The sequence below is a fragment of the Archocentrus centrarchus genome, chromosome 19 (assembly GCF_007364275.1).
Source record: "Archocentrus centrarchus isolate MPI-CPG fArcCen1 chromosome 19, fArcCen1, whole genome shotgun sequence".
Classification (NCBI taxonomy): Eukaryota; Metazoa; Chordata; class Actinopteri; order Cichliformes; family Cichlidae; genus Archocentrus; species Archocentrus centrarchus.
This window is the reverse complement of record NC_044364.1, coordinates 3,805,671-3,949,849: the sequence shown is the minus strand read 5'-3', so window position 1 is coordinate 3,949,849 and position 144,179 is coordinate 3,805,671. Positions and strand designations below refer to the sequence as shown.

The 144,179-nt window shown below is 41.3% G+C and overlaps 2 protein-coding genes across 2 annotated transcripts; both read left to right on the top strand.

The window, feature by feature from the left end:
- Window positions 1–43,428: 43,428 nt before the first annotated feature.
- On the top strand, window positions 43,429–108,599 carry pemt (phosphatidylethanolamine N-methyltransferase). Its single transcript, XM_030754287.1, has 7 exons — window positions 43,429–43,668; window positions 46,551–46,658; window positions 66,460–66,575; window positions 76,406–76,551; window positions 86,035–86,146; window positions 99,828–99,902; window positions 105,828–108,599. The coding sequence occupies exons 1-7, from the start codon at window positions 43,561–43,563 to the stop codon at window positions 105,880–105,882; spliced, it is 720 nt and encodes a 239-aa protein (XP_030610147.1). The 5' UTR covers window positions 43,429–43,560; the 3' UTR covers window positions 105,883–108,599.
- A 6,999-nt stretch (window positions 108,600–115,598) lies between these two features.
- Window positions 115,599–117,299, top strand: rasd1 (RAS, dexamethasone-induced 1). The gene is made up of 2 exons (XM_030755128.1): window positions 115,599–115,970; window positions 116,269–117,299. Exons 1-2 carry the CDS (start codon window positions 115,700–115,702, stop codon window positions 116,796–116,798), a joined length of 801 nt encoding a protein of 266 aa, XP_030610988.1. The 5' UTR covers window positions 115,599–115,699; the 3' UTR covers window positions 116,799–117,299.
- The last annotated feature ends 26,880 nt before the right edge of the window (window positions 117,300–144,179 follow it).

Below are 144,179 nucleotides of genomic sequence, written 5' to 3'. Positions count from 1 at the left end.
CATGAAGGTGCTCATTAGACTTCTCCAGCTGTGAAAAACAAGCAGGACTAAAAGAACATTAGGAATTATGAAAAGAATTAAAATTTCCTTGGTCAAAACCATCATAATCCTAAAAAATAAATGGAAATATTTTAATTGAGGTCAGGCAGCTTACAATACATGTTATTCTCAGGAGAGGTCACACTTGTACCACAGATTTGCTCCAGGTAGTACAGTTACAACAGTTTCTTTTGGCATTTTTCTGTCGTAAGGGGGCACTGTACACAGTACTCACACTCCCATTTATGTGTACATTTCTCAGTTGACAGTAAGTCTGGCTGTAAAGGTCCTGCACTGCACTGTCCCTCTGTTTCTGGTCAATTCATAAATTTCATAGAGACCAGCATTTAAGTACAATAACAACAAAAGTTATTATTAATCTCTGTCTCTCTTCCACAGTGTGTCTTTTGTCCTGTCTCCCTCCCTTCACCCCCCAACCGGTCGCAGCAGATGACCCCCCCTCCCTGAGCCTGGTTCTGCTGGAGGTTTCTTCCTGTTAAAAGGGAGTTTTTCCTTCCCGCTGTCACCAAGTGCTGCTCATAGGGGGTCGTTTGGACTGTTGGGTTTTCTCTGTATTATTGTAGGGTCTTTACCTTACAATATAAAATGCCTTGAGGTGACTGTTGTTGTAATTTGGTGCTTTTTAAATAAAACTGCATTGAATTGAATTAAAATGGGACCTGCATTATTTTCTGATGTCGTCACCTTTCTTTTTTATTTGGCTGAAATTTAAGACCACTTTCATGTTAGCTTGAATAAATACAGCCAGAAACTTCTTACCTTCAGACTGAGTCACAGTAGCTGTTTCCAGTCTCTAGGCTAACTGCTAGGTGAGGTCCTAGCCATACCAGACAACAGCTCTAGACTGTAAGCAACCAAAATAAGTGTATTTGCCATAGACTGCTTTTAAAGATGAACCAGTCAAATCACCTACTGGTTTGTGAGGTGCAGCTTTACTGCCGATATTTTAGCATTTTATCCATCATCACATCTTTTAGGGCCACAGTGACCATATGATAGGGTGGATTTCTAATTTTAATCACCTAAGGCTAAAGCTTGGTAAGAAAAGTGCATCCAAAGACCATGGGTGCATGACATAGTCATAGATACTTGCTAATTAGTGCTAAGTAACATATATATTTTACTAAAATTTCACTCATTGAAACTGGAGCATAGACTTCTTGAACCAGTGGTTTTCTAATTTTCTGTGCATCCCCCACTACAAAAGGCAAAAACAGGCTAGGTCCCAGACCAAACAATGTAGAAAAATCTAATGTAACCTATCAAATAAAACAAAAAAGAGTTTGCAGCCGTTTAAAACAAACCACTGTTCAGCTGTTCCATAATTTAGGCCCTCCAGCCTGAGAAGCATGGTGCCCTTAGATTTAAAATAAGAATGTGAAACAGTCAAAAGGCCCTCATCAGATGACTGGAGAGACTGACTGCTGGAATAACGTAAGAACAGCTGTGCTAATAAGCCAATTTGTGACGCACCTGTGCTAAAAATGCTCCATATGGCACAAAACTACAAACAAGACTCATATTGGCTTATCTGAAGCCCAGCAGAGAGCTACCAGCTACATCCACCTGTCCATCAAAGTGGCCAAGCCTCCAAAAAGCAGTACCTTAAATGATCCATTGATCCATTTTCTTTCGCTTTACCTTTTCGGGTCACAGGGGGCTGGAGCCTATCCCAGCTGTCACAGGGCAAGAGGCAAGGTACACCCTGGACAGGTCTCCAGCCTGTCTGCTAACACAGAAAGACAGACAACCATTCACAGTCACATTCACACCTATGGGCAATTTAGAGTCACCAATTACCTGAAGCCTAAATTGGTCCACTATTTTTATTTCCATACATGGAAAAAAAAGAGAGGCAAGCAGAGGACAAAGGATGTTTCCAGGAGAGGTCATGCTGCCTGAATGTGTGTAAATATGTGCAATGGTGTGAATAAGTAAACAATAGAGAGTCATAGTCATCCCACTTACTAACAGAGCGCCTCATATGACTTAGCGAAGGCCATCTGTTACACCGGTTGCTCTCAGTGTCATTAGCCCTCGCTGAGGGCACCATAACCCCAATGGCTCGGCTGTAGTGGTCAATGCCTGAATGTGTGTGCTCATACTCCACTAGTTGCCAAGCAGTCCATTCTACTGTGCTAAAGTGCCCAGGATCCCCAAACAAAGCCATGTGGCGTGTGTATTTATGTGTGTACTGTAGAAATGCTGGTTTCTCTTGTCTCAGTGTGTCAAGAAGGCAATTAAGTTTCTGAAAAAAAAAGACCCCAAAAAAGCAACTGTTTACACTCAGCATGCACACACAGCAACCTACCTGCGCTATTTTGAATTATACCTGCACAGAGAGGCCGTGATAGCCTGGAGCAATAATGCTGCATGTTATATCACCAGACAAAGCCTGAGTTACTTTTAGGATGAGAGAGAGTGAGGAGGAGGGGTTTTATTCTTATTGTCTGGGTTTTATTGCTTCGGTCTCTCATTTTGAGTCACTAGACCTCATTGGAATAAACTCAGTGAACTCACTAAAGTTACCATCTTATGGATGTTAAATAATAAAAGTTACTTTGAGGATTAATGCACTGAAGCCCAGGTTCATCTCCATTTTTGTGCTCCTTTTATTGTAGTTTTTATATAAACCTCAACTTACTGTATACTATTTAATATGTAAGGGATTGATTGATCCAATTTAATTAATTAATAAGTTAAATCTTTTAATCATTCAAAATTTCTTATATATTTTGTTAGGCATCTGTTTATCTGCAAATTTCACAGTTCTTTCATGTTTTGATCAAACTGTGTAACATCATATATTCAATTCAATTCAATTTTAAGGCACTTTGTATTGTAAAGACCCTGCAGTAATTATTGTAAATTACACTGCAGAGCTGTAAGCTAGAATGTATTGTTTTGGACTGGACATTATTAGGTGGAATTGTTGTAACAAACTAGGCTGAGTGATGCTGGTTGTCATGGTTTGGCTGTGTGGTGGAAGGGTAGGACCCAAACGCAGGACGCGTGACACTGGAGCTAAACTTTAACAGCTTTATTTGCTGAGGAGAAAATAAACAAAACGACAAAATCTCAACCAAGGCCAAAACACAAAAAAAAAGCCTGGGAGAACTAGGGAATAAGTAAACTGGGAAACACACAGCAGGAAGGAGAAACAATGACGCAACGATGATCAGACGAAAACTGAGGGCTTAAATACACAGCAGGTAATCAGGGCAAACAGCAGGTGATCAGGGCAAACAGCAGGGCACAACATCTGAAGGAAATGAAACTAATAACAGGGGAAGCAAAACTAAACACAAAGCACAGGGAACACAAGACTGTCAAAATAATACAGGAAGTGACTAAACAAGTTACATGCAGACTTGATATGGGACACAGACACTGGACAGAGACGCAGACCTGACACAGGGAAACACAAGGGACTAGAATAAACTGAGGAATACAAAAGAGAACTAATAAACATAATCAGAGAAATAACTGAAACAGAACCAAGAGAACACAAAACACTGGGCCACCAGCCCAGGACCATGACACTGGTGTGGATTAGACCGGACTGTTAACTAACCTAGAATGGATTTGACTGAATTTGCCTGGATCTGAAAAACTTAGAACAAAATGTAATTTCTGGAGCTGAAGAATAAAGCAAACACTTGCACTGCACTGCAGCTCTGGACCGGCTCAAATGTCCCTTTGTCCTGGACTCCCAGGATAAAACAGGGATTTAAAACAGGGACAAAAACCGTTTTGTTCTCAGTGGGTGGTTACCCTCTTCATAACATCTGGGTTATGAACTGTGTTTATTATCAGATATAGTCGTGTTAATGTTGGCTAACAGGGCTATGTCAGTCTGACCGGACTGGATGGAATTGGATTAGGATGGACTGACTGAGGTAGAGCAATCACGTCTTTTCTCAAAGCTGCTGGCATCTCAGAGATACAGAAATTAGTGAGATCAGTCTCTTTTGCAACATATGGACACTTGCTGAGGTACTCTTGGCATAAAGTTTTTAATACATTGGGTATCTTTAAGTGTTATTTTTCAATAAGAAGGTTTAAGAGTTGTTAAGAGCCTACTTTAAGTCCAGTCATAATGTTTAGAAAAAGGCAAAAAGCTGCAAAACACAAAATGTCCAAAAATTTACACCATCACTACCCCACCCATGTATTCATGGTTTTTTGGAGATGTTTCACTTCTTATCCAAAAGGCTTCTTCAGTTCTAAAACCAAGATGTGGAGAGACCCACTCATTTAAACCCTCGTGGGGGTTGTTCCCTTTGGAGGTGGTCGTTGACCCACTAGCAGGTTTGTCAGAAAAACTCAGGAGAATTTTCTCTAATCATGACATCCCAGTGTACTTCAGACCCAGATATACTCAGACCCCCCCCCCCCCCTAAAACATAAGCTAAACAACATAGCGTGAGCAGTGCTTGGATCTCTACGCTGGTGAAACCAAACAGCCACTCCATCAATGCAGGGCACACCGTAGAAGAGTCACCTCGACTGGACTGCATATGAAATAAAGGACAGTGTTTGAGGACGCCAGTGTTCACATTTAGGACAGAAAAGACATAGTTTGAAAGAGGATCCATGTCCACTGTGAATGACCGTGACTGAGCAGAGGTGGTGGTTTATGATACCAGCTGTCAGCCTCCTACAATGCAGCCTAGAGATCCAAACATCCTTTGTGTTTTGAGGTTCTTTCACTTTTTTTCACCAGTTGCTGTTGAGTTTTATTGTGAGTGGCTTTCTTCTTTTACTTCTACCTGCTTTTCAGGTTTAGGCACTATCAAAAAAAACCTCTCCTGTTTAGTTTTGGCATCTTAAAGGCACTTGGTTGGGTTTAGGCACTAAAAACTACTGGGCAGTGATTGCGATTTGGGTTAGGGTTATGCCCCTTCATACCATTAAGCTCTGTCCAACTCATGCCACCAAAGAACACCTTGTGCATAACTGAGACGTGCTAGCAGCTTTGACAATAGCTTTAAATGTCAGAGTGATGAAGAGGATGGAGAGCCACATTCTTTCCGTCTCATTACTGCAGTGTAGGATTCTTCTGGCCCTTCTGTTGTCACAGTGACTCCGACCTTTTTAAACATTTTTTATATTGCTGATGTGGTAAATGTCTCACAGTATTGTGTACAGCTTCTCCTGCTGAGCAACCAACAGGGTCACTGACACGATTTAGATTCAGTGTATCAATAATGGAAATAAGCACTTCCTTAATCGTTACCAGCATGTGACAGTGATATGGGTGATTAAGCTGTCATTCGTTAATGCAAATGGATCAATGTCAACTTGCGTGTCTGTGCATGTGCACAGTCTGTTATAACGACAACCAGCTTTCCACCCAGGCAGTCCCATTATGATAAGCCTCCTGTCCACTCAGCCGAGAGAACATCAACAAACAGCAAGGAAAACCTCCTGCTGCGACACACACACACACACACACACACACACACACACACACGCTCTGCATTGGTTTGTTTACTTTTCTGTTGAGTAGTCAGGATGGCCCACGTGTATCTGCTGTATTGTATGTTTTCAGCCACATAATCCACCCTTGCTGACATTACCTAATGAGGCAAATAAGAAGTGGTGGCTGGTAACGACTCACAAACAAAATAAGATGAATAGGTATGGCGGTCGTATTATCCCCTATTTATTTAGCGAATTATTTGTTATTTGCTAACATATTCAGAACCTAGATAGGGACTGAGCCCAACACATGGATAGCAAACTGAACAGCAAGAGAGAAGAGAGACGTGTGGCAAAAGAAAAACACGAGGAACAAAATATTCCTCCTCGCTCGATCCGCGTGACACTGAATCACACAAATGATCCCAGAGGAAAAGCTTGATAAGAAACATGAAAAGAATGAGAAAATTTTTATGGATAGGAATGTCTAAAAGTGCATGATATCAGTGGACCTTTGAAAATATGTACGCAAACAGTAGGCACATTTGTCAGTAACAGTACTGAACAGTCATCTCAAGGCTTCTTTACTTTATAATATACACAAAAATCAGGTAATACAACCTGAGACAAGCAACAACCAGTGCTAATATTACTTAAAAGTAATGCAGTCAGTTACTCACAGGAGAAGGTAATTAGTTACACTACTCATTACATTATACTTTCCTCTGTACAATGACCTGAAATGCGCTGTCACACAATATGAACCTCAGGCTGCAGTTCCACACAACACCACAAATCTCTGTCCTCACGAGAACACACAATCTTTCTTTTAGTTTTTATGTGTGAACACAAAGACTACAACAAAATGCAAAGTTGGAAACTTCAAAGCCGTCGCCGCTGTAGTTCTACTGTAAAACACAGGTAGAAGTGGAGGCTACAGTGCTGCAAGTCTGACAGCTCATGATTCCCTTTGTTACCTGCTGAAGATCAGGCTTTAGCTGCTGGGCTGGGGTCAGCATACACTCACCTTTAAAGGTACAGTGTGTAAAATCTCACAGTTTGATGTCAGTGTTTTCTTACTCCTCCCATTTCAGGTGCATTATCCGAGCTGTAGGACAACTGTGTTTTAGTCAGCCAATTTATGCACACTATATTTTCACATCCATCTATTCTCTTCTGCTTTTTGGCCCGCTCTCCTTTACAGGATTGCTTCAGTTCATTGAGGTTTGTGGGCCTTCAGGGTCCCACCACAGCATTTCAATCAGGTTGAAGTCTGGACTTTTCTTTTTCAGCCGTTCTGTTGTAGATGTGCTGGTGTTCTTGGGATCAGTGCCCTGTTGCATGACCCAATTTCCACCAAGCTGTAGTTGTGGGACAAATGGTCTCACATTTGACTGTATAATAATTTGGGATACAGAGGAGTGCACGCTCAAATCCACACCGCAAGGTGCCCAGGTCCTGTGGCTGCAAAACAAATCACCTTGTGGTTTGTTCGGGTACAACTTTGCAGCCTTTAGCCATTCTGCTGTTTCCTGTTTCTGGCTTTAATCTGGAAACCCTTCCAAACAAGCCATACTGGTTCAGTCTTGATCTGTCCATGACCTGTAAACACACCATTACCATATGGTTTCATATTCATATTGCTCATATAAACTTTGTCTGATACTAGAAGAATGACACTTTTGACTTTGACCTATTTTGGCCAGACTAGCTGTACTTCCCTCCTGTAATTGAGACAGATTTAGCTGCCCAGCTGTGCTCAGACAAACTTGGACCAATTGGGTTTATTTTTATCATGTCCATAAGACCTGCTGCTCTAAAATGATGGCAAAATGACTGTGGGGCTAGAGTGTCTGTGCCACTGTAGGGCCTCAATCACAGTGATTCCAGAGAGAAAAGGACATTTTCTCTGTAGCATGTCAAGGGGCATTCATTTCACGGACAGTACTTTTAGCTGTTTGATAAGGACCTTATACGTTACGTGCGTTTGTACACTGATTTGGTCCTTTGATGGTTGTGAAGTCATGATGAGGATGACGAGGGAGCAGATGAATGAAATCAAAATGACCCAGAAAAGTCTGCATTCATTCATCACTGTTTTGTTTTTCTGTTGCTTTGTGCTGAAAATAAAGTTCCCTGCTGTTTCTTTCACTGGTGAAAGAATAATAAAGCTGCTTTTGATTTTTCCTCAAAAACAGCGCTCAGAGTTTATTCTGTTCCTCTCACTATTTGCACAAACAATATACTTGCAGTTACATAAACACCATTTCTTCTCAGTATCTTTGGTGAAGATTGAAATAACAGCTGCTGGACTGTAGAGGCATGAAAATCTCCTGATTATAAATCCATAGAAACCATGAGGTTGACATTTTGTAGAATGGCTGTTAATGGACTGCCATGATATTCTTGGTCTCCAGAGGATGAAGTCTTTTGACTTTGTTGATTGCAATTATTGCTCTGACTTAGAATATCTTCCCAATGATGTTCACATTGTCCATCCATCCATCCATCCATCCATCCATTTTCTTCTACTTATACTTTTCAGGGTTGTGGGGGTGGAGCCAATCCCAGCTGTCATAGAAAACCCACACAAACACATGGAGAACATGCAAACTGCATGCAGAAAACTCCCAGCCAGATGGTGGATTCGAGGCAACAGTGCCCAATGTTCACATTGTGTCAGGGATATTTATGTGGGAGCATGAGCGTCCTCTGTGAAATTGTCTGATATTTTTGTTTAACATCAAACACACCCGCTCCCTTTGAACTCAGCAGTGTTTTCTGTTCAGTGTGAGTTAGCAGTTATAGGCAGAATAATTAAAAAAAAACAGTTTTTCAAAACTTTCATAATAATGGACAAAAGGAATGCTGAAAAACACTTTTTTCAGCATAATCTCAGATTTACTGCAACCAGCATTCAGAAACCTCTGTGACTCTGACAACATTAAAACAAACACTTCCCTCGTTTCCACTGTTTGCTACTGTACTTTTGGTTAGTGAATAAACACAATATGAACCTCAATATTAGATTACCTTGCTAAAACATGCCCTCTTAATCTAATTATATAAAGTGAGCCTGTTGATTAGAGCTTTGTTTCAAGGATTTTCCTCCAGTTGCCAGTTTTCTGTTTTCAAGTAACGAATGAATTTTGTTACTTACACAACAGAAACCAAATGTTCTGGTTTCATTTCAACCAAACATCAGCAATTTCATTCTCTTTGTTAGCACGGGGACACACTGACCTTAACACATCAAAGCACTGCTGTGTATAAATACATACAGCCTCACAGACTGGGTACTGTGGTTAAAGACTCTTCAATTTCTTTAAAAAAAAAAAAAGTATATATATATATATATATATATATATATATATATATATATATATATATATATATATATATATATATAATATACTTTATTATTTATTTTTATTTTTCAAATCACTGTCAGCCTTACGACTCAGCAGCTAATTTTAAACCTAGGTGTGCAGAAGCCTCAGAGTCATGCACAGGTGAGTTAGCAGCATCAGTCACAGTGGTTCTCAAGCTAGATTCAGACACTGCCTGAGGACTGTGTTGGAAAATGAGTCACAGACTGGAATGAGCTGCAGTTTCCAGACGTGCACCACATTGAGATTCTCATCAGCCAGGATTATAAAAATCTCCCCCGGGGGGCTTTTTATTTCAGTAATAAACTCTGAGTGAATTCCCAGAGGAGCGTATGGGAACTTGTCCTCCATCAGTGTAAACACTCGGTGATCAAAAGTTTTGAAACTCCTGCGTTATTGAGTTGTTAAAGAGTGTTTGGTCAGTGGAAGGGTGCCAGTTTGAACTCCTGACCAGAACATTCAACAAATAACGCTGCGAGAGAAATAGATAACCACAGTGGCATTTTTTTTTTTTCTGTAAGTTGTTAATATCATAAATCTTTCTGTTGCTTTGATGCTAATGATAAATACACAAACACCACCTTTCTAGCAGCTCCTCGTAAAAGAGCTCAATGGTTTGTTTGTTGTTATTTTCAGTACAGAATGTTGGTGTTTGGAGGTTTATGTAATTTGTTGATGTGTCGCACAAATTGTAGAAAAAAAAAAAGCCATGACAGAGCCGCCCCGAGCACTGTTGGTCATTCATACAGAGACAGTGTGAAGCTGAAGCTTCGGGTTCTTTTCATGAAATCACGAAACATCATTTGGAATTGTCTCTACAGCCTGGCCAGCCAGCATGTGGCTTCTTAGCCATCAGTGCAGCAATGCCTGGCTGGCTAACTAACTTTCCACAATCCCACAGCTTCGCCCCAATCCCAGTCCCAATCCCAATTTATCTGACTGCATTATTTGCTGGGTCACAGGTTGAACACAGTGTTGTTTTCTACAGTCACTGGTTTATAGCCACAAGAATGCAATAATACCAAGACATAACTTTATATTTATTATAGATAAAGAATCTCTACAACAACACAAATAAAGACCCTCAGCTGGGCCAAAGCATTACACAATTTAGTATTTTCAGGACGTTTTTTTAGACACAACTGAAAACCATTAGGTTAGCTACTGTTTGCTACTTGCCAACTATTACCTGCTAAAAATATCCTTAAAAAGCTCAAATTAAAAGAGAGAGAGAAGAAATTCAGGCACATAGTGTTTTAATTACCCACCCCGGGCTTCAGGCTCACAATCTTTTTTATTGGAAAACGACCCCTGAATACTCAGCAGACAACTGAACATTAATGTCAAATGCCTGATTTTTTGTTGTTGTTGTTGCTTGTTTCGTTATATACGTGAATTTAAAAATATTTGCTGATGTGTGTGCGATAGTAAAACCCAAACATTCCCCATCTGTAACCCCCCCCTTTTCCCAATTGATTGAAAGGTTCTAATAAGAACAGCTGTTGGTGCCAACATGGAAAAACCATCAAGAAATAAAACTGAGAGGAAGGTGGAGACCTCAAGAACAATAAAAAAGTAGTTCTTTATAAAAAAATTTTAAAAAGTGTCACATTTTCTCAATGAAGAAAAGATTGCTTGAGCACAAGTCATGTTGTGAAGTTGCTCATTATTATTGTTCTTTTTATTATTGACTGGTAACAAGTAACAAGCGACCTGTCATTTTCCCTTAGGTCATGTCAGCTAATTTTCCCCAGACAGGGAAAATTAGCTGTCAAGTTTCTTATTTTGTATCTGTTTTTGTAGATTTGTTTCATGGCTTCTTCTCCATCTCAGAAGGTCCTGTTCATGACAGGATTCGTGACAGGAAAAGGTGCAGATGCACAAAAATAAGCAGAACAACCAAAAACACACAGTCCAAGAACGAGCCTACGTGCCAGGCATCAGCAGCTCCTTTTCTGTGCTTCTGTTTTTCAAAGCTGCAAAATATCCCCTGAGACTCAGGTAAAAAATAAAAAGGAAGAGGTTTGACAAAAAGGTTGCCTTGACAATAAATCCACCCTGTTACAGAACAGAGCAGGCATCGATGGCAGTATATACACTCACTGGTCTCTTTATTAGGTAGCATTTAAAGGCCATTTGTTTGAGGATGGCCCCAGGATCATACGAAAGCACTAATGGACACTGAAGTCAAAACTAAGCCACATTATTTGTCACACTTAATTAGGTCATGCTATACTTTGTTGCAAAATTCTTTGTGACTTCTGTTGCGTCCTACCATGTGGCCTGGCATAGGTTGAAATAAAAAAAAAAAAGAAAAGAAAAAGAAGAAGAAGAAGAAAAAAACTAACTAAAATGCTTAAGCCAGCCTTAGTCAGAAAAGCAGTACTTTTGTGGACTATAACATCTTTAAGAGGAACAAGGCTGCAAGGAGTGACAGAAGTCTCAGCCTTGATTTGAGGTAAAAACCTTTGGAAGTACCCTTAATGTCTCCACGTTTACTGACTATTTTCTACTGTACACTTTTGAATTGACATTAATTAGCTCTGCTAACTTAGTTGTGCGTGAAATAGTTTCCTCAGTGAAGGCAGCTTCCCATAACAGCTTGAAGATGCCTAGTTGTGTCATGGCCGGGGAGGAAACGGACGAGGAAGGACTCACATGAAGGACTCCAGAAGCAAACATAACTAAAAAGGGGATTTATTTCAACGGGGAGACACAAATACAAAAACCTTGGAAGGGAGGCACGGGGAGACGAAGGGCAGGCACAGGGAACACAGGAACATGCGGGCACAAAACATCAACGACGCGACAGAGAAAAAATGAAAACTGAGGGCTTAAATACACACTGGGTAATCAGGGCAAGAGGAAACAGCAGGGAACAACAGGTGAGGCAAATGAAACTAATTACACAGGGGAAGCAAAGCTAAACACAAAGCACAAGGAAATCACATTGGCAAAATAAAACAGGAAGTGATAAACCAAGGAACACGCAGACAAGTCACAACACTAGGAACATGACAAACATACAGGGAGGACAAACTCAGGAAATAAATTAACACAAAACGCTGGGCCAACGGCCCAGGACATGACAGTACCCCCCCCTCAAAGGCCGGCTCCCGACGGCCAAAACCAGAAACAAAACCAGACAAGGGTGGGAGGCGGGGGACCAGGAGGGAGGGCCCGAAACAAAAACAAAGACAGGGAGCAAAACAGAAATCACAGGGCGTGAACAAAACAAATCAAACCCGGACAGGAAGAAAACAAAAACACAGGACCAGAACAAAAGGCGACGGCACAAGGCCGGAGACAGTCCAACAGGGGGCATCAAAATGAGGCAGAGCAGAGGCAACACAGTCCAAACAAGAACAAAACACGGGGACGAGAAGCAAAAAAAAAAAACAACCGGATGAAACAAAACGCGACGGCACAAGGCCGGAGAGCTCCAATGTCCAAAACAGGGGGCCGAAACAAGGAACAGTCCAGGAGCTATGACAAAACAAAAAACAGCAGGGGAAAAAACAGTCCACAGTTCAGGGGAGTCAGTGGGAAATCCAAAAACAAAAAACACACAGTTCAGGAGGCCGCAGAGGCCAAGGGGCCACAAAGCAAAATCCCAACGAGGGAGGCCGACCGCGCTCCCAGCGGCGGCGGCGACGAGGACGAGAAGGAATCACTGGAGGCCGACCGCGCTCCCAGCGGCGGCGGCGAGGAGGAGTCACTGGAGGCCGACCGCGCTCCCAGCGGCGGCGGCGAGGAGGAGTCACTGGAGGCCGACCGCGCTCCCAGCGGCGGCGGCGCCGACGAGGAGGAGTCACTGGAGGCCGACCGCGCTCCCAGCGGTGGCGGCGACGAGGAGGGGTCACTGGAGGCCGACCGCGGGGCGTGCGGCGGCGGCGACGGGGAGCAGACACTGGAGGCCGACCGCGGGGCATGCGGCGGCGGAGAAGGGCGACCCCGGGCTCTGGTGGGGAACCCTCGGGTGACGTGGAGCGCTCGGACTGAGCAGAGACCCCCACCGGCTCGGACTGAGCGGGACCCCCTGGCTCGGAGCGCTCGGACTGAGCGGAGACCCCCATCGGCTCGGACTGAGCGGGACCCTCGTGCGCGGAGCGCTCGGACTGAGCGGAGACCCCCATCGGCTCGGACTGAGCGGGACCCTCTGGCGCGGAGCGCTCGGACTGAGCGGAGACCCCCATCGGCTCGGACTGAGCGGGACCCTCTGGCGCGGAGTGCTCGGACTGAGCGGAGACCCCCATCGGCTCGGACTGAGCGGGACCCTCTGGCGCGGAGCGCTCGGACTGAGCGGGGACCCCCATCGGCTCGGACTGAGCGGGACCCCCTGGCTCGGACTGAGCGGAGACCCCCATCGGCTTGGAGTGAGCTGAGCCCATGGGCTGAACGGGGCCTACATAGTGAGGCACCGGATGCGTAGGCTGGGACCGCGGAACAGGGCACACTGCTGCTTTATTGAGCAGCAGGGCTGCTCGAGGAATAGCCGAGGTGCAGGGGGCTGCGTGGAAGCAGGCCGGGACACGACTGGCTGCGTGGAAGCAGGCCGGGAGACGACTGGCTGCGTGGAAGCAGGCCGGGAGACGACTGGCTGCGTGGAAGCAGGCCGGGAGACGACTGGCTGCGTGGAAGCAGGCCGGGAGACGACTGGCTGCGTGGAAGCAGGCCGGGAGACGACTGGCTGCGTGGAAGCAGGCCGGGAGACGACTGGCTGCGTGGAAGCAGGCCGGGAGACGACTGGCTGCGTGGAAGCAGGCCGGGAGACGACTGGCTGCGTGGAAGCAGGCCGGGAGACGACTGGCTGCGTGGAAGCAGGCCGGGAGACGACTGGCTGCGTGGAAGCAGGCCGGGAGACGACTGGCTGCGTGGAAGCAGGCCGGGAGACGACTGGCTGCGTGGAAGCAGGCCGGGAGACGACTGGCTGCGTGGAAGCAGGCCGGGAGACGACTGGCTGCGTGGAAGCAGGCCGGGAGACGACTGGCTGCGTGGAAGCAGGCCGGGAGACGACTGGCTGCGTGGAAGCAGGCCGGGAGCCAGAGAGCGGGCTGCGTGGAAACAGACCGAGAGCTAGGGAGAGCGGGCTGCGTGGAAACAGACCGAGAGCTAGGGAGATCTGGCTGCGTGGAAACAGACCGAGAGCTAGGGAGATCTGGCTGCGTGGAAACAGACCGAGAGCTAGGGAGATCTGGCTGCGTGGAGACAGACCGAGAGCTCGCTGACACTGGGGCCTGAGAGGGAGCTGACACTACTGGAGCTACAGAAGGAGCAGGAGCTGAGGGAACTGGCTGAGAGGGCACTGAAACAGCTGACACTGGGGACCGAGGAAGAGTTACTGGAGCTGACTGAAGGCGAGGGAGAGCGACTGGAGCTAGAGCTGACTGAGACCCTGCTGCTGCAGCTAACACAGAAAACCGATGCGAAGGCTTGGACCTGGTTGCCCCCACCCGCGGAACAGGAACGGGTGCAGAGGTCAGCCCGTCCGTGGCTGCCCCCACCCGCGGAACAGGAACGGGTGCAGAGGTCAGCCCGTCCGTGGCTGCCCCCACCCGCGGAACAGGTACGGGTGCAGAGGTCAGCCCGTCCGTGGCTGCCCCCACCCGCGGAACAGGTACGGGTGCAGGGGGAGCTGGAGCCAAGGGAGCGGGAGCAGGGTGAGCAGAGGGAGCTGGAGCTAACTGAGGGGTCTGAGACTGCGACTGAGGAGGAGCTGGAGCTACAGCTGACTGGGAACACTGCGACTGAGGAGGAGCTGGAGCTACAGCTGACTGGGAACACTGCGACTGAGGAGGAGCTGGAGCTACAGCTGACTGGGAACACTGCGACTGAGGAGGAGCTGGAGCTACAGCTGACTGGGAACACTGCGACTGAGGAGGAGCTGGAGCTACAGCTGACTGGGAACACTGCGACTGAGGAGGAGCTGACACTGGAGGAACTGACACTGGAGGAACTGACAGAGTGCTAGGGTGAACAGACATTAGGGAAACCGACTGAAGGCTAGAGGGGCCTGAGTACGTCAAAACTGGCCGCGTGGAAGCAGGCCGGGAGACAGAAAGAGCAGACTGCGAGCTAGAGAGAGCAGGAGCTAAGGGCGTTAGAGCTGACTGCGAGGAGACTGACTGCGAGGAGACTGACTGCGAGGAGACTGACTGCGAGGAGACTGACTGCGTGGAAGCAGCCTGAGGCACAGCTGACTGGGGAGACTGAGACACAGCTGACACCGGGCACTGAGAATGCGCTGACACTGGGGACTGAGAATGAGCTGACACTGGGGACTGCTGTAGGTGAAGGGTGGAGGTTAAGAAATCCTGCACTAACCCATGCAGAGAGCCAAATAACCAAGGGTAATCATCGACTAGCCCTTGCAGCTGGGCCGTGAGCTGTTGCTGTTCCTGCTCACATGGGTCAGCCAGAAGGTCCATAACCAGTGAATCCACCCAACGGATAATGGTCTGCTTTGCCACCTCAGGGAGGGGAAAGGCAGGGGGGTGACGGGAATAATTGTCCGCAGGCATAGTAGCGTTGAAGCCAGTGTTACTCACGGAAACGGAGGATTGGGTGTGAAGTGGTGAAGCGGTCCGCGGCGTTATACCGCTCGGGTCTCGGGGTGCCTTCCGCCGTTGCTGCCGGGAACTCCCTCTCCTCCGCGGCTGCCGAGGAAGGGAGGGATCAGCGAAAGGGGAGGCAGGTGAGTGACGATGACGGGGACTGTTCAAAGACGCCGGGCCCCCCAGCGCTAGACGAGTGCCGTCGAAAAAATTGGAGCCGGAGGGGGTTTTGTAATGGTCGCGTCGTTCTGTCATGGCCGGGGAGGAAACGGACGAGGAAGGACTCACATGAAGGACTCCAGAAGCAAACATAACTAAAAAGGGGATTTATTTCAACGGGGAGACACAAATACAAAAACCTTGGAAGGGAGGCACGGGGAGACGAAGGGCAGGCACAGGGAACACAGGAACATGCGGGCACAAAACATCAACGACGCGACAGAGAAAAAATGAAAACTGAGGGCTTAAATACACACTGGGTAATCAGGGCAAGAGGAAACAGCAGGGAACAACAGGTGAGGCAAATGAAACTAATTACACAGGGGAAGCAAAGCTAAACACAAAGCACAAGGAAATCACATTGGCAAAATAAAACAGGAAGTGATAAACCAAGGAACACGCAGACAAGTCACAACACTAGGAACATGACAAACATACAGGGAGGACAAACTCAGGAAATAAATTAACACAAAACGCTGGGCCAACGGCCCAGGACATGACAAGTTGTCCTTGTGCGTCCATGATCCCTACAGCACCAATGCACACATGGCAGACAGAACATCAGATGGTCACATGTCCTTCTGTCACTGGTGGCCAAAGCCTAAGTATTTTACCCATCTTTATTACAGTCTTTTCCTTTTTTAACTCTTTGCTTTTATTCATTTAAAGTTAAATCAAGGTCATCAAACAACACCCAAAAAACCTCATAGCCAAAGATCTCATTAGACACAGTTTGGACTGTGAGTTTATAACACCCTAACCACTAATTCACTTCACTGCAGCACTCCAGAGTGTAAATTGTGTTCATATTTTGAATATTTTTACCCCCCCCCCCCCCCCCCCCCCCAAAAAAAAAAAAAAAAAATCAAATTACACAATTACACACAGGAGCCTTCAGAAAGCAGACGCCTTTTTTCACAGCACACATTTTGACATGTCAAGGCAGGAAAAGTGGCCTGTAAAAATTAGATGAAATATTACTACACTTGAATTTTTCTGCTGCGAGTCAAAGTAAAGTGAGCTATTTTATAATAAGTGTATCGTTTTATAGACTACACCCATTACATTGCCACAAAAAAACAAAACAAAACAAACAAAAAAAAAACACCCTGAAAATTGCTTAACACACAACGGCACTGATATGCACATATGGAAAGTATTTTTAGCCCTGAGACTGCAAGATTATGAGGATCTGTGGTTTGCAGAGACGTACAATGAAAACGCTTTGTTCTGGTGACTGGGTTGGTCTGACAGCTGCTGTGAATCACCTCTGACAGATAATACGGCTGCAGGTGTCGGCTACTGATACAGTGTTAACGCTCTTCTCCAAACCTCCCGCCTGGATCCAGCCTCAGGTGTAAATATAGACTGTCGTCATAGCAACATCCATACAGGTGGCCGGCGGGGTCCAGGTCTGTCACTCAACGGCAATCTGACAAGCGAGAATGCAGCATTATAGAAACTGAAAGTCTACAGTGGGGTTTTCTTAAGCATTTTCCTTTTAACTTCATTGTCTTTTTCCCTTGTCTTCCCTTCCTCCTCTTCCTCTGCGACTTCGTTGAGCACTTGCAGCCATCAATGGATGGCAGTTGCCATGAAAACTGGATAAAAAATAGGGCAAATGTAAGGCTGCAAAAGAGCAGGTTAAATTTGATCATTTCTTTTTTGCTGGCTTGCTTTTAGCACACATCAGTAGACATGTTCTTGAACTGTTGGGTTCTCAGCATAACACCTGCACTTATGCTAAGAACCCAACTGGTCATTCTAAATGATCTATAGGTGTCAGTGTAAGTATAAATGGTTACCTACACAAGCCTTAGACAGCTGGGAATGATATTATGAAGGACTGATGGATTGATGGGTGGTCTCTTTTCCAGCAAAATTGAGTTTCTGGGATTTGTGTCCCAACACGGTCACAAAGTCAGCCTCAGTCAGCCTCAGTCAGTCACAACGAGAACATAAAGAATTATTTATGACTGACATCTCAAGCACGTTGCGTTGTGACAGAAACATGACAGAGTTTGGTGGTTACTTTGTTCCCCAGTAACCTGAGTCAGAGAGGGATTACCCTGTGAGAACACAGTAAACCTGTTAACCCTGAAAGCAACACTGTAGTAATTCAAGTAGTCATTAATCTGCTGAATATGAAGCACGTGTTTGCTGTTGAGTTTCCAGCTGTCAGACACTGCATCATGGCAACATCTCGTTTTGAAAGATCAATAAGTACAAAGCACTCAATAAAAGAAACAGTACCGTTTCTCCTCCCTTCGTGGCTGCTGTCAATCTGCATAAGCTGCACTTTAAAATGTGATGAATATGAACTTGGCTGGTACTGTACACTGTACCTGACAGGAGGCCTGGTTTACTTTTGAAACACTGTAGATCTCAGTGACCTGGACATTACGGTTACGTGTGACTTAACCATTGTTTTGTGGTGGCACAAATTCTTTGTTTCACACACTTTGCCACTTCACTTTTTGATATGTTTAAGTTACAGTTGTAGCCAAAACATTTGGCTGTGACTGTAGTCCAGGCTTTACATCCCGCACTGATCTACATCACTATGTAACACATTAGCATAACGTCCACCTAGTGACTCTTTGGCACACCTTATAAATAAGCAGCAGCTTAAACTAGATCCAAATGCCACCAGCTGCCATCATTTCCTGTCCAGAGTCTAGAGCTGCTTCTGCTAACATTAACTTTAAAATGTCACAGTTTTGAACAAAGCCAGGGTCTTGACCAAGAGGCTTTGACAGCCTTGAAAAACCAGGAGCTCTGAAGGAGGGTTGATGAAACTCGCAGCATTAATATCTATATATGGTAAATGGACTGGTTCTTACATAGCATGTTTCTACTGTACTTAGCGCTCAAAGCACTTTATACAACATGTCTTCATTCATACATTCAGACAGCACTTTTTTCTATGTCTGAATGCTTTCTATCTAACATTCACAGACACATTCACACTCTGATGAAGGCATCAAGAGTAATTTGCAGTTGCTACATTATATATATATATATATATATAGTTTTTTTTTTTGGCCTTTGTAATAAGAATTTCTAATTTTAGCATTTTAGTGGTAAGACAGAACCAAGATCTGAGAAGGTCTCCAAAGTCCAAAGGACTTGTACATTACAGGTTGTTGTTTCAGCATGAAAGTTGCAAGTGCCACCTGATGGACGTTTCCAATGTCAATGCTTATTACATTGTTACATAGTTAAAGGATGTTTCCCATTTTCTCTTTGCTTTTCTAATTTCGATTTATGAGCCATTATAAATGCTGATACTAATAGATTGGCAAATAGCTACTTTTAGCCAATAATATTGGTTCTGAACAGTACATCAGTGTGTCTGCTGGGGTGAGAACATGTTAATGAAACATCTTTTTTTGTTTGCTGATAGACTGATACAAGTCATGACTTTTAGCTGCAGATGTCAGAGTTTTTGCTACAACTGGGTTTTCTCCTCTATAGCAGATTCCATTGGCATTTTCCAAAGCTTAATGGGTTGGGCACAGACACGATTGCCATACTGATGTTTTTTTAATGATTTTCTTGGGGTATTTGTTTCCTTTATTGGACAGTGGAGCTGTAAAAATGGACAGGAAAGTGCGGAGAGAGAAAATGACCAGTGGTTAGACTCAAACCGGGACTACAGCACTCTGGCCATGTGGTATATGGTCACCTACTTTCCCACTGAGCTAAACTATTGCTCATGCGCACATTTTTAACCATGCTGCAAACATCATGCCACCATGGCAATGTGTGACTTTTCATTTAGCACCCCCATGCTGTTCACGTTCATACATTTACATTGTGTCTCTCAAGAAATGTGAAGAAATTGCAATGAATGAACATGACACGTTCGTGTTTCTGACTGAAATAATTATAATCATTTCTGTCCAATCTTTTGATCTATGACCAAAAACCTGCAACCCTAGCATTACAATTTTTTTTAGTGTTACAGCAAAATTTTACAGGCTACATGGTAGACAAAAGCCCCAATCACACAGGCCTAGAGACCAGTCAGAATACACACATAAAAAACTGTGTATTCTGCAACTGTTTGACCGGAGTAGTTGCTGGACGTTGCTGGCTGCTACTAGATTGAAATTGTTGCTGTATAAAAACCTACTTGTGATTGCTTTGGTCTTTAGCAGATTTTCATGGTTGCCTGTCATTTGTATGGAAGATGATAATTTGTCTGCAAACAGTTGCCAACTACTTGCTAAGCAGTTGTAAAATTGTGAAGAGTACAATGCAAACTGAAAAAACCAAAACAGACACAAACGGAAACATTCTCCAAGTTGTAGTGAAACTTGTAAAAAGTTTGATGGAAACCAGAAACAGAGAACGCTCTGGTGTGCGGCAGTCTATGTCTTCCATTCCCTGACAGATCACTGAACAAAAAGGGCCTGTATACGGAAAGATCTGGAATGCTCCAATGGCAGATTTGACTTTATGGCTCTGCCAAGTATCCGTAATGTTTCTGGAGTGAATGCGGGAAGATCTGATCTGTCACAGATGTTTAAATGGATATTATCAGGATATGTAACAGATGCGCGTTCATCGGGATATTGTCCGTATCTGTGATGGATACAGAGGTATCATACCTCAGATAATATCGTATTTTAGGTCTTTTATTGCAGTGGATGACAGGTACACTTGTTTCCATTCTCAAAATAAGCTTGAATGAAATTTATGCAATGCTCTAAAAAAAGAGTAAAAACAACTGCTCTTAATTTGGCAACTGTACATTTTATTTTGTGCTACCACTTTAAATAAGGAAGCGTCTGTAAATATGTACTGCAGATACATTTAGTTTTAGTCTGGCATATAGCATGATGTACAGTATTGGATATCACACGTCCCCTCTGTTCCTTTTTGGTGCTTCAGTCATTCTGAATGCTGAATTTTGTCTCATTGCTTTCAAAGATTCTTTACTGAAACTCTCCCAGTTGCTACTCTTTAACTGAAACTCTTCAGAGCTTCAAAGGGGTTCATTTATACCACACAACACTTTCTTTGACCAGATGTCACCCTGTAGCTCTTTCATGTCTTTCATGTTTCATGTGCCTTTGAGAGCTATTCACACCGTCAGACACCTTAGGTGCCGTTTACACGAAGCCATTTTCACTGGAAACGGTGTCGTTTTGATGCGTTTCAGCCTTTCGTTTACACGATAGCGTTTCAGAAACGATCCACGTTTACACGAGGACATGTGAAACGATGGAAACGATGGAAACAATGTAGTTCCCATGCCAGGCCACAAGTTGGCGTTGGTTTTCTCTTTGCAAAGTTTGTTTATGCAAGACGCGCATGCGTGGAGTGACACAGTAGGTAGTGCGGCAAATTGTTCATTACTTACAAAACGGCCAATGTGAGAGGTTTTGTGTGGACTGACGATGAGGTTGGATCGCTGGTGCACACAACGCTGAATTACAAAACGGTAAAAAACACAAGAAAAGCATAAGAAGCACTCGTGAATCCGTGAGTACTGTTTATCAATTTGCGCGTGCGCGAAAAACTGTGGCCGTCGCAACCATAGTGCGCATGTGCGAGTCGAGCGTTTTCAAATCACCCCGGTGTTTACACGAGAACGCAAGCCGGTGCGTTTCTGAAACGCTCCACTCTGGACCCCGTTTCTAAAACACATCGTTTTCACTCTGTTGTCGTGTAAACAGAAGGGTGAAACGCATCAAAATGATGCCGTTTCAAAATGAAAACGGTCTCGTGTAAACGGCGCCTTAGACAGCGTCACAGCTTGCGTTGGTTGGAAAAGGCTGGAATGCATTCTCTGCATCTTTTAGTCTTTCCTCGTGTTAAATATGTTGTTCTCAAAGAAAGAGAATCATAGATGTTCTACATCATCTAAATGATCCTTAGAGATTCATAATGGACACATTTATTTGTGAATTTGTTGAGTGTGTCACCTTCCATCTTTAAGCAGTTTGAATTTATGGCACTGTGGATGTTATAGCATCAGTTCCTGTGTTTATTACATAATTTTGAAAACCATATTTTTGAATTGAGGGTCAAGTTACTGATCACCCATTATATAAAGTAGTACAGTAGACAGAAATTCTGTCAGAATTAACTGAGACTTAACTGAGGAATATGTTTTCGAAGGCCACCATCACTTGTGAACCATTGGGCACAACCTCTACTTTTCAAGGTCCTTTATTCTTCTTCTTTCCTTTTTGGTAGTGGCAGTGGCGCAGTGGGTAGGCGCTCGCCTTGCAGCCGGAAGGTTGAGCCCCTGTCCCTGTGCTGCGTTGTGTCCTTGGGTAACACACTTAAACCACATTGCCTAACGGTAACGCTGGTCTCTGGCTGCATGACCGCAGATGCTCGTCTCTGGATGAGTGATCTGGAACGAACATTTCGGTGTGTGCCTTGTGCGCACAATGACAATGAGTTGAATCTAACATCTAATTTAATAGATGGCCTTCAGTTCTTCAGCTGTACTGCAAAATTGCATAACCATTATGCTGATGTAGCTAAATGGAGATTAAAATGCTAAGGTTTTCCTGCCTGTATAAGAATTGAGCTTTTGTTTTTAAGAATCTACCAACTCATAAACAGCTCATAATCATGGATAACAATCACCAAACTGCTGCAAGAATTCTTGGCAATGTCCATAGGCAGCCAGGCCTAGTATTTAAATGTAACAGGCTAGAAAATAAAGCTCGTACTCTACTGCCTGGATTTATTCAGGAAAATCAGAAACCAAATGAGGTACCTGGATGATCCACATGTTCTGATCATTTTGGGGTCATAGATCTTGGGTTTAGGTGAGCCCATGCGTGAATGTCATTGTGATCGGAAGAAGTTGTTATAAGGCAATTTGGCCACTGTGCTAAAATTGCTACAGACCACCATTCCCTTGGGGGTTTACTGTCTTTGGTGCATGCAAGTGTCCTAGCAATCTGTTCAGTATTATAGGTGTAAAGACATATAAGAATTGGCACAACAAAGAAGCTTTAAAGGCACTATGTCAGCCTGCTAATTGTTCATCTATCATATTTGAGCTGTACCCCCCCCCCCCCCCCCCCCCCCAAAAAAAAAGCAAAAAACTCACAGCCTGAAGCTCGCCACGTAAAAATTAGATTCCTGCTGCAAAAGGAAATGGGAGATGAGTTCACAGGGTCTGATTATTGAAAATGTTTGCCTGAGTTACTAAAATAATGAAGAGGGTGAAGCCAAATAAATTGAGCAGCTGACACAGCATGCCTAATATTGCATGCATGAGCATCACTGTTTAAATTGTAGCAGAGATTTTATGTCTTTAGCAGTTATCAAAACACAAAATCTGATTTCCTTGCAGTGATGTGTGTCGTTGGTTTTAAGCAACAGGAAATGGCCTTTTGACTACGAGGCATGAGAATTTCAATAAGATTTAAGTGTGTCATTTCCTTGCTAGATTAACCATAAAATGGAAATACAATACAGTCTAAATATGTGTAATAAATATATACAGTCATTCACATGTGGTATAAAAATGAGATATGATGCAATATGTTAATACTGTATGTTAGTACTTGTCAACAAATGAAGTATTTTGCATTAAATAATATTAATTAAGAAATCGTGAGATGCAGAGGAAGCACTATTTTTAGACCTAATAAGGCTTCGATGCTATGAGTCATGACTAAATATTAAATGTTTTTCCCACCAACTTCTGGTTTATCATTAATGGTACAACATCACCATTTCAAACTTGCAAATGAGCCACAATAAGGGTCCATTTCTGGCTCACACCTCCTCTATTTAAACATAAATCAGCTACTACAGAAAAGAGGAATGGAATCAAACGAGTGGCAAATGGTTGTTGTGCCACAGTCTCTTCAGATTTACTTCCCATCTGTACACCAGGGAAAAACATCCTCTTTTTGCTTTTCAATACAGACCAAAAAAAAAGACCGTCTACACACCCAACTGTCAAATCCAACAGGGAATGTATCATTTAAGTTGCTTTGGCCTGCATACGATTGCTGTGCAGCTGCTCTGCAACCTACCTCCACCTTGACTTATTGTCATATCTCTTGCAATGTATGCCTTGTAGCTGCTCTCCATACATCTGGATTTCCATGCATATGTGTATGGAAGGGTCCCAGAACAGATCCAAATATAAGTTACTGCAGATAGAAGTAACCTTAACTATACTGATCCTGCCTGAACTCTATATAGCTGCTTTGTTGCATAAAGCCTGGATTACAGTTGTGGCCAGACGTTTACATACACTCATCAGGGGGGCATGAATGTCATAGTAATTTGGGGCTGTTGTGATTATACAGCATACATCGTTAATGACTTTAAAAAATGGTGTGGATTTTCTATAAACCAGACATTTCAGAAAGTGCAACTTTTACTTTGGTTTCTGTTTCTGATTTGCTTCCACAGTTTCTCAACTGGTTAGTGAGTAGTTAGCAAGTGTTTGCAGACAACTCAATGTCGTCCATGCAAATGACGGGCAACCACGGCAATCTGCTAGAAACCAAAACTATGTGACTGTTGCGTTACATATTTCTGTTGCTGCTGGGATCAAAATGATTTTTACATTATTAAAATTATTATTATTTAAAATTAAGTCAGCTTAAATTAACATACAAAAACAAAACTTACTATGCACTGGTTTATATTCAGGATTTGATATCAACCTAGTACCTTTACAGTAAATGTACTAGGTTGATATCAAAAACAAAACTTACTATGCACTGGTTTATATTCAGGATTTGATATCAACCTAGTACATTTACAGTAAATACGTGGAGAAAACCTTTAGTGCGCTTTCAAAACTTTGTAATTAATGTTTCTTTGTTCCTCTTCATAAAGCATCACAAGGGCTGTGATTCACCTGCTGTTACTCCGACTGTCATGAGCAGAGGATCATCCCGTTTCTTCAAGGTCTAATGTGCAGCAAGGTTTTTCTTGCCTTGCATTTCAGCTTTTAAGCACTCACCGTGATGGAGATTGTTGTATGACAGGTTACATAAAAGCACTTTTTCCTCTTGTCTTCTCTTTTATCTTTCACTGACATTGTATTGATCCAGAAACCCAAATTTTGTGTCTTTTGTCCACTCAGCCTTGATCTGTGGGCCCGATTGCAACTCAACTTACTGAATGTGTCCAATCAAACCATGAGAGAATCAGACCGATAAAAGGACAAATAGTGAAGTATTCTTGGTTGAAATGAAGATTGGTGTCAAGATTGAAGATTTTTTTGAACAGCTGAATATTTTTAAACTGTCGTGAGGCAGGAATATAAAGGAGACCTTTCTTTCTCTCTGAGGAAGAGACAGTGGATCATTCATCTCTAATACAACATCAGGCTCAACTTAAACTAACTTTGTAAATTAAAATGTAAGAAATTAATACATCCAAGAAAATTTATTATTATTATTTATTAATAAGATAATAAGATCCATCTTCTTCCATAAGATGTTTCTTGTAGTTGGTCACCTGGTTTGCGCACATCTCAGGAGGCGTTTTGGTCCACTCCTCTTTACAGAAACTCTAAATACTTTACGCTTCTTGGCTGCCGCTTGTGCCTCCTCCACAGATTTTCTGCGGGATAGAGATCTGGAGACTGGCCAGGCCACTCCATGACCTAAATGTGCTTCTTCTTTAGCCACTCCTTTGTTGCCTTGGTGGTATGTTTTGGGTCATCATCCTGCTGGAAGATCCATCCATGACCCAGCTTCAGTGTTCTGGCTGAGGGGAGATTTTATGGCACATGGCCCCGTCCTTTGGCCCCTCAATGTGGAGAAGTCACTTTGTACCCTTAGCAGAAAAACAGCCTCAAAGCATTATGTTTCCACCTCCGTGTTTGACTGTGGGGATGGTGTTCTTTGGGTCATACTCAGCATTTCTCTGCCTCCAAACACGGCCGGTCGAGTTGATGCCAACAGCTCAATTTTGGTTTCGTCTGACCACAGCTCTTTCTTCCAAGCACTCTCTGAATCATTTAGATGTTCACTGGAGCACGTCAGACAGGCCTGAACACGTGTCTTCTTGGGCAGAGAGCACATGTGGCCACTGCAAAATTTCAATCAATTATGCTGTAGTGCATTACCAATGGTGACTGTGACTTAGTGACTGTGGTCCCACCTGCCTTCAGATCATCAACAAGCTCCTCCCATGTAGTTTTGGACTGATCCACCACCTTCCTCGTGATCGTCCTCACTCCATGAGGAGAGGCCTTGCATAACTTTTATGTAATGTGTTTTTCTGGGTTTTTGGTTGATATTCTGTTTCTCTATTAACATGAAACTACCTTAAAAATAGAGACTGTTCATTTCTTTGTAAGTGAGCAAACCTACAAATTCAGCAGAGGATAAAATCATTATTTCCCCCACTGTATATGTATGTCTATGTTATTCTAAGTGCACTAAAAGCCTCCCAATAAGTTTTAACCAAAACTTGCTCAAAAATACCGGCAGTCACAAAGTGCTTAAAAAAAAATTATTCTGTTTAATAATGCACAGCATGGTCATCCTGTGTGGCTCTTTGTTTTTGTGCTACATTCTGCATGTGCTCTTTATGATAAAGCACCACACTGAGAGTTCCTTTTGATCTGCAGACTGCTGGCCTCTCAGTCAGCAGTCTGCTATCAGCACACACACACACACACACACACACACACACACACACACACACACACACACACACACACACACACACACACACACACCAACATTCACTGACGTAGATCAGTACTATGGCAGTACCATGCAATTTGGGCTTTTAGCAGTCATAGTTTTAAACTAATTTTATATGGAGGATCAACACAGTTTTCTATTTTAGGCAGCTTACCTCATGTTTTTGCATAATAAAAACAAAGTGTTTATACGTGGGTTTCACAGTGTCTCACAGCAACACAGGAGTGTGTGTGTGAGTGTGTGTGTGTGTGTGTGTGTGTGTGTGTGTGTGTGTGTGTGTGTGTGTGTGTGTGTGTGTGTGTGTGTGTGTGTGTGTGTGTGTGTGTATGCAGTTTTATGACCAGTTAATTCTGGGAGCCATCAAGGTTATTCACTAATGTGCACCAGAAATAAATAAATAAATCCATTAATTTTCCTCCATTTATTGGGGGGACCGGAGCCCATCTCAGCCATCAGAGGGTGAATAGCAGGGTACACGCCTGCCTCCTCAGTGTTCCCTGGAGCTCGCTGTCAAGTCTCCATACCTGCACTAAGTGTTGCTTCCCATTTAATTTTGGTAGTCTTTTGTCTCTTTGTGCTTTGTGTTTAGTTTTTCGCCCTCTATCTTTTCCCCCTTGATTCATTGCACTTGTTTGTTTTCCCACCTGTTCCCCATTCCCCTAATCAACTTGTGTATTTTTAACCTAAGTTCTCCTCTGCCCTTTGTCATGACGTCTGTATCCTTCCACTGTTAATATTGAGTGACATACACTATATAGCCAGAAGTATTCACTTACCCATCCAAATCATTGAATTCGGGTGTTCCAGTCACTTCCATCTCCACAGGTGTATAAACCAAGCACCTCTGCATGCAGACTGCTTCTACAAACATTAGTGAAAGAATGGGTCGCTCTCAGGAGCTCAGTGAATTCCAGCGTGGTACTGTGATAGGATGATACCTGTACAACAAGTCCAGTCATGAAATTTCCTCTCTACTAAATATTCCACAGTTAGTGGGATTATAACAAAGTGGAAGTGATTGGGAACAACAACAATTCAGCCACAAAGTATTAGGCCACGTAAAATCACAGAGTGAGGTCAGTGGATGCTGAGGGTCATAGTGCACGGAGGTCACCAACTTTCTGCAGAGTCAATCACTACAGACCTCGAACCTTCATGTGGCCTTCAGATCAGCTCAAGGACAGTGTGTAGAGAGCTTCATGGAATGGGTTTCCATGGCTCAGCAGCTGCATCCAAGCCTCACATCACCAAGCACAATGCAAAGCGTCGGCTGCAGTGGTGTAAAGCACGTCACCACTGGACTCCAGAGCAGTGGAGACGTGTTCTCTGGAAGGATGAATCACACTTCTCCATCTGTCAATCTGCTGGATGAGTCTGGGTTTTGTGGTTGCCAGGGGAACGGTACCTGTCTGACTGCATTGTGCCAAGTGTAAAGTTTGGTGGAGGGGGGGGGGTTATGGTGTGGGGGTGTTTTTCAGGAGTTGGGCTCGGCCCCTTAGTTCCAGTGAAAGGAACTCTTAATGCTTCAGCATACCAAGACATTTTGGACAATTTGATGCTCCCAACTGTGGGAACAGTTTGGGGATGGCCCCTTCCTGTTCCAGCATGACTGCACACCAGTGCACAAAGCAGCTCCATAAAGACATGGATGAGCCAGTTTGGTGTGGAAGAACTTGACTGACCTGCAGAGAGTCCTGACCTCAGCCTGATAGAACACCTTTGGGATGAATTAGAGTGGAGACTGTGAGCCAGGCCTTCTCTCCAACATCAGTGTCTGACCTCACAGATGCATTTCTGGAAGAATGGCCAAAAATTCCCATAAACACTCCTAAACCTGTGGAAAGTCTTCCCAGAAGAGTTGAAGCTGTTATAGCTGCAAAGATTGGGCCCACATCATGTTAAACCCTGTGGATTAAGAATGGATGTTACTCAAGTTCATATGTGTGTGAAGACAGAATAGTGAATACTTTTAGCGATATAGCGTGACGTGCCTTTTTGGACTTCTGCTACGTCTGAACCAAAACAAAACAAAAAACAAAACCTGATTGATTTGCAGTGTTATGGTCCCCTATGTCTTTATTTTATTTTTTTCTCCATTTCAGCTCTTTCTTTCATACTTCAATTCTTCATTCTTCAATATTCTCTCTCTCTCTCTCTATGTATGTTTATATACGCATTTAGGCTTTTCTCATCTTTCTAATTTATACCTCTTCATCTGCCCGACAGAGTCCTGAAAATCAAATTTAGTACACCATGATAAAAAGTGTCTCAATTCCTAAAATACATCCAGAGAGAGCAGAGAGGGGAAGCATGCTGGAGGAGTTGTAATTGAAGGTCCACAGATCCTCATATTTAACTCTGGAATACTTTGGTATATAGGTGAATTCATGGCTGACTAAGTGACTACAAGATACCCAAGTCCTGTGGCTGTAAAACGAACCCAAATCATCACTCCTCCACCACCGTGCTTGACAGCTGGTATGAATTGTTTTTGCTGATATGCTGTGTTTCGTTTTTGCTAAACATGGTTCTGTGCATTATGGTCAAATATCTTCACTTTCTCCACTGTCCAAAGGATATTCTTCCAGAAGTCTTGTGGGTTTTTTTGGAGGCAACGTTGCAAACCAAAGATGTGCATCCATGTTCTTGTTGGAGAGAACAGGCTTTTTTCCTGGCAACTCTTCCAAACAAGCCACACTTGTTCAGTCCTATCATTTAACATGCTTGCTGAGGCCTGTGGAGTGCTGATATGAAGCTCTTGGGGGTGGTTTGCAGTTTCTCTGAACATTGCATGGTCTGACTTTGGACTGAATTTGATGGGTCATGGATGAAAGCCGTGCGGGTGCACTTAGTTTTTCTAGTAACACTGTAACACTGTCACTCTGACAGAAGTGAACAAGCGTTACACCGTCTGCACATGATTTTAAAGCTCTCTACACTTTTATACTGGATTGCTCTTTAATGGCAGTAATCTTGAAGTGTATCAGTTTACTGTTAGAAGTAATGTCACCTGCACCTCACACTGCTCAAAGGTCAGAAAATAATTTAGAAACACCTGTCTGAGTGGTGGAATATTTGTGTCAGTAAATAGGTAAAGAGGTCAAAGTGCGAATTAATAGATGAGTGAATAAGAATAAATCCTCAAATCAGCCACTGAATTAATGAGTGGGGGCTCAAGTGACATTGTGAATGAGCACTCAAGTATACCTGACAGTGAAAAAGTCAGTCTTAAAGCAAAGAAATCAAATCATGATGTAGCGCTCACTCTGTGCTCTTATGACTCGTTCTCAAACTATATGAGCCAGAATTAAAGGCCACTTTGCAGCCGTCCTCTGTCATTGCTACAGACTCATAAAATTACTATGATCGAATTAGAAAGCTGCGTTAATCTGTTTCCCTTGGAGACTGAAGAGAGCCTCCCACCGAGAGGTGACGCATGTTTCCTTGTAAGCATACAGGCAAAAAGCAGGACGACTACTGCACTGACTTTCTGCTCGTGTACGATGGACCTCAGCCTCAGCCTGTAGGTGTTGTATCCTTCTTTGGGCAACAGTTAACAATCCCACGAGCCCAGCTGTCACTTCCAGTCAATCAGCTGTTGCAGTCACGTGCAGCCATCTCTATTGATCCAGTGACAGGACGACACTTGTTTACATAAACAGTTCAATTTCAGCTCGCCTCATTTAAACTCTAATGACATGATAGGGAGTGAGGATGGCGGGAAACTAGAGCGTTTATGGAGGCAAAGATGGGGTGGGGGGGGGAAATAAAAACACTGCTCAAAAAAAATTAAAGGAACTCTTTGAGAACACATCAGATCTCAATGGGGGAAAAATCATATCTCTACTGAAATGGACTGGGTGATGTGTTAGGAATGAAACGATGCCACATCACTGGATGGAAATACTCTCACCAAATGAGGCCTTTCTTGTGCAACAGGAGGAACCCGGGGCCCATTGTACCAACCTAGGGTTTAACAATGGGTCCAAGGAGTTCAAAAAAATCTGACAAATTTGACCATATATATATATATATATGGTCAAATTTGTCAGATTTTTTTTTTTTTTTGGGGGGGTGCTTCTAAGAGTCAAAAATACTAGTTTGGTATACAAGTTGTAATCAACAGGTCAAACTGTTGAGCACATTATTATACCAGTGGCAGTCAGACTTTCAGAAATAAAACATTTAGTTGTACATAGAATGTTGTTTACATGTCAACTCTCTGAATACCAGTGTCGATTCTACAACTATTTCACCCATGAGTTTACTTGAAGATGGAAAGTCTGAGGAAATATGAGTCTTGAGGGATGATAATCCCTTCACTGTGTGTGAGTTGGTTATTAAATTTGCCCGTTTCCAATATAGCTCTTCAGACTCATCTTCAGTTCATTTACTATTGGCATTTTGCTCAGTCTTTTCCCTTTTCTTCTGGTCATCATTCAAGTGCGTTCTGTACGTGTTGTGTTCAGTTGCAAAGTGATTGAGCAGCTCTTTGGTCAGTGGTACCTCCGTCACTCTCCCACAGTCACAGATCTGTGAAACGGAGATGTCCTCCTTTACTCCACATCTAAGCCACCTTATTAATGAAGGAGGGCACAGGAGAGCTGAACATTACATAATCAATAAACACCAAAACCAGGGCTCAGAGGTTGAGCAGGCAACCATATACATGTGGCGGTTGACCTATGCCTTTAAGTTGACCTATGCAAAGTAAAGGAGTTGGGGAGTGGACTGAACCAATATGAGGGGTTTTGACTTCTCCTATTGAATCTGTTGATTCACTGACTCAACATAGGATGCATTCTGTACTCAAACTGCTGTGATTCAGTGAAAAAAAGCAAAAGTGCATGAAAAAAAGTTGGTTCAGAGCAAACGTCACCTATGACCTAACTCTTTTTGTTTTTGTGTGACCAGGTGTGCCTGGTTACTGTACCAAAACTTGTCCAAGCACAAACCCACATTAAATAAACAGCCTAAAGACAGCATGTGGATGACTCCCACAGGTAGGCATGTGATTGGGTGCAGGTAAACACTGTTTATCAAAACAGCAGCAGGGTGACATCATTTCCTCCAGCTTGCTCTCCTGTTTACAGTCAAAGGCCACGGGAATAACAACAAGCAGAAGGCTCTGCATTTGCTTTCCCACAGCCCCCTCAATAAAAGCACTAAATTGACTGAGAAAAATAAATAAATCTGACATTATTCCGAAACACACATGGTGGAGACAGAAAATGGCTTCAAATGAACTCATTTAGAGCTTTTCCAGGCACACATTTAGGAGCAAATACAGGTAACATGTCAGAACTGTGAATGAGTTATGAACTTAATTTGGTTTATTGTTATTTCAGTAGAACCTGCTGTTGAATCCAATTCATAACTGAATAATTTCCTAGATGGCTTCAAAAGAAAAACTAAATTCTAGTTAGATGATCTGCTCAACTGTGAACAACATGCCAGTGAACGCGATGAAGCAATCAACAGCTAAAGGGTTGCATGTTTTCTTTAACACCTGGAAGAATATCTGACTTTCTCAAAGTAACGAAGCAGGCAGCAAGAAAAAAGAAGGCTTTGTTGTAAATGCAGGACAGATAATCGTATCATTCAGTACAAATGAGAAACAGCTAAAATGTAACGATCTAACACGAGCACAACAAAGTTCTGTTCAAACTGATTTTCGCTTTCATTGTTATGTGCTGATAGGCGTGCATGTTACCGGGGTTGCACATATGCAGATTGCTGCTTTTATCAGTGACGTCCCTAACAGTTCATTTTAAAAAAAAGTATTTTACAGTGCTTTCCAAAAATCTTGAGCCACCCTTTAATTCTTAAAAAATAATATTTTTATAAAGGTAAAAGCAGAGTTTGTACAGTTCTAATGAGCTTAAAAGTCAATATTTAGAATCACTACTTTGATTCTTCAACACAACCTGAAGTCTCCTATGCAACCTTCCTTGTAATTCCTTAAAGTAGTCTTCAGGAATAGTTTTCCAGGCTTCTTGGAAGACTTTCCAAAGCTCTGTGTTTTTAAAATCATTAAAGCCAATGGAACTAGTCCAATGCTCTCCAGAGGGTATTGCATGGTGGATCACAGTCCTCAGTATCATTGGCTGAAATGCAGCCTCAAACCATGACAGAGCCTCCACTTTGGTTAACTGATGGGTGTAGACTCTCACTGTTGTACCTTTCTCCCCATATCCCTTCTTTAAGAATGGCTTATCAACAGTTGCCCTTCCATTAAGACCATTTTGTGATGAGGCATTAGCAAACAGAAGGGCCAGATGGATATTCTTTCTGTTTCTTAAGAACGTGACTTTCAGATGCTGTTTATCTGCTTTAGATGACTTTTTAGGACCTTTTTTGTCCTCCATCAATCCATTTTCTTAGCTACTTACCCAGTTCAGGGTTGCAGGGGGCTGGGGCCTATTGGGCCACTAGTTTGTTGCAGGGCTCCACTCTAGTTTCCACCAGTCTTTTAAGGGCACGCTGCACACTATGCTGAGATATGCCATGTTTTCAGTCTGGCTCCTTGGAAGCAAAAGGTTAAAAAAAAAAGAAAAAGAAAAAGAGGGGTGGCTCAAGACTTTTGCACAAAAATGCAATTTATAGGTTTGCTGTGTTTTCATTAAAACAACACCCATTCATGGAAAATAATTATTGTTCATCACATCTCTACTGGTAATACCGTGATGGTCGCAGGAGAGAACCCAAACACAGGACACTGGAGGCAGAAACTTACAAAACTATCAACGCAAACACAAAGTTCAAATGGTCCAAACAAAAGAAGAACCTGGAGGAGCTCACGTGGACAAACTGGTGCAAAAACCCTGAAAGCCTGATGAATTAAAAAAAAAAAAAAGAAGTCTAATAAAGGTCGATAATTGGCAGCAATTAAATTCATTCAGTATGAACTCAGCAGCTTATCTCATTTTCAGCAGAAATTTATCACACTAAACATTAATGTTGACAAAACAGCTTTTAATAGCTTTCAACAAAGTAGCAATAACGGGGCTTCGCTAATAAATAAATACGTCTGTTCTTCTTACGCATTACTAGTAATAATGTCAAATGTGGCAAATGGTTCTACCGCTCTGAGTTCATACTGAATGATTTTAAAGCACAGGTAATGTCCTTGCCAGAGTTTATGTCCTACAGCACAAAAGATATGATGCAAGTATATTTTCAATCTGCACAGATGCCATTTCTGTGTGTGTAGTAATAAGTTCTTCCATTCATTAAGCCACAGAGCCTTATTTAGTATAAATTTATTTTCAGAATCACCCATCTATTCATCCAGCTACCACTGATCTATTCATATGCAAGTTCATCCACTCTAAGCTGCCCCCCCCGTGCTATTATGAGCTTTAGCCTGCTGAGCTGCTCCCTGCTTGGAAGTCCATTGCACAGTGTTAGATCAGCGGTACAACAGATCTCAATAGTAAGAGATCAGATAACACAACACAGGAAACTGATAAAAAATGACAAATCTGTTAAAGGAAACAGTGCTGATCCATCCTCTTGTTTATGTCTCGGGCACTCCTCCTGCTGCTTTTATCAGCTTCTCTGAATTAGCACAGTGCGTAATCCTAAAACTCATCAGCAGGTCAGTTCAGTGCTGTACAGCTCATCTGTGAGTTATCAGGCAAAACGTAACTTACGCAAACAGCTCATTTATGTACAGAACATATCGATCCCTGCGTACCGCAACTTACAGTAATATTCGCAAACAAGATGCACTGATAGTGTGAGGGGTCGGGAGATTCTTGTAATCCAGAAGGAAGGGCATCTTCTGGGTTAAGCATATCAGATTTACCGTGTGTGGTAACGGATGTTGTTGTTTGAGAGCAGGAGGTGAATCCATGAGCTGCCCACTTTCTGTCTTTCCTGTTGGCAAGTAAACAAACACAGAAAGTTTTATTAGACTTAAGTTGCTTCCTGGCAGTTAATTGAATGTATTTATTTTTACATTGATTAGTCAGTTTGAAGGCAAACCTCTTCCGATGAAACGATGACCAAACATGTGGAAACTAGCGCAGGACATTTCCAGTGATGACAACAAAGCAATCATTTACATATGCAGTACAGGAGCGGGCTGTTGAAATAACAGTAAGAACATCATTAAAAGGATATAATTAAGACAAAGTATGTACATCAGCCCATGCAGCCATTATTCACTTCGGCAATCGATAAATGAAGGTCAAACAAATTAACTCCGTGATTTTTACTGTCTTATGTGTGTGTGTGTGTGTGGTGTGTGTGTGTGTGTGTGTGTGTGTGTGTGTGTGTGTGTGTGTGTGTGTGTGTGTGTGTGTGAGAACTATATCAATGATACAAGCCCTCGAGTGTAACATGCATATGTTTAGATGAATGAATGAATAAACGAGTGGCTCGTTAGGTGAATAAACAACTGAAGGTAAAGACATCATTATTATAGCCTATGGTAGTTTATTTAAGCACATAATGTAGCCAATAAATTAGGTTGATGCTACGTCAGGGGTTTTAAACATGAGGTCCAATCTCAAGCACTGGATGGCTTTGCAAGTGTGAAAATGTTAGTGTACTAATACGCACACCATTACTGCACAGGTGTGAAAACGTGTGGAAAATTCAAAGTATTTCTACATCCTGACAAAATGTTTGAACCACAGAGTGTGATCTTGTGAAGGTTTTCTGGTTTTGTAGAGCCACTGTGATGTATAAAGAGCAGGTAATTGTGTTGGTCCTGGGCCACTGGCCCATTGTTGTGTGTTTTTTGTATAAGGTTCTGTTTTTGTTGTATTTCTAGTTGTTTCTTAGTTGGGATTCTCGGTTTGTTGTAGTTTTGTATGTTTTTGGTTATAGTTATTTGTGCTTTATTCTAGTTCCCATTCATTCTCGTCTTCCCTGTGTCTGTGTTCCTGTGTCTGTGTTCCTGTGTCTGTGTTCCTGAGTCTGTGTTCCTGTGTCTGTGTTCCTGTGTCTGTGTTCCTGTGTTGTTTTGTCCCCGTGTCTTGGCCCTTTTTGTGTTTAGTTTCCCTTCCTGTTGTTTCCTTGTGTGTGTGTTTAGGTTTCCTTTCCCGAAGCTTCAGAGTTTAGTTCTCCCTGTGTTTTCCCTTAGAGTCCCTCCCTTATGGTGTGGAGTCTGTTTTCCTCAGTGTGTATGTGAGTCCTCGTGTTGTGTCAAGTTTGTGTTTGCATCTTGTTTGGTCACTTCCTGTTTTATTTTGACAGTCCCATGTTCCCTGTGCTTTGTGTTTGGTTTTGCTTTCTTTATGTTATTAGTTTCATTTGTTCACCTGTTGTTCCCCGGCTGTCTCCACTCTCCCTGATTTCCTTGTGTGTATTTAAGCCCTCAGTTTTTCACAGTTCTTTGTTGCATCCTTTCCCCTCAGCTGTGTGTTCACTTCCTGCCCCCCTGCGCTTATTGTTTTATGCAACCTTGGTTGAGATCTGGATTTGAGGAGATTTCAGCAATAAAGCTGCCTCAGACTGTAGTTTTGTCTCGTGCGTCCTGCATTTGAGCCCACCCCTGCCAGCCGCACAGCCTAACTGTGACAGTAATAAGTCGTGCTGCTGAAGACCTCTCCGGTTAATCTGTTTGGTGAATGGATGGTTCACCATTTTAGCATTTACTCTTAGTTCTTATTAAGCAGTGTTTTCACTGGTCCAACATCAGTCCCATTTCTTATTTTATTCAAATTGCACGTTATTGCATTACTGTATGCAAAACCTAGACTGAAATGTTGGAGTTTTAAAATGGGCAGGGAAGGAGAGGTATGCATAGAAACTTGGAACATCTTGCAATGAATGATTTAATTTGAAGAAAATATTGAGTATCTCACCCTTTCTCTGTAGGCACTGTTTCAAATGTTCACTTGTCCAAATGTATCAAAAATGTCCAACAGCTGCATGAGTTACAAACTGAATGAATTCATGTATGCATGGTTTCACCTGTACTTACACCTGCACCTGAACACTGATCCATTCACTAACAGATGCTCATACTTCAGTAAATTTGATTGGCAGTGCACACAAACACTAACACTACATTGTGACCACTGTGGCTCAAAATAACTGGCTCTTTATGCATTTGGTGCACTGGTGTATAACTAGCAGGTGGAACCACAGATCTCCTATATAGTTCACCAGTGATTTGCAGATCCGTTCATGCGGCAACATAAAACAAACACGTTTCATTGAGTAACTTATGTTGACATAACATTTTGACAGCTCGACCGTGTATGCACCTTCCACCTGAGAGACCTAGGCCTTAAGCAATGAATGCAATCAACTAGACCCCACAGCAGGTGAAGCACGTCAGAGTTCCTGCAGGTTGCAAGACTGAAGCATGAGATAGAGAAACAGCACCAGAAAGACAGACTTCTACATGATCCTCTTTTACGTTTGTGCATTGCATCGTGTATATAAATATGCAACATGTGGTTTTTCCTGTTTAATTCACGGAAAAGTAAGCACGACTGCTTGAATATTTAACTGTGGAAATAGTTACATTTGTTTGTCCTGTAAACTGAACAGGCACTTACAGGCTTTTCAAAACTCTGATCAGATGTATGCGTTTGTTAGTACTCAGCCAGCTAAGAGCTGTGAGCTGCACCATTGTTTTTTGACGTGTGTGTATGGACATTTTTTTTTTCTTTCATTTTCAGTCCAGTCCTGGTACCTGACAAATTTCAGAGGAATACTTTTAGGCACTAGCACAAACCTATGACTCATTCAGCCATTAAAAAAGGAGCCTAATTCAAGAGATGGACCAGTATTATGTCTACGCATAACAGACAACTTAGCAAAGAACAAGTTTCAATAGTACCTTTAGGCACTTTGTGTTTTTGTGGCAGACAGCAGCCTGTCCAAAAAAACACATTTGTTGTCATTTCTTTAACTGAATCTATGACAAATGCCAAAGATAGCACAGTTTGTCAGGCCTGAAGTAAGTAAGTAGGATTTTGCAGTAACAATGTGATTCCCAAAAGGCTGTTAGTGAAAAACTTGGCATATCTCAGCCTGGTGTGTATGGTCTTCTTAATAAATTAGAGGAAACCAAAAAAATGGTGGACACAAAAAAGAAGTGACAGTCGTGAAACTACCTACAGATGAACAGTTTCCGAAAGTCATGTCCTTAAGACTAGAAAAACATCTAGTAAAGACAGGGCCGTAGAAGGTCCTTAGCCCATCAGCAGAACGGTATCTGTTCCTTTGTGTAAAGAGGAACTGGATGAGCACTACCAGAGCGACAAAATGACCTCCAGCGAATGTCTCTGACCAAACAATCAGAAACAGACTTCATGAAGGTGGCCTGAGGGCCTCATGTCCTCTAGTGGATCCTGTGCTCCCTGCCTGACACCACAGAGCCTGACTGGCATTTGCCATAGAATACCAGAGTTGGCAGGTTGACCACTGGCACCCTGTGCTTTTCAGAGATAAGAGCAAGTTCACGCCGAGCACATGTGAAAGACGTGAAAGGATCTGGAGAAGCCGTGGAGAACGTTATGCCGCCTATAACATAATTCATGACTGGTTTGGTGGTGGGTCAGTGATGGTCTGGGGATGTATATCCATGAAAGGATGCACAGACCTCTACAGGATAGACAACGGCACCCTGTCTTCCATCGGGTATTGGGATGAAATCCTTGGACCCATTGTCAGACCCTACACTGGTGGAGTGGATCCTGGGTTCCTCCGAATGCATAACAATGCCCGGCCTTGTGTTGAGAGTATGCAGGCAGTTCCTGGAGGATGAAGGAACTGATACCACTGACTGGCCCCCACACTAGCCTGACCTAAATCCATTAGAACACCTCTGGGACATTATGGTTCAGTCCATCTGATGCTGTTAGGTTGCACCTCAGATAGTCCAGGAGCTCAGTGATGCCCTGGTCCAGATCTGGGAGGAGATCCTCTAGGATACCATCAGTCATCTCAGTAGGAGTATGCCCTCATGTTCTCAGGCATGCATACGAGCACGTGGGGGCCACACGAACTGCTGAGGACCATTTTGAGCAAAATGGACTATCCTGCTGCATCATTTTTTCTTCACTCTCATTTCGGGGCATCTTTGAGTTCAGCCTCTGTGGGTTGATGATTTTCATTTCCTTCAAAAGATTATGGCATCCTTTCATTCCTAACACATCACCCGGCCCATATCAGTATAGATATCCAGCATGATTTTTCTCCCCAGCGGCCCATCTCATCAACCTCTGAGTAACATGCCTGCCCCAAAGGTCCTATGTGTATCAGGTTGTAAGTGTGTATGTGTTGTGAGTTATAATGACTAAAGTGCAATTAAAACGGAGAGGCAAGTGGTGGTGCAGCTCTCCACGTGGCCTCTCCATCCTACATCTGTGAGTGATGTGTATTCTGTGTGTGTGTGTGTGTGTGTTTGTGTATGGGGAGGGGGAGGGGGGGGGGGGGGCATATGACCAGGAAAAATCCTGGAAGAAGAGAGCCAGCTGTCCGCTGGCTCAATAGGCACCCCGACCTCCCACACCCCAGCACAGGGCAGGGGGAGGTGAGCCCGGGGCCGTGGTGACAGCATCCCGGAGCACTGCAGCACCCGAGGTTGGCGCCCTCGCCCCCACCGCAGAGGGCGGCCCGCTCCTCCTAGATGCCCATTCACTCAACAATAGACACAAACAGGCGACAGGACATACTGGCCTGGGCATGGAAATGCAGTGCCCAGTCCCCCCCAACCACCCCACCGCGGCCCCATCACCCACCCCACCCCCCTGCAATGCAGGCACCCCAGGGCCCCAAAAGCGTAGACCGGACATCCCGACGTCAGGCCAACCCACCCCATCCGGCGGCGCGGCCGGGACAGCAGAGGCCCCCCCCGCGCCAGGGGGGGCCCCCCGGGAGCCGGCGCGGCCCCAGTGCCGGGGCCCCAGACCCCAGCCCCCAAGCCATACAGGGAAGACCAGCCAACCGACCGAGGGCCGGCACCACCCCCCAAGCACCCCGCCCACACCCCAGGACCGAAGGCAGCACCATCCAAGCCCCCACCACCATCAACCAGGACAGGCACACAGACATCACCAGAAGGTCGCCCCAGGACCCCAGCCTCAGGAGGCTACCAGCTACCCAGGCCCCCGGAGTCCCCCCCCCACCCCCCCACAAAGCACATCAGGAGCAGAGCCCGCAGCCCACCACCCCCACTAAGTAATGGAGCTGAGCAGTGGGAACCAAAGAGAGTCAAATTCCTCCAATTTGTTTTTAGAAGAAGCAGACATTCTCTCTAAACTAACATGATCTACTAATAAATTTCTGTACTGAGTAATACATAGTTTATTTTTTGTCTTCCAGTTCATGAGGATCATCTTCTTAGCGATGCACAAGGCAGTAAGAACTATGTGTGATATATTTAACTCCATAATTAAAAACTCTGATCAGATGTATGCGTTTGTTAGTACTCAGCCAGCTAAGAGCTGTGAGCTGCACCATTGTTTTTTGACGTGTGTGTATGGACATTTTTTTTTTCTTTCATTTTCAGTCCAGTCCTGGTACCTGACAAATTTCAGAGGAATACTTTTAGGCACTAGCACAAACCTATGACTCATTCAGCCATTAAAAAAGGAGCCTAATTCAAGAGATGGACCAGTATTATGTCTACGCATAACAGACAACTTAGCAAAGAACAAGTTTCAATAGTACCTTTAGGCACTTTGTGTTTTTGTGGCAGACAGCAGCCTGTCCAAAAAAAACACATTTGTTGTCATTTCTTTAACTGAATCTATGACAAATGCCAAAGATAGCACAGTTTGTCAGGCCTGAAGTAAGTAAGTAGGATTTTTGCAGTAACAATGTGATTCCCAAAAGGCTGTTAGTGAAAAACTTGGCATATCTCAGCCTGGTGTGTATGGTCTTCTTAATAAATTAGAGGAAACCAAAAAAATGGTGGACACAAAAAAGAAGTGACAGTCGTGAAACTACCTACAGATGAACAGTTTCCGAAAGTCATGTCCTTAAGACTAGAAAAACATCTAGTAAAGACAGGGCCGTAGAAGGTCCTTAGCCCATCAGCAGAACGGTATCTGTTCCTTTGTGTAAAGAGGAACTGGATGAGCACTACCAGAGCGACAAAATGACCTCCAGCGAATGTCTCTGACCAAACAATCAGAAACAGACTTCATGAAGGTGGCCTGAGGGCCTCATGTCCTCTAGTGGATCCTGTGCTCCCTGCCTGACACCACAGAGCCTGACTGGCATTTGCCATAGAATACCAGAGTTGGCAGGTTGACCACTGGCACCCTGTGCTTTTCAGAGATAAGAGCAAGTTCACGCCGAGCACATGTGAAAGACGTGAAAGGATCTGGAGAAGCCGTGGAGAACGTTATGCCGCCTATAACATAATTCATGACTGGTTTGGTGGTGGGTCAGTGATGGTCTGGGGATGTATATCCATGAAAGGATGCACAGACCTCTACAGGATAGACAACGGCACCCTGTCTTCCATCGGGTATTGGGATGAAATCCTTGGACCCATTGTCAGACCCTACACTGGTGGAGTGGATCCTGGGTTCCTCCGAATGTATAACAATGCCCGGCCTCGTGTTGAGAGTATGCAGGCAGTTCCTGGAGGATGAAGGAACTGATACCACTGACTGGCCCCCACACTAGCCTGACCTAAATCCATTAGAACACCTCTGGGACATTATGGTTCAGTCCATCTGATGCTGTTAGGTTGCACCTCAGATAGTCCAGGAGCTCAGTGATGCCCTGGTCCAGATCTGGGAGGAGATCCTCTAGGATACCATCAGTCATCTCAGTAGGAGTATGCCCTCATGTTCTCAGGCATGCATACGAGCACGTGGGGGCCACACGAACTGCTGAGGACCATTTTGAGCAAAATGGACTATCCTGCTGCATCATTTTTTTCTTCACTCTCATTTTCGGGGCATCTTTGAGTTCAGCCTCTGTGGGTTGATGATTTTCATTTCCTTCAAAAGATTATGGCATCCTTTCATTCCTAACACATCACCCGGCCCATATCAGTATAGATATCCAGCATGATTTTTCTCCCCATTGAGCTCTGATGTGTTTTCAAAGTGTTCCTTTAATGTTTTTGATTAGTGTACATTAAAACATACATCTTATTACTGTGAGTGAGAAATAGAGAAATTGTGATAGTTATTTGTCCATTATCCCTACTACAAACAGCAATGAAGGAGGGAACGTCATTCTCTTTGGGATAAAAAAGAGCCATTTATAGAGTCACAGTGATGCAAGCAGCTACTGCCAATGCTTAAAAAAAAACACAATCTTTTGCTGATCTGCAATTCATCATTCTCTCTTTTCATTTATTCCATCTCTGCTGGTTCCACGTATTCAATTTCAGTAACTGCAGCACTCATTTTGTCCGACAGAGATAAAAATAGCTGAAATAAAGTAATAGACTATATTACTGACACCTTCGTGATGTCACTGATGCAGCTGCAAAACATACAATTTTTCCTGAAATTAATAATTATCTTGATTTCATGAGTCTGCTGATTTTGTAATCAATTTATCATCTTAATTACTAGTTTCAAGTCATTTTCAATACGGCATGATGTTCATTTTCTGAATTATGGTTCCATTCAAAGCACTAAAGTCAGGTTATGGATGCGACTAAGAAAATACCCTGTGAGTGATCAGTAGCTTGAGGAACCATCTTTAGCAGCAATAACTTGATGGGATTGTTTTCTGTATGACTTTATCGGTCTCTCACATTGTTGTGGATTTTTTAGCCCACTCTTCTTTATGGTGCTACTTCATTTCATTTAAGTTTGCAGGGATTCTTGTATGCACAGCTCACTTAAGGTCCCACCACAGCATTTTCAGTCAGGTTGAGGTTTGGACTTTGACTTTTTTCAGCCATTCCTGTTGTAGAGTTGCTGCTGTGCTTGGGATCGTCCTGTTACATGACCCAGGTTCAGCCAAGCTTTAGCTGTTGGACAGATGGCCTCACATTTGGCTACAGAACACTTTATTATACAGAAGAGTTCTTTTTAGAGAAACTTTCTCCTGTCAACCCCTTCAAGCTAGCCATACTTTTTCAGTCTTTCTAATTGTGCTGTGATGAACTTTAACCTTTCCCCTGCTAACTGAGGCCTTTACAGTCTGACATTTGAAGAACTTTTTACCCCTTATAAATAAAATCATCATTTAAAAACTGCATTTTGTATTTACCTGGGTTATCTTTGTCTAATATTAAAATTTAGTTTGATTTGAAACATTTAAACATCAGCGGGGGGTGAAGCGGAGATTTGAAAATAAAAAGGGAAGAGAACAAAATCAGGAAACAAGGAATGAAAGCCTGTTTTGACATGGAGAACTAAAAATAAATAGAAAACAGGCAAAAATTAGAAATGAGAGGTAAATAAGACGATGTGACAAGGTGAAAGGAATGAAGATAAAATGGAGAAGAAATGGAAAACAAAGAAAAACTGAGGGGGGAAAGCAGAAGAAGGGATGCAGAAAATACAAAAGAGGGAATCAGGGGTAAAAGCAGGTCAGGAGAAAAGGGGCAATGAAAAGGAGAAAAAGACAAATGTAAGCAGTTGGAAACAGCAGAAAGGGAAGAACAGAGGGATGTTAGAAAAGATGCAGTAAGGGAAACAAGACGCTTACAGAAGGGAGGTGACAGCAGAATGGCAGAGGATGGAAAGGATGGAAGGAAAAGCAAACAAGAGAAGTGGGAGGAGATGAAGCAGGAATTATGTTTTGCGGTCTCTGTCAACCAACTTTAAAACAAAGATCCCCTAATAGGTCTGTTTCAGTTTTTGTTTACGATTATTCTTTAATTTACACTTAAAGGGTCACAGTCTGAGTCTTTATCTTGATGTTATGCTGATATACTTGATGACTAAAATGTTTAGAGCCTGAAGCGAGCCCTACTTTTGTTTTTTTCCAAGCCAGCAGAGGTCACTCTAGAGCCACAGGCATTCCGTTTACTGCAAACAAAAAAAACACAAAAATTAAAAAAAATTAAATATGTTCAGTAGCTGTATGTGTAAATTTGAAAAAATATATAGATAAATAAAAAATTTGCTTTAATTTGTGCGTCTTTAAAGGTTGTTTTTATCTTAATTAATTGATTTTAAAAAAAAAATGCATTTCCCAGGATGCACTGAGCAGGGTTGGAGGTTATCTGGACATGTGTCGGCACACACAACAACAGCAGCCTCTTTTTACTGATAAATTAGAACCTTGCCCTCTTTATTGTGCAACAGTTGTTATCTTCCGCACAGGTGTGTTAGTGCCGCTGGTCCGATAGTGTGTATGAGTGACAACGACGCAGCCGCCGTGCGGAACGACAACCCAGCTGGAAATAACCACCCCGCGCTGCTCGAGTGTTGCGGAGGGCTCAACAACGTCGATTACTCCAAGGTAAAAGTGAAACCTTGTTAGAGGAAGTTGCTCCGAATAACAAGGTGCAGCTGCCGAGAGAAGCTACTTAAGTCTCGGCTTGACAGACGGACTGAACTCTTTACCGAGCGCTCACCGCCGGAAAGCACACCGGCCACAGTTTTTATTTTCAAAATAAAAGCACGGCCTTCTGCATTTGCAAAACACGGCTTTCTGTGACCAGTACAGCGCAGCTTCAGCATAAAACACAGTAGCAACAACGCTGTCTGCCTCATTGAGAAATAACATACTTTTTATGTTACAAAATATAAATTATTTTCTTATTTCGATTAAAGTAGAAGTAGTTATGTAACCAGCATAGGCTGAAAATGGAGCAGGAAAAGTACCATATGGGCTACCTATTAGAATAAATTACTTATTAAAATAAATTTGTCTGTAACAAAACAATAATTGCATTTCTTTGTTTAAAAAAAAAAAAGGAAATTCCAAGCAGAACATTTTAATCCATATCCCTCAAAAAATATAAAATAAATAATGGTAATTAATGTATATGTTTAATATTTTACAAGTTTAGATGTTAGAAATATCCATCCATCCATCTTCTTCCGCTTATCCGGGGCCAGATTGTGGGGCAGCAGCCTAAGCAGAGAACCCAGACCTCCCTCTCCCGAGCCACCTTCTCCAGTTTGTCCGGGGGACCCCAAGGCGTTCCCAGGCCAGTCCAAAGATATAATCTCTCTAGCGTGTCCTGGGTCTGCGCCGGGGCCTCCTCTTGGTAGGACATGCCTCGAACACCACACCCAAGATGCGCCCAGGAGGCATCCTAGTCAGATGCCCAAACCATCTCAACTGGCTCCTTTTGATGTGGAAGAGCAGCGACTCTACTTTGATCGCTCACTTCACCTCCGGTGACCATCATCTTGTTTGGGGGTTACCACCATGATAGGCACCAACCCCCTTTGCAATCGTAGCTCTGAGCAGCAGCCTCAACAATGGAGGTGCGGAACATGGTCCATTCGGACTCAATGTCCTCAGCCTCCCTCGGAATGCTGTCGAAGTTCTGCCAGACGTGGGAGTTGATGATCTCGCTGACTGGGGCCTCTGCCAGGTGTTCCCAGCACACCATCACACTACATTTAGGTGTGCCCGGTCTGTCCAGCATCCTCCCCCACCACCTGATCCAACTCACCACCAGGTGTTGATCAGTTGACAGCTCAGCTCCTCTCTTCACCCTGGTGTCCAGAACATACAGCCGCAGATCTGATGATATGATTACAAAATTGCTCATCGACCTGTGACCTAGGGTGTCCTGATGCCACATGCACTTATGGACATCCTCATGTTTGAACATGGTGTTCGTTATGGAAAAACTGTGGTTTGCACAGAAGTCCAATAATAAAACACCATTTTCGAGTTTAGGTCAGGCAGGCCGTTCTTCCCAGTCATGCCCCATCCAGGTCTCACTGTTGCCCATATGAGCATTAAAGTCTCCCAGTAGGATGATAGTCACCGGATGGAACACCCTAGAGCACCCTGCCCAGCGACTCCAAGAAAGATGGGTACTCTGAACTGTCATTTGGCGCATAAGTGCAAACAGTCAGGACCCGTTCCCCAGCCCAGAGGTGCAGGGAGGCAACTCTCTCGTCCACCAGTGAAAACTCCAAAGTACAGGCAGCAAGCTGAGTGTTTTTAGATGTTAGATTCAACTCATTGTCATTGTGAACACAAGGCACACAACAAAATGATCGTTCCAGATCACTCATCCAGAGACGAGCATCTGCGCTCATGCAGCCAGAGACCGGCGCTACCGTATAAATATGTTTTAAGTGTGTTGCCCAAGGACACAATGCAGCGCAGGGACAGGGGCTCGAACCTGCAACCTTCTGGTTGCAAGGCGAGCGCCTACCCACTGCACCACTGCCACAAATTTTACCACCCTAATGTCCTGCTCCATTAATTTTTTGCAGATATTTAGCATTTACCACTTTTTTTTCAGAACCCTCCAATATTAGAAGTGAAAGCCCTCTACCTTTTTCAAGCTCTTGTAATCCAGACCATTTCTGTATCAAAAGTTTCAGGCTAAAAACAAATAAATTTTATGTAGTCACAATGCTACCATGATGTCTTCAGACTTTTCCTGCTGACTAACTGTAAAATGACTTGTAAAACCTGTGGCTCTATTTCCCTTCTGGCCCTGAAACTGTGAAGAACACAGAAGACACCCAAAGTAAACAGAGGGCATCAGCCTAAGGACATATTTTATTGGTTTCCATCACTGGCGTCAATGGGTACAAAGTGAAAAACTACAAAAAGAACCCGTGTTTTTCAAAGAACTCTGTGTCTGTTGCTTCACTTCATAAAAAATAATTAAGTTTTTCTCCTATTTACTGTAGTCACAATGAAAGCATTTGTATGAAAGCTTAGTACTGCTTTCATGTAGCACAGCTGTAGCACTACTGTGACTTGAGGTCAGTGCAGACCTTAAAGTTAAGTATAAACTGGTCAGATTAGGTAAAATATTTCTGTAGCCACTAACTATGTGTAATAGACTATATAAAAGATGAACATGGCTCCCGTGAGATTGCTTGTTGGTTTGTGGACTACTGTTTTGAAGCCTTGGTTTAGGGCGTTGTGGCTTTTGCCTTTTTTCAAGTCATAAGTGGCCATATTTAGATAAGAGGGTAGAGCTGGAGCAATTTCATCTAATGCTAGTTAATTTGGTTAGCACTTCACTGTAATAATATATGGAAGGGATGTGATTTTCACTTAAGTTACTGGTGCAATGAAGAGAAACAGTACATCTAAAACATTTCTTTTGTAACTTTTCTGAAAATCAGTAAAGCATTTGTATAACTATCTCTTTTGATGGTTATTTTTTTGGTTTGCGCTTGTCTTTCTTTCAGATGGATTTGACGCTGATGGAAGCCTTCCTAAAGCGCATTAATGTTTATGACTCCCGCTTGTGTGTTGCTGTGATTGCCATCATTTTTAACCCTTTATTTTGGAATGTGGTAAGTGCCGCTCTGGGTTATATTAGAGATTTTTTTAAGCTACTAAAATAAGAGTGTGAGTAATGTTAAGGTCTAAGCTCTTGGCTAATATCTGTATGGGAATCACCATGCTGACTAACAAGATGGCTGCATACATGTTATGATTTGATATTTTTAGCTCTTTACATCATCGGGGGTAAAGACTCATTACATAAACATTTGTACATGATGCTTCAGAGATGCTCCAGGTATCAAGTGCAGGCGTAAGTGCTCACATCTTTCCCAGTGATGGTAATTATTGAGACAATTATGTCAACACTGTAGTCTAATTATGCCTAGAACTCTACATAATGCTGGAGTTAAGGTAAAGCAGGCACATTAGTATCTAAAGTGCTTAAGCATTAATTAGATAAAGAACATATACATAACCATAGATTTTTAAACAAAACTTCACAAGAGTTCAAACGTGTGTGTGTGTGTGTGTGTGTGTGTGTGTGTATATATATATATATATATATATATATATATATATATATATATATATATATATATATATATATATATATATATATATATATATATATATATATATACTGGGTTTTCATAATTCTGATATGCTTCAGCAGTCTTTGTTTACTTGGTTATGACATTGGGTTGCATTTCATAATAATGTCTTGAACTAATAAAATTGCTCTGCAGTGGAATCATTAGCTAAGATTAGCCTAATTTATCTGGAGTTTCACTGCTCACAGATTCATTTAATCAACCTGTTAATGATGACTCACTTTACCATTTAATCTATCCACCATCACACCTGCACAGCCCAGCAAGAAACCCCAGTATGTTCACCTTACAGAAGAAGAAGAGAAGCCAATTATCTGCATTTAAGCAAATGTCACTGAGGTACTCATTTCAAATCATCCTTTTCAGCATTATGCTGGAATATAAGCTTTAAGTGGCTGTAATGTGGGGTTTTAAAACAAACAGGATTTTCAAACAGCTCTCACACAAAGGTTATCAAACTTTTCACTTTTCTTTTCATCTTCTCTGTTCGAGCTACAGTGCCATAATAGTCACAACTTTGACAATTATGGCACATGGAGGTTTAATTTGATTTTATTGAATACGGGCATGCAGTTGTGATGGGTGACTTTATGCTATATTTGTATGTTATGCTGAAATAACTGTCAGTAGGATTTCAAGAAGAAATGACAGTCCCCTCGTTAGTGTGATATACCCTGATTTGACAGGACGCAGCGTTAAAATCATATCACACTCCCAGTTCACACATTCTTTTATAGGAATGAATATGATAAATGCGATATGGAGGTGCCTTGCAGCTAATAATGCTACAGTATGTTAATAGTGTGCCAACAGGGTACAAAAAGTGTGAAATATTTAACTTTAATCAAAGGATCAAATTGATTTTCATTGGACAGGATTCTTAAGAAATATTAGCTGCTGAAGGTTTTAGTGTTTTCACCAACTAGCCACTAACTTTGCTTTCAGTTTGGCGCTTAGCAGATGTGCTAACGTTGGTTTATTGGCGTTTCTACAATAAGAATGGCCTGAGTAAGAGTGAAAGAGGGGAAAGGTGATGTGACACCCACGGGTTTGTGGATTTCTGTTTTGAAGCCAGTTTATTTTAGACATTACCATCTCTGAGCCTGAACTGAGTATTTTTGGATGGGAGGGTTGGGTGTTAAATTAGCTGGCAGTTTGGTTAGCAGGGCACATCCAGTGAAGGTAATGAATCTCATAGATGCAAATGTCTACTAATAAGTGCTAATATATAAGTTAAATAACCCTGTTTAATAATAAAAATAATATTTATTTTAGTATTTAAACATGTCAGAAAATAGTCATTTTTGCAGCATTTCTTCAGTTTTTTCTTTACATGTTCCATTCTCTATATCATGTGTCAAACTCAAGGCCCACGGGCCACATCCAGCCCGCGATATAATTTTGTACGGCCCGCGAGATGATTTCATATACAGTAGCTATTATTGATGGCCTGCAGGTTAATAGCGCTCCCACCACTTATGCTACAAATCCCAGAATGCACTACAACAGCTGCCGCACAGGCCACGACCTGTAGTAACCCATTTTCACGTGTTGCTAATGACACATTGATCATTGATCAGAGGATAAAATCATCGTTCAGCACTTTTTACAGTAACATTTAAGCTAGCCTGACCCCCAAAAGTGGCCAAATAAAAAGTGGAAAACAGGGATTTTTCCAAACAGGTGAGGCAAAGGGCCTGTTTGCTGACATCAGAGGTAAACTGTCTCTTTTCCTCACCTGCGATGTGTGGGGAAAAGAGCAGATTAGTGGGACAGATACAGGAGGAGATGCAGAGGAAGACCTGCACAGTTGAGCGTCACACAGCAGGAAACGCTGCACAGCAAAGTCCTGAAGAAGGAACGCGCCATAAGCACCATAACACAGACAGTGAACTTTATAAGAGGCAAAGGTTTAAATCACTGGCAGTTTCAGAGGAACTGGCTTCTGAATTTGGTGACGTGCCCTGTCACACGGGTGCCACGAGCTACCTGAGGAAATCTGTCAAACTCATGAAATGTAAAGTAAAAGTCTCGGCAGGGCTCCAGGATGAAAGGTGGCTGTGTGAGTCGGTTTTTCTTTGCAACACAATGAAGCGTCTTAATGCATCCCTGCAGCTTCAGGGACAGGACCGCGTCATTGTCCCCCAAAAAAACAAAAACCAAAAAACTCAGACCAGGTCTCCACCGCTGTGTTTTTTGCTGATAAGCTGGACACGCTGCGCAGTTTACGCAGCATTTTTCTGACTGTGAAGCACAAAAATTCACATCAGTTTTTACCTGAAAATTTTCCTCAGCTTGAAATATATTCATTTTTCCTGATGTGATTTTTGAAGAAAAATATAATTTTATATTTTATTTAATGTGTCGAGGAAAAAGTTGCTGTATTGTGGCCATTCAAATTCATATTACTGATTTAAATGATTATTTTCAATCCTGTTTGGCCCACGACTCAGACTGTGTCTTCAGTTTTTGAGTTTGACACCCCTGCTCTACATGTTACATGATGAAATTGCCAAAAACTGCCAGAAACTGCAGTTCTTCTAGTGGCCACTTAAGGCTTGTTTAAGCATTATACTCTAACCCCTGGTAACTGACTTAGAGGTGTGGCTGCTTTGACAGTTGGAGTCTAGGTATCATCCATTACTTCAAGTCATTAAAGTAGACCTCTTTACTGTTTGTGTGTGTGTGCTGTTGGTGTCCTTTGGTGCACTGAGGAATATTACGGCTTGCTGTGTGGTAACGGCCATCCAAGATGTTTGTGTTTTAGTTTCGGTGAATTAAAATCGAGTATTTTTTTTCTTTTTTGTCTGCTACTCAACACTAATTAGCAGATGTGTGTGTCTGTACATTGCACCTGTACACTTTATGAAAGTATAAAAATATACCCTAGAAATCTTATGGCCTGAATTGCCTCTAAGAAAGATGGCCAGTTAATTGGAAAGCTTCTATCTAACACTTCCATACTGCTTCAGAGCTGCCAGCATACTTCTTTAATGACTGGTGAGCAAGGACATAAAGCTTTTTTTTTTTTTTCTTTAACAGCAGCAGTGTGAGGTACACGCTGCCCTGTTATAATAGGATAGGGTTGATATGATAGGAGATGCTGTAAAAGCAAAAGCATCTGAGCTGAAGATGTTTTGCAATGTGAAACAACCCAGTAATTATCTTGTGGTCTGTCTGCTTTTTTTGCTTTTTCTTTTTTTAAGTGATAGCATTTACATTAGGTTACAGTCACACTGCGTTCTCCTCCAAGATGGCTTTAGTGTTTTCATTAGAGAGCAAATTGTTTGCTCGGGAACTACATTTTTTGGATCTGGTTTCTTTTCTGTTGAAGTATGTCAGTCAAACAAGAGCATTTTCTTCTTTCTGCACATCAGTGTTTTATGAAAACCAAGTTAGGACTAGAAACTTTGGAACTCTGAGCGCTATGTTTCAAAAGTTACCATAAATTTTATGTTTATGTAGGGATGTTACAATTTTATAACTGAATGAAAATTACAAAAGTAGAGAAGAGACATGAGAAACACCCTTCAGCCCTGTTATGAGGGCTGCCTTGTGTCCTCAGAATGTCATCTCTGCTTTTTGTGGATGATGCGGTCCTGTTGGCTTCATCAGATGGTGGCCTCCAGCTTGCAGTGGAGATGTTCGCAGCCAAGTGTGAAGCAGCTGGCATGAGAATTAGCACCTCTAAGTCTGTGGCCGTGGTCCTCAGCTGGAAAAGGGTGGAGTGCCAAGGGACAAGTTGCTGCCCCAGGTGGATTTTAACCCTAACAGTGGGTGATCGCTGCTGATACATTTGTTACCTGCCCTTACTTACCATGAACAGCTGGTTAAGGCAGAGCATATACCCGCTGAGACGTCTGATCAAACGCACTATGAATTACTGTAATTACATAACCGTTTGTCGTATCAGAAAAATTAGGTTTCTGACAGCTGAGAAATTGTGCTTCACACCCAACATAGGGTTATTACGGTAATTGCTGCAAGAAGTCTGTGAATGGTGGTACTTAAGTATCTCGGGTTCATGAGTTATGTCTGCAGTGATGCGGACTCTGCATCCGTCTGTTGTAGTGAAGAGGGACCTGAGTGTGAAAGTCACTGCAACCTGCAGTGACCCAAATCTGATTTTTTTTTTTTTTTTTTTGTTGCCCTTATGCGACCTGTATTTGGTCTTTTCATGACAGTCTGAACAACACATCTGATTTTTACAAATGCGACCCAGGCCACATGGATATGTGGTCCTAAATCCGATACCTATCTGATCTTTTCAAATGTGACCTGTGTCTGTACGTCCAGGTTCGATTCATCTGACCTGCATATCGACACTCGACAAACGTCACTATTCTGCATCCCGATCCATGTTTACTTCCGCAAACACTGAGCACACGCACTACGTGTGACGTCACTGCGTCCTCTACTGCGCGTGCGGGACACTTTTAGGTTGTTTGCTGTTCACACAGGAGATCACATACAAGTCACATATATTTGGAAATGTGAACGACCACGCAGGAAAAAAAAATAGGTTTTCACAAAAAATCAGAATTAAGCATTAAGGCCTGCAGTGTGAACGGAGCCAAAGTCTCAAACATGTCGGTGAAGTCAGTGGTCTGCAACAGCCTCTCAAGTCATCTGAGCTGAAGTCTTCGTAGAACCATAGCCTGGACATAAAAGATGGACGCATCCTCTGTAATATCACCCACTGTTTCCTGTGTTTAACCTTTGAACTTGTCAATATGTTGATTTAGCTTATGCTGTCAGGAAAAAAATAATAAAAACATCTTGACAAAGAAGCCAGGCTCAAATATGTTTTGTAACATTGTTTCTTAATGAAATACTAAAAAATGGCTCTTTTCATAGTAAAGGTTGCTACAAACTGTGATCAGCAACTGTGCAAAGTTTTACCTGAACAAGAGCTTCTGTCAGAGGGCTATGAGTAATTCTACAAGGATAACTCATACATGAGAAGAAATCACAAATGAAGGGGTGCCAAAAAAAAAAAAAAAAAAGCTTTCAAATCAGCAAAATCAGTCCTCTTACATCTGAAAAGAATTCTTCATAATGTCTGTTATATAATCTGTAAAGTAGCAGAGCCCTAACAGGTATGTTGGACTTTTATGCTCAGCTATTACTTATTAGGTCACAAAGTAATAATGTCCTTTCAAGACAAATAGGAAGAAGCCAGAAGTGGGGAAAAAAAAATAACTGGCAGCTGTTTTTGCACAGAGAATATTAATGAGCTGATTCCAGAGGGATGAACGGTGTCTTGTTTCTCGTTCGCTCTCTCCAGGTAAAGCTCATTGGACTTTCCTGCTGTTTGTGCCATATCACAGCTCTTGTGTAACTTCTACATTTCGTTGCTTCTGCCTCTTGTCCATAAACGCAATAACTGTAAAAGGTTTTAATTTTTTCTGGGTGGGGTCATTCTAACAATCCTTTAAAATGTGGCTTACATCCAACAAGGTTCTTCAAGGTCAATGTAATGATTTATTGATCTTTAAAGAAAGTATTATCAAAAGAACGAGAATGAGCTGCCTAGTTAGTTAAAAATATACTGTAGTAAAATATTATATAATAAGCCATGGCTGGGCAACATTTAATGTTTTGATTGAAGAAAACTTTGGAGTAGATTTTACTTTGAGGCAACGACGGCTCAACAACTACTTTGATAAACTGAAATATTCAGTATCATGCCCAGTTGTCAACAATTTTATCTTTCTAAAATGTCAGCCCACTACATTTTCTCTTTCTTTAATGTTATAGGTTTAATCCCTGATGCAGCCAGTGCCAGGAAATCAAATTAGAGGGAGCAATGGGAAACCTGTGGTTTAAAATTGCACGCTCAGCGGGACCAGGAGGTCAGTGTGCCAAAGTGAGGCTGTGACACATTGACCTTATTATGAAACTGGGACAATCCCTGAGCTTTTGGCCCCAGGAACTATCAGCCTGTAGCTGCACCAGTTTTGGGCATGGAACACTTATTGTGTGGGGACTGCTTGAATCTCTGCAGGGATTACTGACCTCAGTAACACCTGCACAGTGTGGGCAAGTGTTTGTGCGTGTGTGTGCATGTGTGTGTGTGTGTGTACAGTAGGTGGTATATATAGTGACTCAGGTAGAGTGTTTGAGCGCTGCTGGAAAGTTTAGATGCAGTTGTTTTTTTAAAAATGACATGTCAGCCAGCACAGCACTGCTCAAATCAGAATCTGAACAGTGCAGCTTCACCTGCTGACGTTAATTACACCTGTGCAGTGATTACAGGGGCGTTATAAAGTGCTAGTTATTGCATTCGTTTCATTTATTTAAATAATTCTATCAGAGGGAGGAGTTTGTGTAAATGCTGCTGTGTCGGCTAACATCACTTACTCTAACGACTACGCTCAGAGTGTGACAGTAGGTATTTTTTACTACCCCCTTTCTTCATTACTGGTCTCTACTTTTTTTTAACCATAAAAAGTAGAGACTGTTCATTTCTAATGTTCATTGTAAGTGAGCAAACTTAAAAAATTCAGCGGGGATCAAATAATTGTTTCCCCCACTTTCTCTGCAGCATAGAGAAATAACTGCAGTGATTCTTCTTTTTCAACATATAGGTTATTGTAATATCCCTTGTCTGCCATCACAGTGCACATCTGAAAGTTACCGTGATAACTGTGTTTTGTGTTCTGTAGCTGAAGTGTCCTTGAATTCGTTCCATCTACCTGACGATGCCCAGCCGTTATACCTTCTTTCTAACTTAACTGTAATTTCCCCATTGTGGGACTAATAAAGGTATTCATTCATTCATTCATTCATAAATTTTTAAGATGCTACAGAAGTTTACTAGTTTTTTTCTTTTTGCTGAATGACACGCCTACCATTCATCATATCTGGCATTTATTCTGCTTGAACATATATCTACTCGTCCAAATATTTCCTTATGTATTCTCAGCTGTTGTCCCTGCGTGCCTCCTTATTTCCTTTGTGCGTCTCACTCAACAGCCGCGCGGTTTTCCTCTCTCTGCCCTCCTGCTTCTGTGTCCGTTCAGTCTGTCCTCCTTGTCTTGCTTTCAGTGGTTTAGCGGCAGGGATGCTGCTGAATCACACTGTAGTAATTTAAACTTTTTCCTGTGTGACAAGGCATTCATTTAATTTCTACTACAACTCACTGCTCCCCAGTGATTCCCGGGTCTTTTCTTTGCTGTATCCATCATCCGTTTGTCTCTTTAACCCTTCATTGGCCTTGATGACCTTGCTCTCTCTCTTTTAAAGACAATAAAAAGACAAATTACTGCCAAAGTATGAGAAGCAAAGTGTAGTACTAAGATTATATCTAAAATTATATTGCCATTGAGGTTTGTGTGTGTCTATATATATATATATATATATATATATATATATATATATATATATATATATATATATATATATATATATATATACACAGGTATAGACATAATACTGGAGATCACTTTGTTTTTGTTTGTTTTTTAAAAATTTCTGACTATTATAGAAACTAGTTTGCAAGCGATTCTAACCTATTACTACATGTGCTGCACACAGTGCTGAGAGCATTGTAAGCAATAATGTCAAAGTCACTCTGCTGAACAGAGTAGAGAAGTGTTTGGAGCTGCACCGACACAGCTTGGCTGTTAACGTCACATAATAAACATCACGATGCTCGGATACCAGCATCTGTAACCAAGTGCAGCTTTAAAATAGCTTTGCAATGCAAACATATGCTGACACTGACAACAGGTCCTGATAAGTTCAGATACATATGATTCTGATAGATTTGATAATGTGGACCTGGTTCTCAGCAGGAACCCAGTCTTGATTCCCATCACTAGCTGCAACTCGTAAACAGTTTAAAATGTCCTGTATTTTTTTTATCGGCTCAGTTTAAAACATGGATGTACTTCCAGGTCTGAAAAGTGAGGCTAGTGAGGAAGTGCCTTAAACCACTCGTCTTTTACAAGTAATTCATCTTACACTGTGTTTCCTACACCTTAAAATTTTGAATTTGGACCCCTGGATGTGCAATATTTTTGTGAGTAAGTAATTTTTGTATTAGGATGCTTAGACATGCAGGTTGTGCCATACACATATACGCTTGATTGACATAGGCATCAAATAGGCCATTAAGTGACAAACATGAATAGAAATGAAGGTTAAAAGTGAAGAAAAAAATAGTTTTTAGTTGGAACCCTGTAAAATCTTTATTATCTAAAAAGAATCACAAGCAAATCAGGGATATTAATCATTTTAAGTCGTACTTATGTAGTCATAAAAAAGTGCAGAATTAGACACAGATTTAGTTTCATTGTGCATATGTTTTGTGTGCCACACTCTACTGTCTGCTTACATCCTTTCTACAACTAATAGCACTCAGGTGCAAAGGAAGGGTTGGTACCGTGGGTATTTTTAAAGAGTTCTTTTTTCTACCATTTTTATTTGCAGTTTTCATCATTGAAACCCTTGAATGAGTTTCCATGGCAACAGACATGTACAGTCTACCTATGCTGTTGCGTGCATTTATGAAGCTAATGTTTCATACTGATTTCATTTTCTTGGTTTTCTGGTGGTCTGCATTTTTGAATTTAAAAGAAAAACATAAGGTTGTATTTATAATTGTACATTGATTACTGTAATTATATCTTCCAACAATACATGCATGCTAAACCTAGAATTAACCTATTAAAAATATATAGGCGCAAGCCAGCAAAACAACAACAGCTGGTTATAAGCAAACATTATGCCAGCTAATGTTAAGCTTGAGTGTTCTAAAAATCACACTTTCCCTCTAATAAACAGTTTGATTACATGTTAGCTGCACTTCAAATGAAGTGGATAACAACAGCTAAAAGCAGCAAAAACAGCAGCGCTTACTGACAGGAAAGTTCAGACTCCTTTCACAAAGTTTTCCAGCCTCCTCCAGAGTAAATAAATGTAGACACTTCTCACCCAGCATATCGACTGCTTGCTGAGGTAAACAGCAGACTGACAGCCTGCACTCACTACAGCATGTCTGTGTAGGTTCTCAGCCATCCATATAACCTTATATCAACCTTATTTCAGGTGGCCTCAGTAGGTCACATGATAGCGTGGGGCAAGGCCTCACAGTGGTTTCACCTGAAACTCTTGAAGGTATTGACCTAAGCCTTTTTTCACATGAATAAATAGTGGGTGAATTACTACCTCCAAAGGGGACAACACCCACTAGGGTTTAAAACCTGGCACTCCTCACTGTGATAAGATCCACTATAGGCAGCTGTTGTGGAGATATGGCAAAAATCGAGCCCTTTGGTTAGCGCATCCTCTTCTGGCTTATGCCCCATTTACACCTAAACGTTTTCAATGGAAGCTGTGTTGTTGATGCAGGGAAATTATTTCTATAGTCGGCATTTTCTGTATTTAACAGCTGTGCATATATGATCAATAACAGGAGCTGATTAGGTGCCCCTGTGCTCCTAAACCTTGAGAGCGTGCGTGCGTGTGTGTGTGTGTGTGTGTGTGTTTGTATGTGTGCGCGCGCACGTGTAGGTTGTGTCTGCATACACCTCAGAAAGTATATAGCTGCGCTCCTGCTTCCGATTTTCATCCAGATGGTCTGGGTGTTGACTCTGACTGGTGAGTTTGCAGAGTTTTTTGTTTTTTGTGATGATGCACATGAACAATAGTGGGTCAACGACTACCCCCAAGGGAACAACCCCCACGAGGGTTTAATATCTGGGACCACCATTTGGTTTTAGGACTAAGGAAGCCGATTGGATGAGAGGTGAAACATCTTAAAAAAAAAAAAAAAAATGAAACCCAGTTGCCTTTTTCCAAGCTCCATGACCTGGATCACTCAGAACCTGCACAGACATACGTCACTATTCACATATCATTGGGAAGAATTAAATCATTAAATATTGTTTCTATTATTTTTGGTTTAGTTTTAGCTACTGTGGCTTATTGCTGCTGTACGTGTTTCCATTCAGTGATCCTGATTGATAGGTATTTTTGTGCTTTTTAAAATAATAGCACAAACAACATCTAGTCTTGTTCTGCCCTCACAAATCGAGGTCAGTCTGAGTGGAACAAATAGGATGCCACCCAGCACATGCATTATTAAGCCCGCCGTATGTGGAGATGAAACTGCTAGAGCAAACAGCATATTAATAGTCATGTGAACTTCTCCCTGCATATTGAGATGGTGTCGGTCATCAGGTCTGTGCTGCCTAGTGACCTACATATGAGGCAACAGAAGACTAATCAGCTCATCCTGTCAGCAGAGGTCAGGGCAAATCACAAATTATGACAACTAGGGACACTCGTGTTGGGATCACGATGCTGGGTTTTTAGGACCACACCCATATTCAGCAATATTGGGTTAATGCACTTTGACCAACCTGGGGTTTTGTATTCAGCTGATACGGTCATCTTACCATGTTCCTACATTATAGCTGTGGCATAGTGCAGTGCAGTATTACTGCTAAAACAGATGGCTAGATCCATGAAAGTCAATGAAACTGAGTTTTAGCCATCAGTAGTTGTACATGTCTGTCTTGTAGTCAAAAAATTAATATGGACATCCTGACCTCAAGTGACTGTGAACAGAGTCAGAAGATGTTCTAAGTCAATAATTGTACACATTGGTATATTTAGTTCAGCGAGGTAAGAGATACTCATTAATTTATTTTCTTTCATGATTTTATTCACTGGACTTATTATTCACTTGCAATCAATTACACTGATTGCAAGGTTGATGTGACCTCACATGTACCTACACAGTGTAGGCTAAAATTTTGGTGTTTTGGTGAGTCACACCAGTGGGCACAATGGAAACCATTTCAGATTGATGATTTTTCCTCCACATTGATTATTACATTAAATATTTGATATGCAGTTTGATTTGCTATGGTTCAAAGAGACAACTGCTGTCTTTTTTTTTTTTTTTTTTCTTTTCAAATTGGTCTCAAAATCAGCCCCAAGTAGGGTAGCTTGGAATCTGGGCACCTTGCAGTTATTGAGTCAATCATGAACTCTTCTAAATATCAAAGTATTCTAGAGTCGAATGTGAAGCCATCTGTCCAACAGAATGGTTGAAAAAGTGTTGGTCAAGTTATTGCTGCTAAAGGTGGTTCTACTAGCTACTGAATCACAAGCTGTAGTTTTGGTTAGTTTTTCACATGAGTGTATAGAGAAGGACTGGAAAGAAGTTTTCCGCTTTCATTTAAAATTTTTGTCATTATGGGATATTTTTTCCTGTTATTAAACTGCAAGCTACCCATTGTAGGTATTTCCTTTTCTTAGATGTATACATTTCAGGTTTTTTCTTTTAAATAAATCCATTCCATGAATCAGCAATTGGCCTTACACTGAGTTAATATAGAATGACCAGTTTAAGAATTAAATGGTTACTGAACTGTCTGCATATTCATGGAGGTAGTAAATTTAGTTACAGCCATTAAAAATGGGGGGTTTATATAAATCAGCCATTCTCCAAGTGTGTTATGTGTTTTGATATAAGAAATTGTTATATCATAATGCAATATATTTTCTTGAATTCCAGCTGTTGATGATAGGATGTTGATGAAAGGCAGAAAATCAGAAAATCCTTTATTTTAATATTATAAGTCAAGCGCTCCGCAAAATATGTGATATTTAGAATCCCTGCATACCAGTATCATTTCCTAAATGTCACCAAATCAAACAAAGCAGAGACGTTTTATGAAAGTTTGACCTCATTTGAACTTGAAGAAAAGGTCAGAGGTCCAAACTAATGTGAAATTTAGAATCCCTGTATATCATCATATGTATCAGCCCATATATCATTCCCTATATGTCTACAGTAAGTGTCGTCACTACAAGCAGTGGGTGTAAGAAACAGTTTTAATAAATGGCTCTATGAAACATAATCACTTTGACCTTCAGAGCAATCTATTGACTTTGAGGTCAATAGAGAGGTCAGAGAACAAATGACATGATATTTTTTAATGTTTGTATATATAATCTTTATACATTTGCAAGAATCATAGTTTCAAAGTTCTAAGACTTTTTATCAATTTTCGACCAATAACTCATGAAGTTGACCTTGAAGACCTCGGTGGATCTAGGACAAATGTTAATGGATTGTTAACATGACCCTACTCTACACCCCTACAAAGTTTTATCATTCAAATGTTTTTGAGCTACGGACGGACTGACACACACACACACACACACACACACACACGCAAATGCTTCCAAAAACATAACCTCATTGGCGGAGGTGACAGTTGTTGTGCAAGTCTTTGTCTGTCCGCTGACGTTATTCTTATCTCCTGAAGATAATAAACAGCATTGAAAATGTAAAAGGGAATTCAAGGTCACAGTGTGAAATGTTTTTGTAGCTGGAGGGCAGTGTCATGTAACTGACCTAACAAACAGGGTGCACTATCAGCTTTAAAGTTGCTAACATTTATTTCTTTTTTTTAATGATTTCTTATGTTTATCTTGATGATCCGGATAAAAGAAATACAAGGAGAGCATTTAGGCCTTTAATCTTTGTATCTTCATGCATTCATATCTGTGTTTACGAAGCCTTTGAGCATATTAGCTGAATCCTTTTAGTGACATTATTTGGGTGATATAATAGTCGCCCTCTTGTGCATGTGGCATGATCTCCTTAGACTTTAGAATAGCACAAAAAGTACTGTGTGTCTCAGTTAATGAAAAACAGTGCTGAATTTTCTATCCTGTAGACTTAAATTGAATAATTGGGTACGCATTAATTGTCAGCTACCAAAAGAGGAGAGCAACAGATAGAGACCCACTTAGACACACAGTGGGGAAATAAGTATTTGCCTCCCTGTTGATGTATAAGCCCAAGGGTTATCTTAATAGCAAAAAGCGACTCATCAATTAAACAATACAGAGAAAAATCATTCTGTAACAGTTATGAGTTTAAGCTTCTCAGACAGGTACAGTTCAGTTAATGTTTAGGTTTATTCATCAGAAGACAGTGACAGAGGTGAAAGTGACAGAGCTGAAGTCAGATGACTGCCAAGCCAACATATCACAAAGTTTTTTGACTTCATCTGCGAGGGGCAACAAATGATTGGATATAATGACATCATGATTGGTGGACCAGCCAAATAAGACAGTAGAGCCACGGCCAGTTTTAATCTTACAGGACCCCAGAATTCTGTCCATATCTCTAAATTTAGTTTGCTTCATGTTTTCTGCTCTGCAGGTGACAATTATTCAAATATTCAAGACTTTTTCTTTTTTTTGTAGTTGCGCGTGTGTGCATGTGTTCTGTCTGTGTTCTTGTTCTCTTTCTCCTCATTACTCCAAGGCGGCACACATCTGCGCATTAATGTCCCTGGCTGTCTGTGTGCAGGTTGTTCTCCGTTACGCGCATCTTTTAATACAGTTTGAGGCTGAATCACAGCTCACGGTGATGGTCTTTCTGGAGGTTGTGAAAATGATAACTGATATTAAGAATTCCAAAATTTCCCTTTTCACACACATGACATAGTCTGCTTGGAGTTCATGTTGCAGAAGGTGTCCTGAGGCAATAATCAGTTGGGGCTACGTTAAGCTCTTTTTTCCCATTTCAGCTCCCTAGATATTGTTCCATCTCTTGTCCTGACTTGAAGTCCGATCGAGTGCCTGCGTCTCAGATTTAAGTGGACTGATGGGGATGCAGGAGGAGCCTGCTACCTAAGCCTTGATTGAATTTGGGCTTAAGAGCTGCTAGTTATGCCAGTGTGGCGCCACGGCCTGTACTCTCCTCATCTGTGCCTGCTGTTAGTTCCACGGCTTGATTGATGATTTGATAACAACATCAGCAGTCCACATATAGAACACCTGAATATTTTTAGGACACTCCATCGCCCAGTGAATGGGCGAATGAAAGTGGGGCTCAGAGTCCCACTGCCTGATCAGAAGAGAGCGTACTGACATAAATGGCCTGGTAACATGGATGATGGAGGTGTGTTTCTGGGTGTGTTATACATTTCTAGCTAACGGGTACAAAATGTCCCTTTTTTAATTTTTTTATTTTTCATTATAGTGAACCCTAACAGAATAGTTTGGCTGTTTCTCAATACTGAAATACGCAAGTATGCACATCTATGCATATTGAGAAACTGCCTTTATATTGCCTAATAGTGATTCCGAAAGCATGGTCCATGGCCCCCTGGTGAGCCACGAAGGTACTGCAGGTGGGCTGGAGTGAAATTGCTTACAAACAGATAATCGCTGTTGAGGGAAACACACACACAGGGCTTTGGAAAACATACATTTATAAGGTGGCTTGAAGATTTTGTTTTGTTTTTATATATTCTTTAGTAATCTTATTTCATTGACTCCGTAGATACATTTTTATTTCTTAATTGTACTGTGTACTTTTCTATTTGACAAGCCTTTTGTAAATTTGTTTGTGAAAAGTGCTGTAATTACCATCATGTGAAGGAGGCACAAAGTCTCTTTCAGTACTCTCTGTTTCAGTTCTAAGGTTTTACTTATCAAGATGTAATAAAAATGTCATCTTGTCCTTAGCAGGTCTTAAAGTCAGGTAAAAACAGCCTTTGATGAACAGCACACAACACTGTGTCATTATTTATTTGGAAAAGTAAGTGAAAATGTAGTAGCAGTGTGTGGAAAAACACATTAAATAGCTTGTAGAACCACCTTTAGGAGCAATAACTTAGTGTATGATTTGTTCTCACATGGTTGTGGAGGAACTTTGGTTCACTCCTCTTTAAAACATTGCTTTTTTTTTTTTTTTTTTTTGTACAGCTCTCCTAAGGTTCTGCAACTGCATTTTGTTTTGGGTTGAGGTCTGGACTTCGACTGGGCCATTGCAGCACCTTGATTCTTTTCTTTTTCAGCCATTCTGTTGTAGATTTGCTTCTGCGTTTGGGGTCATTGTCCTGTTGCATGATCCAGTTTTAGCCATGAGCTAAGATGGCCTCACATTTGACTCTAGAATCATCACCCCTCCACCACCGTCCCTGGTAGTTGGTATGAGGTGTTTGTGCTGAAATGCTGTGTTTGGTTTTCACCAAACATGGCACTGTGTATTATGGCCAAACATCTCCTCTTGGTCTTGTCTGCCTAAAGGACATTGTTCCAGAAGTATTTTTGTTTGTTTAGGTGCAAGTTTGCGAACATAAGCTGTGCTGTCACGTTGTGGCGAATTTGCTGCCACTCCTGGAAAGATTGGCAGTAGTCTTGAATCTTTCCCACTTGTGAATAATCTTTCTCACTGCAGAATAATGGATTTCAAATTGTTTGTTGGGCAGTAACAGCTGCTTCTTTAAGATTTCTTTCCTCTTTGACACTGTGTTAACACACACTTGAATCCTCCAGACCAGCAAACTGCCAAAACGTCTTTTTACATAGAGGTGGTCATGCTTAAACATCTGCAAATGATTAGCAGCACCTGGGTGCTACTTACCCTCTGAATTCCTACTAAAAGGATCATTTTTTATTATTTTCTGATACATAAAATTGAAAGCGTTTGTACTTTTTTTTCTCCATATAACTGTATAAAGCATATATAACATGGATTAACCTGAGCCATCTGGTGTATTTAGTGAAAAGTAAAAAACCACTCTCAGTATTGATGGCTAAGACTTTCATCGGTCACAAAATGTCCACCTCCTCTCTTAGACGAGGACACTCTCTGCCTCTCTATACTTTTGGCTTTTATTTATGTTCAGTTGGAGCTCAAACTGGGGTTTTGTTAGGGATGCTCCAATGGTTACATAATGTTTCCTGTGCTATGTTTGACATCACCTAGTTGCATTATCAGGTTGTCATGACTTTTTCTTATGATTTTTTGTCAACTCTGGAAAAACCTATAATAGAGATAAAATGGACGTGCGGGGGGGGCAGATACTCTTACATAACGTGAGGCACATGGAAACCTGCCTGAAAGACTTGCTGAAAGACTAGATTCAGGAGAATGAGCGCTAATGCAGAGGCTAATTTATTATTAGGTCACCAAATAGCTGTTAGCAGTGTTATCAACTGGTGTAATTGTTTCTCTTGTTTATTATAGCTCTGAATACACTATTGCTGGCACAAGCGCATTGTTAAAAATATTTTGACTTTCAAAGTTCAGTCACATCATATTAAGCTTTGTTGGTTAGCTAAATTTAGCTATTACCTTTGAGAATTAGCTTATTTAGCACAGCATTTTCTGTTTGTATTTCCACTGATAGTTGAGCACAGTCTAGCATAGCTTAGTTTAGTGTAGGAATATTTTCAGAATTCTTGTCTTTAGAATATAAATGTGCTTAAAATATGTGAGTAATGTAAGCAATTATATTACCATAGGTTTGGAGGAAATCCTAATCTATGGTGCTGGTATCTTCTGGTTGTAGCTTCAGCCATCTCTTCTCTTCTTTAACCAGATTCAGTGCTGAGTGGTTTTCAAATAGTGCTGAGTGGTAGTAAAAGTTAAAAAAAAAAACATGTAAACAGAGACCTTTTGCCTTCAAGTTAAAAGCTGATGTCTTGGCTGCATTGCTGAGGCACAACTTTTACTTTAAAAGAAAACTGTCATAGTTTCCTACTACCACTTGCAGAGTAGTTGGCAAGCATTTGCAGACAAGTTAGTGTTACTCCATGCAAACAGTGGGTGACCCCAGCAATCTGCTAGCAACCAAAGCACTTGCAACGAGGTGGTTTTTGACTACTGGTTGGGGAATTTTTTTTTCTTTCCTAGCAACCGGTGGTTGCCATTGGGTCACTGACCAGTCGTCACATGTCAAAATGGCAGACAAGTTAACATCACATGGTTACCGGTCAGATGACTGCAAAACTCTCATATAAGCATTTTCTGCATATACGCTTTTCCTCAGATTAAAACTGGAGAATACCCACAATCCATATAGAAAAGGGAAGTCTTACCTCCTGCAAGTTACCATATGATAGATATAAATAGAACTTCACAGAATAAGAACATACACAGATACATGCATCAAATTGGATATTAAGGGACAAAAAGCATATATATGACTGGCAGTAGAGCATAAGATTACACCTTTTATAGTGCATTTATCCCCAAATCGGGTGCTAGAATGAGTCAGTTTGTTATGTGAAATGGCATTTTTGGCATTGAACAAATGGGTAATTTCCAGAAGGAGCAGAGCTAAGGAAATGTGAAGCTGATGGAGACAGAAGCAGTGCTCTCAGCAGTGTGTAAAAGAGGGTTTTTGTTTTTCATATTCAGTACACATCCTTGTCTTTTTTTTTTTTTTTTTTTTTTTTTTTTTAAATTAGTGCCACTCACTTTGTTTGAATCTCCATAAGAAACAGCATTAATTGGTAAAAGAATATGTTGATTTGTTTGTAAAATGCATTACGTCACCCTTTCAGCACAAACCTGTTATCTGCATAGCTAATTGCTATTTATTCCGTCCATTGTAGCGGGGATTGTTCTGTCTCATTCTGGCTCGCAGTGTTCTAATGTTCTTGAGGAGCAGACTGCAGTGTAATCAAACTGGACGTAACTATAAATCTTAGTCAAAGAGCGCATCGACTGTCGGACCTTAATTACACAGCAGCCGAGGTGAAATGAGGGAAGGGAAAAGAAAATGTGAACATAGAGATTCTTGGAGGCTGGGAATAAAACAACAGATGATATGAGGTGCAGAGAAACGAGATGAATTCTTTGATTATCTATTCTAAAAATGTAGAAAAAAAAAGAGCCACTAATTAGTGTAATAAGTTTTCTCAGGTTTCTCTTTTGAGCAGTGCTTCATCAGCTGCCTCTGATTGCACTTGAGCGTGAAGCTCTAACCCAGCAAGATTGCAGTGAGTGAGTCCGTGCATCGCCGCACTGGCTAAAGGACTCTTTACCAGTTTTTAGCATTGGTTTCATCTCACCTTTATTCATATTCCTCCTCTTTTTTCCTACCTTGCCTCTCATGAACATAGAAAAGGTGTTGCCATGGCAACATTTGTGCCCGTGTGTGTGTGTGTGTGTGTGTGTGTGTTTTCCTCCTGTGTTTTGCAGTCATCTATGCATTTCCTCAGCCCACAGTCAGATTGTAATTTAAAGTTTTTGAGTCATTTCATAAACCATGCTTGCAGCTGATAATGCCACTGAAAGGTTCACCATATGGACGGCAGGTTAAATCACATTTAACTGAATGTTTTCCAGTTTTGTTGAGAAGTGCATTTTGGAAAATGCAAATTTGACCAGTTAGATAAGATTCTATGGCATCACTCCCCGTGGAATATGCATGGTACTATATAAAGAGCTGCTGGGAAACAAAAGAGGGGAAAAAAGCAATAATCAAAAGCCAGTAAGAGAATACAGCTGTGTGGATATATATCAGGTGAGCAAAAAAAAATAACTTGAACAAATAGTCACTTGAGGGCAAAACAGTGCCTAACACGGACATAACAGCATTTAAAAATCATAGACAAAAGGCTGTTTAACTCTTCAGGGTCAACATCAGATACCAAAAGTAAACAACATCACTGTTGTGTGCACTGTGGGAACTGCTGGTCGCCAAAAGAGGTTCTTTTTTGTTCTGGGCACTCTAGCAATTGCCACAGTGGTTTATCTGCCTTCCCTTGCATCCTCCGGTGTCACACCAACCCTCTGCATGTCGTCCTTCACTAAATCAATGAGTCCTCTCTGTGGTCGTCTTCTTTCCCTCCTGCGTGGCAGCTCCATCTTCAACATCCTTTAACTAGTATATCCACTGTTCTTCATTGGTACATGTGCAGACCATCTCAGCCTTTCCTCTCGAGCTTTGTCTTCAGACAGCTCATCCTGAGCTTTCCCGCAGATATAATAATCCTGTTTCAGTATGTTGTCATTGGCATCCTGATTTTTCATGGGCACAGAAGCCAATATTTTCATGTGGACAGCTTACCATTACATATATAATGCCACAAAAAGAGTTGTTATGATCTTAGTGTTAGTCATTCCCTCACTATCCTGGGACTCCAAAGCTGGGACAGAGCCCGTTTTTTGTGTGGTTTCAGATGTACCCAGTTCGGGACGTCCTGTTCTATCTTCTGGTGAATACAGATGCATTTTTTTATGCCATTAAAGGTTAGCTAATGGTTTTGAGATAGCATACAAGTGGTCAAATAAAAAAGAAACCCTCAAAGTTCATCATTTTAAATCACTAAATCGCAATGACAAACTTAGGGTTGTCCTTGTGATTTAGTATCCTGACTGCAGTTCAGGATAAAATCCTTTATTAACTTTTATTTGTCAGTGTAGTTTAATTGAATGTTTAAGGTAAATGCAATCCTCTATCTTGCCGTTGTTTCTCAGGTGGCGAGATGGGAGCATCGTACACAAAGACTCTCCAGGCTTTTTGGCAGCCCCTACCTGGCCTGTTGCTGCCTGGGCTTCGTCATTATACTTCTCAACATTTACCGCAGCCACAGGTGAAGTACAAGCAGTTTTATTATTGCAGATTCAATCTGTTTTCTTTTCGCCTCATAATGTACTTGTTTTCAGCAAAAAGTACTTTGTTGGATGAAATTTAAATAGTTTTTTATGAAGGTCAGAATGACACTTTTTTTTTGTCCCATGACTGCCAAGAAAAGTGAGCATAGCTTTGCAAAAAGAACAAAAATGGCATGTTCTGATAGCACTGGGTTAGGGTTATAATGAATGATGATCTGGATCTCAGAGGGTTAAAGGGCACAGTGTGTTGTGTTTCAAACATACACATATTTTTTCCACCTTTTACACTGTCTTTGTTTCCCTTTCTTCCTCTTTTTCCTCCCACCTCAGTGTCTTTATTTTCTGCTTACTCCACAGCTCCTTTTTTATCCTCCTAACTCTGTCTTTACCCACGGTTCTATATGTCCTATATGGTGTAGATACTCCCACACCTCCCACTATGGCTCAAAATGGTGACAAAGGCTCCTTAATAAACCACACACACAGACAGTGTGTCAGTTCAAGAAGTCTTTTTTCCTCTCTCAAAGGATGTGTGTGATGTCTGTTGCTGGGCAACAACAGTTTTGGGAACAAGCTGGTCCAAAGTGATAAATTGTCTTGCCAGTTTTCTCTTGTGCTTATGAAGAGATTTTTTATCAACAGCATTATGAGTTTATTCACTCATTCATTCATTGGAAGAGAAAATGTGAATGAAGTGATTAATGGCTGTAGCACCCATTTATTTAATCAGGATGTACTCATATAGGGCTTTAAACAACGATATGGAGTAGCAAGCCGTGGCGGCATGCCGTATCCAAGAAAAAATGCAAGACTTCTGGACCAGTGTCCTTTGGACAGATGAGACAAAAGTGTAAATATTTTACTGTAATATTTGGTGAAAACCAAACAAAGCATATGAGCACAAAGAACTCATACCATCTGTCAAGCACAGAGGTGGAGTGGTAAAAAAATTTTTATTTATTTTTTTTTTGCAGCCACATGACTGGGACAGTTCACAAACCTTTGACTCTGAACTCCTCTGTATACCAAAGTATTCTAATGTGAGGTCATCTGTTCAACAAAGTGGGTCATGCAGCAGGACAATGATCCCAAGGGTTAGGGTTAACCCCTAACCCACACCAACAAATCTACAACAGAATGAATTTCTGAAAGAAAAAAGAATGAACTTGTTGCAATGGCCCAGTCAAAGTCCAGACGTCAGCCCAATTGAAATGGTGTGGTGGGACCTTAAGAGAGCGGTGCATAACTGAATGCCAGCAAACCTCAATGAACTGAAACAACACAAAAAGAAAAGCAAGTCCACCTCTGAATGGCTAAAAATAAAACAAATTTAAGGTTTTGGAGTGACCTAGTTGCTTCATAAGTAGCCTTTTAGTATGTTTTGTCACCACTTGTTTTGCTAATATTTCTAAAGGATTTTTTCAACTCAGAAGGACACGACCTCTCAGCCGAGTTCGCAAACACAAGCACAATGATACACAGTATGCGTGGGAGGGACTGATACAGACTGACAGTAACATTGCTTTGAAGTGGATGTTATTGGATGTTAGATTAAAAAATGAATGCAATAAAGTTGCTGGCTGGACATAAATGAGTCAGTCATTAGGTTTCCAACCAGCACTTCTGGTGAGCTCTGCTTATGTGGGAGTCAGTAAAATATATTTGAGCAGGAATGCTTTTAGTTTCTTTGCTGAACGGTATTGACTAATAGATTCAGCTTAAAGAGATTCAGCTTAATCCTTGGAAAGTGAAAAATGTTTTTGTCATTTAGTTTTTTGGGGGGTTTTTTTGCTGACAATTTTTTTAAAAATTTTTTTGAAGCAATTTCTTGTACTTATGTGATAGACAAGTTGTTATCTAGGGAGCATACACTGTCCTTTATAGTTTTGCCACACTAGAGCCAAAAAAAGGATAAATACTTGTTTTCACTGTTGGAGGCTGACTGCAGGTACTTGCAGCAGCCAAGTGATCGCACAGAGGTTTAGTGTCCAACAGCCTCAACCTCTGGGTGATCACTCGTGGAAGGCAACCTGTGTCCAGACAGTCATGGTCTGACTCGGATTGACTGCAGGCAGACTCAGACAGACTGGTGAAGGTTTGCAGATCTAGAATTGCTGTCTAATCCATAAATGCAGAATGGAACAAAAGGCAGCCAACATCCAAAGAAGAGCTTTGAATGTCCTTCAAGAAGCCTGGAGAACTTTTCCTGAAGAAATGACAAGAAAGCTGCCTCAGAGAGTTCAGCCTGTATTGAAGAATAAAGGTGATCATAGCAAATATTGATTTTCAAGCTCCCAAACTCTGTTTTTGCCTTAGACTGTATTTCCATGTATGTGTGCACAAATTTCAATAAATCACACTATTTCACATTTTTCTAACAAAATATAAAGCAATAAGACTTTTGCATATCACCATATATAACTCTGTGAATGTGCTTCCTGGATGAAGAAGCAGCAAAAGTGTTTATGACTCCAAAAACAACTCCAGTGTGGAACGTGCAGGTCAAGATGTATGAGACCCCAACACAGCGGTGCTCACTACTTCCTACAATATAACTTAACACTTCTTCCTATATAGTTTTCAGCAGAACCACACAGTTGTTTATGAGGCTGCTGTGGTATGGCTGTGATCTGATCTGCTACCCGGCCAGTTCGGCAGAATTATCTCCTGCGGCAAAGTAGCAGCAGAAATATATGTAATTCTGCTTTGCTCAACACAGCAGATAAGCTGGTCTATTTCCAGTCCCAGCTAACAGACACACTGACCAATTGACCCGTCACACTAATTACCTTAAAGCGTCTTTGTTGTGGTGCTAAATTGTCTGCCTAAGTGACTTGCTTACAGAGCTAATTATCTGATTGTCAGCTATGTTTATTTATAGATCTGTCAGACAGAAATATGACTGTTTGACAGGCATCCAGAGTATCAGAGGTATTTATTTTTATCTGCTAAGCACACCGCACTGATGCTCTCCACTGATTAGCCTTAATGATAAACCTTTAGGGAAAGCTCTCTGAGCTTTAATGAGTCAATTATGTAATCAACTTACTATGTTTATCTTTCCTGCTATTAACAGAGTCTAGTGAAACTAACAGATTTGGAAGTGCTAAATATAACAGCGTTACACATTCACTTCTACAAAAAAAAAAAAAATGCTCTAAATTTGTTAAAAGGTGAAAAAATAATCTGCACCATAATCCACGTGTAGAAATTTGATTGTTTGCAAATGGTTGGATTGAATCAATATCTCCTTATTTATTATTTTTGACAATGATATAGTTACAATAAAGACTCTTTTTCTTGCGTCGTCTGATTAGATTAATGAAGTAATTACCAGGTAATTACATCATCAAGCCCCATTTGCTGATGAATGTGAGACAGCATGTACCGTACCGTCTTTAATGCTTTTGTGAGAAGACGGTCTTTGCAGTGGCCAAATATGATCTACCTTGAACTGTGACTCAGGGCTTCTGGGAGCAGCCCTGAGTCACATTACTAAGCTTTCAAGATTTTGTCATTTGCTAAATGACGCACTTTTAGAAAGTGAACATGTACCTTCAGTTTTATTTCTGCAAGTAACACTGGCTACACAAGCTTGTGTTAAAAGCACTGTTGCTTCCTGTGCCTGGAGTGGGAAGGAGAAAAAAATACAGACTCTTACCAATTTGACTTTTCCTGTCAGATGGGGGCGAATACATTTTGTTTAATACATGTATTGTAATTGATCATCATTGGATCACGCATTATTTTTTTCCAGACTACCATACTTTAACCAGGCATTAACAGCCACACATGGCTCAGTAGCACGTCAGTTTGCAAGTTACACAAGCTTTTGCTTTTTAATGCACTGGCAAACAATTGGCCAGCATTATGCCCAAATCTCAATCAGCACAGCGTCTAAGTGGCTCCAGAGAGCTTCACAAAATTGCTGTCCCTGTTTCAGTAAACACAGAGCAGCTAAGGTTGGCGAGAGTGGTAAAAAGATGAGAGTGGTAAAAAGATGGAGCGAAGTAGCTCCTCTTATGCACACAGCTCTTTACTGCTGCATTTAGAGTTGACAGTAATTCAGCCTGCTACCACAGCTTATTGTGTGATCATGGCAACAACTGAAACCACAGTGAGAAAAATTATACACAAGCAGATTTTATCTGGGATTTGTGCAGTATGCAGCTCTTCATACAGAAAAGAATGCAATGTATGTATGTTAAAGTAGAGCTAACAAACTTCTCTTTCCTTTGAAATGCATAATAAACTGAACAGAACTAATGCAAAATGTTTGTAGAAAGATTTTTAATAATCCTGCTTTTTCTGCAGCAGCTCTGGAGTTCTGTTAAGTATCCCTTCCACCCTAAAAGGGAAAATGCGCAGTTAAAGCCGTATGTACAGCGTAAACTGCTTCCTGTAGAGCACTTCAGACTTGTGGACCCATTCTTTAAAGATTCAGAGTAGGCCTCAAGGCTCTAAAGAAGAACTCATTCAAGCCCATGACTGATGGAGTCAAGACTGCCAACCTGCAAGAGGTGGCCTCCTCTAATTACATCAGGAATTTGTTGGTGCTCATCTGTAACCAAGTCTGTCAGTGCCTTTCTGACTCGAACCATTTGAACAAAATGCTTGGGGGAAAAATGGACCAGTCAATATACATTTAGTTGTGTTGTTTTTTATTGGTTCTAACAGAAAAACTGAAGGAAAAAAAAAATCAGGAGAGGTCACCACTTTCTCTCCTTCAGTGATATAAAGTGGCAGCCTCTCCTGATGCATTTTACAGTACTGGTATCATCAGTTATCTCATATTCTTGAGTCTATGAAGAGTTGGCTTGACTGAATAGTCAGCAGCAAATAGCAGTGCTAAGACTTGGCTAGTAAGGCCAAAGAATCATTGGTAAATGGGCTTGCAGATTCCATCACAGATAGACTGAGAGATTCACAGGCTGGACAGCTGCCATTGCTACCATTGCTCTGACATTAGAAGAAAAAAAGATTTGTTGAGTATGCTTTCATGAATTCCATTCAAATGCACAGACAAGTATTCATGCACAGAAACAGTATATTCAACACAGTATATTCTGAGTCCATTTACATTTGCCTATACCCTCAAATCGTAGGCCAAACTTATTATATGGCAATGGGACTTGGGCAGAGATAAAGCCTGGGCCACTACTGAGAGTCTGGAAATGCTAGGGACTCAGGGGGAGGCTTGGGCTGGGAGTGGTGGGGAAGGATTTTAAGCCATAGGCTAGGGAAGGACCTACAAAAGGTGTACAAACCTTGATTTTGTGGCCGTTTTCACTGAAGGTAAAAGTCCCTGACCGTCTTGTTTAGTCGCCTTTTTTTCCTATCATAGTCAAACCCGAATCGAAAACAACCTTGCCTCCAAGCCAGACATCCTGACTATGGCTGCATACCTACATACAGAGAGTACTTCCTGGACTTGAGGTTTGGGTTCTTCCAGCGGGAATAAGCTGACCGTATATTATAGGGTGTTGTCTAAATTTGCCATACGATACACCACATATTCATTGTATACATGTGTACAATGACAATAAAGTTCAATCTAATCTAATCTAATCTATTATAAGACTGAATTATTTTTGGAGGTAGACATTTTCCTGTGTAAGCCTTGGCAAAAATCATACGTCTAGAATGATGTGGACATTCTGTGGTCAAATGTTGATTTACAAATGATTGGACATTTTCTAGGGTGAACTTTATAGTTCCAAAATGTGTCTAGTGATAACTTCCATGGATTGTAGATGCATCTTAGCGCTGCCCCTACAGCTGGGTGGAAATATGATCGGAGCCAAAAGTGCACAAGGTATTTAGACATCTAAATATTCATCTGTTTCTAAAGTTCTTTTTAATAACATTAAAAGACAACTTTTGTATTTCATCTGCATCTCAGTGTTCTTGAGTTCTCTGCCACCTTTTCATGATGTATATTGAGGCATATGGGATCCCAAAGACATCCATCTTGGACTAAATTTAGATTGAATTGACAGACTACTCACAGACCAATTTACAATTGCTGTTCTCTGGGTAAATGAAGCCCATGACCGGTTGACCAGATTAGGCCAGACAACAGCATCTGCTGCTGAAGGTTGTGAACTTCTTTTAAAGTGATGGAGCTCAGGATCTGTGGTATTGGCTTGTTGTTGACTTAACTGAGAATACTAATGGAAAAATGTGTTACATAAAGTATATGAACACTCCAAATCAGACAGAGAGGATTTCAGTCCTCATCACTTAAATTATAGGTAAAACTCCAAGGTTTAAATATGCTTATGTGAAATCACAAGCCTTGCTCTTTGTGTGTTTTATTTCCAAACTCTGCTGTATAGCAGCTCGTTTTCAAAGACGTGCTACCCCCACGCTGAATCCTCTCATCTGACCTCCAGATACTTCCTCTTCATTCGTTGGCATTTCTGTTGCCAAACATTCCGTTTCACATTTAAAAGCTACAGTGAAGGTGGTGTATGGCTTTGACCTATGGGGCTCCATAATTTCATTTACTGTGATAAGACTATTGGATTAATATGAATAGACCCTTTGTTGTGCTGTAGCATGAAATTGTGCAGGAAAGGAGGTTTTTACTGTATTTCTTGAACCATCAGTGATGTCACCACTCATTACAAAACTCAGTGGTCAGTGCCTCAGTCCCACTAACCCCCTGCCCATATGCCCGTCCCCCTGACCCCTTTTCCTGCCTCCTTTCCAATCCAAATCTCAGCAGTATGTTCTGCCAGACAACCTTACTTAACAGACATCCCAGCAGTTGCTCTTTGTGTCTGACATGGCAAAATGCCGCATCACATTACACTTCCTGCTTCCTTTTGCAAAGGAAGAACGGCATAAGACTCACAGCACGGACCTCGTAACCCAGTTTTTTCTTATTAACCACAAACCTAGTTTGATTTGGGAGCCATTATCTGCAGGAGGCGCACTGCATTCAGAGAGAAAGCTACAGGTGTGTTAAAGTTTACACACACAAGCACGCACACACACATACATATATGCGTCATCAGCCCCACCACCTGTGTGGGTGTTGCCTTACAAATTCTGGAAAGATGTAACTTTTGAATCCTGTGGCCAGGTGACGATTCAAAGCAGCTGGGAGTGGCAGTAATGTAAACCAAGCTGCCATCAACTTTGATGAGTCAATGATTTTCTCAAATGTGAAGATACATAATATATTATTGTTATTTAAATATCTTTGGTTTAGGATTTTCCAATCTATATATAATATAATTGTATTTTAAGTTATTATGTAATAACTTATATAATTGTTTTTTTCTATGACTTTGTCAGCAATACTGTGGTCTCACATCACTGACTCTCACACTGATGCCCTCACATTTGATTCCAGAATACTTTGTTGTACGGAGGTGTTTATGGTTCAGTGAGTGCAGGTGTGCAGGTGTGCAGGTGTGGCTGCAAAACAAGCCCAAATCATTACCCCTCCACCACCGTGCTTGGCAGTTAGCATGAGGTGTTTGCCACTTACCTTCTTAATTCACATGGAAGCAGTGAGGATCTACTTATTCTTTCATTTGGCCTCGTTTTGTTTAATAAATAATGTCAGGGTGTTATGTCATGTGATGCCATGTGCTGTTGTTCATCTGAGCTTATATTTCCAAGTCCTGCTAAGGACCAGATGATTTCTTATTATGTTTGGATATGTAAAACCTTAAAATTGAAAGTGGTTGTACTTTCTCTTTCAGTTCTGTGGATGAACTGAGGGGCAGCAAGTTAATCTGAACTGCCAATCATTCAAAACAACCCGAGTACAGATTCAGAATAAATGCAAACAGCTGGAAATGAGAATAATAGCTCCAGTTCTAAGTATTTGATAGTTTGTGACATATAAACGGTGCTGAAGTATTAATGATTCTCAATGCATGTTAAGTCAGGGGCAGTGTTTAAAGCTTGTCTTCACCTTTCATTGTCATATTTCAGAATATGCTGTCCATGTATGTTTATGTAAGTTCCACTTTTAACAAATTGTCGAACAAGCAGTGTCTGGACATTCACACTCAAGTGGTAATGGCCTGTGGACAAAAAGTGAAAGCTCATTGTAAATGCTTTAGAATTGAAATCAATTTTATTTGTAGTCAGAACTCTGCCAGGATTATCTTTTCATACTGGCAACATGAAAGCTCAGTGGAGCATCTTCTAAAGGCCCTTTCATCCTTTCAGAAACTTTTCGTTCAATCATTGTATGAAATTCAAAATGAAAAAGCTTTTAATGACATACTTGCGCAACACACGACCCTCGCATCATCTGCAAGTCCTGCAGTTGTCAGACCAATTTAAATGCACGCTGACAAAAAAAACCCCACACTTTGTTTTCTGCGCTCAGCACATACCCTCAATGCATTAGAAGAGAGTGGGAGTTCATTTCAAGCTTTGGAGGAATGTTGAATCTTTGCTTCCCGACTTTAAATGAATTTGATTCTCCAAAGTATCGCAACTGCTACACTTAGATTTATCTGTATTTTGCAACCATACATATGCTGAAAGCAGAAACATAATCTGTCAGCATCTTTTCAGGTTTGGTTTTGTAGCACTCTGCATACACATTGGCATAGGAAGTACTCTCAGGCTGTCTTTATCTAGTAAGGTCAAAGCTTTTCAGTGTTGTTCAGAGAAATCTAGTTTCCCCTTGAGCCCTTGGTAACAACAGCTTTGAACAGCTAGAGTCTTCTGGCAGAAGAAGATGCAGGTTGGACAGCTAGAGCTATAGAGGGAAGAGAAAAGAGACTCTATCCACCATAGTAGCTTAATAAGCTACTATATAGCTTGGTAAGCTAAGAGCCACATTTGCAAATTTTATGTGCAAGAGAAAAATTATTTTTATCATTAAAAAATTTGAGACAAGAGACTGGCCCATAGTAAGAGTGGCAGACCATTACCGAAGTCTCCATTAGTATGTGTTCCATTAGCAGTACACACAAACAGAGCTCTGCAAAATCACCCGTCAAATTGAATGTATTTCAGGATGCCGTAATTTTGGAATCAGTCGCTGTTTGATGCCCCCAGTTGGCTTTCTCAGATTCTTTCCTTTGATTTAATGAATACCTGCAGCATCAGAAAGCATGCCGCATCCAGTATGCTGCATGAAAGTTGCTCAGTTGCTGTAACTTTATGAACATTGAATTGGTTGTTATCTGTTACAACTAGATGCCAGATTTGCACAGCACAATTGTTGGTACTAGCAGCCCTGGCTGTGTGTGGCACATGACGTTGCCCTTGCATCTATAAGAACATATTAATTCTTCCTGTAGGTGTTCCACGTTGTTTCCAGAAAAAGAAAAAAAAAGCCTAAAAGCTGTTTTTATACTTTATTTTTTTTTTTGGTCCAATTGCAGGTGACAGCTGCACCTGTGTTCTTAGTGCATCACTTGCACCATCATCACATCAGCTTTTTTTCCGACCTACTAATTTGTGCTGCCCTTACATTGGCCTTTATTGTGCTGGTTGTGTCTGTGTTGCAATTGCAACATCATTTTAATCTGCTCTGTTTAATAAATCTCACCCTCACTACAATTTTGACCAGTAATATACTGGCATCATACCATATAAAAGTTCTAGAATAGGATATTATAGGCATTTTATAGCAATATTATATGTATAATACATAAACCAGCTGTTCCACCTGTTTGCTTCTGGCTGTTGCTGCAGTGTGTTTATGAAAAGTACATTCAGCAAGGCGAGAAGAGGCCACATAAATTCAGCCCAGGCCAAGTTGCCCCGTCTTGTCTTGTTGCAGAGAAGTTACATGAAGGTATTTGTGATTTCTTTTTTTCTGCAGTATGACAGTGGCGATGAAGGCCCAGGCCAGGTGGGAGTTGATGGAGAGGACGGAGGTTTTCTACACTGGGATAGCTTTTATGGTGTTTGGCACCCTGCTTGTAGTCAGCAGCTTCCTTGCTCTGGGATTCACTGGAACCTTCCTCGGTGAGTGTTAAACAGAGCGTCAGAATTTTAGACTAATTATAACTTGCTAATAAAGAGTACTGTACAAATAACTACACATAATTTAGATTCTATAAATTTTTAAAACTTTCATACAGTGCAAAAGTCTTGCGCCACAATCATTTCTTTATATTTTTCATAAGAGAAGCCAGACTTTCACCTATTGTAATTTTAAAACTGTTATCCAGGCTGTATGAAGGTCTTTCAAAGTTCTTCTTTGTACGACTGTTTTAAAACTAATTTTCAATCCAGTCCTTTTTTTTTTTCTTTTTTGTTTGTTAAGCCACTTAACAATAAACTATGAATTACTCAAAAAAGGCACTTAATCAGCCAGTGATGTTGGAGAGCTTGTCAAAATTCCTTTATCAGCACAGAAATGTCCCAAATATGCTGCCAATGCAGTAAAAACATGTCTGGATGCAAAACCACACAATGGAACACTATCAGTCATGGATGGGCCTCCCAGAGCCCAGACATCAACATTACTGAAGCAGTGTGAGATCCTCTTGACAGAGAACAGAACAAAAGGTAGCCAACATCTAATGAAGAGCTTTGAATGTCCTTCAAGAAGCCTGGAGAACTGTTTATGAAGACTGTTTAAAGAAAGGCTTCCTCAGAGTTCAGACTGTGGAGTGGGCTTTAGTGAGATACGAGGTTTGAAAGAGGTTTGGTTACCGGTGTAGAACGGGTTCTCTGAAAACCGAGTGAGGTATCTCACCGTACTGGCTTACTTGCATGGGCATGTGGAAGAAACACTAAAAATGCCTGGTGTGGGGCCAGGGGCTATTATAAGGGGGTTGGGGGACATTGTGTCCTTGAAGTGATTGGTCTGTCTTGGACAGACGTGGTGGTTAGTGGAGCTTCCCATAGTGAAATACTTCAGTTGGTTTTCAGAAAATCAGGGTCACGCCAGTAACCAAATGTTTTAGACTGCCAGGATCTAGCAATAGTTCCACCGCTTTCATCTGACTAGCAAATATCAACAGCTGCTTGATACACTATATTGCAAAAATATTCAGTCACCAATTCAAATAATTGAATTTACGTGTTCCAGTCACTTCCATGGCCACAGTTGTATAAAATCAAGCACCTAGGCATGCAGACTGCTTCTACAAACATTTGTGAAAGAATGGGTGATTGGATGCCACCTGTGCAATAAGTCCAGTCATGAAATTTCCTCTCTACTAAATATTCCCGTCAACTGTTAGTAGTATTATAATAAAATGGAAGCAATTCAGAATGACATCAACTAAACCACAAAGTGGTAGGCTACGCAAAATCACAGAACAGGGTGAGCGGATGGTGAGGTACATAGTGTCCATAGTGCCAACATTCTGCAGTCAATCACTACAGGCCTCCAAACTTCCTGTGGCCTTCAGATTAGCTCAAGAACAGGGTGTAGAGAGCGTCATGGAATGGGTTTCCATGAAAGCCTTACATTACCAAGTGCAACGCAAAGTGTTGGATGCAGTGGTGTGAAGCACACCGCCACTGGACTCTAGAGCAGTAGAGATGTGTTCTCTGGAGGGATGAATCACACTTCTCCATCTGGCAATCTGATGGACGAGTCTGGGTTTGGTGGTTGCCAGGAGAACGTTACCTGCCTGCACTGTGCCAAATATAAAGTTTGGTGGAGGGGGGGTTATGGTGTGGGGTGTTTTTCAGGAGTCGGGCTCGACCCCTTAGGTCCAGTGAAAGGAACTCTTAATGCTTCAGTTCATATGTTTATATGTGTGAGAAGGCAGATGAACGAATACTTTTGGCATTATTGTATAGATTGCCATGAAATTTACTCCAAACATCCATGGTTCCCAGAGGGACAATTGGTGATTCCTCTTCTGACACTATATGGTTTACATTTATGGTTTGTTAAAATACTTCAACAAGTACTGGATAGATTACTGTAAGCTTTTAGTGAGCTAACTCATTTAAAATGATAAACATTATACATGCTAACCATGACAATGTTAGCAGTGTGGTTGTGAGATTAGTAGCATGCTGATGTTAGCATTTAACATAAATTATAGTTATGCTTAGGGTACAGCATTACACAACCTCAAGCATGGGTGTACATGCTTAGTCTTGTCACCACATTAATTATACTAAAATTGTATTAATATTTTTACATACTATATAAAGTATTGCACTAATAGCAAGCAATACACTACATCCTGCTCTTGTACAAAAAATACAAAAATAGTCTTCACATACAGTTAACATTTAGAGATCATATGAGAAACAGGAAAATACTAAATAATGATATAGTTCATGTGTCTTTGTGTATCATAAGTAAAGTTACATGAATTCTGACACTTTTTTTAATCAATATATGCACCTTGGCATATTTCTCATTTGCCTCTGAGACAAACATGCTTGTTTTTGTTTCATGTGCTAATGAACTCATTCAGGCCTTGTTTCAAATGAACATGAGTTCAGGATTGCCAGGACCATCTGGCATGCACTGGTTTCTAGTTTCTAGGTCAGTCAACTAAATGAGTCATCTCCAAGATCCAGACAGAATGTCTGAGCTTCTTCAGTGCATTTGTCCATTGGTGCACTGAAATGCCCTCAGTCCATCACTCCATTTTAAACTAATCAGTCTCTGTAACAACAGAGGGCAGGCTGGAGGAACAGCAGGACGTGACAGGAATGAGCATGTGTGATAACGTGTATAATCAGTTTGGGCATGCTAGTCACAAAACGCTGCTGGCAGGTTTCATTCTCTAATTATTTCGAACAATAAAGTTAGCATTATTTAAAGCAGGAACATCAATTTGAGGCACATAGCGCTGCATTTCTTCAAATAAACACCGGTAGTGAAAGCCACGTCCTGTGAAAAACCCTGTAAACCCTGTCTGCCTCCATAGGAAATAAGAAGGTAAGAAGCAGCCAGGCACTGCTAATCAAATGCACTTGATTAACTGATCACCAACAAGTATGGCCACCATGTCTGACTGCATAAATATGCCTTGTTTGGAAAGGTTTCTGGGAGTAAACCTCTTCTCTCTAAAAAATAAAATGGCAGCACAGTTTAGGTTTGCAAAGTTGCATCTGAACAAACCGCACAATTCCTGGAACAATGTCCTTTGGACAGGTGAGATCAATGTGGAGATATTTGGAGGAATATTGATTTGGGTTTATTTTGTAGCCACAGGACCTGGGCACCTTGCAGTCACTGATTCAACCATGAACTCCTTTGCCTACCAAAGTATTCTAGAGTCTGTCCAACAGGTAAAGCTTGGGCCAAGTTGGGTCAGTGATCCCAAGCGCAGCAGCCAATCTACAACAGAATGGCTGAAAAAGAAAAGAATCAAAGTGTTGCAATGGCTCGAAGTCAAGACCTCCACCTGACTGAAATGCTGTCCCTGAATGAATACCCACAAACCTCAATGAACCGAAGCAGTGCTTGTCGACACAAAGCAACTGAGCACACCCTTGGTGCTCTGTTAGCTGCCAGCTACCTGCAATCAAAGATATCTATTTCTCTGCTGCTAATTTTAGCCATTTTATCTTAAATTGTATGTTATTGTGTTCTCTGCACTTTTGTGCTGCCTCCGATTGATACTGCAGATTTTTTGTACTGGCTCTGCTTGTGTACTGATAGTAAAGTGAATAGACTAGAATAGGGATCATTATCAATTAGCTGAATAAACAAGCAACTCCATGGCACACACAAACAGTACAAGTGCAGGAAGTGTTATTTTACTTTTTGGTGGCCTGGGTTGGCTTTTGTACAGCTGGTCTAAATATAACCCAGAGAAGCTGATTCAATTTGAAGGTTGCAGTGCTGAGGTCACTGTCACTTTCCCAGAATAACAGGTCAAGGCACTATATCTGTTGTGGAAAAAGGCAAATGACTGAGCATAAACCTAAATGAGATTATCGGTGAATTTAAAGTGTGTTTCATGAACTGCTTTGTATCAGAAATAACTAATAATGAGGTGAATTTTAAGATGAGGGCGTCACTGATAATTACTGTGGAGAATAGGCTTATTTGAGCAGCTTATTAGTCACTTAAGAATGGTAAGCAGTAGATCTCAAAAGTTGTCATTGTATGCCATTTTCTGTGGATTTCTGTCTTTCTATGGATGTCATCTGGAGTTCTCCCTGACTGTAGCACAATCATTCTCCCCAGAGGCTAAACCCTCCTAAAATTTTCCTAAATATGCAATGTACAGTACAGGGCATACAGTACTGTGCAGCCACCCCTCAGTTCTTTATATTTTGCTAGGAAATGGAAAATAGGTGCAGCAGTTTATTTATATATGTGCAAACATAGATGGAGATGAGATATAGTATATAAGGCAAAAATATAGTGTGTACAATTCTAATGAGCTTGAAAGTTAATACTTGGTATGACCACCTTTATTCTTCAGTATAGCCTTTCTCCTAACCACCTCTGTACATACTGATGATGATTTGAACCAGATCCAGTTCCTGTGGGATCTCAGGCTTTTCTCCCTGTTTCTGTTGCTTAAAAATGGCTTTGAAAAAATGACCTAAAAAATGAGGGGTGGCTCAAGACTTTTGCACTGTGTCAAAATGAAGTAGATGGGGTATATTGTCAAGATGTTAAAAAAAAAAACAGCCCCAAAGAGGAGAAAAATAAGAGTTTATGTTCATGTTTGCAAGAGTTTATGTTCAAGTATGATCTTTTTTCCTTTCATTAAAAGTTCTACTCACTGTATTTCCTGAAAGAGTGATCATCTTATTTTTCCCTGCAAGAGGGAACAGAAATTTCTCTGAAATAAGCTTGTATTAGAAGTAGTCTTTTTATTTCTAATTTCCGCTATTTGATAAGTACAACTGGTCATATTTTTACCTTGTTTTGATCCACTGCTGTTTGCCCTAAAAGGTCAACACTGCTGTAGCCTCGTTTCAGATAGAACCGTACTAGCACTTCATTTCCTAACAGGGGTTTTATTGTGGGACATCAGCAGGCATACAGTACGACATGCAACAACAGTTGCAGTTGCCTTCGAAGTAAAGTTGCGCCTTATTAAATAGGTTGGCTGCAGCACAACTTTTACTTTGAAGGCAAACCTTTTTCCATTTCTGGTTTCGTTCATACTTTTTCAAGTTGTGCCATGGACCATGAGAAACTGTGGCAATCTGCTTGCAGCCAAAGTAGCCACTAGGAGACTTTTGTTGCAGCTTCTTCTTTGCAGCTGATTTCACCCGGTGAGAACCAGCAACCTCCAGGAACCACAGCCAGCCAGCTGTGAAATACATGTTTCCCTACCAACCAGTGGTTCTATCATATCCAGTATGGTGGACAATGAACAATCGGCACATGATGCCACATGAGAAACCTCAATATAAAACTAAGGTTACCATGCCCCTGTGTCACCATTTTACAGCAACTACATCATTGTTTATGGTGGTTCTGAATTTCTGTTTCAAATCTATGAGATTCTGGGTAGACTGTGAGCACAAGTAGTTAATGTTAATTTCAGTGTGTGTGTGTATAACAGATTTTCAACAGATTTTTACCTATTTATCACAGTTAGTCACTGTATTATCATAAGTAGATTGCACCTAATTGCCAGCTTGACTCTATTCACTCTCAGAATGATAGCAGACTGACTACATAATAATGCCGGTTTATTGCCATCTTGACACACCAAAGTCACTTTGATGTGAGCAACTGACTGCAAGTGGTCATAGACCTAGTTCCCATCTTTGAATTGACCATTTTCAAAGCAACAAGATTGCAGGTTCATTGCACACAGTCCCAATAATTTTGGTCATGCACTATTCTCAAACCTCTGTTTTCCCTAGTGTGACTGTGGCATGAGACATAAGAGGGCAAATAATATTCTATTCAGTTCAGTTCAATTCAGTTTTATTTATGTAGTGCCAGATCACAACAAAAGTCGCCTCAAGGTGTTTTACACTGTAAGGTAAAGACCCTACAAAATAGAAAACCCCAACAATCAGACGACCCTCTATGAGCATGAAGAGTTTCTGACTTTCTAGCTCAATCCTTTGACATGCTGTAGCTCCCTTTTTATTCCTCCTCAGCTATTTCCAATGTGTGTTAAGAATTATTTTGAAAATCTCTCTATCTGTATATTTTACTTTTAATTTTAAGTGTTTGTTTAGGTGGGTTTTTATGCTGCACCATGTTTCCTTTGCCATCCCTCCTACTTTAGTAGTACATAAACAAACACATACTGAAGGACGTAGCCTGTAGGTGTATGTTGTGTTTCTTATATGCTCTGCATTAAGCTCCTTGAGTCATCGTGACCTGATGATTCAAATTGATGGCACAAGGGTATAAACAAAGATCCGAACAAAATCAAATTACACATGGTGTTAACGTGTTGGCCAGCTGGCCACAGCATCCAAACTCTGATCACATACCCACGTCTTTAACCTCTAGACTACCACAGTGCTATTGCTGCTGCTCGTCCACCAAATCCAAATTGCCTATTTTCATAACCATAATCAAACAACGGTGACGCAGGAGCATGAAAAAAGTGTTTGCTTGGCTTTTAAATCCAAACAGGTTAACAGTAGTCACTTTGAAAGTCAGAAATTGAGGTTGGCATATTGTTCTGTCGGCCAGTTACAGCTGATTTTCTATTCAAAACCAACAGATTTGTTTATATAATCTTTTTTTTTTTTATCCTACTCTACCTGTGGCGTTTAAATAAGCATACATAATGAAAATTGTTATATAACCTGGGCATTAACAGGTTCTCTCCAACAGAAAACAGGGACAGCAGCACAGCATGTGTAATTCAGCAGGTCAGTGTTACCTACTAGAGGTGTGTGTGTGTGTGTGTGTGTGTGTGTGTGTGTGTGTGTGTGTGTGTGTGTGTGTGTGTGTGTGTGTGTGTGTGCGTGTGTGCGTGCACGTAAATATTTGTTTTTGGGTGTATGAGGGAGGTACAAGCAAAATATTCAAATTTTCATGTTAATTCCCCAAAATAGGTCAGAGAAAGTTCATGTGTGTGCTGCACTTCTTATATAGTAGACCTTAAAGTGCTAATGTTACAGCGAGCAGTGTCCTAGTTCAGCTGCCCACGCTAACTTTTTCCTGTCACACACATACACACACATACACACACACACACACACACATTTGTTCAACATCCAGCTCTGTTTTATGGCAAAAGTATCGGAAAGACATGTTAAAATGACTTGTTTTTAACATTTAACCCTGTGAGGTCTAAGCTATTTGTCATTTTGTGCTGGTAATGGGACACTAGACCAGCTCTTTATCCTCTCAAGAATATTCAAGGTTATGTGTGAGTTTACCCAGCCAGTTTGCATATGTTTTGTGGCCTTCGACAATCCCCCATGGGGATGTGGTCAAACGCCTTTGTGATTATGGAGCATCGGGCCTGCTGCTGCAGGCTATGTGGTCCCTGTACACTTGTAGTGAGAGCTTGGTTCCCACTGGCAGCAATAAGTCAGGCTCCTTCTCGGTGGATGCTCGACTTCACCAGTCCTACACTTACAATTATTACATGCAGCCAAGGGGTGGTGGGTGATTTGGTGGACTCAGGATCTCTTCTCTGCTTTTTTTGCAGATGATATGATTTTATTGGCTTCATCAAGCAATGACCTCCAGCTTGCACTGGGGCAGTTTGCAATGTGAAGCACCTCAACGTTTGAGGCCATGGTTCTTGGAAAAGGGTGGAGCACCCAGTTTGGGGTGGAAACTACCTAGCTTCTTCTTTTCTACTGGACACCAGTTAGCCGTGTTTGCGAGCTTTCACATTGCGGTTAGAAACAGACTTAACAAGAAAGTATTAGGACAACTTACATTGCTAACATTGGATCCCTACTGCTAGCCAGCTTACAGCTGGACTCTCACACTATTTTAATGAAATAAATAAATGTATTTGCTTCTGAAATGATGTTGGGATTCCAGGGCTCTGGGAATATTTCACCATCCATCCATGTCTCCTGTTCAGATTCGTGGGGGGGCTGGAGCCTATCCCAGCTGACATAGGGCGAAAGGCAGGGTACACCCTGTACAGAGAGACAGACAACGTCCACACTCACACCTATGGGCAATTTAGAGTTTCCAGTTAACCTAACCCCAGTAAGTGCGTGTCTTTGGACTGTGGGAGGAAACCGGAGTCCCCGGAGAAAACCCACGCAGACACGGGGAGAACATGCAAACTCCACACAGAGAGAGAGAGGGAGGGAGGAGCCTGGGCCAAGGTGGGATCGAACCCAGGCCTTCCAGATGGTATTCTAACTGTGAGGCAGCAGTTCTAACCACTGTGCGACCGTGCTGCCCGGAATATTTCACAATAGAGAAAATAGAAAATAGAGATTAGAGATGGCATTGGCCCTTCTTCTGATAGAGGGTTTTTTATTGGAGCCCTCTGAACTGAACTGTTTAAAAATCCTGATAAGGAAATATTAACAGAAGATCTGATGGTGGAAATTCATGAACATAATTAGGTAGGTGTAAAATTTTCTGATGAACATGACAGAAGAATGTATTGCTGCTCACCCTCTCAGAACACCAGTGTTGTTAATCTATCTTTTTCGTTATTGTACTTTTAGGGTTCATTACAATGCACATGGAGATTTTTGATTTATGTAATAAGCAGCTGTTTTTTGGTGCTGACATCATTTTTCTGCAGTGACAAAATTGTCAGGAGTCCCACCTGAATTGACGAAGTTGTTGACTCATGTTGCACCAGTACATGCCAAGCAATGGCGCCAACCAAAAATTGTCGCATTTGCTGTAACCTTTGTGAGGCCGGCTTTTAGGCACTGGTGTACTGGGGGAAAAAAAAGACCTTGAGAGCCCATCAGTGAGCCTCAGCTCTGACTAACGCATTATGTTCCTCTACACTTTGCCATTCCTGAGAGTGGGGTTGTTAGAAAAAGTCACATTAGTAAAAGGAACATATTTCTCCTAAAACAGCTCACCAAAGGGGTTGCCAAAGGTTACAAAAAATTTCATCTTTTTTGTAATACTTTGCTGTGAGCACAAAAATCAAACTCCAGAAATTACACATGAAGTCAGGTCCGTGCAGTTGTATCACTGACATCAGTAACAGCCAGGTGACGCGCAGCAGCCAGACATTGCAGCATTAACAGGACTGTGTCATGTTCCCCGGCAGTATATCCTCAGTCTGACTTCAGTGTTGTTGTTTTGTCAGAAACATGTCAAAAATGATCATAGACTTCATAAGCAGGTCCAAAATCTGTCTGGTATGATACTGAAAACAAGACATCAGTGCTGGTGGCACAGCAGAAACCATGGTAACGCTGTGAAAGAGTCCAAAGGGCTTCACTGACTGAATCCAACTCCACGAGGGACTGGTTGATAAAATGATGTAAGACTGAAATTTGGAAACTAGAGATTATTCCTGCTTCTTGCCGAGCAGTGCTGGGATAGTCTCCAGTTTCCTGAGTTGCTGCAATGTAAAAAATAAACTAAGACTTCAGTGATGAAATGCAGGTTTTGTCTTTGTATTTATTTTCCAGGTGACTACTTTGGCATTCTGATGGACGAGAAGGTGACGGGCTTTCCTTTCAACATCACAGAGAACCCAATGTATTGGGGCAGCACAGCCAACTACCTTGGCCTGGCACTCATGTAAGTGTGTGTGTGTGTGTGTGTGTGTGAATGTGATCAGTAGGAGACAGAGAGAGCAAGAGATTAGGTTTAATTCATCATAATTAGCTCTAGGTTTGTTTTTAAATATAACCAGAGGAGTTTTTAGCCTGTTAATAAATGAACCTACTGATGTACGCCAATATGAGTAAAGTGAGAGCAAGCAAAAGTGGAGCAGATAATAACCTGCCGTCTAAAAATGGTAAATGTTTCTCGAGTTGCAAACTGCTCTTTGAAAATAAAATAAAAACTTTTACGTGTGCTCGTTTCTATGACAACTGTGACCGCGCTGCCACGAGCTCAGCGTGTGCCGTTACTAGGCCCAGCTGCCAAAAAGCTATTAGCCTCCCATTCTGCCTCTCATGGAGCTGTATGGACTCCATTCCCAGTGTTATCTCATCTTCAGTCCTTTTTTGTTATGACAAATTTTACCCTCATTTTCTCTCTGCTTTGGATTTAATTTGCACTATATGCTCTATTCCCAGCTCTCATTTCTCTGCCACTTTCTCTCTCTCTCTCTCTCTCTCTCTCTCTCTCTCTCTCTCTCTATATATATATATATATATATATATATATATATATATATATATGTCTCACTTGTGTTCCTGCAGTTGCTTTAACCCCATCTTTGTCTCAACTTTATTAAATATGCAGATACTGTAGCATCCTCTGGTTCAGCCTGCCCTGCCCTCTTCATGCTGCTCTTGTCTTATTTTGAAAAATATATCTTATATCACATTTTCTGGCCAGGGTAAGCAGGAAGCTCTTTGAGCAATCATATTCTTTAGGATTTCTCACCCTAAATAAGTAATGGATATTTTAATGTGCAGGGGTCACTTGTAGTAATACCCAGAGAATCATCACCTAACTTTGCAGTCCCTTGTGTCTTTTAACCAAATGTGAAGCAAAAGTTGCAGTTTGCTGATGAACATGTTAGAGACAAACAGTTCTCTCAATGTTAGTTAAGCCCCAACACAGAGCCAAAATATCATGCATGATTACACTTACGGTTACCATCACTAATGAATTGTAAGTTGATAGTTAATTCAACTTTGGTAAAAAGTTATTTACTGTTAATAACAATGACCTTGTTCCTTGTTTATTAATAATGTTACAATTTATGTTTATTGTGCGTAATGAAAATATTCCATCCATCTGTTTTCTTCCATTTATCTAATTCAGGGTTGTGGGGGGCTGAAGCCTCTCCCGGCTGTCACAGGGTGAGAGGCAGGTTACACCCTAGACAGGTTGCCAATCTGCCGCAAAGTAGAAAAATAATTGTTTTATGAATTTATGAGCGAACAACAAACAAACAAACACGCTCTCGTTCCTAAACTTTCCTACCACCGATGTTTTGCCCCTTTGATGTATACCCTCCTGTTTTTACCTCCTATGAGCTTCTCCAGATGTCAGCTATTGAATTTTAATTATGTCATTATGCGCAGGCTTATGCGCCGAATGACAGTTCAGAGTACCCACCCTTTTTGGAGTCGCTAGGCGGGGTGCTTGAGAGTGCTGCGTCTTGCTGAGAGACTTCAACACTCACGTGGGCAATGACAGTGAGACCTGGAGGGGCGTGATTGGGAGGAACAGCCTCCCCAATCTGAACCCGAATGGTGTCTTGTTATTGGACTTCTGTGCAAATCACAGTTTGTCCATAATGAACACCATGTTCGAACATAAGGATGTCCATAAGTGCATGTGGCACCAGGACACCCTAGGTTGCAGGTTGACAATCAATTTTGTAATCATATCACCAGGTAGTGAGTTGGATCAGGTGGCGGGGGAGGATGCTGGACAGACCTGGCGCACCTAAATGTGTTGTGACGGTGTACTGGGAATGCCTGGCAGAAGCCGCAGTCTGTGAGATCTTCAACTCTCAGCTCCGGCAGAACTTCGACAGCATTCCAAGGAAGGCTGAGGACATTGAGGCTGAATGGATCATGTTCCACACCTCCGTTGTTGAGGCTGCTGCTCAAAGCTGTGGCTGCAGGGTGGTTGGTGCCTGTCATGGAGGTAACCCCCGAACCAGATGGTGGTCACCAGAGGTGAAGAGAGCCATCAAGCTGAAGACAGAGTCTTATCAGGTTTGGTTAGCCTGTGGGACTCTGGAGGCAGTTGACAGGTATCGGCAGGCCAAGCGGAACGCAGCTTGGGCAGTGGCTGAAGCAAAAACTCGGGTGTGGGAGGAGTTCGGTGAGGCTATGGAAAAAGACTTTCGGACGGCATCGAAGCAATTCTGGCAAACTGTCAGGTGACTCACAAGGGGAAAGCAATGGTCCACTCACATGGTCTGTAGTGCAGGTGGGACTTCAACTGAGGCTATAGTCGGACAGTGGAAGGAATACTTCGAAGACCTCCTGAATCCCACAGACACGCCTTCTGAGGTGGAAGCAGAGTCTGGGGACGAGGGGGATGACTCGCCCGGGTTGAGGTCACTGAGGTGGTTAAACAACTTCTTGGTGGCAGGGCCCCTGGGGTGGCCGAGATTCGCCCTGACTTCCTGAAGGCTCTGGATGTTGTAGGGCTGTCTTGGTTGACAGGCCTCTGCAACAACGCATGGAGATCTGGGCAATGAGATTGGCAGACCGTGGTGGTGGTCCCCATCTTTAAGAAGGGAGACCGGAGGGTGTGCTCGAACTATCAAGGGGATCGCACTCCTCAGCCTCCCCGGTAAGGTCTATGCCAGGGTGCTGGAAAGGAGGGTCTGTTCATTAGTCGAACCTCGGATCCAAGAGGAACAATGCGGTTTTCGTCCTGGTCGTGAAACGTTGGACCAGCTCTTTATCCTCTCGAGGATATTCAAGTGTGCGTGGGAGTTTGCCCAACCAGTCTACATGTGCTTTGTGGACTTGGAGAAGGCATTCGACCGTGTCCCTCGGGGTATCCTGTGGGAGGTCCTGCTGGAGTATGGGGTGTCTGGTCCATTGTTGCAGGCCATTCAGTCCCTGTGCAACCGCAGTGAGAGCTTGGTCCGTATAGCCGGCAATAAGTCGGACTCGTTTCCTGTGGGTGTTGGACTCCGCCAGGGCTGCCTGGCCTTAACTGACCTTAACTGAGACACTTGTCTCAGTTAAGGTCAGCAGTTTTTTAGATGTTGTTCTGGGTTCTTTTGTGACCTCCTTGATGATGAGTCAGTGCGTTCTTGGAGTCATTTTTTGGAGTAATTTACTTATTTTTAGAAAAGAAGTAAAATACTTAGTGATGTTGGTCAATTTGAATGATTTTTCTTTTGGTCCCTGAATTGCCTTGAGAACTTGTGAGAGCAATTTTCAAAAGCTGTTACATTTTGATAGCATAAGGTTAGAGTTAGAACCTGTATCACCATCTGTTATGATACACAGAACACCAGCTGCTTGGAGGGCAATGAATTTCAGATATCACCCCTCCATGACTCCCTCTTTTTCCTCATAGTTTATAAGAACCATTTATAAGTCCATTTAGTTTGTTTTATAGTAAAATCCAAGTTTTTAAAATATATGGCGAATGCTGCTCTTCAGTTGCATCATTGACTGCAGTCATGGGTTATGCTTGTGGGATGAATTATTCTCCTTACCAAAACAGAACAACAACAGTGACTCAGAAGGTCACTCTCTGCTTCTGGCAAAATCACATTGTCTCCTCTCCCAACTGTGCTCTAGCCTGTTGCTATACAGCTGTGGCTCTTACTTGTGTGTGCAGACAATGTGCCAACAGAGCGAGTGTGTAATCATAAAACTCTTAAATGCAGCTCAAAACAGTGTCACTGCTCCTAGGGTTTTCATAAGTAGTATTTTGGATTCTTGGCTGATGTATTTTTGTATTATTATTATTATTATTGGGTATTTTTTTGAATTGATGGATTTCTGTTTCTTTAATATTCTAGTATATTGGGAGTTTTAGTTTTGTGATATTAAGTCTTTGGTTCTTTATAACCATTCTAGTAATGAATTTTGAGTTTTATAATCTCTTATGTTCTGGCTCATGTCTTTACTATTAGTAGTAGTAGTGATTGTCTGCTTGTGCCTCCTTCTGCCTTCTGTCTGTTTTAGTTTTTTCCTTTTTTACTTTGAAGGTTAGTTTTATTTTGTGTCTTCTGTTAGTTTTGCTTGTGTCTCTGTCTTCCTCTGATTCCTTGTTTTCAAATATTAAGTACTTTCGTCTGTGCCGCCCACCTGTTTGTCATCCCCCAATCAGCCCTCAGGCCTCCTACACATTACACCTACAGGAGCTGCTCGGCTATGAAAACCAATGCAGACGAAGCTCCCGTCCCTCAGTGTTTGTGCTGATGTTAATGTCAGCATAGGTCTGGAACTCTACAGGTGTTGAGTCAGGAGACCATTAGCAAGTTTTATGCGCTACGTGCCTCAGCATTGTGTGAGCCCACTCTGTAGCTTCATGTGGGTTGCCACTTTGCGGCTGAGTTGCTGTGATTCTAAAACATTTTGTAATTATATCACTTTGCTCACAGCTCAGCGTGGAATATTTAGGAGGGAAAAAATGTCACCAACTGACTTGTTGAAATAGTGGCATCCTATTAAAGGACCACACAGTGAGCTCTTTAAAATGACCCATTCTTTCATAAGTGTTTGTAAAAGGAAGACTATATGACTAGGTGCTTGATTTTATATACTTGTGGCAATGGGACAAAAACAACACCTGAATTCAAATTGAGTGTTGCCCAATACTTTTGTCCAATTAGTACAGTATATATAGTCGTGTTTTTCCTTTGACACGACGTTCACAGACAAAACTTTAATTCATGGTTACGATTTGCTGGAGCAGCAGCTTTGTGCCTGTCGTTAAAGGGTGGTTTAAGTTGGTGTTCATTTTGCTTAGGTCCTAGTCACTCATGCCTGGAGACTGGTTGGTCTATAGTTTCTATGGAAGCCACTGGCTTGTTTGCAAATACTTGCCAACTCCTCACTAGGTGATGATGAAAGTGTGAACACAAACCAGAAGCAAAGGCTGTTTGTCTTCAAAGTAAATGTTGCACCTTTTTGAAATGTGTTGGTTCCAGCAGTAAAGCACAAATTTACTTAGAAGGTGAATGGTTTCCGTTTCTAGTTTCCTCTCCATGGTTAGTTAGTGATTGCTTATAGACATGTTGGCAACTTCCATGTAAACAACAGGCAACCAAAGCAATCACAAGAAAGTTTTCAGTGCAGCACTCGCTTCATGACCAGTTTCACCCAGCAACAGCCTGCAGCCTCCACCAACTACTTTCCAACCAGTTGGGCAATACACATTTTTTTCCCAGCTACTGTCAGGTGTTCACCAGCCCGTCTCTTGGCCTGTGTGACTGAGGCCTTGATTTTGACAAAAAAGAGAAAGTCCAATGAGAACACCAGTAGAGCTCCGTTATCCCTTGTGGTGAATTAAAATGAAATCAGAATATTATACTGTGTATACTTGTCTTTGTTATTTGTTTTAATTTGTGCACTTTGTTATACCAGTTGCACTGTTTGTACTATAATCACTGGGACAGTATAACATTTACTGTTCTTCAGGCTCTACATTTTAGCACATGGAAACTTGAATATAGCCCAGATTTCAAGGATTCAAAAACAATTGGACATTTTTGGTACTAAATATTTGTTTGATCACTGTGTGTCATTTCAATGATAGTTCATGCCATTCAGACTAAGAGGGAACTGTTTGTTTTTTTATGTGAGAAGGGACCATTTTGGTGATGAATATAAAAATGAGGCTCAGAAAAAAATAGGATCGATTGGCAATGACTTATGAATCATACGACGTGTAGTAAAAAATGAAAATCAATAAACGTGAGCAGAATAAAGTCTGTGACTGAGAGTGCAGGTGGTTCAACAAGACATACAAGCTTCCATCCAGAAATTAGGGTGCTGAGCAGCATTCAACAAGTGAAGCACAGAGTACAGAAGACTACCCAGCATAAATCATTACAACTCAACAGCCAAGATCACTGCTTCTATTCCTCAGACTACTCAAATAGTGTTGAAAAGGGTGAACGCAGTCGATTTTTCAAGTTACAGCATGAAGATAAAGAATAGTAGATAAAATGCCTGAAGGGTTGATGGTGTTATTTTTCTGTCTCATAGGTAATATGCTGTACTTCTGAAGGTATTGTTGATCCACTAAAAGCTTTTCTAAAATTCCTGAAGAATTTATGATGAGAAATCCTTTTCCCACCATAAAAGTGACACCTTTTTAAGAATGAATCTCTCATCTACATATGCGTCACATCTACCTCAAAAAATGACCTGATAAAGACGCACTAGAGATGATACTCATGGAAGAGCAATGTCCCATTAGGGAGGCTTCTCTTTCTCTGTATGTAGAGAGTAGACTGTCCACCAAGCAAACATTTCTGTCTACTTCTTATTTCCTACCACCTCCACATAAGCTGTCAATCATATGCAAGATAACTGCACTATTTTAAAGTGTTGTTCAATTAAATGACGATATTTGTGTGATCGTCTGACTCACTAGAGTTTTGCTTTAACTGTAACCTCTCTGAATCTTTCCCTTAAACTCACATAAACTGTGCAGTGTCGTCATCACCCAGCTATACCTGAGACCACAGAGAATGTTTTCTGCTCCCCTCATTTTCTTCAAAGGTTATTCCAATTATTATTATTTGAGTGTACTGCACAGAATTCCAGCCCAACATGGTACATGATCTTGATGTTCGCCTGTGATCTGTATTAAGGCTGAGGAGTATGTAAGTGGAAAGTCAAGGTTAAACGTTTTTAAAATGGCTATCTTAGGTGGGTTTATAGTACAACTTCAACCCAGCAAAGTAACCCCAAGTAACCCCTAACCCTAACTGGCCGCACCAGTGTGGCAGCGGCTTCGGACACCTATCTCCTGGATGGTTGTTCTGAACAAAATCTCGTTATATTATGACAGAATGTCGTTATATAATTTGTTGTATAATGATTAATTTCGTTGTATGTATAATGACAATAAAGTTCTATTCTATTCTATTCTACTGTGCAGTGCTTAAAGAAACTGTAAAAAACCCAAGAACTGCATCTCAGACTCTAAAGTTCATGACAAAACATTTATAAAAAGTATGGCTTTGTTTGGAATGGTTGCCATGGCAGTGTGACTTAGGTTTGTGAACCTAAGCTTTGCAATGTTGCATCTGAACAAACCACAAGATTGTCCTTTTGACAGACGAGACCAAAGTAGAGATGTTTGGTCACAATTCACAATGCTATGTTTCACAGAAACCAAAAATAGCTCATCAGTACAAACACCTCATATCAACTGTCAAGCACGGTGGTGGAGGGGTCATGATTTGGACTTGTTTTCTAGCCACAGGACTTACAATCATCAAGTTGACCACAGTGGAGTCCAATGTGAGGCCATCTGTTCTAAAGCTGGCTGAAAATGGGTCATAAAACAGGACAATGATCCCAAGCGCAGTGGGAAATGGCTGAAAAAGCAAAAAGAATTGCCTTGGTCTTGTCAAAGTGGCAACCCCAACCCGACTGCTGTGGTGCGAGCTGTACATGAACAAATACCTGCAAACCTCAGTGAACTGAAGCAACGCTGTTAGGAAGAGTGGGCAAAAACTCCTTCACAGTGATGTGAGACAGATTGATAAAGTCATACAGAAAACAATTGCTTCAATGTATTGCTGCTAAAAGTGGTTCTCACAGCTGTTGAACTTTGGGGTTTAATTGCGTGTTTTTCACAGAACTATATGGAGTACTATGAAAATGTTCTTTTTCACATTCCTGCTGATTCATAAACAAACAAATAAATAAATGTTGGAATTTCACAGAAATATCAAGTTGTAGTTAAGTGAATGTATTTTACTACTCTTATCTGAAATTTTGAACTTTTGTATAGACATTCGTGGTCTCCAGAGGATAAAACTTGCGACTTTAAGGATTCAGCAACTTTGCCGTTTGTTGGCAAATTGCAGTGGTTAGTTTTCGGCTCCCTAACGTGTCCACTACTGAATTGGGTGTCTGTTAGATTTAGTTGAAAGATTTATGTCCCCCAGATGATGAATTAAGGTAGCAACGTGCTGAAAGTCAACATTTTTGTCATTCAGGTGTTAGCATTGGGCATCCCATAAAAAAAATACCGTTAATTTCACTTGAAAGTATTTGGCTCTTCTATAAAGCTCGTCCAACCTCCCACACTGTATTCACATGACTTTGGACAGCTGTGGTGGACTGTGGTGTGATAGAGGTAGAGTTTGCATTGGATCTCATTGCTGTTTATTATTTGGAGTTTCACACAAGGCTTTTGGATAGTCTACACTGGCTTTGCAAGTACCATCAAATATCAGCATATCTGATGCCTGGTAGTTAGTAGTGCATTCTTTTTCTGTGGTTGTTTAACGGAGGTCAGCAAGCAAGTGTGTCTTCTATTGTATTACATCCTGCCAGTCACACATTAAAAAACAGACAATATATATATATATATATATATATATTTAGGACAAAAAATATAACTATGAAGTAGCTTCACAGAGCTGCTGGCATGAATGTAATGTAGTTTTGATTTTAATTCATATTCCAAAGACAAAATCAACATTTATGGACTTGAGAAAATGGTCTGCAGATTATTAACATTTTAACATTGATTGTAGCCACATCACTCAGCAACTAGCTGACTAGACAGTTCCTAGATCAATACTCATAAACCCATAATTTTCCCAGGCTGAGCTCTATCCAGCAACAATGTCTGCCAGTGGAAATCAATGAGAGCCAGAGAAATGAGTAACTGACCTAAATACCCCTGCAGACTAAAGAAGGTCTCATCTTATGTGCAAACCACACATGCAAATGTAGTCTGTGAGTTATAACTTATTAATTACAAATTTTTATGGCTAAGTACAAATACAAACCCTTTTCACTCCTTCCCCAGCTGTGGGGAAAAAAAAAAACTCTAAAGGAGTTTTGCTAACTTTTTGTAGCAAGTTTTTCACATTTAAATTCATTGATATTGAAAAGGGGCACTAACTTTTGAGCCACAAACTGTTGTCCAAAGAAAAATGAACACATCTGCAGCCTGCTTCATACACAGGGCACATATGGAATTGCTCACACAGACGGTGCACATTCATATGCATAAACAATACTTCCAATGAGATTTGGTCAACAGCATGTCGACTGAATCTTACAGATGGACTGAATGTAAAATGATATGATTATTCTAATATAGCAGTCATTTATGCTGACATTTAACTCACGGCAAACTGACAGCTGTTGTCTCACTGAATCATGGTTCAGAGAGCATCATTTTTTTTAATATAAATCACGTAGCAGTGTAAGTCTCAGAGTAGGAAACCAAACAGCTAAAATCCAAAAGATCACGCCATGAAGTACTAATAAGAAATATCCTGCTTCTATTTCTAGGGCAGTTTCAATAATAAAGGGGGACATGTGTAACACTGTGTCATACCAATAAATGGAGATAATGTTCCAATGTGGCATGAGCAAGGGGTTGACCACATTTGTTTTTTTTTTCATCTGTAATTATGACAGTTTGCTATATGGGTCAGTGTTAAATAGAAATTTACACAAGGTCTACTGACTCACCCTGTCAGATTGGTGTGTGTCAGTCAGTGAGCCTCACAGAAGCCGGCGTTGTACGTCAAATTTAAAGAGAGAAAGATGTGGATTGAATATAATACCAGTTGTTACTAAACTGACAGAAATTTCAAGTCATGAAAGAACTTTTGTTGTTGTTCCGATCTTCCAGCCATCAGCATACATCATAAACCTTCTGGGATACTGCTATTAATGATTAACTTACAAAACAATCAGTGTGGCTATGCCCTATGGTTGATATGGTGAGCTTGTCCATATTTTCCCTTATAGTAGTTTGTGCCTCAAATTTGTGTTTTCAGTTGTGCGTTGTGCCCAATTTGGGGAATCTGAAGTCCTTAAAAAGTTCTTGTTAGTTCATGTGTGGAAAAAATATAAACTGGATTTTCAGACATCCTGATCAGTCATAACATCAACTGTAGTATAAATAATATTTCATTTTAGTGAAACCTGTCGATGGATGTGACATATTGTGTTGAAACAGGACAGTCGCTGTGAAAGTGATTGCTAAAGCCCCATTCATGCAGACCTAGAGACTGGTTAGTGACCCGTCTGGAAACCCAAGGGTGCTACGGAAAAGCGTGCCTTCTGTGGCTACCTAACAAGAGGTTTCTGGAAGTGAAAAATTGGTCACAAAGAGGTATACAATGCTCCATCATAACCCTCCTTGTCATTGCTATGGTGGCTAGCAGGTTAGCGCATTTGCCAGTAGTTTGCATGGGAGATGCTGACTTGTCTGCAAATACTCGCAAACTGCTCACGAAGCAGCAGTGGAACTGTGAAAAGAGCAGTGCAGTCCAGAAATGAAGACCTTTCACTTTCAGTGTAAGGGGCTCGACACACGGGGAGCGACGTCGCTCGCTCTCCATTCATTTCCTATGGAACTTGTGCGATGAGGCGACAATCGCTTGCCCTCCTCCAGCTAAGCGACCGGCGACATTCGTGCATGTGAAATTTCGAGCTCGTACACGTAGACGTGCACACGCGACCAGGCGACACGACACAACAAAGTTGGAAAATGTTCTACTTTTGTCGCTGTCGCGTGGCACTAAACCAATCAGCAAGAGTTTCATTGACTGACCAATGAGCGAAGAGTATGCTACACGCTGCAGTCTGCAACCACTTTCAGCACGAAGGAAAGCATCGTTTTATCTGTGTTTGACTTTCCTATGTTATATGACACTTCACGCAGTGATTATCGAGTTACACATAAAAGGCAGCCATATGAGAACGTGTTGGTGCAAGACTAACGTTAAACAGACGGATAGAGAGGACTTTTGTGCTAATATAGGATGAAACCGAGGTTGTCTTTTTCTTTTGTAGCGGAGCCTTAACAGCAAGACTCCTCATCTTTATTGCCGTGTCTGACACGGACTGCTTTTAAAATGTCTAAATCCCTTCAGTTTCATAACCAATCACATTTCTTGGAGACGAGTGACGTAAGAGCGCGATTCACAAGGCTGCCGTCGCTATCGCGTCCCGTGTGTTCGGTTTCACCCCAGTGGCGATGCGACCCATTCGTCGCTGTCGTTTGTCGCTCCCCGTGTGTCGAGCCCATAACTTTTAAAATGTGTTGGCTGCAGCAGTAAGGCAAAACTTTAGCTTTGAAGGTAAATGTTCTCCATTTTCGGTTTGGATTGCACTTTTTCAAGTTTCACTACAGCTCGAGAGTAGGTGGTGAGCATTTGCACTAATTTGGCATCTTCCATGGGCGACCACACCAATCTTCTAGCAACCAAAGCAATCACAGGGAGGTTTTTGGTGATCGATTTCACGTAAGCACCGCTAACCAGTCTAGGTCTGTAAGACTGAGGCCTTATACTTCAGAGGGTCAGGGTGTTAACTTGGAATCCAAATTTTTCTGATCTCAGTTCAATAGCGAATCTGTGGGATTTTGTTAGGAAAAAAAAAGAGAAAAATATCTGGTACAAGGAGGCCCCACCTCACAGTTTGGACAAGTTAAAGGATTTGCTGTTTATGTCTAGGCGACAGGACTTATTCAGAAGTCTTGTCAACTTCATGTTTCCACATTGTCGTGATAAATAGCAGGGTGTTTATATGTATATATATATGTATATATATATATAGATATATATATAAAATAATACACATAAATGCAGGGATTTCATTCTTTAAGTCAGTCTACATATTTCTTTTAATGAAAGTCCGTACATAAACCAACTGATCGCCAACCCAAATACCCAAGTCTTCGTCTTGCACCATTCCCAGCTCAGAGACATTCATGGGCCCCACATGTAATTTCTTAAATGTGATATCTGAAACTGTTGGAGGGGCATTTGTGTACACAATAACATTCCTCCATGTAGATGAATTATTTAAATGCTATTTTCTGATAGAGAATGAGGTTATTACCTGCATTATCAGCATAATTTAACACTGCATGCAGCTCGTAATACTAACATTAAAAAGAGGTTACTAAGTACTGAATGGCTATTTGACATATACAGCAGTGTGAAATTGTGTCTGGAAAACTGTGGACTCCTTCACACACACACACACAGGAAGTCATTTTAATTTGAGAAATAAAAGTAGCAAGCTGAAAATTTGCAGCGAGTTGTAGCTGTAGAAACTGCAGCAAAAAAAAAAAAAGATATTTTCACCTCCTTCATTCTGATTTTGTTTTACATAGAGCCTCAAAGCTGCAGTAAGTCTGTAATATCCTTTCTGGTGGCCTTATCATTGAAAAAGTCTGGATAAGCACTGAATTTATCGATGTCCATTTAACTAGGTCAGGGTGGATAGTTTCATAAGCCTGTTCAGCAAGTCATGTTAGGTTTTTCTTAAATATGCCTTCAGTGTTACCTCTATTATACAAGGCTACATGTGCTCCTGCATGAAAGGGCACTTTCAGATAAAATAAATGTGTGTCACTGTGCCACTTCCTCATCAGGTATATGTAGGTCAGTGTGTTGGCTGAGTTTAAGATTGCTGTTTCAGATGTCCACTCAAATGGATAGCTTCTGTGAGGCAGAGCTCCTCAGACACATCTCAGGTGCTTTCTGGATTTTTTTTTTATTAGCATATAAAATACTCACAGAAGATAAAATAATATAATAAAATGTGCAGGTCACGCACTCAGTTAAGTTGTATACACTGTTTATAACTATTTTTTAAACATCTCCTCCACTGTTGTTTAGCACCTGTACAGGTAGGATCCAATGGTGCATATTTCTGAATATTTCTCAGCTGTCAGCAACCTGAAAAAACACTTAGCACACAGCATGGAAAAGATACTGTGTGCTGTATTTTTTTTAGCACTGTGTAAAAACATGGCACAGTTGACAAAGCATGCCTGCTCTGAACAGGCACATTTAGACCAAACTTTATGTGGTGAACTCAGTCACGCAGGCTTCCATGACCCCCTAATACCCCAGCGTTTTTCTCTAGTGACCAAAACTATGCATTCCCCAACCAGTTTGCAAGTGGTTGCTGACTTTTAGAGACTAGGTGACACCAAAAACCTCCTTGTCATTGCTCGGGCCGCTAGTAGAATGCTATGGTGGCCTGTAGTTTGCATGGATTACACCGTGAGGCTGTAGCAATTGATTTCACAGAGACTGCATGCAACCAACACCAACCACTCGCCAACCAGTCATGGAATACACACTTTTCCCTAGTGACCGGTGGTTGCCACAGAGTCCCCCAACCAGTCTCTAGACCTTTGTGGCTGATGCCTTAGAGATCCCTCACTTATCACGGGTGTTACGTTCCAGGACCACCCGCGATAAGTGAAAATCCGCGAAATAGGGACGCTATATTTATTTTAATACTTATACATTATTTTAGTAGTTATACACTATTTTTATAAACCCTCCCCACACACTTATACACCAAATATATACATTACTGTACAACACGTACTACACATGTGAAGAATGAGTACCGCAAAACCAGCGAAACAGTGAAAAAACCTCAATAAATATTTTACACTAATATTGATTGAAAACCCGCGAAACAGCGAGTCCTCGAAAAGCGAACCGCGACATAGCGAGGGATTACTGTACTGTTTTTTAATGTTAAAATAAAATTATGGTCTGCATGGTCTAGTATATATTGCATATGTAACTAGACCTTTCTCGCTAACTCTTTTTCCTCCATTCTGTCTCCAGTGGTGCCAGTCCTGTTGGCCTAGTTCTTACTGCTATAGTGGCCGTGGCTTACAAGGTGGCAATAACCTTTGAAGGGTAAGTCTTTCTATCACACAGGTTTTGCTCACATTTTCTGTTAAATCACTTTTATATGGATTTTGTGAGGGCAAAATGTGGCAACTGGAAGTGACCTTTTGATAACAAGAATTGTAGGTTACAACCCCCCCCCCCAGAAAGGCTTCCTATAAAAGAGGTCTTACAAAACCAACAAGAGCGAAGTAGAAGCAAGACTCTTAACGTTTATTAACATCCAAAAAACGCAAAATGTGTTAACATTGACTAAATAAAAGACCTCACTGAACTAATGCTGCAAAAATAGGATGATGTGATTCACCTGATGTAAAATAAAGGACTAAAACATGTGGACACAAACTGCAGCTGCAGTGGCTGGAAGGTGGAGGAGAGATGAAAACAACTTCTTGCTCCCTATTTTTATTGGTTTCTAGCTCATTAAACCAGATTAAAGACACCTGAAGGAAAACCACAGAGACTTGTGAGTCATGGCTCATAGACTCTAATATCCAGATAACGAGGAGAAGAAGAGGGCATATAACACTGTATTAAAAACCTTTTTGGTCAAAAAAATAAAGATTAAATGATAATGTGAAAAATAGGCACATAAACTAAGTACTCTTTCATTACAGAGACTTATTTAACAGCCCGCCTGCATCTGCAGAGTCACGCAGCCGAGCTCCTGATTAGTAAAGCAGTATCCTGAAGGTCTGTTGTTGTTGTTGTTCATGGCATGTCACATCACCAGCTTTTAGAAAAGATTGAAGGCTAAATTCATCAAAAAAAAAAAAAAAAACAAGAATCAGCAACATATGGAGTACAATGAGTAACAAAAACATAACTGTAGAGCCACCACTTACAAAAATGTAATCAAGTGCTGAGGATGTGGATGTAATGTTAGTGTTACTTTTTCTGGGTTGTTTCCTGGACTGATGTCGATGAGCAGCCTTTGACATATTCCTAAATGTATTTAATGTGGCTGTTTAACCTATAAAGTGACTAGCAACAAGCGACAATGCAGATCAACTTCAGAATGACTGCTTTATAATTATGAGCGGTATAAAGCTGTCGTGAAAATAATGTAAACAGGTGAGTAAAGTCAGCAGGAAGGACTGGATTTACTACGGTGTGACTATTGTTGTTAAAACAGAACACACGACAGCTGTAGCAGAGTAACATGCATCTGTAAATGTGGGGAAAAGGAAACAATTGCTCGCTCAGAGTGGCACCTGAATTTTGGCAACACAAAGACTGAATCTGATAAACATTTTTGTTTAAATATTAAAGTTCAGTCTAAATCATTTGATAAAATCACACTTGTTATGATTCATAAAATTAGCTTGAATGCAGACTTTTCTCTTACTGTCAATATCGACCACATTGATTTTTTTTTTTTTTGAAAATGGGTTTCACATTTATTATACTTAATAAATATTAAATATAATAGAGGACTTCAGATCCTTCCCTGTTGAACTCCAAGTTTTATTTGGCTTGCAGAGAAGTACTTTTCTCTGTCCTCACTGGTACTCCTCTATCACGCAGGTCCAAATTAGATTTTGCCTATTTTGGTTTTGTTCCAGTTGTATTGCTACAGATTATTGTTCCACGTGTCAAAATATTTGTCAGTTCAAGTGTTCAAGTATTTTCACTGAGCCCTAAATTTGGTTTCTCCTTGGCAATGTCACGCCATCTTTTATATATAGGCTATGCTTGCATCCTTCTTGGAATGCAAGTCTTTAATGTTTGCAGCTGGCCAAAAAAATAAAAACACAAAAGTTACAAATGACCTATTTCCTATTAAAAGATATAGAAAAAGAGTTTCCACACAATTTTGTGCAGTCTTCTGAAAAACTAGGTACCACATCAACTGCTTCAATTGGAATTAAGAGAGTTAGTAGCAGCCAATTGCTGATAATCAAATACACTTGGTCAAATGATCATCAGCAAATGTGACAACCTCTATAAAAGCAGAAGTTTTGGCAGTTTACATGGTTAGAGGTCTATGTTCATATATTACAGCACAGTCGCATATCTATAACAGAATGGCTGAAAAAGAAAAGAATCAAGATGTTGCAACGGCCCGTCACGGTCCAGATATCAACCTGATGGAAATGCTATGAAGGGACCTTAAGACAGCTGTGCACAAACAAACCACAAACCTCAATGAACTGAAGCAACGCTGTAAAGAAGAGTGGGTCGAAATTCCTTCACAGCGATGTGAGAGACTGATAAAGTTGATTCTACAAGCTACTGAACTATGGGTTGTACTTTTTGCATGTTTTTCACAGGACTGTAAGTCTAGCAAAAATTTTCTTTCTCACGTGACAGTACACCTGCGTGTATTTATCCTTTTATTTATTAAAGATCCAGGAAAATTCTTAACATTCAGCTTGTTCAGATGAAATCCATCTAAATATGGTCCATAACTACAGTAGATAATACATGTTGCATTTTGCTTTCTGTGCAGTTTTCCCCCCCAACAATCGAATATTAATTTATTGAAATTAAATGAATTATTTTAAGTGCAATTCATTCATCAAAGTTAGAACACTGGTTGACAGCCCTAATGGACAGCAGCACATAGGTAAAAAAGTTGACACCCAACCTGCACCAGTAAATGGGTCCTTCCCAATCAAAATACACCATATTGCCAAAAGTGTCCACTCACCCATCCAAATCATTGAACTCAGGTGTTCCAGTCACTTGTATAAACCAAGCACCTAGGCATGCAGACTGCTTCTACAAACATCAGTGAAAGAATGGGTCGCTCTCAGGAGCTCAGGGAATTCCAGCATGGTACCGTGATAGGATGATACCTGTGCAACAAGTGCAGTCATGAAACTTCCTCACTACTAAATGTACCGCAGACAACTGTTAGTGGGATTATAGCAAAGTGGAAGCAAACTGGAATGACAAAAGTGACTCAGCCATGAAGGCTGAGTTGCTGTCAGTGGAAGTTGAGCCTGCTCAGAGGTCACCAACTTTCTGCAGTCACTCGCTACAGACCTCCAACCTTCATGTGACCTTCAGATTAGCTCAAGAACAGTGTGGGGCTGTGAGCCAGGCCTTCTCATCCAACATCAGTGTCTCACCTCACAAATGCACTTCCTGAAGAACTGTAAAAAGTAAATTCCCACAAACACTCCTAAACCTCGTGGAAAGCCTTCCCAGAACAGTTGAAGCTCTTGTAGCTGCAAAGGGTGAGCTACGATCATATTAAACTCTATGGATTAAGGATGGGATGCCACTTAAGTTCATATGCATGTTAAGATAGACCAGTGAATACTTTTGGCAGTATAGTGTACCAACCAGCTAAACGCCTTTTGTCCATCAATCCAATAAAAGTTGGATGTTTGTTGTTTGTTTTCTCTTTTTGTTGTTGTTTTGTTGTTCACTCCTTCTCAAAGATATTTCTGGTCCTGCACAACTCACCCAGTAATTGCAAGAAATTATTCTGAATTATTGTTTTCAGAGTAGCTTGTCCAAGTGTATCTGCACCCCAGTGAAATGAAATTCTGAAAAGAGATCTTAACCCCGGCCGGGCTGGAAGCATGCTTTTCTGAAAATGTCAGGTATTAAACACAAGCTGTGCATGAGAGCACAGATTCACATCTGGCAGCACTGGTCCATCGTTGTCTCACTTAGCTTGAACTTGTGAATTGAAGGATAGGCAGGTGCCAGATTTTACCACACACTGCGACTGGGATTCATATGCTATATTTGTGTTTTGCTGCTGGAATAGATTCAGAATGATCTCATTCGGTTAAACTATATGTGGAAAACGGTGTGTCTGGTTGGATATTACCTCACACAGTGACTGGAACTGGGAAAAGTGTCAGTGGGATTGAGGCACGTGTCAGGCGGGGAAATGGAAACTGGTGTCAAGTGAGTTCAGACATCGTCTTGGAACTTTTTTTTCTCTCGTAATCACCATCTTCATGATACAAATAGTGCAGTGGTGAAAGCTCACACCAAGATGAAAGAGGAGTATTTCATCTATTCTTAGGCACTGGTTATTCTATTACAATGACTCCACCCAGGTAAGAGCTGAAGTGGGAGTAGGTGACATGTTGCATTTTATTTGTCTGTCTGGCTGTCAGGAAGATTAACCAAGAAATACTGAGCAAATTTTATGGAAGGTGCATCATCTACTAAAGAACCCTTTTTTTGCAGATCCAGATCACTTGCCCTAAAAACCGAGGGACAGGTGACTCGCCATGGTGACAGATCCACCCACTTGGTGCTCCTATAGTCAGCACAGTAACAAAAACATATGAGGCTGCCTGGCAGCCTCGTTCTACCACCACAGAGCAGGCAAAGTTAAACAGAAAATCTTCTTATACTGAGGATAATAATCATTTTAAAACATATCACCTTAGAACACTGAGATAACTCTATTAAGTAAAGTTTAAACTGATGGAGGTTTTTTAACTGTGTAAACTGTAACCATCTATATTCTAAGTTTAACTACCGTGACACCATTACTGCAGCAACTGTATAGAGTACTCCTGGGCAGCTGGTCTGTGAGTCCATAAATAAGTGCATTTTTTTGTATTTTAGTTCCTCATTTCCTTGCTTTAGTAATATACTCACCAGCCACTTTGTTAGGTACACCTGCTTAACTGCTCATTAACTCACATATCTAATAAATATCTAATCAGCCATTTAGGCATGTAGGCATGGTCGAGACAAGCTGCTGAAGCAGGTTCAGGATGTGGAAGAAAGATGATTTAAATGGCTTTGACTGTGGCACAGCTGTTGTGCTAGTAGATCAACACAAACTGGATCTACTAGAAAAATCAGTCAGACTTCTTTGAGCTGATAGGAAGGCAGCAGTAACTGAGCATCTCTGACTGTACAACCTGTTGAACCATGAAGAAGATACAGGCTACGGGAGCAGAAGATTAGACTGGGTGACACTCCTGTAAGCTAAGAGCAGGAAACTAAGTCTGCGTTGCGTAGGTCCACCATAATTGGACAATAGAAGATTGTTAAAAATGTTGCCAGGTCTGATGAGTTTCAGCTTCTGCTGGAACATTTGGATGGTAGGGTCAGAGTTTGGTGTGAACAACATGAAATCGTGCATCCATCCTGCCTTGTATCAATGGTTCAGGCTCCCGGTGTTATAATGGTGTGGGGGATATTTTTTGGCACACTTTGGGACCCTTGGACCAACTGAGCATCACTTAAATACCACAGCGTATCTGAGTATTGTTGCTGACCATGTCCATCCCTTCATGACTACAGTGAACCCATCTTCTGATGGCTGCTTCCACCAGCATAACACACCATGTCACAAAGCTCAGATCATCTCAAACTTGAACACGACAGTGAGTTCACTGCAGTCAATTGACCTCCACAGCCAGCTGATGTGAAGCTTATAGAGCACCTTTGGGATGTGGTGGAACGAGAGATTTGTATCGTGGATGTGCAGCCGATAAATCTGCAGCAACTGTGTGGTGCTGTGTTTTGTAGCCCCTCGTTGAATCTATGCTATGAAGAATTAAGACAAAAGGGGGTCCAACCTGGTACTAGCACCGTGTACCTAATGAAGTAGCCAGTGGGTGTATATGGGATATGAGCCCTTTTGCCAATAAACTTGCTTGCAACAATGGAGTACCACAGAAATACTCCAATCCCTATTTTGCTCTTGGGCTTCTTTTAAATATTTTCCCTCTCACCTGTTAAGGCTGTTATTTATGAATTACACTCCACAGTACACCGCCGTCTGCTGCTACAGCTGCTAGCTTCATATAGAGAATCTGTGGTTATAATCTTTGCATGCGTTCATGTGCAGCAGAGTGGTGGAGCACCTAGAGACTATCATTGACACATATACTCAAGCTCCCTCACGTTTCAGTGCGCACACGCGCTCCTGGCACGGGGTGGTACAGCCTTGCAGGCGTTGATTTATTGTCCCATCGCATGTTTGTTCTTCTGTATTTGCAGACCTTTCACCGAACAGATCTACAAAGAGAGGAGTCAGCGCCGCAAACATGAATAATCTCTCCAAGACACTTCCCGCTTTGGGTTGAGGATTCCCGTCCTCCTGTGTGAACAGACTGAGTGCTCGGTCATTAATCGACCTCCTGCATGGATACAAAGGAAACATTCCCACTGTTGTTCAGTTAAAAGTGTTTTTGTGAAAGGAGAATCTACATGGAGCCATTTTTTTCTAATGTGTTTGTGAACCAAATGACTGTGACATACTTTAAATGTGCTAAAAATGTCTGTTTAAAGGAACCGATCCTTTAGAAATAAGATTATATTCCCACCATATATCAAAAGCAAGCTTCAGTTGGAGCTGTTTGAAGTCTCATAAATTGCCTCAAATGAGTTCCATTAGTGTTGGTTGGTGCCTGAAGACCAATGAAAAAAGTCTGAGTATGTGGAAAATACAGTGTGCTTACAGATCAGTGTGTCTCCCAACACATCTGTGCTTGAAGCTAGCAACTTGAGGCTCCCTTAACTACTGCTAGCTCAACACCCGCAAATCTGTACTCTGTATGGCAGGCAATATAGGAGTCGGCTTTTTACAAGAAGGGGTAATGCATGAAATACAAGTTGATACCTCTGGTGGTGCTGCACCGTGAGTTAGACGGGTTGAGCCAGAAGGCAAATCGCTTAGTTTAGCATAAGGGCTAAACTAAGCTCTGCCTGACCTATCAGCATTTTTAATGCTCACTTGTATGTAAATGATATGCCAGCTTAATCAAAATAAGGTGAGAAATACTCAGTTTCTAGCCCTTATGCTAAGCCAACATAAACACATATTAATCTTCTAACTCTCAGCGAGAAGCCAGTCTCTACTGTTTGGCTACATTTCTACTGTACGTAGTGAAAACTGAACACAAATCATAAAGATCAGCAACAGAAAACAGGAAGTATACTTCAAGGACGTTATTGCACAGAAATCAATTCAATTCAGGACAAACCTGCTGCTGCAACATACATGCATAACTGCCCGGTAAAAATATTAAATAATTTTTTTTTTAAATCTCTTTGATAATCTACTTCTATCGTTTTTTTTTTTTCTTTTTTAGCAGCAAACAGAAGAAATCATTATTCAAGGTAACACAGAGGCGGGAATACTGCAGGGATACTAAAGTGCTTTGTTCAGTGGAGATGGACCAGAAAATTATGCAAGTGAGCCAGAATGTATAATTCAGAGGCATTTGAAGTGACTCAAGTGGACTGGAGGAATTAATATTAGTCATCGATAACCTTTTTAATTACAGCTGTGTCCCAGTGACCCATTGATTTGAATTGCATAATTCTCCAAAGTTGTCGTCTGTGCTTTTTTCCAGTTGAATTATTGAATTTTTAAGGGATCGGCCAAGACTGAAAGCACGGTGAAACAAGATTCCCGTTTAATTTCAGTTCATTAAAAATCCACACGATAACTACCAGTGATGTAAACACTGCGCTTTGTTTGTAAAGGAATCTGTTCTTGGATCAGCTGCTGAGAATAACATTTTCAATGTCCTTTAAAGTAAAGCAATTTATAGTAAAGGTATAATTGTACTTTTATATACTTAGTATACTTTGTTTTGCAGTAAAAAAAATCCCAGAGTAAACACTGGCATCGCTGTGGCTGCACACACTGTGTGAGCATTTCAGTTTTGAGATATATGGTGCTGTATGACATAAATCATTTCAAACATCAGAGGAGCTGTTAGTGCATCCATGCAAATCATTGCAAACTGAACAATACACACTGCCTGGCCCTGTACTTTATGTTAATTAGACATTTTATGTAATAAAAGAATGAGTCAGGGTGCAAAGCACTGGTCTCTTCGTGTTTCAAGAAATACATCCTACTAATGGAAGCACTTAAGGCAAGACTTTGCACATCTACCTCTAAAAGGGCAGATGAGTCTCTGAAAAAGGGGGACTGTGTATGAAAATGCCTTTAGCTCCTAAACAGTGCAGTACTTTTATTAAACCCCCAAGAATTAGAGCTGAAAGTTGAAGATGGTTGGATTTAAAGTCCACTGTGGTGCTGTACAGTGGCAAAAGTACATTGTCTAGAAGCATAAGCCAAATCATATTTCTAGGTATGAGCAACACACCAGAATGTCCAGCACAGTCCAGTGAACACTTGTACTGGGATATTTGGAATGTGTGCAAGTATTTTATTATGTAAAATTGAAGAAAAACAGATTTTTGATATACATAAATGTAAATTTGTTAATTTGGTATATTGTCACCAATGCATAAAATGTCATTACATTTTACAAGATTGCTCAGAGATGTCCTCATGCTTCTTTCATTTGACTGCACAGTGGCTTCAAGTGTTTGTGCAGTTAAAGTCAAAGGATCAAATTATGCTGAAACAAATGTGCTAACCAGTGATTATCATCTCTCTCCCGACAGTTTGTGTTCTGTCCTGCTTCCCCGTGTTCTTCTTTCTTGTTTTCTTGTCCCTCGCCTCGCAGCACATGGCTGCCCCTCACCCAGCCCGGTTCTGCCAGATGCTTCTTCCTGTTAAAAGCGGGTTTTTTTTTCTTTCCCACCGTCGCCCAGAGTTTGCTCATAGGGGATCGTCTGATTGTTGGGAATTCCCCCCTAAGACTGCAGGATCGTTCCTTTGCAGTATAAAGCTCCTCGAAGCAACTGTTGCTGTGATTTGGCGCTACATAAATCCACGTGAATTGAGTTGAAACAAATGAGCAACTTTTACGGGTCAATGTAAAGATTTCATTTACCTAATGTGCTAAAGGGTGGATAAAATGTTTCAAATCAAAGATATCAATAAATATATACTTCATGTAAATCAGTTTTATTAATGATTTTTGCCTGATTACCACTCTGTGCACCTCCCCCCTTATTATGCATGCACCTTGATCAGCCAGTAGGAGTCAGCAGTGCAGTGACAAAGACCACCTGATACATATATCAACAGACCTGAATATTCTAAGATGGCACCAAGGGCTGAGTGCTGTTTAATGTTGTATTAATTATTCTCCTTTAAATAACCGAACCGTTTTGAGCATTTAGTCAGTGCAAAGTCAAAGTAATTTATCTACATAAAACTGCACGAATGCACATTTGTCAGAGTGAATCCAGAGGACCTAAAACCACTGAGCCAAAGATATGTGTTTGTATACCGAACATGCGACGATGGCACAGTGGTGCAGTGGTTAGCACTGTCACGTCTGGGTTCAAATCCACTGGCTGGGACGCGTCTGTGTGGAGTTTGCGTGTCCTCTCCGTGTCTGTGTGGGTTCTCCAGGTTAGGTTAAGTGGTGATTCTAAATTGGCCACAGGTGTGAGTCTGTGTTACAGACACAAACAACACTGCTCTAAGAATATAAAAATCATAATCCAAGGCTGGAGAACTGATTCTTATTTCTTAATTTTAATCAGTTACAAAAGCAACAGGCTACTTATTTACAATAATTCTTCATAGAGGAGAGAGATATAACAATAAGGACAGGCATGACTAATGTAATAAAATGCTGTATTTGTTTGCAGGTTACACAGCACAGTGTATTTCCATTATATTACATTGTGTGATTGTAATGTGGGAGTGCGGCCACGTGTAAAGGTGAAAAAAATCTGACTCAGTGTTTTTAAAGGGCCTCTGTGGGAACGTTCACGTGTTGTTTGAACCTTTTTTTGCTCTCAGATGAAAATGTGAATGCATTTTATGATTTGGTGCAAACTTCATCAACTATCCCACCTAATGTGTGTCTCACTGTCTTTTATGAGCTGCCTCGCAGACGTCGTACCCGCTCGCTGCCCTCACCATTTGTTTTTCCACTCTCCCCTCTGTGCGTTTCCTGTTCCACGGCTGCACTGCAGGACGTCCTTGCGGCGGCATTATCTATCTGCTATTCACTCTTCTCGCATGCCGCCTCATATCATTACCAGTGCTCACATGGTGAAAAAAACATTACTGCATGCCTCACTTTAATTTTCTTTTTGCTTTTGAGCTTGATGGAACAAAAAAAAATGGATGACGTGAGTTCTGTCTGGTTTTTTTTTGTTTGTTTTTTTAATATCTTACCACCAACACTGACTGCTCTTCATTGCACCCATTTGTTTCAGAGCTCTAATTAGCATGACTCTATGATTCATGCCTTTTCTCCATTTCCCGGGGGGGGGGGGTTATATTTGTATAAACCTTCATGACTCTTGGGCCTTACTCAGAAAAAGGATGCATCAAGTCACAAAAGTATATATACCTTAAATTTAACAGAGACTTTGAATGAGTGACTCTGTTATTAGTAAGCATATTGTTTGTATCAGTGAAGTGATCATTAAAATTATTCTGCTTTTAAAATATTAAACAAGTTAACAGAGTGAGGTTTTCACAGGTAAAGGCAAATCTATAACATTTTTATTCGTTTTGTCACATTTACAATGTTAGATGATGGATGCTCATCACATGGTCAAAGATTCAAATAACAAGGTCAATATGGCCAAAAGTATTTGTTCATCTGCCTTCACACATATGAACCTGAGTAACATCCATTCTTAATCCGGAGGGTTTAATATGATGCTGGTTCACCCTCTGCAGCTATAACAGCTTCAACTCTTCTGGGAAGTCTTTCCACAAAGTTTAGGAGGGTTTATGGGAATTTTTGACCATTCTCCCAGAAGCATATTTGTGAGGTCAGACACTGATGTTGGAAAGAAGGCCTGGCTCACAGTCTCCGCTCTAATTCATCCCAAAGGTGTTCTATCAGGCTGAGGTCAGGACTCTGTGCAAGCCAGTCAAGTTCTTCCACACCAAACTGGCTCATCCATGTCTTTATGGAGCTGCTTTGTGCACTGGTGTGCAGTCATGCTGGAACAGGAAGGGGCCATCCCCAAACTGTTCCCACAGTTGGGAGCATCAAATTGTCCAAAATGTCTTGGTATGCTGAAGCATTAAGAGCTCCTTTCACTGGAACTAAGGGGCCGAGCCCAACTCCTGAAAAGCACCCCCACACCATAACCCCCCCCCCCCCCCTCCACCAAACTTTACACCACCAGCACCAAACTTTACACTTGGCACAATACAGTGAGACAGGTACCGTTCCCCTGGCAACCACCAAACCCAGAGTCATCCATCAGATTGGCAGATGGAGAAGTGTGATTCATCCCTCCAGAGAACACGTCTCCACTGCTCTAGAGTCCAGTGGCGCTGGATGCAGTCACCTTGCATCCAACGTTTTGCATGTAAAATAGTGATGTGAGGCTTGGATGCAGCTGCTCGGCCTTGGAAACCCATTCATGAAGCTCTCCACACACTGTTCTTGAGCTGATCTGAAGGCCACATGAAGTTTGGAGGTCTGTAGTGATTGATTCTGCAGAAAGATGGCGAACTCTGTGCACTATGACCCTCAGCATCCACTGACCCCACTCTGTGATTTTACGTGGCCTACCACTTCATGGCTGAGCTGCTGTTGTTCCCAGTTATAATCCCACTAACAGCTGACTGTGGAATATTTAGCAGTGAGGAAATTTCATGATTGCACTTGTTGCACAGGTATCATCCTATCACGATACCACGAGCTCCCGAGAGCGACCCATTCTTTCACTAATTTTTAGAGGCAGTCTGCATGCCCAGGTGCTTGGTTTATACACCTGTGGTTATGGAAGCGACTGGAACACCTGAATTCAAAGATATGGATGGTGAGTGAATACTTCTTGGAACATAGAGCATATAAACCAAAGAACTGAGGCTGTAGGCTGCTCTAAATGCTCAGTTTGAGATAACTTTTTTAAAAACTTGTGGATCTGTATGTATTTTTTTTAGCAGATAAAGAAAAGAATGTGGCTCAGTTACTCGCTGTTAGCTGTACTGATATAAGAATCAGCATATAGTGGACGTGTGCATCTCTCATCCAGACTGCAAAGTGATTCATTGCTTGGCTTTAATGCAAAAATGATAGCTGTCGAATGTCGTTAGCTACATTTCCGTCCAATTTCAACTCCGACTCTCAGATAATCGCCCAACAAAAATGCAAATTAAGGCATCACTTCCTGTCCATTGCAGTTATGTAAATATTACAAGAGAGTGCATTGAGACTTAAAACAAATAAAATGGAACATTGTGGAAATTTGGTGTTTATGTTTGTGTGGAAGGTGGGTGTATTCAGTTTCACTGCTGGTCCTGTGTATTTGTGTGGTGTTATTTGTCTTCCCAGTGATGTGGAAGCTTCTGTCTTTGTGATACTTTGTTTTCATGACTGCACAACTTTTCTAATTTAGCTGCGCTTGTTAGCTTTTCTCTCTCTCTTTCAATTTATGGCTTGTCCACTCATGAAAAATGTGTATGAAAGCAGATAGATGGTCCTGAAACACTTCACTGTGGAGGCACCCAGGACTTATCCTAGTTAACAGTGGCATTTCCACGATTTTTGTTGTTTTTGTTGTTGTTGTTGTTTAATGGTGTGGCCAAAAAAGGCAGAGGGACTGACAGGAAATGAGAATATTTGTTTAAAAGTAAATACAGTTTAGAAAATTGGTGTAGAAACCACTGGGCATAATTTTCCGGCTCATTTGCATTCCTGTGCCCTCATAGAGATGTTATTAAATGAAAAATGGCTCTGCACAAGAGTTTAAGAACTACTTTGTATTGAATAACTGTTCCAAAGCAGTGAAACAAGTATTTCGTTAAAGTCATAATCATACTTGAAATTGGTCTTGAAATGCAGTTAAAGTACTTATGAGGGTGAAAGCATAGACTGACCGGTAAATCAGCAGCTCCTTCACTGCCACAGGACGATGGCACAGCGTGCGCACCACTGCTGACACTGAGACAGTTTTGTTCACAGTGCACAGAGCTCCTACAGCAACATCCAGGGCTTGTTATTATGTAGAGGAAGACGCTTCAAATGCAACAACAGTGACTATGAAATTATCTGACAAAGGTGTGAAGGAGCCTTCCTTTATTTATTCAGGTCATGGATATTAGTCCCTAGAGCTAAAAGTTCATTTGATATTGTTGGTTCTAGTGAAACTTAAACTCCAGCCGTCCTCTGCCTCCAGACACCTGGACATCCCGATGACTGTGACGAATCCAAAAGGTACTGAAGGTAGAACAGCAAAGTCCCTGCTCATCAGTGGCACGCTGACTGTTACGCATCCTTCTACAGTTACTCCCAGTGGAACCCTGCTGCCTATTTTCACATTAAATGAGGATGCATTGAACAGAGCAGCAAGGCTGAGATGGTCGGACTGGACAAAGGATGCTGAATACGGAGCTGCCAGGCAGGAGGAAAAGAGGAAGACCACAGAGAAGACTCGTGGATGCACTGAAAGGGTTAGGGTGAGGTGGAGGCAGATGATCTGCTGCGGCGACCCGTGAAGGCAGCAGCCCGAAGAAGAAGCTCACATTGGCTGCACTTGTGTTTAAACTGTTTCACAGAGAAAAATCTAATATCTGTGAAGCTTATTGTAAACAATAAACTGTAAGTAAATGTCCTCACATTTCCACATCTGTCACCGAGTTAGGGTGTCGCTCCTGACAGACTGATTTGTTGATTGTGCTCTTGTGTGTGCAGTTTAACCCAATAACTACCACCACACTCTTACTGTCCACTGTGTAGGAGCTTCCACTCAATTTTATGAACCACTGAAGAAAAAAATAAAGCTTTGTTCCCACCTCCACTGCACCCTCCTTTATAATGACTGCTGGTGTACAGATGAATGGCTGTGGAAATTGACAGTTTAATGCCTCCATTTTTGCATTTTCCAGCTGTGGTGGGGGAAAAAAATCGTCTTGAATTCAGCCAACTAAATGAAGACCGCTTTTATGCTGACACAGGCACGCAGTCGCTCCTCACTGAGGTTTTTTTTCCTACCTTTAGGTAAGTCATGGCCTTAGTGCCCCCTTTTGGCCACCTTGGTAACTGCAGCATTTCAATCTGCTGCTCAGAAAGCTGGTGATCTGAATCAGCAGCTGCTGGACTTACTGAAGATGTGAATGAATAAATCAACGAGTGCGACCGTATTTGTAAAAGCCTTTTAGATGATTGCTCAGCATGTTTTTCCCGAGACTCAGTTCCCGTCGATATGACCTTACAAAATCCGGCCGTGCTCAGTCTAGAGGAACCTGTATCCGCTGTCTGCTTTGATAGTGTCTAAGGTCCACTGTCTTTATTAACACAGTTTGCCAAAGCGGTTTAAAAACCGGGAAAAGCGTCAATTATTAACTTGGTAATGCTCAGTGGGAGTTTTTAATTTGCTGTTCCGTCCCGCAGGGTCACAAACGTTCTGTTTTTTGGAGGGACCGTTTGGTACGGCCTCCCGCTGCGGTCAAGTGAGTCCTCATTTTCGAAGTCTCGGCCAAGCCAGCCGCACGTAGATTTATGCTGCGCTTTTATTATACGTAGTACGGTACGGGTGCCGCTCGACCTAGAAACATCAGAAGTCTCATCCTGCAATTTTCACCACTTTACTGCACAGCGCAGCACATTATAATCCTTACATTACACACAGCTGATCAAATTTGTGATGGATTTCAATGCAAGTTGACTCCGAACTCCACAGTTATGTAATATTGCTGCATATTTCATATTTCACTGGAGTGGTGGCCTAGGGGAGAAGAAGAGGGTTCATCACTGAGAGGACCCTGGTTCAAATCCTCGGGCTGGCATCACTGTGGGTCCCTGAGCAAGCCCACCCCCCCAGGTTGCTCCCCGGGCGCCCCTTGGCTGCCCCCTGCTCCATGCTGCGCTGTGTGTACTACATACTCCGTGTGTGATGGGTTAAATGCAGAGAATGAATTTCACTGCATGAGTATGTATGTGACAAATAAAGCTCTTTCTTCTTCTTCTTAAAAAGTTAAATGCCACACCTCTAAATACTCAGTCTAATCAATTTTGATTATTTAGATTATAAAAGTGTTATTTATTTATTTACGCTTTCAAAATGTCATTACAGAAATTATTTAATGGGTACTGGACAGTATTTCTAATACTGCCACTTAAAAACTGTATTTACAGGAATACTGTTCGAGATGACGCAGCTCTTCAGCCTGATTCCCACTCAGGTTGACCTCCACTGTGCATGTTGTGACTCAAATCTCACTTCACTGTATGGTTTTAGAGAAAACTATAGGCAAAATCCACTCAGATTACAGTATCCCCCCCCATACACACACACCCCGCGACCCTGAAAAGGATAAGCAAAAGAAGATGGATGGATGGGTGAACAGTTTGAAATGATAAATAACGCAAAATTGGTAGTTATTTTGTTATGAAACATGCAGCAATATTAGATGACAGTAACTATGTACTGAGTTGGGAGTCAATCTGCATTGAAATCGATTACAAATTTGATCACCTCTTCAAGAATTTTTTTTTTTTTTTTCCAATGTTTATTATAGTGTGTAATGTAAGGACGATCGTTTATTATAATTTGCAATACAGCAAAACTTCTACTGGACTGTGCAGTAAAGTGTGCAGTAAGGTGGTCAAACCTTCTCATCTGTTTTTAGGTCGCGCGGCACCTGTACCGTGGTGTCTACAATAAAAGCGCAACAAACTTCTACGTGCCGCTGGCTTGACCGTGATTTCGAAAATGAGGGCTCACTTGACCGCAGTTTCCCGGCGCTCTCGTCTTGTCTTAATTAGAAGTGACAGACTGACGCACCGGTGGGAGTTTGCTCCGTTTTTCTCCAGTGCACCGAGTACTCACTGAGCTGTGACGCGGACAAGGGGAGGAGTCATCCTCGCTCATAAATAAGACGGCTCCGGCTCGACATCCAGACAGAAACACACAACAGCACAAGTGAGAGCGCGGAGACAGAAAAAAGGCTGTTCACCTGCCTTTTACGCACAGACGCACATTATATAACCAAGTCCGCGCACCCAGGTGTCAAGATGATCAAGAAAATGTCGCCCTCCGAAAGCGATTTTGACATCCCAGCAAAGAACTGCTACAGGATGGTGATTCTGGGCTCCACCAAAGTTGGTAAAACGGCCATCGTGTCCCGGTTCCTGAACGGGAGATTCGATGAGCAGTACACGCCGACTATCGAGGACTTTCACAGGAAACTATACAGCATCAAGGGAGACGTTTATCAGCTGGACATACTGGATACATCGGGAAACCATCCTTTCCCTGCTATGAGGAGGCTTTCAATACTGACAGGTACTTATCCACGTTATTATTATAATTATTATTATTATTATATATATATTTTTTTTACCGGAGAATTGGTGATCCAAAGTTAGGAAGCAGTGGTTATTGTGCAAATGTGCATTCCAAATGCTGCAAGCACTCGGTCATTGCGCACATCGTGCGCTTTGACGCGTGGCTACAGGGTGCACCAAAGCCTGTTATACTTTATTATTACTGTGCATAAATAGAGTGCATAAATAGTGCATAAAATTAAGCACGTATTCAAAGTAAAGAAAGTTAATCAAAGCCATTTGTTCTCTGCTCCCAGGTGACGTGTTCCTCCTCGTCTTCAGCTTGGACAACCGAGACTCTTTTCAGGAGGTGCAGCGGCTCAAGCGGCAGATCTACGAGACCAAGATGTGCCTGAAAAACAAGATCAAAGAAAACATCGACGTCCCTCTGGTCATCTGCGGGAACAAGGGTGACAGAGAGTTTCACCGGGAGGTACAGCAGGAGGAGATCGAGCAGCTGGTGGCCGGGGACGAGAAGTGCGCGTACTTCGAGATCTCCGCAAAGCGCAACGAGAACGTGGATAAGATGTTTCAGACTCTGTTTACCTTGGCCAAACTACCTCACGAAATGAGCCCCGACCTCCACAGGAAAGTGTCAGTGCAGTACTGCGACATGCTGCACAGAAAGTCTCTGAAAAACAAGAAGCTGAAGGACATCGGGGAAGCGTACGGTGTGGTCACTCCGTGCGCTCGGAGACCCAGCGTGCACAGCGACCTCATGTACATTAAAGAAAAGGCCATCGGAGGCGGTCATGGCAAAGACAAAGAGAGGTGTGTGATCAGCTAAGCAGACTTTGAGACGCAGACTCACGACATATTTTTGAACGGAGAAGAGCCAGGCGCGTCATTTGCGCGGCCGGCAGCGCGCAAACTGACACCGGAGGTGTGAAGACGCCGAGGCCGCCGTGCGCTCTGGCGCAACGCCGTTTTAAAGGACACTGACTGGACGCGAGTCCGTTTAAACTACCAAAAAAGAAAAAAAAATGTTGCCCACCAGACATTTGAGAATGTTAGCTTGTTCTGTCAATCAGAGCCCAATGTGTGACGTGCTTCATACTTTGTGAGACTCGCGCATAGATGCGTAAATGTGTTTTGTCGACGTTAAACATTTACAGAAGGGAGAGAAAGAGACTTTTGGTGGAGGAGGTGCGGTGTTGGAGAAGTAATGTTTACATCTTATAGATTTTCTAAAGGCTCAGTACACTTGAATGTTCCGTTGCAATCTAGAGTATTTTCAATGTGAATGTATATTTATTGTCACTGTCAAATTTTTTGCAATAAAAATATAAAAAAGATATAATAAAAAATCCAAAATATTTTTTGCTTCTTTTTTCTTCTATTTCATATCTATTTTATAAATTTAATATTTTGTGGACAGCCTACAAAAGATATATCCAAAAGGCCCATATAGGGAACATATGCTGACACTGTATTTCATGCTCTGCATGGCCCAAATATTATTACCGGTGTCATTGTGAGATCTCACACTCTCTGAGACTGGAATACAAGAACAGCTAAAGATTAATTTCCATATAACTGATGCAAATATCTAAATTTTGCACTTACTCTGCAGAACATCAGCAGAATCTGGGAGGCTTACAGATGTGCCCGTGACATCTTTATCAAAAAACAAATAATTCTGCTCAAATTAATACAAAATGTCCAAAAATCTCCCCCAAAACTGTCTTAGTTACCCTGAGGAAATCACAGCTTTCATGTTTGTTTTAGGAGTAAAAGTTATATTTGTTAGCACCTCATTAACTGCAGGAAGCCTTAATGAGCTCACACAAATGAAGGGGACCTAAAATGTTAAAGTCACTTTTCTCTACATGCAAAATATTTTGAGGTGTACCCAGGAACTGTAAATATATATATATAAAAAAAAAAAAAACATGTTTTAACAGCATTTGGTGAGCTGTTGCATCACACAGTGGAGGCTGTGGTACAAATATGCAAATTGCATCCCTTCAATGCCCAAATTCTTCTGTCTTTGAGTGCACTCATACATTTTAATAAGAGGCGGCAGGAAAATCCAGCACACTGTGCTGAAAAATGATGACATCCTGCAGCTTCCCCCACAAAAAAACACCATTTGTTCTCATTATGTTTTTCTACATGATTTGCACCTGCTTTTAGAAGTTCCAGCTTTCTCCCCCGAGATGAGGCAGAGACGCAGTGTTCAGTACACTCTCTGTGTGTGATGTTTTAACTGCTCGCTGTCAGCAGTAATTCTGTATGCTGTATCTTGAGTAGGAGCCACAGAACATCCTGCATTAACCCAAGAATGAGACAGAGAGAGGGGATCAGTGTGTGAAGAGTCAGGGTCAGAGCGCTGTACTGGAACACTGCCCTCTATTCAGTAACACTGTGTGCTCCCAGTAACCTCATTATTTTAATATCTCTAATCTGATAGATGAGAGCACAACTAATTGATTAAAATGTTGCGATAAAATTACAATGTACGTTTGCACACGGAAAATCCCTGTGAACAAGCGAACACACATTTTTCATTATCATTATCATCATCAGCAGCAGCAGCAGCACATCCCATATACCAAAGGCGTCAACACACGCACTAGCGTCAGGACAGGGGAGGAAGGCCGGTGACGCGCTGGGAATAAGGACAGAACGTGCCAAACAGGGCAGCAGCTGCACAATGAGGAAGTGCACTGGAATTCTTTTATTTATTTATTTAGGGAATGTCTCCACAAGTGTTGTTAACTGGAAGTATTTTAATGACAAATTCTCAGGTATTACACACACACATTCCAGTGAATAAAGGTTGGTCTGGTGCCTCTCATCACACCAAGGACGGATATTTAGTCTCAAGCATCTCTGCTCCATTCAGTAATTACTCTGTATCATATCAGAACTCTGCGTGTCTTTGTGGTGAGTGTTTAGTTCATAGCATCCCCTGATGGTCAAACACCCTTGTGCAGTTAGCTACCAGCAGTCAACTGACTGTGCCATCCCACAATGCAATACACAAGGGAAACATGTAAATTGTTGATAAAGCTGGATTACATAACAGCTCCCCAGAAGTGAGCTCAACATCTCAAACTTCCTCTGGTGGCTTGGTAGACACAGAACTCCATGGCATGGCTACACATGCTAGTCGATATGTAGTGGGCTAGCTACATATCATATATACTAGCTAACAAGCAGTTTATTTATTTTTATCTACAAAGTGATAAGTATTCGTGGCAGTACAGGGAATATTGCAGCAGTTGGACTTAGTGAAGGTGTGTGCTCACATTTGGGATGGAGAGCAGGTGCAACCTCTGCACCACGTCTCCTCCTTCGGTTACTATTGTACAGATTGGTTACATTTCAGTGTGCTGACTCATCCTTCATATTTATGTACATATACATATAAAACTAGACAGCTTAGTAAGTCCAGGTTTGGTAACAGTTAGTAAACGGTCACTTTGTTGCCTGTTCTTTAAGTCCATGTTCAGGGTAACTGATGTTTACTGCTGCACATATTGTATCATTTTCTATAGACCGAAACAGTACTAGTAGTGCTACATATACAGTACACATTAACTACTAAACTAGTAAACTAAACTACCATAACTAGTGTACCTGATATTATATCCAACTGGCATAAAGATGTTAAACAATGCCTGAAACAATTTAGGAATACATTTACATTTATTTGAAAGCTATAGTTATTGACTGTACATGCATCGTATAGTTCTAACCCAAAGGGGTCCTCACAGTACAAACTCAGACCTACAGGTACACTTTCACACAGGTGTCACCATTTATGTGTTTGATCAAGTTTGCATAAGGTACTCAAAGCCACCAATCATAGTAATATAATTAAATGGTAACAAAGGCAAATGCATTAAGCAAAAAAAAAAAAAAAAAAGATGCAAAGTACAAGGGCTGAATTGAGTCTGTGTACATCACAAAATTAAAAGTCAGTTTTTATTCCTCAGACTTGGATTATCCATGCGTCTTAGAAGTTTAATGAAGAGGCAAGAGCTGTCATGACGTGATGTAACAATCAGGCCTGACATGCGTCATCAAAGGCAGACACGATGAAAGAGATGGGGCTGTAATTACTTTCTTGATGACTAATGATACAGTGAAGGTCTGTGGGATCCTGCTTATGCAACACCATGCTGTATTTACAGAGTGCCTGAGAACAGTAGGTAGTTAGGGAGGGTGACGAGGTGACCTTATGCAGGAGGGATGATTTCACAGCTGTTCTGGGAGACTTGAATGAAGAGCAGTGTTGGAATGTAAACAAATAAATTTAGCCAACTGGTGTGCATAAATACATTTTCTGAGATGCAGGGGAGGTCAAGTTTTGTGGATTTATATGGATAGATGAAAAAAAAGAATTTGGTATCCAAATTTTTGGGTTTTCTGACATCAAAACACGGTTCAAATTGTATGCAGCATATCTAATGTTTGGTTGCATGGTCAACAGGTTTGACATATTTATGAAAGGTCATTTCTAAAGCTTAGCGTTAGCCTGCTTTATTGATTTCACAACCAGCTTTAATTTGTGTTTTGGGTCATTTCTTTAAAGAGTTTCTACCAATTTAAGCCCTCTAAGCCCCTTTGCCCCATAAAGAGCAGACGAAGTTTATGACAATCTGCCAGCACTCGACTCTGGGCAATATTCTCCAAATCCCTCCAAGAGTGTTTGTTCCTATGCCATGTGTTCCCGGGCCTTCCCCTCTCCCTCTTTCCCTGTGGATTCCAGCCCTGCCTAGTGATGTTCCTGGTAAGTTTCTGAGGGTGTGGCCAGGACCTGTGTGGCTACTGGTTCTTGGTTTGTTCTTGTCCAGAGTTCTCAGCCAATGGTTTGAGGTTATTCTCAAGATTTCTGGAGTAGTCTGTATCATTTGTTTTTGAATGCACTCAATTTAATTTAGCAGTTCTGCTGGCACGATGCTGAATGTCTCACCTTTACTGAAAAGCTAAACAGTCAACACCGAGTTAGGTCTATTCCCCAAAGCTATTGTGTAATTATGCAATATACTGCCTTATTCTTGCATAATTACACAATAGAGACACTTGCCAGCTGCTTTCTTAATTACACCTTGCTGGTACCAGATTGGACCGTTGACGGACATGGTCAGCAACAATATTCAGGTGGACTGTGGTGTTTGAACGATGTTTGGTACTAAGAGGCCCAAAGTGTGCCAAGAAAGTATCTCATCAGACCAGGCAATGCTTTTCCAGTCTTCTATTGTCCACTTTTGGTAAGCCGTTCCAATCATAACCTCAGTTTCCCGTTCTTAGCCGACTGTGAGTAGCACCCGGTGTGGTCTTCCGGTGCTGTAGCCCGTCTCCTTCAAGAGTCGACATGTTGTGCGTTCAGAGAGGCTCTTCTACATACCCTACTTGTAACGAGCGCTTGTGTGGGAAGATCAGCAGTTTCTGAAATACTCAGAACAGCCCCGTCTGACACTGAGAACCATGCCACGTTCAAAGCTGTTTAAATTCCCTTTCTTTGAACTTCAGCAGGTAATCTTACACCATGCCTACATGCTTAAATGTACTGAGTTTCTGCCATGTGATTGGCTGATTAGATCTTTGTGTTAGCAAGCACTTGAACAGATTTACCTAATAAAGGGGTCATCAGTTTATCGTGCTTCTGCAGCGATGAGGTGGATAGTTATCTTCAGTTCACTTAGTACCCAATATCACTATCTGGTATTTTTAAAGAGGAACTTTGCTCCCTTGTATTCATTGTATTCACAGGCAACTTCACCAGATTAAGTCTTCTAATAAAAAGCCGGTCACCTGAAAAACTGTGACTGTAATTTGTACTTAAATAAAATCTTTAGTAACCTTTGAACCCTCTGAGGTACGAGGCCATCTCGTGTAACTCTAGTTGAATGCGCATCCCTACAGACTGACTTGGTGTAGAATATTTAGTGGGAAATAACCTGACTCATTATGTCTTCCTGAAATTCGTAGATTTTGTAGCAGAGGAAGGAGAGATGTTGATTTTCAGCCTGCACACTCTTATCATATAATACAGGACTGAGTGGAGCAGTTGTTAAGATACCAAAGTGTCCATTTGCACAGAATGATTGACTGATACAGGGATGAGGAGTAGCCCAGGCTCTGGGTGAGCTGTCTTAATCTGTATTTGTGTCAGCAGAGCAGCACAGCAAAGTGGGACGAGGTTCAGACATGCCAACATCAAACTGAAAGTATAAATCATGATTACAAAGTGACCCGATGAGGGGTGGATGGGGCTGGGAGTCAAATATCACAATACTACCAACTCTTACACAAGTGTTGAAAACTCGACCATGCAAAGAAAAAAACCTTATATACCAACTGTATGAAAAATGTAATGCACTGCAGAATGTAATCTGTATAGTGCACAACAATGTTCCTTCTGTTCTGTCCCTCACTCACACAGTCTTTTTGCATAATCTTGTGATTGTCATTCTCTTCAGGCCAATAGCGTTCAGAAGAAGAGCTGTGGCTAATAATTAATCTACCTGCTCTCTATACTTCCGTTCACAGTTTTGTGACTCTGCATCCCTTTCCTGTGGCTCAGTGTCTCAGGTATGCTCTCCAGACCCAGAATAAACCTTGTACCTCTAAAACAGTGATTTCCTCACATTTTGGTTAAACTGTAAACAGGAAGAGGGCCCTCAGGAACTGAATGCATGCACACGTTATGCACTCTACGCGTAGTAAAGATACAGTTACTTAATAAATCAGATTTAACACTTTTCTGCACACGAGTGTTTACTAGAATGATGCGTGACTATTGTACATGCAACTGATTGACTGTTTGGCTGGTTGCCTTCCAAAAGCAGCCACCCACATCCACCTTAATAGCTCATGGTCAACTAAGTATAACTAAGCCACAGGAAGTCATCTACAATTCAGCAGTAACAGAGGTCTGCCTTTCATGTTTGCTTTATTTGATTTATTTATTATGAATTACAACAACCATAGTAGAATAGAAGAGTTGAAAGTATCCTCCAGAAGAAGCTACCTGCTATGTGTTTGCTCTGAATAAAACACCCCCACGGGGAAATTAATTGACAGCCCATTCCAATAAAATTAGCCGTTCATCTGCTTTTCTGATCTATGTAGATCTATAGTTCATGATCTATGAACTATGTAGACTTCAAGGAAAAAACACTCAGAAATTATGTAACTTGAATTTTGAAAATGAGCATAATTGGATTTTAGTTAATTAAGTTAATCATCTCATTACTGTGTTTTTGTTTTCTCGATATAATCGGATAAATGCAGTGGTTTGTTTCCCAAACAATAAAGTCATTTTCTCAAGATAATCCATTTATTGCAGCATACTCTTGAGAAACTGACCTTTGGTTACTCGAAGAGAATTAAACAGATCAGATTAGAGGGGAAAGCCGCAGCTGTTCTTGGCTCCTGTACAGTCAGTTTTCTTGTTATTGTGTTTTGCTTTTTAAGCTAAAACAGCAGCCAGCGCTCCAGTTCAGTGCAGTCTAGGAGGCTGAAAATCCTGCTTTCCGGGGACTAAAGTTATAGTGAACAGCGTAAAGTATGAATGGAAAAATGCTTGGGGTACATGTAATCTGAAAAAGCAGAACATGTTGAACCTTGTCTTGTCTGATTTGTGTGTGTGTGTGTGTGTGTGTGTGTGTGTGTGTGTGTGTGTGTGTGTGTGTGTGTGTGTGTGTGTGTGTGTGTGTGTGTGTGTGTGTGTGTGTGTGTGTGTGTCCCAGTTTTCTGTCTCTCTCACTCACACAGAGAAAAATCTAGACAATGGAAGACACACAATAGAACACACGCACACACCAGACGCATCAGATGTATGCCAACACCCAAACACACACGTGAAAATTGCTCACACATCTAATTTTGGTGCCTTCTGCAGCTGTGCTGTCTGTCCAGGCTATCTGTGTCCAGATGACTACTCTTCTGTCTTATACTTGAGTCAATGACAGTCATCTAAGCTGGCAGCTTCAATTTAAGCAAACAAGAGAAAATGCTATTCAGCATGAGTTGAACTGTGTTCAGGCTCTGCACATTTAGCATCCTCACGGGGCCTCATGAAGAGTTAGAGGAGAGTTATTTTGCACTTCTGGTGGGTTAGTATGTCAGTTCATAGAATTATGTGTAACACAAATAAAATAGCTGGAAAACTATGTCTGTAGTATGTCTAACTATAACACTAAAGAAGCTGACTAATGCTGGTTGAATGGTTTTTATCAGTTGAAGTATGCAGTAGTTAGACAATAGGAAACAATAGAAAGTGATTGAGGAGTCAAATTATGCAAAGTGAAAACTGGCTTTGTCTGACTGAACTTGCTCAGGTCACAAGCTCCGCTTAAAGTCACTGTTAATTTGTTAATGAAGAGAAGGAGAAGATGATTGAAAAAATAAAATAACTGATTACAAAGTGAGATCCTAACACACACAAAACAAAGAGACTGAAAATGGCAATGAAGCGATGCATGCTTTCTACAAGATGACGACAGAAAGTCGAAAATGATGCAGATGCAGAATCACACTGACTGCAAAAGGGGGGGAAAACAACTGCATGACGATGCAGAATACGCTCTACAGACAAAAATAATAGCTGGACTACATAGTTTTAAAGTGACAACAGAAAAACAGCTACGAGGAGATGCAAAATGCCTGCAATGATACCGAAAACAACTACAAAGAGATGAGAGGAGACTCAACAGGACTTAAAATGACCAAAAATGACTTAGAGTAATACACTAAAATACTACAAACAAAACTCATAACAAAGGTAAAATACCCAGAACAAAACAAAACAACTTAAAACATCCAATACAACAATGAGACTCAAATCAGCTACGGCAGCACATAAAAACTGTACTGTGTTATTTGTAGTCTTTCCAGTATAGCCAGTGGGGGTGTATGTGCCACCAGTCTGTGCTTGTCTGCTGTTCCTAGAACCCAAATTTGAAGTCTAGGGGTCGCTTCCCACTTTGTAATAACTGCACAGGAATTAAATTTTGATTATAACTCATTCATATTGATACTGTTAAGACCACATGGCTACTTTGATTAACAGGTGTAGCAGCTCAGGGAACTGAGGCCTAGCAGATAGCAATCAGCACATCCAAGAAGTCTGTAGTGTTGTTGAGTCAAATTGTAGTATTGTTTTTAGTAATGTTGTATTAGTCTGTTATTTAGCACTAATCAGTGCTACATATTTGCTTTGTGCCAGAGATATATATATGTCTTTGCATACGGTTTATGAATGCAGCTTAATAACCAAGCTTGCTAGCCATAGCTGATAACTTGGCACTCCTTCCACTCATCCAAAGACGGTCACTTCTACCGTAGCTCAAAAATATACAGTTTATATGTATATGATACATATACATTGTGAAGAATCAGAAGCCAAATCATAATGAAAAGATAGCCGGTGGTTTTCAGACTGTCAACCTGCATGCAACAAAAGCTTGCTCCAGTGTGGCCGCTCGTTTTACTGTTGCAGTGTTCAATACCTCAAAGCACTGCCGGCCTGCTGCTAAGGCTAACTTCTCCCCCGCTAAACTGGGATTGTTATCATGCAGGATTAGTCGCTAATGCTATTGTAACAACAATAATTTACACATATTATGCAAATTAGAGTAATTACTAAGTAGTTAGCTTTACTCCAAATAGCTGGCAGGCCTTGTGCCATGCTAATGACTCTTAAGTGCTGCATGGACTCTGACAGGGTAAACACAGCTTGCTTTCCAGAACTTCTTGGATCAATAGCAGCAGAGCAGCAGGGATGAGAAAATGAATCTATGCATAGTAAGGAGAAACAGATTATTTGTGTGTCTTGCCTGTGAGGATAATCGTCTACAACGGCTTTAGATTAGAGAAGACAAGACACAGGAGTGAGGATTCAATTACCAAAGACATAAAGCACTCTTATCAAAGGTCTTTCTGATGTTAGTTTGGTGTGTGTCTGTATATGTGTGTCTTTAGATGGGGCGGCGGCAGATCCAGTGACGCACATAACTCAAACAGAAACAATATAACAGGCGTCTTGTGGCCGCTTAAATCGGCCAAGTCTGATGATGGATCTGTTGTACCACAGGTGGGCGATGACTCAAGGGTTTGAAGGACTTAATTGCCTCGGTGGCGGTGTATGCGCTGACTGCACGTTGCGGTGGTTATTCACTCTGCAGATCTGTTAGCGCTGGCCGCTTTTTAGAATCATCAGTTCAATAATGAAGAGCTTTATTTCACAGCGTGTCCTCCAGTTTTTAGAGAGCCACTTTGGATAAAGCGAAAACAGCTTGTGTGAGTGGATTTTTAATGTAGACTCTGCTCACCAGAATAATTGGACTTTCATAGGCTGGAACATTTTTAGTGGTACAGCTGGGGTAATTAGTCCCTGTGTACTTTTTTTTTTTTCTTTTTTAATGCTTAAATGTTTTTTTGTTGTTGTTGTTGTTTATCGGTGACCAATTAAAATTTTTTTTTTAACCTTTGTTCCTCTGGTCCTAAAGCCTGCTTCACATGCTGGTTGGAAGGAGGTCAGTTTAATGGCCTCTAAGGATTACCAGCAGATAACTGACCAGTCTGTTGAAGTTATACAGAATGCTGCAGTTAGCACTTCTCTGCTACAAAACAATAAAAAAGATTAGCTTTGACCAGAAATAGATGCTCAGGTCACATGTTGCGTACCACAGTGGTCACTGCTGTGTCTGATGTCCCCTAAGTATCTGTAATGTGGGGCAAACCAGACCTTCAGCTATCAATACAGACAACAACAAAGCTCTGCGTGTTTGGCTGCTTTCTGATTAAGTGCAATTGTAACACAGTTATGTAATACTAAAGATGCTGTGATAAGCTTGACATCATGCGCTAGCAGAACATGATACACTTAACTGCTAAATCCATGGGGTAGAAACAGTTCACATGAGTTGAAAGCACAATGGAGCACTGTTGCATTTATGAAATACCAAAATTCAAGATAAGCGTGTAAATGCCAGTAATTATAATGGCATTTCACTGAAATTAAATAGCCTTGCACAATATACAGTAAGCACCTAACCACTGTTAGTTAGTATTGGAAAACCCACTAAAGGGGAAAGGGTAAATATTTTCCGCACAGCCATCACTCCGTTTAGCATGCCGTTAGTTACTCAGCCAAGCCTCAAAGCTACGTCTGAGGACGTGTTTTGACAGGCATTTTTTTTCCAGAAAATTCATTGAAATCATGAGTGTCATCTCAGTGCAACTTCATTTTTGGAATAATTGAGCTGGCATTATTTACCCAAAAATTGGAGCTAGCATAACTGTGAAAATTAGCTTGAATAGTAAAATTTCAAACTAGTTTCTAATCTTGATGTTTTTGCATGAATTTTCCAGCTGCTTTAGTTTATCATATTGATGCCAGGCCATAAATAAATGTGTTATTATTTTATATTTTTGTGCGTGTGGGTGCTATATTTTTTACTACATTTTTCAGATATGATTGTTTTCTCAAATATGATTTAATGCTGTGATCTAACAGTAAAATTAAATGAATGTATGAATACATCTCAAATCCAGTGGAAAAATAATGAAAAGCATTATTCTTCTTAATGAGTAGTTTTACTTTTAATACTTTTTGTATTATTAGCTGTTTACAGATAATTTTCACATTTATGTACAATTTTTAACAGAATAGTTTTATTAATAGTGGAAGACTTTTACACTTTTGTTTTACCTGAATGCTCCACACTGAGTTTTACACCTGAATTTGTAAAATTTAAAATAAAAAATAGATAATAATTAAATGTCTGCGATGTAATGGATTAATTGGAAGCACATATGACATAAATTTAAAAATACAACAACAACAAAAAAGATTATGTCCATTAATTTGTTATTTTCTTTGTTTTTTAGCTCTCTTTGGTAATTCCAGATTATTCCACCTTAACTGTCAACAACTAAATGATTGTTTTCAATTAATCAGTAACTCTTAGTTTGGTATTCTTCCCTCAATAAACACCTGCAGATGGAGCGTTTCACAGGATATCCTACAACCCACATGCTGCATGTTTACATGTGCAAAGAAAGGCTGATGGTTGCTGTAGCGCATACTTGGGTAAATCAAGGTTTAGTGTGCATCACTGGTAATACTCTAATGAATTTGCTCTCATGTGATATTCTGCAAAAATGCAGAATCATTGCAGTTTACTACAGTTTATTACGGGTCACGCTGACACCAACACTTGGTCTTTAAACCTTCCCTCTCCTCTTTGTTTCCTTTCAGCGTGCTGGCTTTCATCCTCACTCGGTGTCTCTTCAGCATCCACTCTTGACTGTTGTTAGTGACTTGACAGTTATTAAGTGTGAAAGCTGCTGTCCTTGAATAGAGACACATGGTGTTAACTCCTCTACTTGCTGCTGCCAGGGGCAACCGGAAAACAGACACTACAGAACTTACATAAGCTTTCAGTCCAGTGATTATACTTTTCTAGGCAGGCATTGTGTGGTATAGGTATTATTTGAAGTATATAATAGACTGAGTGTTCTCCATTACACTCAGGTGTTATACACGTTCTAAACTGCTCTGCTTCAGTATGTCACAGGTTTTTGATCCTGAATTTCAAAATGGAGCAACAAGTTGGCTATTTTGGAGACCTTTTGCCTAAGGAAATTTGAAGCCATGTAGCTCATTATACTTTCAATTATTTTCTTTCCCCAATAACCCATCATTGCTTTGCTCCTCTGTGTGACCTCATCTTGTGCCACGCATCACTGTTTATATTTATCTACAGCAGATGTACAGTATCTGAAAGTCGTGTCATTAAGAAATAAGGAAAAATCCAGCGAAGACCTGACACAGGACCAGAAAGATGCATCTGGCCCTTCAGTTTCTCCATCTGTTCTTCCCCGAAAAATGGTCTCAGTGGAAGGGTGGCTATCAAGAAGACATTCTCAATGATGCGACACAGGGAGAAAAGACTGCCAAAAGTCAGATTATACAAGAACTGGACTGAAAATCAAAAGGAACAGATCTTATCTTATCTTAAAGACCTCATAGTACCTTATCACCCCAATACTGCTGGCTTACTTGTGGTTCTTAGGATATTTTAAAGTAGAACGGGAGGCAGAGCCTTCAGCTTTCAGGCCCCTCTTCTGTGGAACCAGCTCCCAGCTTGGATTCAGGAGACAGACACCCTCTCTATTTTTAAGATTAGGCTTCAAACTTTCCTTTATGATCAAGCTTATAGTTAGGGCTGGATAGGCCTAGACTGCTGGGGGGTTCCCATGATGCACTGAGTGTTCCATTTTATTCTCCTCTTTTTACTCTGTTTATACTCCACTCTGCATTTAATCATTAGTTATTATTAATCTCTGGCTCTCTCCCCTCACCACCCACCGGTCAGATGACCCCCCTCCTCCCTGAGCCTGGTTCTGATGGAGGTTTCTTCCTGTTAAAAGGGAGTTTTTCCTTCCCACTGTCACCAAGTGCTGCTCATAGGGGTTATTTTGATTGTTGGGTTTTCTCTGTAATTATTGTAGGGTCTTTACCCACAATATAAAGCGCCTTGAGGAGACTGTTTGTCGTGATTTTGTACTGTATAAATAAAATTGAATTGAATTTAAATTTGACATTTTTGGTTCAATATGCACAGAGGAGGATAGGAGAGAGGTACAGCAGCAAGTGTATATCTGTAATATGCAGTTGAGGCTCTGTCATGGTTTAGGGCTGCATTTCAAGTGATGTTGGAGATCTTGTCAATTCAATTCAATTCAATTCAATTTTATTTATATAGCGCCAAATCACAACAAACTGTTGCCTCAAGGCGCTTTGTATTGTGGGTAAAGACCCTACAATAATTATTGGAATTATGAACACAGAAAAATATCATCAGATTTTGATCCACCATGTAATTGATGCATGTATGGCTTCTCCTTTCAATAAATCTGCATCTATTTCCTATTTTCCTAACAGCATATGAGAAATTGAGAGGTTGCTCAACACTTCTGCACTGCACTGAATTTATTTTTTTTAGTTCTGTATATTTTGATTCCCCTAAATATGCAAGTTTATTTCTCCAGTCCTCAAACTGTAAACTTATGCACACAGGTGCTAAAAGGTGCAGTAAACTTCCCTCCAATGTTGCCCTTTAATATACGTTTTTGGATTTATTATGCGTGCCTGTCAGGTGAATTTTATTGTGTTGTGAGTTTACAAGCAAACAAAAGGTTCTTTGACTTTACCCTCCGTATCAGACCGCAGCCCTGTTGCTGTAATCTCTGTACATCAAGTTCCCATCATATGCTCTGTTCACTGATGCAAGTCACAAGATACCAATGAAACAATGTTGCCTGTTTAACATGAAGGGGTGGTCGGTGAAAATGGGGATTTTTAAGTGTCTGGAATTCGAGGATGATTTCCACATAATTTTACAGTTCTTTGAGGCTCGACTAATCCTGCATCATGATGCTGCAGCCTCTTCTTCTTCAGTGACACAGACTTAGAGATTTAGTGCAGATAGTTGCATTTAAATATGCAATTTAAATATGCATTTAAATACACATTAAAAATGTGTGTATAGCGATAATTTGTCTTGTTAAAATCCTCATGTGAATGCACTATTTTCACTGAAAATGCAGCAATAATACACCAGCAAAAAGCATCAGGACTGTAGCCACTGTAAACTAAAACAAAAATAATCATCCATAGATTCTTTTTTTTGTTGTTTGTCTGCAAACCTTGAGGCACAACTTTAATAATGTTTCTCAGCGGTTCTGTGTGAGGAAAAAGAGCAGGGAAATATGTGTGAAATAAATCAAACGTGCAGCATTTCATGCAAACATGTTTGTGCTAATGCTTTAGTTGTGCCGTTATTAAGCCTCTTCTGTGTGTCACTGCATGCATCAGCGATCCTGTCAACAGTCCACTTTAATGGTGCAGCGAGACAGGCTGCAGAGAAATGCAAACACACCAAATTCTGTGAATTAAAATGGAATAAAATGTTATCAGAGTTCTTGGAAAATAACATTGAGATGCTAATAAAGTTTCCAGTTTATCTGCTGTTGCTATGGCTGTGGAGTTGCTGTTGCTGGTGTGTTATGAATACTTTGGTGAGAGATTTCAGGTTCAACCTGCGCAGCATCATTAAAGACAGCCGACTGGCAAACAAATCTCCCTTCTTGTACATGGAAAACCTGGAGCCAGGATGCACTGACCAGGATGTGACGCAAAATAAAATATGAATCCTTATGGCTCTTATTGGATGTCTGGACAGTAGGTTGTTTTTTTGTTTTTTTTTTTATACCATATAAAGGAAAATATCAGGAACTCACAGCTGAATAGTAGAAGTTATGTTATTACAGCTGTAGTGTAAGATTTGATAAAGATAAAAGGATTAAAATATTCAAAGATGTAAATTATGTCCAGAAAAGCCCAAAGCTTACATTGTAGCTACTTCCTACAGGACTAACATGTTTAAAGCATTGTTTTCTTCATAAATTTGTGACATTTAAAATGCTGAAAAGTTTAGTTTTAGTTTTCTTAGTTGTTTTATATATATATAAATTTTGCATTACTGACATCCCTGTTTGATACTCTGCAACCACGTTTCTCGCTGCCTTTGGACTTTCCAACTGTTAATAAGGATGAAATAACAGTGTGAAGCTGGTAGAAGTAACACATCCTTCTCCAGTGGCCTTCAGCAGGTACTAGTGGGTCCTGTTGTGCCTATTTATCAGTTTCACAGCACTAAGAGCTTTCAAAACTGAATCCATTGTTGTGGTCTGCTCTGCCTTTGGGGTGAGCAATGAAATTCGAGCTAATATGCAATTCTCCATTTGAGAGACTATAGCCTGCTGATGGTTGCTATACATGTGCAAGTCATTTTGCAATCACCCTCCAGCTGTTTCTGACTTAATCAATGCCACGAATGCCTGCTCTTATTTTTCTGAGAACTTTTTACTTTTACTCCTTACATTTTAACACAAATATCTGTATTTTCTACTCCTCACACTTTCAGAACAGACTGGTTACTTTAGGTTTATCATCTGAGGGACGTTATGATTTTACATCTCTGACCCTCCAAACATCAAACCGATCTGAGTCCAAATGGATGAACAATAATACAGAAAAGGCAATCCTATTGGTATGTCTATCTATAGATGAAAGAGGCAAACCCATATAATTAATGCATCATCTATAGTGCTGTACTCAGGGGTTAAAGTGGTCCGGAACGGTCCACCGGAACAGCGTTTGTGGCAGAAAAGAGAAAAGAATGAGAGAGACGTTCACTCAGAGATGGAGACAGATGTGAGAAAGAGGAGAGGAGAGGAAGAGAGGTGACATCTGAGCTGGAAACTGAAAGCTTACATTTTTAAAATCAGATATTGGATCTCTGTGTGATGTGAAGTTGTGTTTTTTTTGTTTTTTCATATCGTGAAATGTCCTGCAAAACAAACTGTATGTACTAACTTTGTGTCATTCAAAGGTTGCATGAAAATACTCTGCAGTACAGGATAAACAGTTTAGTCTGTCTTATACTGTCAGATATTACTGTGACCTGGATGTCTGAGGACCTTCACAGAGACAAACAGCTTCGCTTGTCCTACTGTGGTGAGTTTACAGTAAAGCTCTGTGTTGGACTGGTGCACAGCAGCTGTGGTGTTCATGGTCAGAGTTACAGGTTACATCAAGTTTAGCAGAGATGAGTTTGAATTTAAGATGATGACGCTCAGATTCATTCACTGAATTCCACCTTTATGCCAAATGTATAAAGAGAATACTGTCAGTGTTAGCTAAGATGGAAGTCAGCTAGGATAGCTCGTGAGACATCAGCTTACATCTTGTTGAATTCAGTTGTGTAAATCCACAAAGAGCAGTAAACGTCAGAGCAGCAGCCACACAAAGAAAATCTGCTGGAGCTCACAATAGAAATCCTTGTGCAACTAGAAGACAATTGTACAACTGATTTCTCTCCACCTGCCAAATCTAACAAATCCCACTTCAGCCCCTGACTCATTTTTCTGTTTAGGTGATGAAGCAGAGTCACCCTCTACAATGTAGGTAACAGCAAACAGAGCTTTTTATTAAAAAGATTCTCTTTTTCTCGGCTCATGTTCTACAGAAACAGCTGAGTGAATTCATTAGAACTAAAATTTAGACTTAAGACTTTACTTTTTGTTCATTTGTGTGAAGTTACTTTTCAGCCTTACGGACATCACAGCTATAATAAGCTGTTGTAAAACAGCTGCACATCATTGTCACTTTTACAGCAGGAAGGCGAGCTGTCTGAGTTTGTGCTGCAGCAGGCATGAGGCCAGTCCAGCATGTGGGTGTGTTTATGTTTGGTCTCAGCCTAATTTCAGAGGAGTGTTCATTATCTATTGCCTTGTCCTTAAACATGACAAACATGTGCCATGTGGTGAATGATTTTTATCGTGCACATCCCAAACTATGACGCCAGCATCCAATGTTATCATGAATGTACAAGTTAGCACCCGGTCATTATCGTGACTTACAATTTTCCACTGCAACTGCAGTTAAGAGATGTATGCGAGCAGAGTTAGGACTGAAACGATCTGTTAGGAGAGCCTCGTACTTTCAGAGAAATCAGCTTTCAGACTGACCAGCGGAGAATTGCAGCTCTGCTGTGAGAGAAATTTTTATGACGGGCTTCTTAGAAGGGCAGTACAAACAGTGAAGTGTTGAACCTCTCCGGTCAGACCTGGTTTTGGCTGGTTTTGCACACTTGTATGCGAAGCTCAAAGGGGGTCAAACAGGAGGTGATCACTGTGTTTTTAAAATAATGCAGAAATGTATATAACGCACTTACATCTACAACTTTCATTATTAGTGCTGTGCCCCTTCTGGAATAGTTAACTTAAATTATTCTTTGTATAGTTGTATAGATACATACAGGCTTTAATAAAATGACTGTTTGAAAAGAGGACACCTACAAGGATACTCAGCTTCTCTGTGTGAGACTGAGCCTGTTTAAGAGCAGAGCAGGTTGCAGCTTATCAAAAATATACGAGGCTTTGCCACTTATTTGTGATTGTTGAACTTAGAGTGAAGAGGCTTGAAGAGGCTTGAAACTACATTAAGTATCAGAGGGGGTTATTAATCAGTTTCAGCTGCTTTGGTGTTCATGAAATTAACAACAGGTGCACTAGAGGGGCAACAATGAGAGAACCCCCAAACAGGAATGCTTTCACAGTTGGAGGACGCTCACATTTTTCCCTCCTCATCTTTTATGAATGTTTTTTCACTAGTTTTATGTTTGGCTAGGGTCAGTGTCACTACTGGTAGCATGAGGCGATACCTGGACCCTACACAGGTTGCACAGGTAGTCCAACTCCTCCAGGATGGCACATCAATACGTGCCATTGCCAGAAGGTTTGCTGTGTCTCCCAGCACAGTCCCAGAGCATGGAGGAGACTCCAGGAGACAGTCAGTTACTGTAGGAGAGCTGGACAGGGCCGGAGAAGGTCTTTAACCCATCAGCAGAACTGGTATCTGCTCCTTTGTGCAAGGAGCAACAGGATGAGCACTGCAGAGCTACAAAATGACCTCCAGCAGCCACTGGTGTGAATGTCTCTGAGCAAACAATCAGAAACAGACTTCACGAGGGCGGCCTGAGGGGCCGACATCCTCCAGTGGGCCCTGTGCTCACTGCCCAGCACTGTGGAGCTTGAGTGGTATTTGCCACAGAATAGCAGAATTGGCAGGTCCACCATTGGTGCCCTGTGCTTTTCACAGAGCAGGTTCACCCTGCGCACATGTGACAGACGTCAGCGGGTCTGGAGAAGGCATGGAGAACATGTCTGTGCTTCTGTTTAACTACAGAAAGTCTGTATGAGAGTATGCAGGCACTTTCTGGAGTATGACAGAACTAATACAATTGGCTGGTCCCCCCACTCGCCTAACCTAAATCCAATAAAACACCTTTGGGACATTATGGCTACGTTCACACTGCAGCCTGAAGTGACCCAATTCCAATTTTTTGTGAAATCCGATTTTTTTTTGTGTGGTCGTTCACATTTCCAAATATATGCGACTTGGATATGATCTGTGTGTGAACAGCAGACGAAGCTGAAAGTGTCCCACATGCGCAGTAGAGGACGCAATAACGTCACATGTAGCGAGCGTGCTCAGTGTTTGCGGAAGTCCCACGTTTTCCTTCCCGCGTCCGCTTATCGGGACGCCGAATAGTGACGTTTGTCGAGTATCAATGACATGCAGGTCGGAGAAATGCGACCTGGCCGTACATACACAGGTCGCATTTGAAAAGATCAGATATGTATCGGATTTAGGATCACATATCCAAGTGGCCTGGGTAACATTTGAAAAAATCGTATCTGTGTTGTTCAGACTGGCATGAAATGATCGGATACAGGTCACATGAGGGCGAAAAAAATCGGATTTGGGTCACTTCAGGCTGCAGTGTGAACGTAGCCTATGTTTCAGTCCATCTGACACTGCCAGGTTGCACCTCAGAATGTCCAGGAGCTCAGTGATGCCCTGGTCCAGATCTGTGAGGACATCCAGCAGGACACCATCCATCATCTCATTAGAAGCCCTGATGTTCTCAGGCATGTATACAAGGACGTGGAGGCCATACAAAGTATTGAGGACCATTTTGAGTTGCTGTAATGAAATTTCAGCAAAATGTACTACCCTGCTGCATCTTTTTTTTTTCACTTTGATTTTCATGGTGTCTTTGAATTCAGCCTCTGTAGGTTGATCATTTTATTTCTGTCAATGTCATGCAGCAGCCTCCAAGCCTCTGCCTCTGCCCCCAGTGTTAGCTTTAGCAGCTCCCCTGTCAGAGCCCGCAACTTCCAAGCCTCTATTTTCTGTCCCCTCTGCAGTTTCAGCTTCAGTCAGCCCCAGCAGCTTTCCCTCAGCCCCAGTGTCAGCTCCCTCAGCCTTAGCTTCAGTTGCCTCGGTCCCCACAGTCAGCACTTCAGCTTTACTCCCTTCAGTGGCTTAACCCCCTTGGTCCCTCTGGTCAGTTCAGTTTCAGTCCCCTCATCTTCAGTTTCAGTCCCCTCAGTTTCCGTTTCAGTCCCTTCAGTTTCAGTCCCCTCAGCTCCAATTCCAGTCCCAGTGCCCTCAGCTCCCTGCTTTTTATTTTTGCCCCCTGTGTTTGTCCTGGTTCTTGGCCACTTCCCCTGCTGCTCCCTGCCTTGTTTTTTTTTCTTTGTTTTTGTGTTACTGGCCCTCCATCCTGATCTCCCACCTCCCGCCCTGGTCTGGTTTTGTTTTCTGTTTTTGCCGTCGGGAGCCGGCCTTTGAGGTGGGGGTGCTGTCATGGTCCTGGGCTGTCTGCCCAGCGTTTTGTGTTTGGATTTGTTTTCAGTGAGTTTTTTTATTTCCTAGTTTGTTTTGGTTTTCTCGTTCACTTTGTCCCTGTCTCTCCTCTGTCTGTGGTCTTGTGTCTGTTCTGTACTTTTGTCTTGACCCTGACCGCCTGTGTTTTCATATTGAGTTTTATTCCCAGTGTTGTGGACTAGTCTGCATTTCTGTCCCATGTCTGAGTCTCTGTTTCCCTGTGCCGTGGTCCCTGTTTAGTTTTCTGTGTGCCAGTTCCCTGTGTCAAGTCTGCATATACCTTGTTTAGTCACTTCCTGTATTATTTTGACAGTCTTGTGTTCCCTGTGCTTTGTTTTGCTTCCCCTGTTATTAGTTTCATTTGCTTCACCTGCTGTGCCCTGCTGTTTCCTTTTGCCCTGATTACCTGCTGTGTATTTAATCCCTCAGTTTTCTTTGGTTTGCTGTTGCATCATCATCAGTGTTTCCCCTTTCCTGCTGTGTGTTTCCCAGTTTAGTTCTTCCCTAGTTCTCCCAGGCTCGTTTTTGTGTGTTTCGGCCTTGGTTGATATTTTGTTTATTTTCTCCTCAGCAAATAAAGCTGTAAGAGTTTAGCTCCAGTGTCACGCGTCCTGCATTTGGGTCCTACCCTTCCACCACACAGCCAAACCATGACAATCAGCTGATGTGGTGTCCTTTCATTCCTAACACATCACCCAGTCCATATCAGCTTAGATATCCAGCATCTGATATGTTTTCAAACTGTTCCTTCACTTTCTTTTGAGCAGTCTAGATGTGCCCGTCCTGCTACGCCCAGAATGGAGCAGGCAGCAGTCACTTTACAGGAAACAACTTTAGATCAAACATGAAATTTAGTCAAACTTAGCACTGCACTTATTCAGGTCTCCATGTGCCAAGTTTGAAGCAGATCAGAAGAATGGTGTTTAATTCACTGAAGGAACAGACGGATGGACATACAGAGATTCCTCAAATTATTAGCATAGCATTTATCTACATGGCAAGTGGACAAAAAAATAAAACACTGAAATGCAGTCATCAGGGTTCGTTTTTGTCTGTGATTCTTCTGTTTTTGGACTAAAGTTATAGTCATAAGGCCGCTGAAATGAGTTCCAGTTTTAGTAAGCATGACATATAAGAAGCCGCCTTACTCCAGACAGCCGACCAGCAGCTACTTCAGTTGTTGCTGCTGCTCAGCTTTTACTCACACTGCAGGCCTGCGTGTTAGGGCATCCACCATCACCAAATTATCTGTTACTCAATTGGATCAAAAGGCTCAAATATTATTTCAAACAACTTAACAAGTTGGATGACGTTCTAACAGCTGCTGATGAATTTTTTTTAAAATACTATTATTTTTGTTGTAGTAAGCACTGTTGCATAGATGTGTAATAATCTATTTGTGTGGTTTACAATCCCAATTGAGGTCATCAGCATACTGTACAAACAAAAAAAAAATACAGGTGTGGTATCACATCGTTCTCTGTAAGTCACTTTTAAGAACTTATAATCGTCACTTGACATTTTCTTGGTTCAGCATAGTTTATGATAGAATATATCACCTATGGCACTGAATTACAGTCTTTTTTATTCACAGCAAGGAAAACATACCCTTTCTGGACCTATAGGGGCCCTTTGATTTATAAGTTATGTAACTATCTTTGTAAATGTCACCACAGGCACGGCGTAAGGACAATAGGTAACAGCAGAACACTTTGTGAAGTCTTAATGGAGCTGAACCACAGTCAAGGCCACAGAATTCAGGATAAGCTGGATTTAGGGGTCAAGATAAAGTGTCAGAAATAGACACACAAAAATTACCTACAGCTATGAGTATGTGGAATATTGCATTATGGTTTTTCTGTGGTGAAATGATAGCTGACTGATCAGAAAGAGATATTTCCACAGTTTGTTGTTTCTCTTCTGTTTACAGTTTGGTGACAGTCTGTCAAATCAACAGTCATCAGGACTGAAGCACCATGTTTCACACCATGTTCTCAGTTTTCAGCTTAGAAATGGGCAGCATAAGCCGCGATGCTTCACACTATACTTCCTGATGGCTCTGGCAAGTTACATAGAAACTGGTTCAATTAACAGACTACAGCACCCATTTAAAGGTAGATACATCTACCCATACAAGGGTTTTTCCTTTAAATGTTACTATTTTTATGAACTGAACACTCTACACAACATACAGGAAATTGTTTGGTGAGAAAAATGTTTTTAAAAAAACCTACAAAAATAACCCATGGTCTTCAAGAGAAGGTGGGAGTTGGCAGAATTGCACCACTTCCGACCAAAGGACAGGAGTCTGAGTGCCATCCGGTTAGGTTTAGAGACCAAAACTACTTAGTTGGGTTTAAGACACAATCGGTCATGTTTAGAATGATTTCAGGACCCAAATAGAGACTCATGGCACAGAATTAAAGGAGAAAAAAAAATCACCTTTATTAAGATAAGGCAGGTAATCCAAAAGCAGACAAAACAAAGTCCATAAATCCAAACTAGGAGACTCACAAGGGAGGATAACAGGAACGCAGGAAACAGAGGAGAAATGTTAACCCTCAGTATGACACAGCAAAGAACTGAGGGGAAACAGAGGCCATAAATACACACAAGATCGTTAGGGGTACACAGCTGAAACGAATCAGGGATAACAAGACAAGGGAAGCAAAACTAAATACAATGCACGAGACAGCAGGAGAACCAGAACATGGGAACACGACGCAGAGATGGAAACAGAAACTTTTTTTCTTTCGTTTCTCTTACAGTATGTATGTAGTGTCAGCTGACAACAACAGTCATCTCAAGGCAAAGACCCTAAAATATCTCCTATAAGCAAGTATTTGTCAAGAGTGGGGAGAAAGAACTCAATTATTACAGGTAGAGACAGCACATGGGTGAGGGTGATGAAGCTATCTGCTGTGACTGGTTGGAGGGTGAAGAACTTGTTGAGTTTCTTTAAGTCTATTGACTACCATCTGCTTTGAAACAGTATCCAGTGCATTAAAATGTGATGTTTACTGGTCCTAACAAGCTTTAATATGTTAAAAGTTACGGATTCGTTTGCCCTCATTAAAACTTTTATACATTACTGGCCGTAAACCTAACTAGCAAGCATCCCCAACAGGAACCTCTCCACTAAGTACAGAGAAATAGGAGTCTGTTACTTTAAATAAAGGGGAAAAATTCCTTCAAGTGCAGTCACAAAATCATCAAATGCTGTTATGAAACTGGCTCGTATAAAGATCGCCTCAAGGAAGAAAGAACAAGGGTAAGTTCATTGGCTTTACCAGCCTCAGAAATCATGGACAGCACCTTTGATTAAAGCCAATATCATTTTTTTTTTCATCATGTATCTCAACATGAACTATTGTGAAGAGAGTGCATGAATCTGGCCTTCATAATCACAGCTGCTGCCAGATCAATATGACGACCAAAGATAAGGTCTCAGGCTGTGAATCACAAGAAATCCAAACTTTTTGGTTTGGTAACATTTTTCATCCCGGCTGCTTTGTGTTTGAGACTCAGAAAAAGTGAAGGCATGCGTGATCTCCTGTGACTGTATGTGTGTTTTTGTAAGAGGAGTGGAGAGGACGACTATCCCAACATTCCACCCTATCTTGTTTGCGCGTACAGCAACAACAGCGGAGCGACGAGCCAAAACACACCACAGAGGCTGTTTGACCGAGAAGTAGAACGATACAGTGTTGCATCAGATGACTCGACATCCACAGTCTCCTGATCGGCACTGGTTTTAGGAAAACAGAATGAAGTATAAGCCGCTAACACACGCTCAGCATGCTGGGAACTAGGCGCGCACTGCTCCAATATTTGATCAGCTATCAGTCCAATCCTGACACAAACAGCCGGATTTGGCTCAGTGGGCTGATCTATTCATTTCAGATCTATTCATATTGAGAAATGCACAACTGTAAATTAAAGATTAAAGATACAGTTAAAGTGTATTATTGTCAATAAGGGAGCCTGAACATCATGTGTCATCAAGACAAAATGCCAACTGTTATTTGAATGCTAGTTAGATCTTAGTTGGAGCTCCTCTTCGTATCACTGTAAGGAAAGAAGTTCTTCAGAGGTGCCCCCGTGTGCCTGAAAGGACTTCTACTTCTAAAATGGTTTTCTTTTGTGACGCAGATCCTCAGGAAATCTCATTTCTATCTATGTAGAGTTGTGTGACTGCCACGGTGCACCGCTGCTCTCCTGAGAGTTATAGTGTAGCGTGTGCTCGTAGGGTCCAAATATTAAAACAAAGATAGGATGCCAGATAATAAAGGCTGTTTATCAGTGACACAGCAGGCTCCGGAAAAATACAATATTCATGCATGTGCATGTTTATAAAGGGTCATTTATCCCCAGGCTGCCCAGAGAGGGCCTGAATTTTTCTTGGCTTACTATTTGTTCAGTGTTCTGTTGGAATGATGCAGAAACATTGATCATGTCTGGACTGAACCCATAACTGACAATGTAAATGTTACATAATAGAAGGAAATCTCTGACCATTAAGCTTTTTTAGGGCAAAGTTAAAAAAACCTTTATGTGTTTCTTTGAATAGACTGTAGATGGTTTCCAAATAGCAGTAAGTCTTTCATCAGATTTCATCTACGTGTTTCTAAGAAGTGAGGAGTTGAAGAGGACTTCATCAGAACATCTGATGAACATTTGTCACAGTAAAGCAGTCAGAGGGTCAGCAACAGGGGAACGGAGAGCCGACAGAAGAGAGATAAGAGCTCCAATAATTTTTTTCCTGTGGGATTTGTTTACTCAACAATTACTAAATTTATTCCCATTGTATGTGTTTCCCAGTATTATTTACAATATCAAATTAGGCATCCATTATATACAAAGTATTGAATGGGTAAGCAAATATGTTATCTACCAATGCAAAGGGCAGAATGTTGTTTTGGACAGATATATCCAAATGAGTTATACATCCAAATACGACCCCATTCCAAAGAAAAGTTGGGACTCTCTGTAAAGTGTAAATAAAAAATGGAATGCAATGATTTGCAAATCTCATAAACCCATATTTTATTCACAATAGAACAAAGAAAAAATATCAAATGTTTAAACTGAAAAAATAAACCATTTAAAGAAAAAAATAAGGTCATTTTTTAATCTGATGGCAGCAACACATCTCAAAAAAGTTGGGAAAATTTTACCAACGTGTAGCATCTGCTCTTCATTTAACAACAGTCTGTGAAGGAGGCCAGCTGCTGGACTGGAGGGAGAGGAATGTTGTCCTATTTTTGTCTGATAGAGGCCTCTAACTGCTAAACAGTCCTGGGTCTCCTTCGTCATCCTTAGAAATTTTTAATGATCCTTCAAATGTTCTCAGTTGGTGAAAGGTCTGGACTGCAAGCCAAGCTGTTGTCACAGATACAGTTTAATTTTATTTATACAGCACCAAATCACAGCAAACAGTTGCCTCAAGGTGCTTTATATTGTAAGGTAGAGACCCTACAATAATTACAGACAAAAAACCCAGCAATCATGGATGTGGTGACATTCATATTTTCCAGAAAGAGTTTCAAGTGTCTTCTAACTACAGAACAGTTTTTTCACTTTTCCTCAGTCTATTTTAAATGAACTTTGGCCCAGAAAAGAACAGCAGCCTTTCTGGATCATGTTCACCTACGGCTTTGCCTTTGCATGAAAGAGTTTTAACCTGCATTCATGAACGACACAGAAACAAGGATTTCTGGATGTGCTCCTGAGCCCCTGTAGTGATTCCTATCACAGAATTATGCCTGTTTTCCATGCAGTGCTGCCTGCGAGCCTGAAGATCACAGGCATCCAATATTGATTTTTAGCTTTGTCCCTCGTGCAGAGCTTTCCCCAGATTCTCAGAATCTTTTGAAACCGTGTAGATAATGAGATGTTCGAGGTCTCCACAATTTTTTGAGGAGAAACATTGTTCTGAAATTGTTCCACAGATGCAGTTTTTTTTTTTTTCCAGATGGGTGACCCTCTGCCCATCTTTACTTCTGAGAAGCTCTGCTTTGCCTCTCTGAGATTCTCTTTTCATACCCAGTGGTGTTACTGACCAGTGGTCAGTCAACCTAATTAGGTGCACAATGTTCCCCCAGATGTTTCTTTTTAGCACCACTTACTTTCCATTTTACACAAAAATCCCAACTTTTCTTTGGAAAAGCCTACTATATTCACAGCACAACTTTTCACTGTGCTGAAGAAACTCAGATCTCTGTGTGTTTGTTTAAGTAATTAATCATTTGTGCGTGTGCACGCGTGACATCAGTGATTAAAGGTCACAGTCTTTATCTGTGTAACCTTGCTCATCCAGGCACAGAATGATCCCTCCCAGCACTCTGACCTTCCCACAGTGTTCAGCATCTCTGCTTCCCACAGCTGTGCTTCTCACACACATTTGTAATTGTGAAATGGATCTGCACCTATCTGCACCTCAACCTTTGCCATAACCTAATTCTAACAAGACAAATCTTTTTGTCTTTCCTGCTGTATACCATATGGCTATGATCAATTATATTACCACTCACAACATACTGAACACACAGTATTTGTATTCACAGCCGCTGTGTAAACTCATGAACAGAGGCCAGAGGTAATGAGTGTCCTTTTACAGTCCCAGCTTATGACCCTTTCCATAGGTAGGGACACAGACATCTGTGGTTCTGCTTATTTTTAGTTTCATTAAAAAGGACACTTTCAATGCACACCGTGAACAAACCAATCATGCAAGCACATTTAAAGCTGGAATTCGGATGTCCTGTCCTATTTTGCAGCATGAACAGCTGATATTTTTGTCTGAACACGGCAGGTACTAACAGGAGTATTTTGTTACTTTTCTTATTAAACTTACAGACCTGTGGTGTCTAATTGTGACATGCTAAAATAGACACAGAACAAATGTTCAGTCACACTAGAGTAAAAATAGGTTGGCAACCAAGAAGTGATTACTTTGAAAGTTTTTGCTGTCTTAGACCAGTTGCAAGCAGCTGCAGTGACCAACTGCTTGCCCAGAGGTTGAGTGTGCAACATCCTCAACATTTGTGCAACCACTTTTGATTGCAAGACAATTGCACGGCGATTGCACCGGTTGCCTGTGGAGGCAACAATATCAGTCCATCTTGTGCTTACTGCAGTCACTATCTAATCTAATGCAGACAGATTGACAGTCAATCTGAGTCAGTCTGTGCCAATGGGCACAACTCATCTCACAGCTCTTTGCAATAGTGGACTGGACTTAACTGGTTTCCAGCTGATTGTGTTCTGCTTATATTCCTGTTCAGGTCTTATATAAAAACAATGTGTCCAAGCACCTGTGCCATGTTGCAGTTAAATGGCCATCCTGTAGCTCGAGTGTCACCATTTGTGGAGGAATTTCTGTTTCTGATCTTTGAGACTGACTGAATTCTGAACGTAAGCAGTCGAATGTGAATTTCTGTGTATGTAAACAGCAACAGAGTTGTGATTTTCACTGATTAATCACAGCTATTCGGTTAATTATCACAAACAAATTTTATGTAACTATCAGTCGCACACTGATTCTGTCATTTTATTGCCATTTTACTGCCATTTCACACACCAAAGTCACTTTGAGGACAGCAACCAACTGTTAAAGTAACAGACAACCTATAGTCAAAATCTATATTCGTTTATATTAGCTAGAAATCATTCAGAGAAAATACAGGATTAATGAAAAAGCACATTTTTGCTGGTTGGTTTTGTAATACACAAAAAAATGACATATACAAAATACAGCTACACTTATAAAGAGTAACACTAGGAAGTCTGCTATAATAGTTAATCATCTAAAGTTTGCTATATTGTCTGTTGTGGCTAGGCTAGCTTACACAGCGTTATGCGCTCTGAGCTGGTTATACCAAGGTGATAGCAAAGGGAAAC

Coding starts and splice junctions, on each gene's coding strand:
- pemt (XM_030754287.1), top strand. CDS start 43,561: ATGAGTGACAACGACGCAGCCGCCGTGCGGAACGACAACCCAGCTGGA. Junction 66,576..76,405: donor AACATTTACCGCAGCCACAG/GTGAAGTACAAG, acceptor TTTTTTCTGCAG/TATGACAGTGGCGATGAAGG. Junction 76,552..86,034: donor ATTCACTGGAACCTTCCTCG/GTGAGTGTTAAA, acceptor TTTATTTTCCAG/GTGACTACTTTGGCATTCTG.
- rasd1 (XM_030755128.1), top strand. CDS start 115,700: ATGATCAAGAAAATGTCGCCCTCCGAAAGCGATTTTGACATCCCAGCA. Junction 115,971..116,268: donor GAGGCTTTCAATACTGACAG/GTACTTATCCAC, acceptor CTCTGCTCCCAG/GTGACGTGTTCCTCCTCGTC.